General features: G+C 43.4%; 1 protein-coding gene and 1 pseudogene across 1 annotated transcript; both read right to left on the reverse strand.

The window, feature by feature from the left end:
• Positions 1-42,967: 42,967 nt before the first annotated feature.
• On the reverse strand, positions 42,968-103,173 carry CCB1 (cofactor assembly of complex C). The gene is made up of 4 exons (XM_086486149.1): positions 102,808-103,173; positions 78,064-78,197; positions 77,815-77,967; positions 42,968-43,277 (listed from the first exon to the last, which is right to left on the reverse strand). The coding sequence occupies exons 1-4, from the start codon at positions 103,126-103,128 to the stop codon at positions 43,091-43,093; spliced, it is 795 nt and encodes a 264-aa protein (XP_086342275.1). The 5' UTR covers positions 103,129-103,173; the 3' UTR covers positions 42,968-43,090.
• A 36,615-nt stretch (positions 103,174-139,788) lies between these two features.
• Positions 139,789-140,735, reverse strand: LOC147436698 (syntaxin-22 pseudogene; annotated as a pseudogene).
• Between the last annotated feature and the right edge of the window lie 3,444 nt (positions 140,736-144,179).

The raw sequence follows: 144,179 nt of genomic DNA on the forward strand, positions 1-144,179 counted from the left end.
TAGAAAACACTAGATCTGGTCTAACTGACAAAGTAAAAGTCCAAACCACTTGAAAATTGGCAGGAGGACTAAGGAGAGGTATTGGAACACAATGTTATAGTCAAAGTTCAAGTTTGACCTATAAAAGGGGTACTTGTTGAGTCTATCGCGATAGACTCAAAGCAGGGCCAAAGAAATTGAAATTTTCAAAACCCTCTGGAGCATAGCTTGTTTAGCCTCTCACGAGGTTACACACAAAATTTGGTGGATTTTGGACATTGGGAAGTCATCTTAAGTCTATTTTCTAGTGATCAGATAGACTTAGAATTCTAGAGTTGGAGTTAGAGACGTAAGAAAAACTCCAAAACAAGTGGAAATTGGTGAGCAAGGTGTATAGAGCATAGGGAACACAGTGGTGAACAGAAATCTGGAAAATTTTCAAAATTGGAGAATCTGCTAATTCTATCGCGATAGACTAGGGTTTCCTCACAAAAATTGAAATTTTTGAAAATTGACCTTAGGGCCTTGTTCTACATGTTGTTGTGAGCCTATGGTTAAAATTTGAGTAAATTTGGAGCATTGGAAGTGCATCTAAGTGGATTACTTCAAAAGATCAGAAAAGAAACTGTTGTTTGATGCAAGTTACAAAGGAAAAGTATTCCAAATTGGTTGAAACTTGGTGAGTAGTGTCTCAAGAGAAGGGGGAACTCAAATCTGTAAAAACAGTTGAAAAATTGTATCCCAGTAACACTCTGGTGTGTCTATCATGATAGACTCAGAAATTCACTGTAGAAAAATCAAAATTCAAATGTGACTTCATATTTGGGTTCAGAAGGCCCATTATACCCTGTACACAAAGTTTGAGTGCATTTGGACATCTGCAAGGGGTACTTGGTGAGTCTATCGCGATAGACAACTGAGGAAAAAATTTTGAAACCAAGTATACCACTGGGTTTATCATTGCCTAAGGAGTGCACACACCAATTTTGGGCTCAAACTGACCACTTGCAAAAACATCAGATAGAGCAACTTTTCGAATTACATCTCACTGTTTTGGTCATAAGTTTCAAATACAGACTCCGATTCCAAAACTTTTTTTATCAAAACGTAGCTTGAGAGCAGCACTACAGATCTTAGAGTAAATTGACCAAAATTCTGTTTAAGGCCTCAAAATGCATCCGGAAGTCAGGGGTATCTAAAATCGACAATTTAAGAGAATTGTGAGAAAACGCTCACGGTTTTGGACATAGTTTTGGATTTTCCCTGACCAAAACACTTGAACACATTGAGAGAGGTATTACTACAGCAAGCTAGAGCCGTTAATCCTAGAAGTCATGTCTATATCAGACTGAGACTCAGCTTATACAAGCACATGGATTGCAAGGATAGATGAGCACCCGCCCACAATAGATATTCCAAACCTACAGTACATAAAGACCAATTTTGTGGAGAGAGTTTGGATGTATAACCATGAAAGTGAAGGACTATATAGGTATATTAATGGAAATCAATTCAACCTTTACAGTTTCTTATAGCCTTACCCAGATGAGCAGACAGAATACAAGCTCTTATATGTCTATACATACGAGGTCGACCGACAATGGACATCTTTATTTGTTGACAAGTATGGACGAGAATATAGAGCTGTAGAAAGCACAAATCTGCGAACCAAATTAGATATGAGTGGATATTTGGTCAATGAAGGACCTCAGATACATCCACCAAATACAAGAACCTCTAAGAGAATTCCAAAGAGGGGACCACCGCCTGGATTTCCTCCTAGAGCGATAACGAGAGATGAAACGATACCAGAGAGGAGTATGGTTCCATACTTTTCACCCCAAATTATAAGACCATCTCAACTACGAAAATGGGTAAATAGAACGTACAATGGCATAGGAGACCCATACGCCCATGTCTCGGCTTTCAAGCAAGTCTTACGAGTAGAACGAGTAGAGTACTTCCACACGCAGTATGAGGGTTTTGGACTTACATTGGAGGACAATGCACAAGCATTGTTTGAACTATTGAACCGAAGAGAGTTCACAACCATTGAGAAAATGTTGGATGAATTTGTTCAAGAATGGGCATAAAACATAACACCCTTCCTAAGATTCAAGAATTTAAACAAGGCGAAACAGAAACATTGCGACATGCAATACTGCGTTTCAAGCAATATGTTGCTAGATGTCCTACCCAAGAGTTACCCATGCCAGAACGTCAGATCCTATGCTTCATCATAGGACTTAGGAATGAGAATCTCCAAAAGGACCTATACATGAAAAGATACCAAACCTTGGAAGAGGTGACCAAAGCGGCAGTTGACCTAGTTGACAATTGCAAATTCTATGAAGATGGTCAGAAGAAGATGAATGATGCGATTGAGAAAAAGAAAACCGTTGATCTTGAGGATCAAAGAGGGAATCTAGGACAAAACCAAGTAAATGTTGAGGAGCAAATCATAGAGAATTTGATGCAACGCATCAACCACTCTGACAGAGTACCAGCCTATAGAATTCCTCAACGACGCAGGTACATGACATGTGGAGGGGACCAACCAACGCAACATTGTCCTGACTATAGACCTAAGACTCCACCAGGGTTTGAGCATGTTATGTCTCAACCGCCTAGATATCATCCTGTAGCAGAACAAGTGTTCTTAAGTGAAAGACCCATAGCTGCTAGAAATGCATATGTGAGTCATGAGCTTCAAATAGAAAGAAATGTAGTAGATCAGAGGCCACTTCAAGGTCAATATCAAGTATGGCCACAACAACCAATACGTCCATGTGACAGATGTGGTAGTAGTGATCACTTGATTAAGGATTGTCCACACCATGATATCATGATAAATGTATATTGTAATGAGTGTGCAGTCACACATATGATTTTGGATTGTCCTAAGAATCCAAGAAAGAAAGGTAAAATGCAACCACATGTTACCTTTCCTTCTACCAGCAAATCAGAGAAAGAACGAACCGCAACAAAAGGAGAGACGACAACAACAACAGAGCAAGAAACAATTGCAAAAGAATAGGTGCTTAAACAACAAGAAGATGAAAGTAAGCAAGTTGCTCCAGTAAACGTTGTCACAAGAGCACAAGCAAAAGTGCAAGAGAAGAAGCCTACAGATGGAGAGACTAGTAAGAGTTCCAAAAGCCGTAGAAACTCTAGACGAGCAAGAAGGACTAGAATGAAAGCGAAACTAGAAAGGGAAAAAGGGGAAGAAAAGGCTATTACAGCTGAGTTGGAAACAACTCAAGAGCAACAGACACAGCAAAGGGAAGTTGAATACCTTAAACCAGCTCAAGCACCCAAGAGTGCTAGTTCAGGAGGATCTGTCCTAGTGGACAAAGTGAATGAGCCTTTAGACGCGATTTTAGAGGCTTATGAGGCTAGATTGGCAAATAGACAGACCTTAGAACAAAGATGGATAACTTATCCTTATCCTGAACTAGAGAAGCAGAGGCTAGAAATGTGTAAGCAGCTCATTGAAACTGCTCAAGCATTGCTAGAACCACCTCCACCAGAAGTGAAGGATAGGATAGTCACCCCAGTGCACAAAGACCAGATCATTAAAGTAGACGAATTGCCTAGAGAAGAAGTGGATCATAGGGAAGAATCACTGCCAAGGTCGCAAGACTCGAGGGTAGTCCAAAATAAAAAAGATGAATCAATGAGGGATTTCCCACCCTATGTTCCTATAGTTGAGGAGCAGTGGCTAGAGGAGTTATGGAAGGCTGTCCGAGATGCCCAAAAAAGAGAAGAGGATGCTGGACCAACACCATTTCTTGAAATCACATTAGATAGACCACAAATGAGTGTTGATGCGAGGTCATATTATGGTGACGTAGGATCGGTAGCCTCTGAAGAAAGTAGACCTGCATCGTTAAGAACTTTGCCACAATACATGGGAGATTTTGAGGCAAAGTCTGAGATTGTGAGAGTTCCATCACAGAGGCTAGGGGGGACAAATGAATTGGACACAAAAATTTTGACTGACTTGCTATCCACGCCAGTGAAGTGCACAATTACGTTGGCAGAACTTTTAAAAATCAGGCCAAGTATGTGGACGGATATAGAAAAATGCTTGGGAAAAATTGGGATCAAAAGCCCGTTAAGGTTCCTGGAAAAAGAGCTAGATGAGATCGAGAAGCCTAGATCAAATGTAAGACTGGTACCTCTGAACAAAGTAGGAAAGTACTGTGAAGGAGAAGATGGTAATGCCACTTTGCCTGTCGAGTACAATGGGATTGAAATGAAAGCTATACTTGACAGCGGAGCAGGAATTGCCATAGCAACAAAACGAATATGGGAGAAATGGGGTAGGCCCGCCTTTAGAACAACCAGAATAAAATTAAAGTTAGCAGATGGGCATGTGGAAAGACCCATGGGATTGCTAGAAGCTATAGTGGTGTCTTCTTGTGGTATAGAGTATGCACATACTTTTGCCATAGTTGACTTTGGCAAGAAAAATAACTATGAAATCATCCTTGGAAGACCATTCATGAGACAACTCAAGATGGTACAAGATTGGGGTTATGATTATCTATACTTGAGACATGCTGAAACCACAACACGTGTAAATATGAGAAATCATAGTTACCAAGATGTAACTAGAACGCTCGTGGAAGATTTTGATTCTGCAACACAAAGTGGATCAACAAACCATCCATGGATGGGCAAAAAGAAATAAATCTGGATGTGCGGAGCATCGGAGTGTACTGACTTTGGGAGAAATGAGAATGCCTTAGAGAGGGTCTTAGAAGATGATGCTTACATAAGAGAACCTGTTTTGGAAGAGGCGTTAGAACCGCTAGAGTGGACTCAGATATTGGCTACTTTGGATTTCTGTGTTAATGAGACCACACCAACAAAATTTTGCGATGAGAATGAGTATGACATAGTCCCCTACTACATGCTAAGGGTTATGTGTGAGACAGATGAAGAATCTGAGTATGAGTTCAAAACGGGGTTATCAGCTATGGGGATAGCACAAAAACAGATACCTAGCCCGAATACTGGTCATATAGAAATAGGTGCTCTTTGCGATCAGTGTGTGATAACACACTTGATTACAAACTGTCCAACTCGAATGCATAGCACAAAGGAGGAGCCGCAAGTCAACGAGGCAAAGTTGCAGGAAGAAGGGCTAAGATCCAAAGAAGATGCTTCAGGTCCAGCGCCTACAAACGAGCAATATGAAGACTTGGAATCAATCAAAGAAGAGGTGCAGCAAGTGACAGGAAGTTCAAACACTATTGGTGACATTTCAACAGCTGAAGTCGAGGAAGAAGAGCCTATGGCTCTACAGGAACCAAATGCTGATTTTGTCTCTCCAAAAGACATATCAGAGGAAATGGTGGTCAAGCAGGAGCTAGAACAAACATATGAACTCACAAGTGTGAACAATGAAGAAGAAGACAACAAGGAGTCCAGGTCAAAGATTGCTCAAGTCACTCAAGAGAACATAGGCAATCTAGTACCAAAGAAGATCAACTTTTTGCTAAGTGCACAAGACGGAGTCAAGATGAATTTTATGGCAGAAATTGATACAAATTCCACGACTAATGGCATGTCATATGGCATGTGGTTACTTCTAGGTAAGCCAAAGCTTTATGATATTCAGATAAAGGTAAATCTCTCACCTGAAGTGGATGTTATAAGTATGGGGATTGCATAAGCTACTCTCTAACTACACTCACAGAATGTCAAAGAAAAATTCTTGGTGGTAGATTCTCGACAAATGGGAACACACTTGATTTTGTCCAAGCCATGGGCACAAGTCTTTGAAGACGAGCCTGAATCTTCAACAATGGTCATCACGACAAGCTATCAAGTGGCAATAGAGGTCAAGCCTACAACAGTTCAAAGATTCTTGGCTATTGCAAAAGGCAAAGCTAAAGTAAGCCCACAGTCTCTAGCCCAGCGAATACAAGTGCAAGACAAAGCCGCTACATCAAAAGCCAAACCATCAACAAAACAAAGGAAACCCAAGCAAAAGGTCTATCAACCGAAGTTTCCATCGCCCAAAAGTCTCCAAAGGAAGTCAAAACAGGTCAACCAAGTGCTACTATCCAAAGCACAGATTAAAGTTAATGATCCAATTTGGATACAATCACAGGAACAACCTCAACAAGCAAAGGTAACAGGATGGATCACATCAAGCGAGTCAATTATTGCACAAGGCTACAAGAAAGGAAATTCAGATGTTTGGGTTAACAAGCCCAAGATGACAGCCTGGCGATATCCATCCCATGACAACCACTCAGTCAGAAATCAACAAAACCGTCAACGTCAATCACATAACTCAAGAGAAAGGATAGATACAAAAAGCAAAAGAGAAGGTATTCCACTGGACAAACCATACGACAAGTCTGCGTAATGAAATTAGAATTCTACCAGACTACCCAACAAAGTAAAGTGAAGATCACCTCCAAGCAAGTCCAAAGATTCATTCCAATCGAGTTACTCGAAGCACAAGGATTCTATGAGGGTAACTTTCAAATCTGTTTACCTAAGGTAGTAGCTTATCAAGGAATCGTCCAGGAAAAGCAAGAAACATCAAGAAATCAAGAGCAGCCACACGCTACACCCAAGAGTACTACAACCTATAGATGGATCCCTCGTCAATTACTACAAGAGAAAGGCTTTTACAAAAGCAACAGCCATATTTGGAAGTTAAAGACAAGGTACCATCAACTCAAAGAAGAAACAAAGCAAGTGGAAAAGGAGATCACACCAGGCCCAAGAACAATGTGGGTTCCAAAATCCACGAGTGAGGCTCAACAACAAGAAAGATACACAACTCCTTTACAGCCTCTTAACAACAAAAAGAAAGCAACGGTAAATGTTGAGGTCACAGTTTTGAAGAACACTATCTAGAAGAAGAAGACTTCATCAACCATTGCTTCAACATCAATACCTGTCTCATCAAGCGACCACAATTTGCTACCAAGGAATGAAGAGCAGATATATGCCAATGCATTGGACAACATGGCATCTCAAACAGAAACTAACGAGAAAGGCCTAAACATCAAAAGCATATGGAATTGGATTTCGGACCGCGATCAGGTAAGTCCAAGTCGCCATTAAACTTACATGGCATAAGAGTCTAGATTCGGGCAGCTAAGCCACTAAATGAGCGAAGTGTCAGACCCAAGCTTCAAGTTAATATTTTTATGTGGTCTATGAGTCTAGCTAATAGGTATAAGCTCAAGCTGGAGAGTTGAGCATACATAAAGTCATGTCGCTCATGCTAGAAGAGGTGAGCATAATAGTCAAAGTCCATATAATATATAAGGTGGACAAGGCGGAGTAGTTCAAAAAAAAAAACACTCACGCACTTAACACAGTGAGAAGGAGTGGAGAAACCTCGACAGCAAAAACCCTTCTTGTGAGTAGTGAAAGCTTTTGAAGCACTCATGCTATATGTTTTGCTTGCTACACTAACTCCATGAAGAACCCATCAATACTCTTCTCTCGCACCGCATCTTGTTTAACATGCATAACTCTGTGCAAGCATATAGATGTCCCATCATTGGACATATGCAGTAGGTACTCTTTTTTATTCCACCCATGCACTTACACAAACAAATGACGATGACCAAGCGGAAACAGGTTTTATAAGCCTTTGCTCAACAACAATGACTCTGACTTCAAGCTACTAACACTTATCCATGTATATCAAGTCCATACTAGTAGCCATATGGCCATATGTACTTTAACTCAATATAACTCTATAACATCAGAACCTAAGTACATATAGCCTCGCATTTAATTATGACTAAAGACATTTTTTCCCACTGGGTTTTTCTCTTTAGTCTTATCCAGGTATCTAAGACCTTCATTTTGTATATACGCTACATTTTACTTTTACTCTTTTATTTTTTATAACAACAAAAACAAGAAGAACCACGATATCCCCACACTACTAATTGCAAATCTACTGACAAGTCAAAAGGGAGAGGCCAAAAAACAGCTTCAAGTCAACTTACAAGTACAACTGCTAGATAACAACCACAGGAAAAGCAAATACTAGAGCTACAATGACAACGACTTGCTGCACCAACAAGTCAATACAACCTCATGCAATTCAAGATACAACAACCAATCGGAGGGGGAGAGTTCCAGGCTTCAAATACACTACATGTATAACTTCAAGGCAGCTTTAACATCACGCAAAGCGACCAACTACAAAAGAGGCTGCCACAACAACTTCAACCAACACCAAGACATCAATAACTCGTCAAGGCCAGCAAAGACATAGGGTCTTGTCGGGGACGACAAGAATTCGGAGGGGGAGAGTGTTGAAAGAACGCCCTTTCAACAACGTTTCCACAAATATTCCATTAAGATTCCTCAAAGATTCTAAAGATTCCACATGAAGATGGTGATGAAGTAATGAAGATGAAGATGGATGCTGCAACATGAAGATACGAATTCATGGACGTCATCGAATATCCCGTTATTATTATTTTGAGCCATTACGGCCACTTTTGTAATGTTTACGGGAACCTCATATTTCAAATCGGCACTTGTATTTTGGCCACAGATGCTTGTATAATGAGTAAAGCCAACTCAGTTTCTTGTAATTAAGCTCTGTAGAAGCCTAGAGATAATTCAGGTCATTTGGCCGGACATTAGGTTTGAAGGCTTTGTATATAAGCTGAAACCTAAGGCTTTGTAAAGAACACATTACGTTATCTCAATTAATATACAGTCGTGGGTTCTGCAGCACACAGTAGTGAGCTTCATGCACACACGCCGTTGCGCACACTAATCACATTGCAGATATGAGAGTAGGAGCGTGTTAGCATCGAGGAGCTCTCCGCGTCGACGCAAGCAATGCAAGCCGAGGACCACATCGCGAGCCCGCCTTCTACGAGCTATATTTGGTCATAAGTACCTCAAACGACATCCGTTCTGAATGATCGAGTAGTCGTTAGAATCAGGGCGAGAAGCTCTTCGTGTTGATGTCTTTGTAGATCAGTTTCGGACACTTTGGAAATTGCTGTTTTGAGTCTATCGATAGCGATTAGAGGTCTTATAGTTATGGTTTTCAGGGTTTAGGTGTTTGGCCATATAGGATATGTCCTTGTGAGTCTTACCCTCTGATTTCGAGTCATTCCGATATGATTTGAGACTGTTTCGAGCTTGTAGTGTTTCGTAGGATGCGTTGTCTGTTTCTTTGCTTTATGGTAGTGTTGTGATAGGATTAGTGACTGTAGAGTGTTGTTCGTGTCTAGCTCAGGGTTGACAACCCAGAGATTGCCTCCATGCCCTACTCGGGTCAGCTACATCCTCGGATTGACAGTTTGTTGGTCTGTGTTCTCGCTGTGCTCCATCATCCGTCGCGGCGTACCCGCTAACACGTAGTAAAAAATGCTACATCTACCAAATCTACCCGCTTCTTCTTCATCCAAATCTATCAAAAACCCTCAAAACTCAAGCTCTACACAAGCTTAAATTACATCGTCAACCTCAAAATTTATGCACCCAACTTTGAGCACCTATCGTGCTTTTAAAAGTGCATCATGCTCGCGAACTAAATATCAGAAAAATGGTGAGGAATTTGCAAAAAATTTATTATGTAAAGTTGTTGGTCACATTGAAATGGAGGGATATCATGGATAGAATTTTTTAATCTGCATCGGTTAGGGTGGGTGATGGCAAAGAGCCATGGTGGTCTGTTGAGCGAGTGTGCAGAGAACGAGAGAGAGGGAGAGATGGTGAGAGGAAAAAAAATGCTATATTGATTAATTCAAAAAACCTTACATATATATCTAGGCAAAACTTTCCATGCACACTCCACTAAAAGAGTGTCTCTCATTGGGTGTATATGCATGCTTATAAGAGAATGTTCCCACAGGCTTACACTTGACTGGACCAAGGCTTGGAAATCCAACAACAACCCCCCCCCCCCCCCCCCCCCCCCCCCCCCCCTGAAAACAACATAGGTGTGTGTGTATGTGCACTTTCCTGAGACAACAATCATAGTGAGACAACAAGAACTCAAAACGAAACATAAATGGGAGTTACCATTTTTCTTCATGGCCGTGTCTGTAACCCGTACAACTTATTGACAATGACTAACATAAAGACAAACTAAAACTATAGGACATCACTTTCTACAAAAAGAATCGGTGCTTTTGCATCACCATCAAACAAATTGAGTTGTTGTTTGTTCTTCTTAGAACACCTATTTGAAGGATGAGTGGTCTTTCCACACTGAATATAAGGATTTTTGTTGAAGCAGTCCTTGGTTTGATTATTGTTGCGGCCACAAATGGCACAAGGTCTAGTGTTGGTGGTTCGTCTAGTAGCTGCGGTCAAAGTGCAACCACTAACTGCATATGCACTCGAAAGAATGGAAGAACTGGCACGAGATACTCTTTTTTCTTCTTCCTACAAGGAATTAATGATACCATCCAAGTAGCGCAACGGATCTTTTTCTTTTAAAATAATGACAATTTGATGAAATTTTGTAGGTAAGCTATTTAGCAAAACAACTATGAGATCTTCATTCGACAATGTGGCTTCAACATACAACAATTGAGTTTTTAGACTCTTTAGTCTATTGGCTAATGCAACTATGTTCTGATTCGTACGCATAGAAAGAGAATATATTTCTATTTTGGGACTCATCATGGAATATTTTTCTTTAGCACCAAAAAAAGTCTCGAGATCTATCCAGGTAGCACTAGAAGAGCTGATGTCATCAAAATAATGAATAAAGTTGTCTTCTAGAGAAATTAGAATCATACCTAATGCTTGCCCGTCCTTTTGTTGTTGCTTGATAGATAATGCTCTGGTAACTCTAGCCGTTGTGCATGCTTCATCGGTTGATAGAGACTTTACAACACTCCATAGATTTTTGCACATCAGATAACCCTTTACCTTTATTTTCTAAGTGTGAAAGCTAGATTCGTTGACTTTTTTGACTTTTGACACCATATTGAAGTCTTCAAGAAGATCTTGGTGACAAAGACTATTGTCGAGCACTTGTGAGAATTCACGATCAATTGCAGAAAAAGCTCTGGTTGATTTTAATTGCTTAAGATATTGTTGAAAAATTTACAGCCTTTAGAGATGCTAACCAATGACTATGTCAAGTTGCAGCATAAATTGCCGACTTACATTAGTTTTGAAATGCCAAACAATTTGTTGCCAAGAGATGCCTTGGTTTATAGACCCTTTTGCTTGATTACTATGGTGTTTTGATATGTTTCTCAATGGCTAGGCTTTCCCTCTACAATCGATGACAGTGTTGCAATAGGCACTGTTTTGAGAGGTGTTTTGATAAGCACGCAAAAATTGGTCACAAAACTCACCCTATGATGAGTGCTTGCCGATTATGACCGCTACAAACAACGTTGTAGAATGCAAGGAAAACACCACCTTTGTGAGACACCACCTTTATCAAGGCATTTTGAAATGCAGCGATGTCGTCAAGAATAGCATTTTGATATGTAGTGCCTAGCAGAGCCAGCTTTGCCACCACTTGGCTAGGGTAATGATTTGATAATCTGCACAAAACAATCTCATCCACCTGTACATGGGCACATCTCAATTGTAATGACCTATTCTTGAATATACAATGAGTGTCGTATTACTAATTTTTATGCTTACAACAATGAGATGACATCTGCCTTGCCTGTGACAACCTCCACCATGCCTAGGCTCTGATACCACATGTTGGGTGTGACAATTAGGGTGGGTGATGAGACAAGGAGCCATGGTATCCTACTGACCAAGCGTTCAGAGAATGAGAGAGAGAACAAGAGAGGGAGAGAGAGAAAGAGAGAGAGAGAGAGAGAGAGAGAGAGAGAGAGAGAGAGAGGGAGATATTGCGAGAGGAAACAAACACTAGATTAGTTAATTCAAAAAATCATACATATATATCTAGGTAAAACTTTCCATGCACACTTTACTAAAAGAGTGGCACTGGGTGTATCTCCACTCTTATAAGAGAATGTTCCCAAGGGCTTACACTTGATTGGACCAGGGCTTGGAAACCCAACATCTGCAAGGAGAAAAATGATCTGCAAAACAATGCTGCTATATGCACACAATTTTTAGCGCACCTCCATCTTCATCACTCTCAACTGAGCTCACAAGTTCCCATTGCATTCTCACAAAGCTTCAAGATTTCTCAATCTCTCAACCGCCAAGAGCAAGAAATCTATGGCCCCGGAGCTCTCAATGCAGACATGCTCTTCGCCATCATTGTGTGCTATAATACCAGTCGAAGAGTGTGCAAATAAGGTGCTTATGTGGAGAGGTAGAAGGACAAATAATAAGCAGAGTGTGAAAATAAGGTGCTTATGTGGAGAGGTAGAAGGACAAATAATAAGCAGAGTGGGTGGAGAAGCCTCTCAATAAAAGTGTATATGAGAGTGCTTATGTGGAGAGGTACAAGGATTGATAATAAGCAGAGTGGGTGGAGAAGCCTCTTAGATAATAAGCAGAGTGGGTGGAGAAGCCTCTTAATAAAAGTGTATATGAGAGTGCTCCTTATTTCTTATATATATATATATATATCATGAATAACAAGAAGAGTGGGTGGTTGGATACAATGTCCGATTTGAGATAAAGGTACATGCATCTTTAAATCTAGACACGGTGTGGTGTCACATGGAAAATTTCACCCTCAGCTAGCAAAAAATGGAAAGAAGTATCACCTCTCAAGGACATGTAAGCATGAGGAATGCTAGAGGTAAATGTGACATCAATGTTGTGAAGGATTGGGGGGCTAGCCTCTACAACACCTCAAACGAACACCAAGAAAAGAGGATGAAGAGAATGGCTCTCTTGAAATAATATGGGCTGATCCTCACTCACAAATTTTAACAACCTCACTCACACTCAACCTCGACTAGCTTCCCTCTACACCGCTACAACTCCCACTATAGTTGGATGCATCAAAGGAAGCAAAGGATTAAAAAAAACCTAAGAAAAAAAGTGATGAAAAACAATGGAAATCTCTGCACTTTTTCTTATGGAACAAAGGGCTTCACTTCTTTTCAAACTCCCTCCCATGTGCTAGTAGAGACTCCATAGGCACTCCCACATATACACCTAGCTTGTTGGCCAAAACCCATCCAAGTCAAGCCCAATTTGAAAAACCACAAAGTTTCCCACAAAAAAAATTTAAAAAAGTGATGGAAAATATTTGGGAAAACCTTACCCTTTTTCATATGTACAAGCAAGGATTTACAGCGCATAGTCTACCCTCGACTAGTGCACCACAAGGAACTGTACACAACATGGCTGCCATATCTCAAACCCAAATGAAGAAAGGTCAATATGCAGAGCTAAGCACCCACTTTCATCAGCCTATTGAGGAGAGACAGTCTCTCAATTCACCACACTAGGCTCTCACAAGGCAAGAGGGACACCCCTACATTAAAACCCCCACCTTCACTACAGGCTGCAGCAAATCACGACCCCAAGCTGATAGAATTTCAGTTTTTCTTCATATTTTTAGAGCACTTACTCACTCTTTGAAGTCTTGACACTTCTATGTACAAAAACAGCAAAACTATGTACCCCGCACAATTGGACTGCATGTGTAGAGACAACTTGCACACACCGCCTTTGTACACTTTTTATAAACATGCTTTATTTACATCTAAGGGGTTCAAAAGCATTAAAAAAATTCTCTCAAATACTTTGGGGTGGGCCGCACCATTCCACCAACACACGTCACAACGTCACTAGCATGCAGAGCTACCACTCTAGCATGTGTCAAAACCATTTGTGCATCTTGTGCTCATCACTTTTGCTGCCTCATACATCAAAATCAATGGAAACTAATGTATCGTGTGTGACCACAATGCCAAAAAAGCAAGCATTGACACAAACAACACCTCCGTCTCTCTTGGGTCATGTCTGTAGACTCTAACACGTTGGTGCAGCCAAAGTGTGTCTGCCCTAGTAGAGGGTACAAGCAATGGTGTATATTTTCATAGGTACATGGCAAAGGGCTAGAGCAGATGGGAAAATCCTGGGCAGGCAAGTGGTAGTGGAGATGTATGCTAGATGTGGTTTTTTAGACCAAAAGGGCTCCAAGATGGGCCCAGTGGGATGGCAGGTGAAGGTTGTCCAAAATGCTAGTTTTTGGCTTGGTTATGTAGAGTTGGAAGTGTTGTATGAGTTGGTCCAAATGGCTCATCAAACGGATGTATAGGGTGGAAGTTGTGGTTGTTCAAAGCTAGAGTGCATGGCATATCTGAGACGGATAGGCCAAGTCCTGGATGCAAGGCACATGCCTCCTTTACCTCAACATTTTTTATCCAAAAATCCACCAAACATATTTCAAGAATGGCTTGCCCCTTGCAATTGTGCACGTCTCTTTACATATAGCTTTCCCTTGTGTTTAATGATGGTTTGGGCAAACCATATGCCAAGACAATTGCACAATTGGCAAGTAGGCAAGCCATTTCCAAAGTCAGAGTAAAAACCACTATTGAACTTTATAAACACATTGCCCACTTGTCAATTGTGCATGCCACTTTGCATGTAGCTTGCCCCTATTCCTATTGATGGTATGAGCAAGCCATCTACAAAGCGAAATGCACAAATGGCGAGTGGACAATATATATGCAAAAGGACAAGCTATATGCAAAGAGGCATGCACAATTGGAAAGTCAACAAGCTGTTTCTGAAGTTTTCTTGCATTATTTACTTTTCACATATTTTTCTATCGTATTAATGCTTGCTTTTTTTAATTATTTCGGGGTCTACTGCGCTCTCGATGAAGGTAGTTAATTACTTATGTCCCGGTATAGTTGTCATGGCTCGTTTCGAGCATGGCAGAAAATTGTAAGTTTCTTGGTTGTGTTAATGTAATCCACTCACAATTGTGAGTTTTGCCCAAAAAAAAAGGGAGTTAAATACTTGCAGATGAATGGAGAAAATTAGTGTTTGAATATAACAAGAATTATCTTAATGTGTTTCTTACGAGTATTTTTAGAGATTGGCAACATGTGCTAATTAAACAAAAGCAAGTGGTTGTTGAATATTTCCATAAAAATTAAGTTCCTTTCTTCTTTGTTTTGGTTTAGATTTGTATATGACTTTTTGTGTTTTGTCCAACTTACCCTTTTTTTTTTTCTTGTACTTTGTGAATTTTAAGGTATCCAAACACTCTTGATCAAAGGTTCATTGACATAGTTGCGTATTAGGCCAAATGATGTGCACCAAAAAAAAGCATATATGGATGTCCATAAAGAGAAACAAAAAAAAACTTATATGGGCTAGCATAGCAAACCGGAAACAAGGAAAGGCAGAGCACAAGAAAGACCCAAAGGCCTTCAAGCAACCAGTGGAAATGTGACAAACGCAATTGGATGTTGTTTTTACATCCAAACTAGGTAGCGAGGACATTGAGAACCTCAGGGCATTGTTTGTAATTGATGAATTTATTTCATATCTCTCAAAGCTCTTGTTTTTTTATCTGCAAAAAGAAGCCATTGGACGAATGCATATTAAACATGAATGAGAGCAAGGTAGCGGCTTGGGATTTAGCGCATACATAGAGTTAAAAGACAAGAAACTTGAATAAAATCATAAATCCCAAACATGTGGTGAGCAATCATACTTTAAAACAAACATGTTAGTGTAGACTTCTATATATGTTAATATGTTAAGAGAAAATGCTACACTTTGAAATTACATGTTGTAGGATTATGCTAAGCTCTTCATACATATGATTTATAAAATGTGAGCTATATGCCACCAAAAGTATTTGTTTGTATAACACTAGTTTTGTAATTGGACACTCAATTGTCTTTAGATACTTTTCTCGACAACTTAAAATTATTTGGTGAAGCTAGAAACAACATTTATAGGTCATATTCATGCCTTAGGTCAATTATGAGGTGAAGAACATAGCCAGATTTTTAAGTTTGCCAAGAATAATACCATATAAGATTATGGTGATAAGTTTTAAGATAAAAATAAAGAAAATAGTATAATTTCAACAAAAATTCCATAAATTGAATTTTAAATCTGATAAAATAAGATTTTGCACATATTTCAATTTATGGATAGGAAAAAACTTATTAAACAAGAACTTGAGCTTCATAACTTAGTTATTAGACCATCTTTTTGTCACAATATAAAAAAATGCAAACCTTGAAAATGCTAACAAAAAAAATAAAATTGGTCTTTTAAAGCCTCTTTCATTTACATGATGTGGTTATGGGGCAAAAATTAAAATCTATAATTAAAATTGGTCTTTCATAACCTCATCATTTACATGATGAGGTTATGGGGCAAAAATTAAAATCTATACTATGGCTATAGGTCAACACCCATCAACTAAGCATATTTAAAGGTTGCAAACTCACAAGTATCTTCAAAATTTAAGTCAGTCTATAGTCAATAATGTTTTGCAAAACAAACATTGCTATCAAACACCAATAAAAGTGTGCATATTGAGACATTTGTATACAAATAAATGAGATGAATGAGAAAATCTAAAAGTGGACTTTATTTTAGGTCTAATCAATGATAAATAAAAAATAAAATTATTAATGTTGGTACATGCAAAGTTGGTCGAAGCTAGAAGTGGTATCAGACAGTGCTATGGTTGCATACAAGTGTCGACCAAAGGGTTTCAGCAGGTATGGAGGACCTCGACAAGCAAAGGATAGCGGAAATGTATAGTATAGGCGGATTTTTAGGTCAGAGAGGCTCCAAAACAGGCCACTTGGGATACTAGGTCCAAGTCTCCAAAGTGCAAGGATAATGCCCGTGAATATATTGCTCAAGACGCTATAGAAGCTCGTTCAAGTGGCTCGTCAAAAGGAGCCACGGTGTGAAAGATGGAGCTCTCCAAATTTGGAAGATCTTGCAGATACCCAATGGGCATGGCAGGTATGGGCAGGTATTCAGAGCTGATACAAATGTATGGCACTATAGAGCTTGAGTTGTGGAGCATGTTGGTCTTCTCAGATTTTCAATCAGAGCTCCAGAATGAAAGTTATGGCTAGTGGAAGGATTGTCGGGGCCGGGTATGTGCCCCGATTGCTTTGGAAGGCATGCCATCTGGTGTTTTTTGGGCTTTTCCACGATTCAAGAAAGTAGTAGACACCATGTGAAGTCAGTAAATGTCAACAGCTCATCAGTTGGAGTTTCGGTGATCGAGTTATGCCAGTTGAAATTTTGATGGCACTTCTCGGCAAAGCGGTCTCAGATGATTTTTCCTCACTTTCGCGGCCTCGATTGGCGGGCTTGGAAATCTCCAAAAGTGACAAGGATCAACAAGTTAAATAACAAGGAGGAGGGCTTCCAATGTTTTTTGGTTTGGTCATCAAGTTGGTGGGCATCAAGTTACAGGTGGTAGAAATTGGGGGAGGAAAAAAATGATGTGTTTGGTGATTTTTTCAAGGAGGTTTGAAACTCAAAGGAGGGGGTGTCACCACGGCCTGCCACGTGGAAGTAGGAGTGAACCCACATGCGAGCGCAAGGGCCTGCGGTCACGGTACAAGGGTGGAAGCGTGCACACTCTAGGGGTATCATAAAGTGTGGGACCACCTCGTGGCCATGGCGTTTGGCACTGAGGCACTGTGTGGTGGCGTGTTGTGTGGGAGACGGCAGCACAGAGGGGCATGCGGCGGTGGTTGTGGCCAATAGCAATGGTGGTGGGCGCACTATGGGAGGTAATTGATGATGTGGAAATAGTGCCCAGAAGGGTTATTTCACATGGGCCATTGGCCGTCAGGTTTTTTGAAGACAAATGTGCAGGGAGCACTAGCGCTAGTGCTAGTGCCCGCCCCTCCTTGAGCTCGAGAAGTGGAATGTGAGAGAGAATGAAGGAGCTAATCCAAGAAGTTCAAGCCTTGTGGAAAGTAATTAAACGGAGCCTTCCAAAAGGTCCAATCAACTAGAAGTTGCTTAAAAAGGGCGGGGATCCCATATAAACCCCCTTTTCAAATTATTGTGAAGAGATTTTTTCCTATATTTTGAAACACTAGAGTGCAAAAGAGCTAAGTGTGAGCCTTGGAGATGGTTTTTTTTGTAAGCTCGCCGTTTGTGGCGTATCGAAGCTACTGTATACTCTTTCTAAGCAATTTGAAGCCATTTCCCTCCATTTTTGGCGTCATTTCTCACGTCCCCTCTCTTTTCTCTTGCTCTTTGTGTGTGTCGGTGCCAACGGAAGGGTTTGCCCGCAGCCCGTTTTGTGGTGCAAAGGGAGTGAAAATTTGAGCATTGGTGTGCATTGGGTGTGTTAAAACGAGGTGTGTGTGAGTTAAATGGCAGTCTTGCTAGCGTGCATGTGTTGAGAAGTGTGCAGGCGGTGGCGTGTGAGTGTGAATTCTATCTTTTGAAGGTGTTTCTGAGAGGATAGGGGTGCTCTGAATTCCCTCAGCTATAGTGAGGTAACTGTGTGTGTTTTGAGTGTGTTGCCTACCGCCATTTGGGTTGGTGAATGCCTATGCCACCTTCCAGGATAGGATGAATAGGGTGTTTCGTCCCTAGTTGGGCAAGTTCATTAGGGTTTTCCTACTTGGGCAAGTTCATTAGGGTTTTCATGGTTGACATTGGTGTTATAGATCAAGAGAGTATCATTTTTCGAAGCTACGACTATGCTTTTAAAGGCTTGATGAAGAAGGAGGTCAATTGAACCCTAATAAGTGCAGGTTAGCACATCCCAAAGCGCAGTTGTTGGGCCATGTGGTGTCGCAAAACAAAATTTAAGCAGATCCGAAGAAGGTCAAGGATCTAGTCTTGATGGAGCCTCCTTGTAATGCTCAAGGTTTGGCCTCGTTTGTGTATAAGCTAAAGCATTTGTCGTGCATTTTTTGGATGTTGTCGCAATATATATCCTCTTCAAAAGAGAGCTTAGCAGGTACATGATGGCTTTGAGTGGGATGAAGAAGCTCAAGAAGCATTCGACAGGTGAAAGAGATCTTGTGTCAATTGCCCATAGTGTTTCCTTCCAATCAAGAGGACGATTTCTATGTAGTGATGACAATAGGTACCGTAGCCATTGGAGCGGTGTTACTACAAAAGGTAGGAAGGAGCTATAATCCTATCTACTTGGAAAGCAAGGTGGTAAGTCCTAGAGAGGCAACCTACACTGAAGCAGAGAAGTGGGTCATGGCATTGGTTTTTTCTTGCAAGAAATTCAAGTGCACCTTATTGTGTAAAAATTTTATGTATTGACGGCTAACAATATGTTGCCTGAAGTGGTGTTACACTTGAATCTGGGGAACCGGATCATGAAGTGGGTGATAGAGTCATTCAAGTTCAAATTCAAGATCGAGTTCAAGATCGACCATGCTAGTCAAATCTCATTTGGTGGACATCTTGGTCAGCAAGGTCGTCATTTTTCTTGTTTATCCAAGGGTGGTACAAGATGAAGCTAAAGAGGATCCAAATTTGGTGGGAGCTTTTACCATCTGATTTGATGGCGTGTATAGGAGGGTGATGCAAAAAGCAGGTGGAGGTGTGGCAATACAAGATCCACATGGCAAGATAATTTTCTTGAAGGCCTATGATTTGGAGGATGTTCACACCTACAATGAAGCAAAATATATTGCCCTCCATCTAGGTTTGAAGCAATGCGTTGAGTTTGGCATTTCCAGGTTGGTGGTCAAGGGTGATGCGTTATTAGTCAAGAAGAAATTGTTGGGCCAATTGCAAGTAAAGCGTGATTCCTTGAAGCATTGGTTCTTTGCTATAAAGAAGTTGTTGAGGTTCTTTGAGGATATTCAATTCAAGCATGTCAAGAGAAAGCAAAACCAAGAGGTGGACCAACTAGCAAGCAGCAAAGTACATGTACATGTTGCATTTATGTGGCCCCAGCCACTTACACAGGTAGGGAGTCATTAAAGGAGGTAGAATATTTTTTGGGTACAGAGCAATGTCTCGAAGGTTTGTCCAAGCTACAAAGGAAGAGGATAGTGTTGCAGAAAGCTCGCAAGTTTACACTGATTAGTGAGGACCGACGGGTGCTAAGGAGAGTGCTCTATAAAGAAGAAATTAGCTTGGTGTTGGAGCAATGTCATGAGGAGAGTGGACACCAAGGAAAAGAACAGGTGCTATTTCAAGCATTGAGAGTGGGTTTTTGGTGGCCTTCAATAGTGAAGGATATACACTATTGGTGCAAAACCTACCACGAATGCCAGACTCTGGGAGAGAGGCGTTTGGTAGCCGAGTCACAAGGATCCATTGTCGCTCAAAATGCTTTTGAGAAGTGGGGTTAGGATTCCATCGATCCACTCCCTAAGTCTATGAGTGGTAAGAAGTTTGTTGTGGTAGCTATCAACTACCTCACCAAGTGGGTTAAGGCCAGAGATGTGAAAAGAGGTAAATGCACAAGTTGTAGCCCAGTTTGTCTTTGACAATATTTTTGGCCGTTTTCGAGTGCCATGGGTGCTCATTCCTGATAGAGACCAAGGATTTAGAAGCAAGATTATGTGCGCATTAGTGGAGAAGCTAAAGATTCAACAACATTTTCGTCCCCTGATCATCCCCAATGCAATGTTCTTGTGGAGAGTTTCAATATGCAGATCATTAAGATGATGATAAAGTATGTGTATAAGCAGAAAAAAAAGTAGGAGGCCAATCTAGAGAAGTGTCTATGGGAACACAAGACGTCCTACAAAGTGGCAACCAACTTTACTCCATTCGAGTTGGTATATGGTAAAGAGGCAGTGCATGCGCAGCTAGGAGTGTTGAAGGGTATGTTGTGACACATCAATGCCACTCCACAAGAGGTCTTATAGGATCCGATTGTCAGTCTTGAAGCTTTGCAAATGGATAGGGAATGAACAGTGGACTACTATGTGAAGCAGGGGGAGAAGCGAGTGGCCAAAGTCAATAAGAGTCTGCCTGATAAGAAGATAGAAGGAGGAGACCTGGTGATGAATTAAAAGAGCTACCTAGACTTCACCTTTCAGAAGAAGTTCAAGAATAAGTGGACAAGTCCACATAAAGTACAGAAGGCCTTCCCAAATGGGACCTATTAGCTGGTGAGGGCTAATGGTAAGCTTCTTAGGCACAGGGTAAATGTTGTGTGGCTCAATATGTACTTTGATAGAGGAATGGTGTCTAATGTGCATCAGATTGTGGCCAAGCGGGGTGGGCAACCAACCTAAAAGTTTACAATGTGTGAAGGAATTGAAACTTTGTACATAGCTTGTACATATGGTTGTGGTTATGTGAGATTTTTTCGTTTTTTGTTAGGTGTCACAGCTTTCAAAGTTCTATAAATATGCTTTTGGTTGAACATGAATGTTCAACGAGGGTGTGGGAAATCATGGTACATGCAAAGTTGGTCGAAGCTGGAAGTGGTGCTAGGCAATTCTATGGGTGCATACGTGTGCTGGGCAAAGGTTTAAGCAGGTATGGAGGACTTCGGCAAGCAAAGGAGAGCGGAATGTATGGTATATGCAGCCTTTTAGGTCAGAGAGTCTCCAAAATGGACCACTTGATATGGTAGGTCCAAGTCTGGAAAGTGCACCTGTAGTGCTCGAGAATATAGTGCTTGAGATGCTCTAGAAGCCCGTCCAGATGGCTCGTCAAACGGAGCCATGGTGTGAAAGATAGAGCTCTCCAAAGTTGGAAGGTCTTGCAGATTCCCGACAAAAAAGGTAGGTATGGGTAGGTAGTCAGAGCTAGTTCGAGTGTATGGGATTGCAAAGCTCGAGTTGTAGAGCATGCGGGTCTTGTCGGATCTTTAGAAGGAAAGTTATGGCTAGAGAAAGTTTGTCGGGGGTCGGGTATGTGCCCACCGGATTGCTTTGGAAGGCATGCCATCTGGAGTTTTCTGAGCTTTGTTAGAATTTGAGAAAGTAGTAGACACCACATGAAGTCAACAGGTATCGACGGCTCATCAATCGAAGTCCCATTAGGAAAGAAATGGACTCATTTTTGGGCCTTTCAACTCTAGTGAGAGAATGCTCCTTAGCCAATAGGAAGAAGGCTAACGTTATGTTGAAAAAACCTTTTTTCTCATTTTGAAAATGTCCATGAAAACCATTTTGGTGAAATTGTCACTATCATCATGAAAGTAAGGCGCTTGATAATGACAAGTGGCACAAGCGTCGAACGCCTTTTTATGACCCGTTGTTGCTATCCTATAAAGTGAAGAACTTGTACTTGTGCATCTCGCACAAGTATCAATCACCTTTTTATGAAGTACTCGTAATTTAAATTCGAACAGATTGTACTTGATAGTGATTGATAGGTACTATTTAAAACTATGAAGGAGTCAGAACCAAGCAAATAGAGGCGCTTGAGGGATCTCAGGGACCTCTATTCGCTTGGTTCTGACTCCTTCATAGTTTTAAATAGTACCTATCAATCACTATCAAGTACAACACTTTTTAAGCCCATGGATGCATCCGAAACGTCCAAAAACCATAGGATAGCTCTTTAAAACGCTGAAATCTGACATCTCTAGCTCAAGATAGAGCATTTTTAAGCCTAGGGCCACATGAGGTCAGTACCAAGCGAATAGAGGCCCTTGAGGGGTACTGACCTATTGAGGCCTCTATTCGCTTGATACTGACCTCATGAGGCCCTAGGCTTAAAAATGCTCTATCTTGAGCTAGAGATGTCAGATTTCAACGTTTTAAAGAGCTATCCTATGGTTTTTGGACGTTCCGAATGCATCCATGGCATTATTTTTGTATTTTGAAAACAACTCTTGCGTGTTTTCTCTCATCGTACATCACATCACTCGTTAAGATTCACAGACATGGAATTTTGTGTACACTTAAGTTTGGCTCTCGAAAAGCATTTTGTACGAGCATGCATTTAAGTGATTGAGCAAACTTTTACGTATGTACTATGAAAAATAGAATTCCAAAAAAAAACTTTTTCATTTTTCATAATTATCTCTCTCTATGATGAGTTGGCGTTTCTTACAGGGTCCAAAATTGAGTCCAAGTTTCTCCTAATGCGGTGATCGAGTTATGCCATTTGAAATTTTGATGGAAAGGCTTGTCGACAGAGCGATCTCAGATGATTTTTGCTCAGTTTTGTGGCCTCGATTGGCGGACTTGGAAATCTCAAAATTCTGGTCATCTGGTCTCGGTGGGCATCAAGTTGCAGGTGGTAGAAATTGTTAGGAAATAAGACATAGCTAAATAGATAATTGAGTAGATTACTTAATGGAGAGAGACAAATTTATATACACGAGATTATAGAGTAGAGAGAGAGAGAGAGAGAGAGTACACACGATATACGTGGTTCACCCAATGTGGGCTACGTCCCCGGGAAAGCAGCCACTCAATGGCTTTAGTACTTCAAAACAAGAAGTAGTCTACAAAGGGATTATACCCTTAATGGAGCTCCCGCCTTGCTTCACTCTCACCACCTCACACTCACCTTGTTGCATCAACTTCACACTATGAAATGTGTGTAGAAATGGTCTCCTTTTATAGGCCAAAAGGGCTGCCCTCTCTTATCAAAGACAGCCATGTGTAGCCGCCCTTGTGCGAATAAGTCCAAATCGGACCCTCCAATCCGCCCATGTGTGGCCGCCCTTGAGAAGACAAGTCCGCTTTTGAATTCGGCCACCGGCCATTGAATTCGGCCACCCGCCACCGGCCATTGACTTCCGACCACCGGCCATCGGCCATTGACTACCGGCCACTGGCCAACCGACCGGTTGTTTTCCGACCACTTTCTGGCCGCCGTCCGGCCATAATATTCCGGCGAAAAAGAATATTCGGGCGAAAAAAAAAAAGTCCCAGGGCCTCCGTCCCCGAGGCCTTTAAAGTTGCCCCTGATTCTTGTCCGTGAAAATTTTGGTTTCCGGTGAGTGATTTTCCTTCACGCACGATGGCTTCTCCTCATAATGGGGGCCTTACAAATGTGCGCTTTTACCACAGAAAATTACAAGGGTAAATCAGGCTCCATACTTAACAATCTCCCACTTGGAGACTGATCTCCAAACCAAATCTGTGACTGCTTTTCATTTTGGCTTCTTATCCTTGAATGCCGATTGAAGATGAGCAAAAGCTCAACTTCTCCTTGTTGACCACCTTTGTAAACATGTCTGCAGGATTTTCACTTGTATGCACCTTTCCTAGCTTTAGTTGTCCCTCTTCCAAAAGAGTACGTATGAAGTGATATCTCACCTCAATGTGCTTTGTCCTTGAATGAAAGGCTGAGTTCTTCGCAAGATGGATAGCGCTTTGGCTATCACTGTACAAGACACAATTGTCTTGTTTGAATCCAAGCTCTTCTAAGAATCTGTGAAGCCACAGAATTTCTTTGCTTGCCTCTGTCATTGCTACATACTCTGCTTCCGTGGTAGAAAGTGAAACCACTTTCTGCAGCTTTGAAGCCCAGCTTACTGCTGTGCCTCCAACCGTGAACACATAGCCAGTAGTGCTTCTTCGAGTATCTTTGTCACCTGCCATATCTGCATCAGCATACCCTTCTAGAAAAATATCAGTTCCTCCAAAATACAAAGCATTTGTTGTTGTCCCTTTTAGATACCTAAGTATCCACTTCACAGCTTGCCAATTCTCTTTACCTGGGTTGTCCATGAACCTACTCACAACTCCCACTACATGTGCAATGTCTAGCCTTGTCCAGACCATAGCATACATTAGAGAACCTACCGCTGCAGCATATGGAACTTTAGACATATAGGCTATCTCCTCTTGTGTCTTTGGACACATATCCTTCGTTAGATTAAAATGACCAACCAAAGGTGTAGAAACTGGTTTTGCATTTTGCATTGCAAACCTTTCTAGTACCTTCTTAATGTAATCTTCTTGAGATAGCTTTATTGTCTTCTTCGTCCTGTCCCTTGATATTTTCATACCAAGTATCCTCTTTGCAGCACCTAAATCTTTCATTGAAAAAGATTTGGACAGCTCCTCTTTTAGGTCTTTGATGTCCTGCATGTTAGCACTTGCAATCAACATGTCATCAACATACAACATTAGGATGATGAATTTCCCATCTCCCAAATTCTCCGTGTAGACGCAGTGATCCGAGTTGCATCTTGTGAATCCATGATCCAACATCCATCGATCAAACTTCAAGTACCATTGTCTTGATGCTTGCTTTAAACCATACAAGCTCTTCTTTAATCTGCAAACCATTTTCTCCTTACCTTTTACTTCATACCCCATTGGTTGAAGCATGTAGATTTCCTCCTCTAAGTCACCGTGAGGGAATGCCGTATTTACATCTATTTGCTTGAGATTTAGATCATGAGCAGCCACAAGGCTTAAGACAAGCTTAATTGAGTTCATTTTTACAACAGGAGAAAATATTTCATTGAAGTCAATACCTTTATTTCGAGAAAAACCTTTTACCACAAGTCTAGACTTGTACCTTTTCTTCCCACCTTCTTCTTCCTTTAGCTTGTACACCCATTTTTTTTGAAGTGCACGCTTACCTTTAGGCAACTCAACCAACTCCCATGTTTGGTTGCGATGTAGTGAGTCCATCTCCACTTGCATGCTCTTCGTCCATTCTTCTTTGGATTCATGTTGCATAGCTTCTTCATATGATTCCGTCTCTCCAGAATCTGAGATCAAGAGATGGTTGAAGGAAGGAACAAACCTTTCTGGAGGTCTACTTGCTCTTGTAGATCTTCGGGGAATAGGTTGAGGCTCCTCATTTGGTTGACGTTGTTGCACATTGTCACCGTTTGCAGTCCTTGAGTCTTCACCGTCCTCAAGCTCCATGTACTCATCACCTGTTTCTTTTGTTTGTTTTCTTTCCAAGTAATCTTTGTACATATTTTGTTCGTTAAAAATTACATCCCTACTCCTTAAGATTTTACCATCTTCAGGATTCCATAGGCGATACCCAAAGTCTCCTTCTCCATAGCCAATGAAGAAACACTTTTTGGACTTTGCATCTAACTTTGATCTTAGGCTTCTATCTATGTGCATGAAAGCCTCACACCCAAACACTTTGAGAAATGCATAATTCACCGGTTTACCTGTCCATGCCTCTTCTGGAACTCCCCCATCCAATGCCGTTGAGGGTGACCGATTGATTAAGTACACAGACGTACTTACAGCTTCCGTCCAAAGCTCAAGCGGTAGGCCTGCATGTAGCCGCATGCTTCGTGCTCGCTCCATGATTGTCCTGTTCATCCTTTCCGAAATCCCATTTTGTTGAGGTGTCCTTGGGGTTGTCCTTTGCCTCCGAATGCCATTGCTAGCACAAAAGCTTTCAAAAGCTTGGCTGCAATATTCGCCTCCATTGTCGGATCTGAGGCATTTAACCTTGGTACCTGTTTCATTCTCCACAAAGGCTTTCCACCTTTGAAATATGGAAAATACATCAGATTTATTCTTCATGACATAAACCCATGTTTTTCTAGTCGCATCGTCTATGAATGTTACATAGTACAATGAGCCACCAAGTGATGGTGTACTTGCAGGACCCCAAACATCAGAATGAACCAACTCAAGTTTTTTTTTTTTCTTTCATTTCCTGATTTTTGAAATTTTACCCTCTTTTGTTTACCATAAACACAATCTTCACAGAACTCTAAGTCCACTTCTTTCAAACCTGGTAGAAGCTTCTTTGTTTGAAGGATTTGCATTCCTTTGGCACTCATATGCCCAAGTCGGTAGTGCCACACCGCACTGTCAACTTCTGTAGTTGATGCACAAGCTGAAGGTTGCGTGCTAACAGTACACAAGTAAAGTGTACCGACTTTTTCACCCTTGGCAACCACCAAAGATCCCTTTGAGATCTTCCACCGTTTGTTTCCGAATGCAATGTTGTGACCTTCATCGTCCAATTGTCCTGTAGAGATCAAATTTTTGCGAAGACAAGGAACATGCCTAACATCTTTAACACTAGGTTGGTAATGGGACACGTTTATGTCCTGGGACACTTTTATGTCTTGTTAAGTGACCATATTCCTTGAATTATGTCAAGAGTTTCAAAATGGATTTTGAGGTGCTATCTATCTAGAAAGTTGTCTCATGAGCTGAAAAAAACTCGACATTTTTTTGGAATATCAATTCCATCTTTAACATTGTCCTTGCACAACATTTCACAACCTAAACTATGTGAAAAAACGGGTCCTGTTTTTGGCTTTTTTCAACTTTTTGCAACTATACCACTCTAGAATTCATGTTTGTGAGGTCTATAATGATAGAGAACTATCTTTAGTAGTCCTCAACATGTCTTGATGCTTCTAGGGAGAAATAAATGTTAAAGTTGTAAGTTATGACCAAATTACAAAAATTGTCAAATCCTGTTTTTTAGCCAATTTTAGCTCTTCTATGATTTTTTTGGTGGCTTTCATGATATCCAAATGCAGTTTTGATTTTCTATGTCGCATATTGTGACATAAAGATAATATTCCTTGAGTTTTGGGGCACCTAGTACCCTATTTTGCATAGTAGACAACGATGGTTGATTTTTTCAATTATAGAAGAAAATGAAACATTCTAGTATATCAAGTATAGCTTTTTCAATATTGTTAGTTTCTTGTGCCAACTACATGCATTTTGTAGGTAGTAACCATATCTAGTCATAGGATCAAATTTGGCTAGATATTGAATAGTTTCTATGGGATTCTACAACTCATAATGTTGAACCCAGTTTTTTCATGTTTGTTGTATTTAGCACTTCATCTTTGTCCCCAAGATTCCACTTGGTAAGAGATGTATTATTCTTTTGACATGCTCCATGGCTCCTTATGAACCTAAAGGACAATAGGGAACTAAGAAAACATGCATATATTATTTGTATTGAGCGTGGCTATAGAAACTTTGATGATAGGTTTGTAGAATGGTAAAAATTCAACTTTTTTGTACCTATTTCTTTTGGAAAAACAAAAAATAGTGAGTGAGAAGCAATCATATGTTATGATCACCAACCCATTGAAGTTAACTAGGGAATTTATCTCAAGTCCTACAAAAATCCCTAATCTTATTTTTATGCAACAAAACGTAAGAAATGACTGTTTTGATGAAAATGTACCGGTCCATCAACTTTGGAGGCTTGGTGTGACCAAAAGATGAAAAATTTTACAAGTTTCTTATTTTTTCCATGTGTAGTAGGCCTTGAACTATAACCTCATGAAAGGATTTTACAAAATGAGTGGATCTACTATGGTTTTGGAGGTTTTTTTCAAAACCCTGAAAGGACACTTTTATGTCCTGTTAGGTTACCAACCTAGTGTTAAGCTTCCATTCATTTCCGTTAGCAGTTTTAACAGAAACTGTACCTTTGCCGACAATCTCACAAGCTTCATCATCTCCCAAGTATACATACCCAAAATTACCTTTGGTGTAGTCTTGGAAATGTTGCTTGTGTGGTGTCGCATGGAATGAAGCCCCGGAGACTACTATCCAGGAATTAGACACATTGTCTAATGAGAGAATTAGAGCATCTTGCTCTACTTTACATGCCACATTGGCCTCCGATGTTGGCTTGTTGTCTTTAGACTCTGTCTCCTTCTTCTTCTTGAACTAGCAATCCTTCTTGACGTGGCCCTTCTTGCCGCAGTTCCAACATTCAAGAACTGACTTTGTGCGTGACTTGCTCCGCCTTGAGCGATCACGACCCTTTTGGTTTTTGAACCTCTCCTTAAGCCTTCCTCTTGTTTCCACTGATAGTGCAGCACTTGATGATTCTCTTGTGCTTCTCCTTCGCATTTCCTCGCTTAGGAGAACACCCACAACATCATCAAACTTAAGAGTATTTGTGCCAGAGATAGAATTACTTACAGCCATCACAAGGCTGTCCCAACTATCCGGTAGAGATGATAGTATAAGGAGAGCTCGCACTTCGTCATCGAAATTGATTTTCACTGATCGAAGTTGACTTATGTTTGTGTTAAAGTCATTTAGGTGTTCTGCAACTGAACCATTCTCTGCCATCTTTAGATTGAACAAGCGCTTCATAAGAAATACCTTATTGGATGCCGATGGTTTCTCGTAGAAGTCGTCAAGTGACTTCATCAAGTCCTCCGTGGTCTTCATCTCCGAAACATTGAAGGCCACCGTTGACGCCAAGCTTAACCGGATTGTTCCCGGTGCCTTTCGATCAAGGACAATCCATGCTTCATCTGCCATTGTTGCGGGCTTCTTCGCAAGACCGCCTAGTGGCAAATAGAGGTCCTTCTAGTAGAGATAGTCTTCAATCTGCATCTTCCAATGTTGGTAGTTTTTGCCGTTGAACTTCTCAATCTTGAGCTTCCCTTCCTCCGCCATAACTCCCACTCAATTCAAGGAATCCTTTCCTTGAGATAATTTAGCTACGAGCAAACCTTGCTCTGATACCAGTTGTTAGGAAATAAGACGTAGCTAAATAGATAATTGAGTAGATTACTTAATGGAGAGAGACAAATTTATATACACGAGATTATAGAGTAGAGAGAGAGAGAGAGAGAGTACACACGATATACATGGTTCACCCAATGTGGGCTACGTCCACGGGAAAGCAGCCACTCAATGGCTTTAGTACTTCAAAACAAGAAGTAGTTTACAAAGGGATTATACCCTTAATGGAGCTCCCGCCTTGCTTTACTCTCACCACCTCACACTCACCTTGTTGCATCAACTTCACACTATGAAATGTGTGTAGAAATGGCCTCCTTTTATAGGCCAAAAGGGCTGCCCTCTCTTATGAGAGACAGCCATGTGTAGCCACCCTTGTGCGAATAAGTCCAAATCGGACCCTCCAATCCGCCCATGTGTGTCCGCCCTTGAGAAGACAAGTCCGCTTTTGAATTCGGCCACCGGCCATTGAATTCGGCCACTGGCCACCGGCCATTGACTTCCGACCACCGGCCACCAGCCATTGACTTCCGACCACCAACCATCGGCCATTGACTACCGGCCACCGGCCAACCGACCGGTTGTTTTCCGACCACTTTCCGGCCGCCGTTCGGCCATAATATTCCGGTGAAAAAGAATATTCCGGCGAAAAAAAAGTATCGGGGTCCTCCGCCCCCAAGGCCTTTAAAGTTGTCCCTGATTCTTGTCCGTGAAAATTTTGGTTTCCGGTGAGTGATTTTCCTTCACGCACGATGGCTTCTCCTCATAATGTGGGGGCCTTACAGATGTGCGCTTTTACCACAGAAAATTACAAGGGTAAATCAGGCTCCATACTTAACAGAAATTGGGGGAGGAAAAAAATGATGTTCATGGTGATTTTTCAAGGAGGTTTGGAACTCAAAGGAGGGGGTGTCACCACGGCCTACCACGTGGCAGTCGGAGTGAACCCACATGCGAGTGCAAGGGCCTGGGGCTCAGGGTATAAGGGCGGAAGCGTGCACACTCTAGGGGCATCACAAAGCGTGGGACCTTGGAGCTTTGAGCTCGTGGCCATGGCGTTTGGCACTGAGGCGCTGTGTGGTGGCACGTTGTGTGGGAGATGGCGGCGCAAGAGCACACAACAAAGATTTTTACTAATAACGACTGTGGTGGGCACCCTAAGGGTGGCTCCTGCATGTTGATGATGTGGCAGAAGCACTCAAAAGGGGTCGTTTCACACATGCCATTGGCCACCATGTTTTTTGAAGACACATATATAGGGAGCACTAGTGCTAGCGCTAGTGCCCCCCATCCTTGAGCTCAAGAAGAAAAATGTGTGGTGGCACGTTGTGTGGGAGACGGCGGTGCAATAGTACACAACAACAATTTTTGCCAATAGCGACTGTGGTGGGCACCCTAAGGGTGGATCCTACATGTTGATGATGTGGCAGTAACTCTCAAAAGGGGTCGTTTCACACATGCCATTGGCCACCATGTTTTTTGAAGACACATATACAGTGAGCACTAGCGCTAGCGCTAGTGCCCCCCGTCCTTGAGCTTAAGAAGTAAAATATGAGAGAGAGTGAAGGAGCTGATCCGAAAAGTCCAAGCCTTGTAGAAAATGGTCAAATAGAGCCTTCCAAAAGGTCCAATCAAATAGAAGTTACTAAAAAAGTGCGGGGCTCTCCTATAAACCCCTTTTGTTAATTATTGTAAAGGGCTTTTTTCCCTTGTTTTGGAACAACAGAGTGCAAAAGAGCCAAGTGTCAACCTTGGAGACGGTTCTTTTTGTAGCTTGTCGTTTGTGGGTATGGAAGCTGCTGTATACCCTTGATAAGCAATCTGAAGCCATTTTCCCCCGCTTTTGGCGTTGTTCCCCCATCCCCTCTCTTTTCTCTTGCTCTTTGCATGTGTCGGTGCCGGCGGAAGGGTTTACCCACGGCCCATTTTGTGGTGCAAAAGGAGTGAAAATTTGAGTGATAGGTGGTGTGTGTGTGTGTGAGTTAAATGGCAGTCTTGCTAGCGTGCATGTGTTGAGAAGTATGCAGGCAGTGGCCTGTGAGTGTGAATTCTATCTTTTTAAGGTGTTCTTTTGAAAGGATAGGGGTGTTGTGGATGCCATGAGCTATAGTGAAGCAACTGTGTGTATTTCGGGTGTGTTCCCCATTCCCTCTCTCCAACATGCGTAATTTTTGGGATATGACATAGATCACCAAATGTGGCTTGCATAACCATCGAATTGTATCACCTTAAGTAATGGATGGCAGATCTTCTATATACGTAGTATAAGACAATGAAAATTTTGATGAACTAAATGTTTTATATGGTTGTTAATTAAATTTAAAAAATTATGGATATTTGACCCACACGACTATCTATATTTAATTCTAATCACAAAGAAAGAAAAATTCATAAGAGAGTTGTAAGAATGTCAAGCACATATATAAGTTGTTACCATGAACTATTGCATACAGCCTACTCTTTGTTTTCTTAGACTGTGGTACGAGTTTTAATGAAATATCAACTATTGTTTTGCAAAGGTGCTTTTTATGAGTGTAGTTATTATTAAAATTATGTATAAAAGTAAGGGATTATGACTTTTATGAGCAATTTGGCTAACATTTTATAAGGTTGCAAAAGCATTTCTTGGGATGTTTTCTAGATTTCACGTACCATTTTATTTAAATTCGTGAAAAGAGGACACTAAAATGTCTTTTTTGTTACTACCAAACTAGTGTTAAGCAAGATTGGATGAGCGATGTAATGCATGATGACTATTTTTACATATATACACATTGTATAGCGTTTCAAACTCTTCATTTAGTTGTTTGTATGTGTTACAAGGCTCACTGTTAGCTTCGCAAATAGGGATTGAACCAACTTAGTAATCCTCATCACATGAAGGCCAAGGGGGAGATGAGGATGAAGATGATGGTGATGAGGAAGATGACGGTGGTAACAACCACCAAACAAGTTGAGCCAAATGAGACTTATTTTGTAATTATGTTAATCATTCCATGGTGGTATGATAAAGTACAAACATTTCATATAGAGTTATCTCATCTTTTTGGGTTTACAGAGCGTACTGATGTTCATTTATTGTTGAACAATATACTTTTATTGTGCAAACGGTTTTTATGGTTCAATGTCGTCAACATAAGTTCATATGTAAAACAATGCTTAAAAATTAAATAAGTGTGCATACTTGTGTGTGAAGAGGTGATACAAAATTTTGAGAGGGTGTGATACAGGGTTTCGGAAACATTTTTTGTGGAGTCGGCTTTGGAACCTTTTCACATGTATATAAGCAAGCTAACTCTAAATTTGAGGAGTGTAGGGTCACTACAAATCTTATATTATAACTAAAAATTCCATAATTTAAACCGGCTTGAGAACCTTCTTGCCCAAATTTGAGCCGGCCATTTTTCATTTTGATAGGGCTTTGGATAAAGCAAACCTATCTTTTCCCAAGCCCTGGTGTGATAGCGTTTTTTTTTTCTTTTTTGGCCATAACCAAAGCCGATAGCATCGGCATTCATAGGGTACCATAACCAAAGCTGATACTATCAATGCTTTATGGCTACACTAAGTAGACATGATAGCATCGGCATAATTATACTGCAGTAATTAGAGGTAATACTAGTGGCATCCATAGGAATAAAATACACCGATGAGAGCAACATACTCAAAGGTATGTTTTATGTCGATGCAATTGGCATCCTATAATTTAGTGTCGATACTTGTGGCGTGTTTGATAGCGACGGATATCCCTACGCTTTTATCGGCATTACAATGTGTTTGTCCAAAAAAGTCTCACTCATAAAAACGTTGATATGGATGCCAAAAACCACCCCATATGTTGTATTAACACAACCTGCAACATTGCATTCCCCTTAAAGTTTACGAATCCTTAAATTACCTTTTCCTTAGTTAAAATGCTCTCTATACTCTCTATACTAAGAAATTACTTCTACAATTTTGGTGTAGCGTGCTAATGAAACTTTGGAGCTCATAAAAATCTGTGTTGAGGCCATCTTTGTGTTATTAAAACCTTTTTGAACCAATATGGATGCCATCTTTAAAGATAAGTTGACCCAAATATTACTTCTTCTACAAAAAGTTGTTTCTAGTTGCCACTTTTTATAAGGGTTTCTTTTTTTATTTTTTATTTTTTTTGCAAAACTCACAATTTGTGAGTAGATTGAATTAAGCATATCATAAATTTACAAACCAACCTCAAGCTCAGACCGAGCCTTGAGGTGATGAGGATTACAAGTTGGATGTCGACCGCCTATCATCATCGGCTTAACAAAGTAGGTGCACTATAGTTCTAGATTTTACTTGTCACAGGTTTTACTTGTCACAGGTTGCACGGCATGGATAGCCCTAGACCAATCATCCAAATCTTGCTTGCATCCAAGCATATAAATCACCACTCTGCTTTCTTGTGTAATCTCAGAGAAGCTTGCCACGTCAAGATCTCCTTCAAAACACACGGCGGTTCCTTGCCTGCCATATATGGTGGAAGAAGAAGTATCTGACAGTTTGAATCCCAACTTCTTGTCACCAAGGAAAAGATCAATCTTGAAGAATCTGACCTACCATGTCCTTTTGACCCACTTGCAAATTTTCCATGCTAGGCCTTTGATTGCATGGCATTCCTTGAATAGGTAGACCGGATCCTCACTAGCTATCCTACACCCCAAGCAATGATTTGACCCAATTCCTCTCTCCTGGATCTTAACGCCCGTCAATAGAGCACCCCACATTACCTTCCATAGAAATATCTTCATAAATTGCAGCCACTTTGGCTTCCATATGTTCACCATGACTTGCTCCCACCGTCTTTCTAGCCATTGTCTCTTCCATATTTTGTTAAAAGGGCTAGACCAATTATTCTCGTGTATAATTGCATGGTATGTGCCTTTGTAATGGGGTTTCCATAAAAGACTACTTTTGAGCCATCTCTAGACATTCCACTCAAACCCAAATTCACAAATTAGCATCACAAAATTGTCCAGCTCTTTTATTGCTTTGTTGACTAACAATATCCCATAGCCATTTAGTTGACACTGGGTTTCCAAAAGGCTGATTGTTTTCCAACTCTTTTTGTTACCGCCCCAGAAGTGAGCTAGCCAATTCAAACCCTTATTATTCACTTTTCCTGGTAGTTTTTATCCAATAGGGGCTTTGTGGTTGTCCTACAACTTTTGAGAGCCAGGGGGACTAGTGCAAGATGGAGTTCTTTGAAGTACTTGGTTTCTTCCCCCCACTCTAAGACTCCAGCTTCTCTTTTGCACTTCCTTATCGGTTCCCCCGAGATGCCCCCCAGACTTAGGGTGGACCATGTCGGGGCTAAGAGTTTGTCATGAAACTCTACTCCTTTCCCTTTTACCAGCTTTCGAACCAAGTTTAGCTTCATTTAACAGATCTTTGGTCATGATAGCCTAAGCTTGGTCCTATCTAGCCAATGAAACCACAAATTTGGTGCAGTAGGCCTCATTATGGGCAATTGGGTTAAGAATCCCAAGACTCCCTTGGTCCGTTGGTCGAGCGACTTACTCCTATCTGGCCCACTGCCATGGTCTAGAGGATTTTGTGTTGTTTTTCCATAGAAACATTTTACTAGTTTTAAGGACTCCTTCAGTGACACTGAACCATCTTGAGAAGTGGGCTGGTGAAGGAATTACAGGGGAGCATGATTGAATTAGTTGCTTTAATCCGGCTCGAGAAAGGGAACAGAGCGTACTCCCACCTTCTCATTTTTGTTATGACTTTTCAAGGACCCAATTAAATCTTTGTTTGTGAGTTATGTCGATCCCCAAGGGGGGGGCAGTTTCCTGAATATAATCCCCTTTGAGACAATGTCACCTGACCAGTCAGATGGATTGAAGGAATTGTTTTTTGATAGGGAGATCAACCTTGACTTCTCAATATTACACTTGAAACCCGAGGCCATGAAAAACATTTGAAAAATCTCCAGAGCTTTCCTAAGAACCTAGGGGCACATCTTCAAGAAGAGGAGAAAATCATATGCGATTAGTTTTGTCAGGGGTTGGTCATTGCCTAGTAGAGTCAAGCCTTGTACCTCCCCTCGTGTAGCACTCGCTTCAAGCATTGTGATGAGAGGATGAGATCATATGGCTTCATAGACCTTTTGATCTTGAAGGATCCCACAATTCTATCATCAAACAGTAGCTCTAACTAGCTGCCAACCCCCAGTGTGCTAATGAGGTGACACAGGCGAGACCTAAAGCTGAGAGCTTCCATGATAGATTCTATATATGACCATGTTGTTCTATTATAAGCCTTCTCAAGGTCTAGTTGTAGCAAAATACACTCTTTCTTGGTGGAGACTATGTATTCAATGCCCACCATTGCTGCCAAGATGTTGTCATAAATGAATCTTCCTTTAATGAATACATGCTGATGGGGAGAGATGATCTTGTTAAGCAGGGGGTTTAGTATGAGGGCTACTGCCTTGGCGATAATTTTGTAAGAAATGGACATCATCGTAATAGGGTGCCAATGCTTTAGCTGAGAACATTAGACGTGTTTGGGGATGGGTTTGATAAGCCCTCCCTTCACACTTGTATCCAACAACCCTTCGGTAATGGATGTGCTAGCCAACAGTGTGACTGGCACCTTGAGATCATCCCAAAATTCTCTAAAGAAATCAGTCGTCAACCCATCCCAACCGGGAGACTTTTCCTTGCCAAGAGCTTGCAACACTTGAGAACATTCGTCTTCGGAGAATGCCCCTTTCATGTGGATGGCGTCCGATTGCGGAACCTTCTTTTTAACACTTTCAAGAAAAATCGCTTTGGCTTCATCCACTTCCTTGGATTGGATCTATGGCTGGCCAATAATCTAGCTTAGATAGTTCAGCATTAAACCAGCCATCATATTTGGTTCTGAACTACGATCCATTTCTCATCATATAGCGAGTGGATGCGACCTCAGCTCTTCTTGACTTTCAAAGCCCTGAAAAAATGTGCCTTATTAGAGGCTTTTGTTTGTAGGAAGGTCTCCTTGGAGAGCAACCTCGCCTTTTTTATTTCCTCAAGTTGTTCATTAGCCAGGTTAGATTTATCTTCGATCCACCACTTACTGGGTTTTTAATCCGAGGGCCTAATATTTTGGTCACTTTTTTAATGCTTCAACAAAAAGATCCCAAGCCTAGGTTTATTGATATCCACATCTTTCTTGAGCTTACTCAATACTTTCTTGGTGAGACTTTTGAAAAGACAGTCTTTGAACATGTGTGACCCTGTTATAAGAAGCTTTTTCATCCTTTCGGATTTTGCCCCTCCCCTTTTTCTTTCTTGAGTGGTATGTGTAGGGGCATGTGATCCGATGGATTTTTTTGTAATCACCTTCATCTCTAGCATTGTTGGGATCCAGTCAGCTTGGTGAGAAGAATAACATCTGTCGAGCTTGGAGGCGGTGCGGACATACTGAGACTTGCATAGGTCAACCCCACCATGCTGTTCCAGGCTCCCACCTCCCACAAATCAGCCATAGCCCACTTCTCACACAAGCTCAACCATTGTAATTTTTCAATACCAGCCAGCATATTGGTGGAGCCTGTTATGTCCTTAGCTCTATCCTTTGCATTGCAAGGGCCATACACATGAACAACGAAGAGGGTCTAATCATCCCACCTGATTCTAACTCCAAGGGCTATGTCGAAGGGGTGGTTAATAACCATCTCTGGTTCTAGTTCTCTGTCCACAATAAGAAGAACACCACTGAATCCTTTACTTCCTTCCACATAGAAAACAAGATTTTTCCTTAAAGCCTGCTTTCTCCTGCGATGAGAATCCACGTGGTGTTCCTGGATGTCACAGCAATTGACGTCTTTCTCCTTCTTAACTGCATCCCAGAAAAGGGCACTCTTCTTCCCGGTCTTTCATCCCTTCACGCTCCAAGAATGGATAGCGAGAGTGTTCATCATTGGGGGAGAGAGAGACGAATTCAACATCTGACGCATGTCCAATTACCACATCCCTGGTCCTAGGAGAATCCGGGGGTTCCAAGTCAAGGGATTTCCTTTCTTGAAGCACTGCAAAGGGGTCGTGCAAAGGAATGACCCACACCCCCCCCCCTTTCTGTTGGGCGGGGGGAGGGACAGCGCCTTTCCCTTTCAAAAGTGACATGGAATCCCTTGCCACTGCCTTTACCCTTTTGGCCCTCTTAGACCTAGGAATTTGCACCACCGACATAGTTGTCAGTGTCATAAACTTAGGTGTCGAATCAGGAAAAGCACCCACATTTTGATTGTGAGGGCATTCGAGGATTTGTAGTGTGAGGTTTTCCTTCTCCACAATCTTCTCATGTAGCTTGTTGTCCACCTTGTCACAAACCATAGCCTCCTTTACCTCCCCTGACCTTTCCCCTTTGTTACTCTTTAACTAATGCCCATTCCCTTCCGAGTGGTTGCCGTTCCCTTCACAAGAGACTTCACAAGAAGTTTTGGACAAATTCTCACAATAATTCCCACATTGTGACTTACATCAACATCATGAGCTTCTGTGAGGGAGGCACCGCATACCTAGCTAGGTACGATTCGGGGCAGGGGATTGCCAGCCCAAGGGGGGGGGGGGGGGGGGGGGGGGGGGGGGGGGGGGCAGTGGTCCCCTGCCCCCAATCATACCTAGTTAGATATGCGGTGCATCTCGAGCAGAAGCTCATGATGTTATTCATTGTATGAAAAACACTGGAAAAGACTCCATTTTCCTACATTAGAAAATTTCTAAAACTTCTTGTGCTTGTGTTGCACGATTGGTGTTCAGTTTAGCCTTCATGGGCAATCCTTGGCAAAATGTCTGAATTTGTTACACTCAAAACAAGCCCCAAAGTAAGTCCCAAAATTGAGCAAAATAGTTATCAACCGAGCTCCGACATTGATCACCATGCTCTTAGGTCGTTTCTTAGAGACATTCCACCCTATACATACCCTATTTTATAAGGGCTTCTTATCTTGCACTTCTTGAAAATTTGACAAAATAAAACTGTTACTTTCTTGTGGTACATTATCAAAGTGGATTGGGGCATTTTGTAAAAAAGAGCAAATTGTCATGATGAAGTCTTTACTAGATTCTTCTCTATACCCACAAGTAGGAGGTACCACCTGGGAGTAAAAAAAAAGAATCCAACAAGATCCGTTGTCGTAGGTGTGGAGCGACACAACATGCAGAATGGCAGGAGAGTATGAGCAAGTGTCGGCGAGGCGATGGGCAGAGGAGCTAGATACGTGTAGAGATAGAGCGACGGGTCGACGAGTAGGCAAGCTCAGAGGTTGAGGGAGGATGCAAATTCGATTTCAACGATTCCTTTTGTAAGGGTAATAGGGAAGAAAGGAAATCTTGTAGAATCCGGCAATAAATTGAATAAAACAAGAGAGTTATCAATAGTTTCCACATAAAATTTTATGAAGAATGCAGCTCCTAAAACCTAAAATTGTTAATTGTGAATGGAAAATTAGAACATTTTTGTACTTTTGATGACCTAATATTGATGTTTCCATAGTTATTCTCTTAGTAGACCTTAAAGATATGTTTTGGCAAGAGAATTTGGTACTTTGCTATTATACATCATCATAGAAAGCATTAAAAAAAGCCATACTGACCCACTTGTGGGACGTCATCAACCTGAACTAGAAAGAGGCAGGCATTGTAGCCCACATTCACCTCAATGGCACGGAGAGGTTGCTAATTAACATAGCTTTGGAAAGGCTAGGCAATCTCTTAATGCCCCTAACCCTGGAGACGACCACAGAGTAGCCACTTCCTCAAATCATAGACTAAGGACATTTACCTAGCCCTTATACACAAGGCGGATTGGTTCACCCCCTTGAACAAGTGTGGGATAAGCAACGGCCAGAGGCTTGGTGGTTGGCATCTACAAAGAACATATAGAACCCTCAGTCACCCTTGTCAATGAAGATCTTTCTATGGAAGGTGTTATGGGGGGGCTTGCCAACAGGGGTGACAAGATCTTAGCTCGTGGTATCGACTCCGATAGGTGTTTAGGTTGTAGAATTGCTAGAGAAGACTTGACCCAATTATTCTTGGAGTGTTTGGGGATTAGAGGTCCGGCAAGTAAGGTGTGCAAATGGATCCAAAGGACTTGGATTTGGTTTTTCAAGAATGATCTACTCCTTGGAGGGAAAGGGATGAAACGCCAACCGATTATGCTACGTAATCAAGTCATTAAATTCTGCTTCTTTCACCATATTTGGAAGGCCAGGAATGGTCATCCACGATCTCTTGGTAGTTAGCTATGCAGAGATTATCCAAGATAGCATGAAAACTATTATTGGGATTGGAAAAAGCAAGATCTCTCATGAGTGGAATTGGGTAACTCTTACCATCAGGTCTATGTCAATTTGATGTTTACGAGGTTGGGGCTCCTTTTGATCATCATTTTCTTTTGGAATGTATGTGGCCATGGCTCAAATTGAACATGGTGTTGATGTAATGATTTTGTCTTATTAATATAACCTCTCATATATTGTGAGATTTTGCCAAAAAAAAGGGGGGGGGGGGGGGGGGGGGGGGGATACTAAGAGAACTATGGAAACTTTTATAAAATACTGAGGCTACACACGTGCAATAAATAGCTTCAAAAATTTCTTTACAATTCTTCAAAACTGATCCACATATAGCCAAATTGGAAATGAAATTTGCACCTATTCAAAAGAGTATACCCTATTCTTGGAATTAGTCAAATTTTGTATAGTTAGAGAATTATGTATATGTTGTACTAAAATGTGTACACATGATATGTCCAAAGGAGCTAGCTTGGTTGGTTGAATGCTCAATCTCCGTGACTCGGGTCGTGGGTTTGAGTGCGACCCCGTGCGATGATTGATGAGGACGTTTGCTTCCACTCGCACAAGATTTGTGCGATTGGAATAACAACAAAAAGATGTGTACACATGATATTAGGTGCCATAAAAATTAAAGAAGAATCACGTTGTGATACTAACAACATAAGCGCAAATATATTTTGATATATGGTATTCACCCAAAGTGTTGGATTTGCCATTGCCATTAAAACAACATAAACATTTTTCGTATTTAGACCATAACTTCTAATATGAACATTCTCTATCGCTTAAATCACCTTAAATGTGTCTAAAATTGGTAGACCTACATATCTAGCACAATGAAACATGATATACAACTTATGCGATGATGTAAATAGCAGATTTGAGAAAATTGGCAAAAGACAGCACTCATTTTTTCAAACAGTTTCACTTCAAAAATCTTTGCAAAGCAAATAGTTACCGGTGGAATCCATACCCAAAAAGAATGTCAAGTTTTTTTCAGCTCATAAGCTAAATATATGGACATCAAGTTTTTCAGAATTTCTTATTTAACGATTCTTGGAAGTTGCTAGGTCAACAGGGCATAGAAGTGATGGGTTACCAACCTAGTATTAACCAAAACCGTGCATTTAAAAAATATTAATATTATCCAATTTCCCAAGGATTACCTTACAAGGAGTCATGGCGTGCCAACCAAATCTAGTCGGTTCGAAAGCAAAACAATCCGCATAGCCTTACCCCACAAAGTCAAGGGTTCCCAACAAAAAAATTAAGAGCATAAAGATAAACATTTTAATCAACATTGCCTCCAAGTGCATTAATCTTGTGTGTATGGATATGAAGTTCTGTTGCTAGCTCATTCATATGAAGTTATAAGTTGAGGTTGGATCAAACAAGACAAAACTATCTCAATGAGGCGCATAAATTTGTGTGATGTTGAGGGATGTCCTCCTAGTCATCCTTAGCACAAAACGGATATGATAGGTGTGACCTTATCTAAAGCATTGGCTCTCCTTATGACAATGATCCAAGTTCTTAAAGTAGACAGTAATAAGCCTCATAAACTCCCTTCTCATTCTTTTTTATACCTTTGGCCCCATAATCGATGGTGTATTTTTTTCTAGTCTAAGATTTATTACCTATTTTATTAAGCTTATACGCCGACTTTTGTAGCATACAGAAAAATCTTGATGCTACTAGGTGTGATGTACATCTTGATGCTACTAGGTGTGATGTAATCCTATGCTACTAGGTGTGCATAGGATGTGGAGGATCGACAAGAGGATCGACAAGAGGATCGGCAATAAATTATTGTCGCTTTCTCATAAAAAATATACCCATTAGACACTGTGACTTTGAGATGTGAATGTCAACCATGATGTTCATATCTTGGATTGCTTCTCCTCGTTCAAACTTGATGCTTCTCCATGTTATGAGAGCTTCATGTTTTGATCAATCATCAATGAGAAATTCTTTCATCATGAGTCTCATGGAGCTCTGAAGCTTACCCATCACTACCTAAGAGGTTTTTACAAATACAATGCAACATGTCTAAGCTTGGATTGCTCAATGAAATCTTATAGTCCAAATCCACATCCAATAATTGGATGTCACCTTAGGTACTATTGAACATGATACATTTTTCTCCTTAAGCTTGTAGAGAAGATTCCTTTCTTATACATAATTAATCATCCATATGCCCTCTTCTACTAAAATTGTCATGAGTACAATGAACTAACCAAGGAGTCAAAAAAAAAAATTGAAAGAGCTAGTATGTGAAGAGGGAGAAAAAGTTCCTTTCCTCTTTGTATGACATGGATGTTCCCTATTTTCACTTTTGTCTCTGGGAGAATAAGAGATGCAACTTGAGTTGGGTAGCCTTCTTTGCAACACGTTGAGTAAGAGAGTGCATTGGACCACATCTTCCTAGTGGCAAGACTCATATGCATATGCATAATGCTTAAGATAGTCCAAGTGTTTTTTCTCTTTTCATATGATTTTGCTCGCAATCGTGATTCTCTTGGGTTTTTGGAAAAGGAATTTGATGTCGTCCTAGGTGTTAATACATAATATCTGTGGAATGTCTCTCCCCTTTTGGGTGTAGACTTTCACCAATCATGAGAGGAATCTATTTTCCTCTTTTGTGGTAATTATGGATATAATGCCACTGCATATCCACTTATAGCTACATTGGCATTTTTTCAGAGAGAGAGAGAGAGAGAGAGAGAGAGAGAGAAGCTTTGAGCTTTCTCCCCTTCGTCGATCAATCATAATGTATACGGCTTATTTGGCACTTCCCTCGAGCTCAGTACATAATTTGAGGAGCAATTCATTTAGTGTTAATGTGAACTCAGTTACAATTCATCAATGGGAAGACCGATAGCCTCTAGAGAATTCAGTATGCGTGCAATGTCTACTCACAATTGGACTTGTTGGAACCTTTTGGCATCTTTATGAGCAAGCATTGCAAGTCTTAAAAGTTGTTATTGTGGAGTCTTCTCACAATTGGACTTGTTGGAACCTTTTGGCATCTTTATGAGCAAGCATTGCAAGTCTTAAAAGTTGTTATTGTGGAGTCTTCGTGAAAGCCAATTAAACCATTAAAACCTTGGGGACTTTCAAAAAACCACAAGAGCCAACAGCATCGTAAGCTAGTCGTTAAGGTGGATGTGTGGATGCCCAGGTTCGACACCCTACGCTTCTTTCAACTTGTAATTATACTCTGAAAAAACCATGGTGAAGGATCACACTGAAATTCTAAAACAATTAAAATTAAAATGACATATACGAGGCTCTTAAATTAAAGGACCCGTTTACAAATTTAAATACCAAAGAAGAATTCAATCTTTAGTGCTCTGCCTGCAAAAAAATGTATGCCTCACTCAAGTCCTTCATTAAGAAAGGAAAATCAATATATAGTAAGAGACAACAAACACACCTCAATGCTCGTTTACTAGACAAAAATTGAATTACAAGACTCAATACAATGGGAGAGATGCCTCATGTTCACTAGACAGAAGTTAAATTACAAGACTCAATACAAAAGAAGATCTTGTAATCATCTCTCCAGAATTCCTTTAACATACACCATACCTTTCTCCATCAGTCCTAAATCTCTACGCAGCATGTCAATTTCCTCATCATCTCCTTGTAGAATGACATCAGTAGAGGACTCATCATCCGCCACAACCATCTTCACCTTGATTTGCTCCTTTCGTGACGCACGTGTCCAATAGTACACTCCCCTGAAATTAGATTACTTCAAACAAAGTCCTCTCCTCTTCAGTCCTCTCTCTTCCATGCATAGCCACCCATGCACGTGTACATACCCACATCAAAACACCAATCCCCACAGATGCCATCAGTACCAAAAAAGAGCATATCAAATACTCCAGACAAATATAAACGACACAAAATGCCACTATGCTTCAGTTTGCAAAGGATCCCCAGTATGCTAAATTTTTGAGCCGCCACCCGATGGATGAGGTGCATGTTCATTGGTAGAAAGCCATCAATTCCCCGATAAAATCAGCCCTCAAGAAACCTCTTTTTCTACGAATGTTTACTTGAGGATGTGGTCGAAAGACAAGTCAACCAATTGTTGAGGGCAAAGAAGAAGCAATTGAACAAACGCAACAAGGGAACTGACTTCCCTCGTTACTTGGGCCGAAAATCCTTTTTTGTGAATGCAAGAAAACAGAAGAAGCATGTACGTTTCGAAGGATTGCCCAGTTCGTCCTCATCTTCTTCAAACAGCTCGAACAAGTCATCCTCTTCTGACTCGAGTGATGAAGACAGAAAGGACAAGAAACGACGAAAGGACCATACGTTTTACTCAAAAAGGAAGCACTTTAACAGAGCCAATCAATATGATTTTCTTGAAGACGAGGGCAAAAAGACCAAGGAATTCAAAGAGGGTGAACAAGCAGTAAGGTTTGAAACCTTTTCAAGGTTTCGAGATGCTCCCAAGGCTTTACCTTTATCAACAATTTGATATAGTATTTTCTCAAGACCGCTATATAGAGCACTGCAAGATTAGACGGGTAGCATCCTTTTTGAAAGGCAATGAACGAACATGGTGGTCCACTCTTTCGTTAAGAAGAGAAGCACCAACAAAGCGGCTGAAGTTTAAGAGACTCTTTATTTCTTCATGGCTCACTTAAGAATACGAGCGGGACGTGATGATTGACTGGAATCATCTTCGGATGGTCAAGGCACAACCCTTGGATACTTACTCTGAGGGATATTTTCTTACCTGCTTCATCCTTTATAAAGATCAGTTTCAAGCAGCAAATCGAGCAGTTTTGCTATGGATTTCCCAAAGAGATCCGAGACTACTGTCTTGAGCAAAAGTCCGAGTCCATACAACAATTAATGGGACATGCTAAGCGGGGATTTTCTATGCATTCAGGTAACTTGACTTATGCACCAGATGAACAATTAATGGGACATGCTAAGCGGGGATTTTCTATGCATTCGGGTAACTTGACTTATCCACTAGATGAACCTTCAACGAGTCATAACAGAAGCGGACGACGGAGATAGACACGATCTCAATTGATAGAAGAACAGAAACACGAATATTTCAAAGCAGGAAAGTGTTTTGAATGTGGAGAACAAGAACATATCTCTGCACGGTGCCCCAAAAAGGCACAAGAATGAGAATGGCTAGCGTATTGAAAATAGACCTGGACCAAGGGATACTCGTTCTAGAACACATATTAGATAGAAATTATGGATGAACTGGCATTATTTTTGCTTTGTAAATTTATGAATGAATAATTTTGAGGTAGGACTTTTTTTAAGATGATTTTGGTCGTATAATCCTCAACCAACCCTCCCTTCTCTTCCCTCCCCCCCCCCCCCCCGTTTATTCCAAACTCCCTTCTCCCTATCCCGTAATGCCAAGCCATATGGCTTCCTTAGAAGCCTCTGTGGTTGAAATATATTCAGCCTCTGTAGTGCTCAGTGCGACAATCTTTTGCAACCTTGAACACCAAGAAATAGCACCTCCAGCAAGTGTGAAGACATACCCACTGGTAGATTTTCTAGTGTCAAGATCACCCGCCATGTCCGAATCACAATAACCCCGCAGCGCAAGTGTACTCCCACAATAGCATATACATATGTCTTGTGTACCTTTCAAATATCTAAAGATGCATTTCACTACCTCCCAATGTGGTTTGCTAGGGTTGGACATAAACCGGCTAACAACTCCCACTGCATGAGCAATGTCTGGACGGGTAGCAACCATGGCATACATCAAAGAACCACAGGCGGATGCATAAGGAATCCCTTTCATGACTTGTTTGGCAGCATCATCTTTTGGGCAATCAAGCTTGCTAAGCTTTGTGTGTGGCGGTCAAGGCACACCAAGAGGCTTAGCATCAGCCATACGAAAACGTTCAAGTACCTTCTTGATGTACTTGTCCTGTGAGAGAAACAATAATCGTTTCTTTCTATCTCGCTTAATACGCATGCCCAAAATATTTTCAACTGCACCCAAATCCTTCATAGAAAAGGCTGAATTCAACTCTTTCTTCAATGCATCTAATGTCGCTCTATGCTTTCCTGCAAGTAGCATATCATCCACATAAAGAACCAACACAATAAGGCTTCCATCCTCATCCTTTTTAGTGTAAAGACAGTGATCTACATGACTGCGTTTGAACCCATGGTTGAGCATAAAAGTATCAAACTTCTTGTACCACTGTCTAGGGGATTGTTTCAACCCATACAAGCTACGTTTCAATTTGCATACCAAATGCTCTTTCCCTGGAATGACAAAACCCTCAAGCTACTGCATATACAGCTCCTCATCCAAGTCACCATGTAAGAAAGCAGTGATCACATCCATTTGATCCAGCTCCAAATCCAAGATAGCACATAAAGCAAACAGCACACGGAGAGTGGACATCTTCACCACAGGTGAAAAAATCTCCTGGAAATCAATGCCTTCCTTCTGTGCATAACCCTTAGCAACTAGACGTGCTTTGTACTTGGGTTTGTCATCAACACATTTGACCTTATAAACCCATTTGTTAGGAATAGTTTTCCTTCCTTTGGGCAAAGGCACAAGCTCCCATGTATTATTTGCATACAATGATTGCATCTCAGATTTCATAGCAAGCTCCCACTTACTCTTATCTTCACATGACTGGGCCTCTTTGTATGTAAGAGGCTCTCCCTCATCCGTCAACAAGACACAATCCAAAGAGGGCTGAAACCTCTCTGGTTGTCTTCTTACACGTGTAGACCGCCTCACCCAATGATCTACATTAACCGGCAAGGGTTCTACATCATGCAGAACATTAACCCCATCAATTAGAGGCTGATTTTCAGCATTTATACCCTGTTGTAATTGATTTTCAGCATGCTGATTTTGACCCTCAGGCTGAATTTCAGCATCCCCTTGCTGTCCATTATCATCTGGCTCAATGATAACACGCTGACCCTCATGACCAGCATCAAAAGGAGCTGAATTTTCAGTAGAAAATGGCTGTGAAAGTGACTAATCTTGCTGAAATTTCACCTTTTTCTTATCAAAGTCACTGGATTTGGCATTTTTCAGCAGCTTAGGTTCATTAAATACCACATCCCGGCTACGAATTACCTTATGTGACCCCGGAATCCAAACTCTATATCCCATTTCACCTTCATCTCCATAGCCCAAGAAGATGACTTTCAAGGATTTCATATCGAGTTTGGTCCTCAAGTCAACAGGCACATGTACATAGCATTCACAACCAAAGACTTTCAAGTGGTCATATGAAGCCGGTTTGCCAGACCAAACCTCTTCAGGGATGCCACCATCAAGTGCATGATGTGGAGATCGGTTGCATATATGCACCGCGGTTTTAAGTGCCTCTCCCCAAAACAATTGCGAGAGATTAGCTGTAGACAGCATGCACCGAATCTTCTCACATAACGTGCGATTCATACGCTCAGCCACACCATTTGAAGATGGATTATAAGGGGCAGTGAGCTCCCTTTTAATCCCATTCTCATCACAAAAAACATTAAAATCTTTAGAAACATACTCTCCCCCATTATCTGTACGTATGCATTTAAGTTTCAAACCCTTTTGAGTACAAACAAAGGCATAAAACTTTTTAAAGGCATTTAAAACCTCACTCTTGTCCTTGAGCAAATAAACCCATAGCTTACGTGAACAATCATCAATGAAAGACACAAAGTAACGAGAACCACCATGAGTTTTTATTGGCATTGTGCATACATCAGAATGTACAAGATCCAAAATACTAGCCCTTTTAGAGGCTCCATAAGAGTAAGAAGCTTTTACATGCTTCCCACGTACACAATCATCACAAAAATCAAGTTTAGAGCTTTTTACATCAATCCTACCAAGGGAGGAAAGAGTCTGCAGTCCCTTATGACTCATATGTCCAAGACGTGTATGCCAAAGCTCCATGTGTGATTGCACTTCTGCAATTGCAACAAAACGACCAGGTAATGCCTTGCAATGCAGATAGTATAAAGTATCCTTCTTACTGCCTCTAGTCACAAGCATAGATCCCTTTTGGATCTTCCACATGCCACCACCAAATGTAGTGAAGAAGCCTCTGCTATCCAACTGCCCAACTGAAAGCAAACTCTTCTTGATACCAAGCACATATCTAACATCATGAAGAGTGAGTTCCTGGCCATTATCAAGTGCCAGGTGTATGGTGCCAACTCCCTCAATGTCACAAGCATAGTTATTGCTCAAATACACTTTTCCAAGGTTTCCTGCAGTGTATGAGGCAAAACACTCCAAAGAGGGAGTTACATGAAAAGAGGCACCACTGTCAACAATCCAAGATTGTGACAGGCCATCATGAGTAGAAAGCAAAGCATCTATCACATCATGCTTAGTGATATGCATATCCTCAACAGTCATGACATGTGGATCTAAAGATGCAACATAAAGATCACTAGTGTCTTCATTTTCATCAATCTCTTTAATGACAACACTAGAGATCACATTTGCCTTTTCAGGCTCACTTTCCTTAGGGGTAGAGCTGCCCTCTTTGTCATTTTTCTTGCCTTTTGCATTCATTTGCTTCTTGCGCTCCTGCTCTTTCTTAAAATACCTGCAATCGGGCTTTTTATGCCCCTTTCTTCCCCGCATTGATAGCAAGTGATGTCTTGCTGTTTTTCCTTGCTTTTGCTGCGATTTCTTTGCTTATTTGCAACATTTTGCCTTTTTTCATTGCGTCCACGCACGTTATAGGCTGATCCACTGCCACTCCCACTTGACTTGCGTCTAATCTCCTCATTGAGGATAGAACCACGCACACCATCATATGTCAAGTTGGAGTTATTACTCAAAGAAACAACCAATGCTTCCCAAGACTCTGACAGTGTCATAAGTAGAAAGATAGCCTTGAGCTTATCATCCTCAAAAGCCTGCAAACCTGAATCACTCAACTGACTCAAAATCCCACCAAAGGCATTCAAGTGATCAGAGACAGATTTGGACTCATCAAGCTCTAAGCTTACAAGCTTCCTCATGAGATGGACCTGATTTACAGGAGTCGTATTCTCATAAGTAGCTTTAAGCTTATCCCACACAGCCATAGCTGTGTCAAGTCCCTTGATGTCAACAAGGATGTCATCAGTCACGGCCATCTTGATGTAAGTAATGGCTTTCCTATTAAGCTTAGTCCAATCTGCATCTGACATGCCCTCTGGCTTATTTGCAGACAATGCATCATCGCACTCTTTCAAGAAAAGAATGCCCTGTATGCGATCCTTCCACAAATCAAAACCTGTACCATCAAACCTACGGATCTCAAAGAGGCTCTTAGAGTCCGAGGATGACGAAGTGTCAGCCATAATGAGGCAAAACAAAAACTGATAATTTTCAGCCAAGAAGTACAATCACTGTACCGCAAAAGCAAATGCAAATATACACTGTAAAAGTGTCTGCAAGAGCAAATATAATGCTGTAATTTACTTCAAAAGTAAAATTTTCAGCAAGATGACATATTGAGCATGTCAAACTCAACGCATAGAACAACCTCATATCAAGTATACATCACCAAATGCATTTGCAATGACCCCAATGTTGTACATGCCACAGTTTCATTGCATAAAGTACATTTGGCAATACACATAAGAGGTGAAAGTTGCTCAAATAATTGAATAAACACCTGTAGGCTCCACAAGCTTCAATCTCTCTGCTCAAATTGACCACAAATGTAAGTACATAAGTGAAGTTTTGCCGAATTTTTCAAAATTCAACAAAAACCCCAATTCTCACTGCTCAATTCTCCACTGTAGCTTTGCCACCTGCACCTGTAATGAGTAAACTTGATAGTTTTTGTTGAAATTAGCAAAAGCCCCAAGTTTTGTCGCGAATAATTGCTGAAATTTGACAAATTTCAGCAAAGTGGTAGAAAATCCCAATTCCAAACGTGAAATTGGGTTCCCAAAGTGCCCTGTGACAACCTGTAAACCTGTTTTTGTTGTTTTTACACTTGAATATGCAGAAAATGGCATGTTTCTAGCCAAAAACAGCCCAAAAACACCTGTTTTGGACCTGTAATTCCCTGTTTTCAACGTGTAAGCAACAGTAGTCGACGTCCCGTACTTGGAGAAGAGAGGGAAAGCTGCTGCGCTGCTGTTTCTAGAGAGAGAAAATCTGCGCAGGAGAGATAAACTCCTTCCTACGCGCGAGAGATACGCCCAAGGCGCGTAGCCTTGCTCTGATACCAATTTGTTGAGAGCAAGGAGTGTGTGAGAGCAGGAGGAGATGGGCACACACTGCAGGAAGTAGGGTGCGCAGCAGATCGAAAGAGAGAGAGAGAGAGAGAGAGAGAGACTTCAACGTAAGAAACCAACGATTCTACATTTTTTTGGGTTCTTTGTTTTATTTAAGTACACTTATAATTTGTCCGGCCAAAGTGACCGGACACTTAATAAAAAATGTGTGTACTCACTTATAAGTGAGTTTTAGTATAAGTATGTGTACACTATACAAGAAAGGGGGCCACAGGGGGCCTTTACCCCCAACATCACTTCCAGATTGTCCATGTGCAAGGGCAGAAGAATATGGTGGCAGATGCTTTTTCTCGGAAGCGGTTGGTTCTGGCTATTTCTGCGATACATCATAGGAGCTTCGAGGATATGGTCGACCAGTATGCCATAGATACAGGTTTTGCCGATATTTTCACACGGATACGGGATGGGGAGACAGTAGCAGGATACTCCATTCGGGAAGGCTACTTGATGAGAAAAACCATGTTGTGCGTTACACAGCCGTTGAGGGAAAAGTTATGACTGAATGCCATTGTCCACCTTTTACGGGTCACCGCGGCATTGCTACCACCATGAAAGAGGTAGAGAGAGACTTCTTTTGGCCGAGACTCAAAAAGGATGTGGAAGAGTTTGTGCGCAGTTACTTGGTATGCCAGCAGGTCAAGTTTGGCAGGCATAAGGCACAGGGATTGTTACAGCCTTTACCCATACCCACCCGCCCCTGGAAAAGTATTGAAATGGATTTCATTTTTGATCTCCCGAGAACACAGAATGATCACGATGATTTTCTAATTACATGGCACGTCTGAGACGATTGTCTCCGACAGAGACTCCAAATTTATGAGTTTGTTTTGGAAGGCAATTTGGGAGAACATTGGCAAGCCGTTGCAGTTCTCATCATCGTTCCACTTGCAGACTGACGGGCAATCTGAGATTGCCAATTGAGTGGTTTTAGATTTATTGAAGTCTTGTATCATCCCGAGAACACAGAATGATCACGATGATTTTCTGATTACATGGCACGTCTGAGACGATTGTCTCCGACAGAGACCCCAAATTTATGAGTTTGTTTTGGAAGGCAATTTGGGAGAACATTGGCACGCCGTTGCAGTTCTCGTCATCGTTCCACTTGCAGACTGACGGGCAATCTGAGATTGCCAATTGAGTGGTTTTAGATTTATTGAAGTCTTGTATCTCAGATCAGAAGAAACAATGGGAAAAGAACTTACCCTTGGTGGAATTTGCCTACAATACCACGATACACTCATCGACGGGGAAGACGCCATTTGTTGAAAGTGTTGCGAAGGTTCCATCCTTCCTGAGCACGAAAGATTAGATATTTGAAGCAGATGAATATTCGCGAGATTTGGATACGGCTTTTGCCAAGGTTCGCGAGACTTTGCAGGAGTCTCAAGAACAACTAAAAAAGGCAGCGGATCGCCATCGTCGCGACTTGAAATTGAAGGAGGATGATTGGCTGCTCTTACGTTTTGAGAAGGCACACCTAAGAAAGAAAAAGGGAAAGGAGAGGCTTTTTCCAAAGCTTAGTATGCGATACTACGGCCCTTTCCAAATCACTGAAAAGATAAATGATGTCTCCTTCCGATTGAAACTGCCAGATACTTGGAGGATTCACAATGCATTTCATGTGAGCCTCTTGAAACCTTTGAAAGGTGATGTGTCTGATGATGGGGAGCCTGATGAGCAACCCGAAGTGGAAGAAAACGAGGAGATCCTTATTCTTGAAAAGATTTTGGCACATAAGGATACGAAGAAAGGTAAAGTCCGAAGGCGGTTCTTGGTTAAGTTCAAGAACTTTCTTGCATTTGATGCGAAGTGGATGGAGGAGGAGGACCTAGCAGATACTCCTCGAATTGTGAAACTTTACCTCGATGTTTTGGTTTAGCATAGTCTACTCCAAACGGAACCCAGAAATTCAGCTTGGCCAGAGATCTGGTGCAGTGGGAGGCACAAGACGGGAGTTACTCCGCTCCTTTGTCAACAAATGCCTTGATTTTGATACTAAAGTCACTGGTGTCTCTTTGAGCTTCAGGGATACTAAGAGCTGACAGTATTCTGCTGAATGACTTTATGAAATGGAATTCTTGATTATGATACTGATTTATTCTTCACTTCTTTTTAGTGCAGGAACTGATAGACGAAATGACCGCAGCATTCCGGTCTGATTGATCTCGAATAGACATGGTTGCAATAGGGGTTAGTCAATCGGACATCGATGAGGTCCCGATTGGACATAGATGCGATTGCTAGCTACATTGCCGATAAATCATGGTCTACGATCCGAATAAATGTTGAATGTCATGTGATGTCCTGTGATGTGACTGTCGATTTGGTACATGTGCTAGATGTTTGTTCCTAGTATGTAGGTACTAACAATCAGTGTCTGCTAACACAGTTTATGGCTTTTGTCGGTTTTGCAGGCGTAATCGCGGTCGATTACAATGCTTTCACAAAGTGATGACGTGGCTACCGACAGCAGAAACCCTAATTTCTACCAAAAACCCTAATTTCCTGCAAACCCTACTTTCTGCCAGAAAACCCTAATTTCTTGCAAACCCTAACTGCTGGCTGGAAACCCTAATCTGGCGCCAGTGCCACGTGGCAACAGCTCCGGATTTTGCAGCGTGAATCACGGAGGTGGAAAAAAGCATCAGCAACGCATGTTTTGATTGCTTTTTGGCTATGCAAGGAAATTGAGAGAGAAAGAGTGAGAAAAAAGAGAACTTGCTTTATTCTTTGGCTCTCATTGAGCGAGAGAGAGAAACTGCTTTTTCTTTCAAGCTTTTGGGGCTCTGCTTTTGGGCATCCCTTGTAACCTTTTTGTGCGGTGAGGGCCTCACTTCTCGGAGCATCTGGACGCAGAGTCTGAGAGTGAAACCCTAACCGCTCTCTTGTACTTTGATGATTGATTAATACATAAAGAAATACCGAAAGGAGCGCCAGTCTTTGGGGCCAATATCTCTAGGCACGGAACTCCGTTGGGCCAATGCAAATCTATTGTGATATGTGAATTGTTTTGAAGTGGTTATTTGGTGCTGTCGCGATTGATTCTTGACTTGGAGTGTCCAAGTCTGTTACACTTTCTAAGGAAGCGGAATTGCTTTTCGAGAAAGCAAATGCTTTCCCACGAGGAAGTCTATGTCTGCATTGCAACTGTGCATGTGATTGCATCCAGGGACGCATGGGAAGTGTTGTGAAAGCATTGTTTTTAACTTATAAGGTTTTATTGAGTTTTTGGGCAGATTCATACTATTTTTAAAATATGTTGGCCGTCCACTTAATAATTGGGCAGCCATCTGATAAATAAGGCAACAGATCAACCAACGTTTTCTCTCTCTCTCTTTCTCGCAGAACAGCGGGGAAAGAAAAAAAAAAAAAACGGCCGCGATCTCTACACAAGCAACTATTCGTGCCCGTGGCTAGGAGCTATAAAAGCATCACATGCCGTTTTTGCAAGAAGGAGATGGTGCTACAGAGTTCACCAGCACAGAAGACGTTTGCCAGCGGTGCTCATGACTGTCCCAAGTGTACCCGATGTCGCCAAGACCCAGTGCACGAGTTCCCTCGCAAAGAAGTGCCTACGGAACGTGTTTCCATCACGACAAGTTTTTGTTTTTCTCTGTTTTCAGCCCATAAACGTCGTAGATGAGGCTGATTTACAAGAAGGAACCGGAGAACACACCTCTTTTGTGTGTAGGATTGGAAGAGAGGATTTTCTATGTAGAGATCTCTTCCGGGGAATTGCTTTTCAAGAACCGAGTTGCGTTTCGAGCGTCGAGACTTTGAAGGTAACGATTTTCATGTTATGATCACTGAGTATTTGATTGCAGGTGTACTTCCTCTTCGTGAGGGAGTAGGAGCAGAGGAAGGCATGAGCTTCTGCAGGAGAAAAGCGCTCTGAGGAACTAGAGCCACATCAGCCCAAGAGTTTCGTACCCGAGTTTGGGAAGAAGTAGATCCACGGATTGGAGAGAGGTAGTCTCTCAAGTTTGTGATCGGGAAGTTGGGATTCCAAGTAAGGACTTTGTGTCCGGGAAAGCAGAGTTGTTCTACGAGAAGAGGACTCTGGAAACAGAGTTGGAAAAGAGAGTTGCAGGGATGTCATGCCCTGAGTCTGGAAGGTGAAATCCAGAGGCGAGAACCTTGGTTCTCAATGATTTGGAATAAGGAACGGAAGTTCCTTGGAATAGGGTTTTGCCCTAGGAATCGAAAGCTGAGGCTTCCGAGAACCATCAAGTCTTATTCTAGAACGAACGTGGTAATACGTTCGGTTCAAGTGCTTGTATAGACTTCTCCTCAGTAATAAAAATGCTATTACGAGAGGGGGGACCAGCCCATCTTCTGGTATCCAGTATTGTGTCGATCTTCTCACTCTATCTCTCTCTCTATCTATCTATTTCTCTCTATATCCTCTGGCTTCAATATTAAGTGATAAATTTTATTACCCGAGTATATTTTATATTGCTATTCGCTCCCGTTTGTGACATCGTGCATGTCCAGACACTTAGAATAGAAGCGTATCCTCTGGTTCCACACAGCATGATCATCAAATTACCATCAAAACCCATTAGGAGCATTTTTACAGTGCACAAACCTATTTTTCCTATTTTAGCCATTTTTCACTTATTATTAATAAGTGACTTTGTTGGGAAACTGGGTAGGGCAATTTGACAAGCAAGTATATAAGAAACCCTAGCGCTAGCATTATCTGGCAGAAGATGCAGCAAGGACCAGACATCCAACAGTGCACCTTCTCTCAACAAGACCCCCCGGGCGGACAACTTAATGTTTTCAGCCAAAGACCAAAGATTAAGCCTAGCGTTTTTCATCAAGATTCAGCCCTAGCGTTTTGCAATTGCAGATCAGCCGGCGGTAGCACTTTTCCTCAGCACATCACAAGCGTTTTTGCATCAAACACAGCTTCAGCCCTAGTGTTTTTGGATCAGCAGAACAAGATAGCGTTTTGCAGATTCTCCGCGACAAAACCAACATAGACATCAGTGTTTTCAGTTTTCAGCAGTCAGACTCCGCAGTAGAACCCCCAAACCTCGCAGATCTCACCTTCCCACAGTAGATCCTCGCCGCACGGTCGAATCAGCAAGCGTTTGCAGATTCAGCCTGGAAAACGCAGATTTCAGCATCTGCGATTTCAGCGCGTCGTCGTCGTATCGTCGTCCTCGCCCAAAGATTAAGCCTAGCGTTTTTCATCAAGATTCAGCCCTAGCCTTTTGCAGTTGCAGATCAGCCGGCGGTAGCACTTTTCCTCAGCAGATTACTAGCGTTTTTGCATCAAACACAGCTTCAGCCCTAGCGTTTTGGATCAGCAGAACAACATAGCGTTTTGCAGATTCTCCGCGACAAAACCAACATAGGCATCAGTGTTTTCAGTTTTCAGCAGTCAGACTTCGCAGTAGATCCCCCAAACCTCGCAGATCTCACCTTCCCGCAGTAGATCCTCGCCGCACGGTCAGATCAGCAAGCGTTTGCAGATTCAGCCTGGAAAACGCAGATTTCAGCATCTGCGATTTCAGCGCGTTGTCGTCGTATCGTCGTCCTCACCGTCGTCACCGACATAGAGTCTGAATTCAGCAGATAAAGATTTGCAGATTTCAGCCATTAGCATTTTCAGATTTCAGCTCGTCTCGTCGTCGTCAACATCGTCGGCAAGTCCATTGCATTGTAGAGATTTGTGCAATCAATAGTAGATCGCTCTCGCCATAGAGAGTGGGGCCCTCGGAGGCGGGTTTGACAACATTTTGGTGTCGTATTCTTCTCTCTCTATCTCTCAGTCTCAACACCTTCATTCACACTGTTTATCCACTTTCTTTACGATCATTTGCACTCTCTCACTAAAGGAACGGAAGGCTCTCCCTTCCGTAAGTAAAAGGAACCTTTGAGCACAGTTCGGAGCACTCATCTTGAGCAAAGTTCAACATTCACTTCCGCTGCACCTTACACTTTAAAACATAGGCTTTTATCTTAAGTTTGTTGTTTCTCTTTTGTCTGAATGTGATGTGATATTCGGCATGAAGTGCTTTCGTGAGTTCAATCTACGCAGACGCGGACCAACTGTCTCTGCGCAGTCTAAACCTGTCCTAAAAAGGTCTTTTCGCCTGTGCCCAACAGCAGCAGGTCTCTCCGATGTGCACAATAGCAACAGGCATTGCTTCTCTCTCTCTCTCTCTCTCTCTCTCTCTCTCTCTCTCTCTCTCTCTCTCTCTCTCTCTCTCTCTCTCTCTCTCTCTCCTGCGCGCTGCCCCCCTCTGTGCGCTGCTCCCTGCACGCCAAGAAGGCCAGCGTGCTACCTCCAGCCCAGCTTATTGCCGTACCCGCAGCCATCTCTCTCTCTCTCTCTCTCTCTCTCTCTCTCTCTCTCTCTCTCTCTCTCTCTCTCTCTCTCTCTCTCTCTCACACACACACACACACACACGGATACATACCCACACACACACTACACACATACACGCATACATACACGTACTCCCCTTCTCCCCTCTTCTTCACAATATGAAGAGAGGGTAGCTCCGAATACAGCTATGTCTTCCCCCATCATCAAGTCGCCGAAATCGACAATGAAGACAACCTTCATGCTCACGAACAAGAGGCTTGCACAATTGGAGAAGGACATGAAAGAATGGTGGATGGAGAGAGAGATATGGAGGGAGGAGAAAGCCACCTTCATCAAGCTATGGAACGAAGAAAAAGAGGACATGAGAGCGGAAATCCAAAACCTCAAAGAGGAGAAGGAGAGAAGGGCACGGGAGAACGAGAAGGAGAGGGAGAGATGGAGGCAAGAGCAAGAAGAGATGAAGGCACAAATCGACCTCCTTCATGCTTCCATCACATCCCTCACCCCCGAGGAAGGAGAGATTAAAGAGGAGGCTAAGGAAGCCCTCAAGGAGGAGATCACCAAAGCCCTCACCGCAAGCATTGAGGACAAATTAGAAGCCACCAAAGAAGGATGGGTCGAAGTGGTCAAAAAGAATATCAAGAAGGTAGCAAGAGAGGAAGCCCAAAAAGATGAGGTACTCATCGTACACACAACCATCGAGGAGGAGAAAATGCGACAAGCTCGCCGTCTCAATGTACGAGTGACCGGCATCAAAGAAGAAGAAGGGTCCACACCCGAGAGCGATGGGAAAGCCTTATGCAAGAAAGTGGGATACAAGGAAGAAGAGATCCCTTTCTCCAAAGTTTGGAGAGCCGGCAAAGATCCAAAGAAGAGAGCTCTCATCCTCCAATTCGCCTCCGAGGAGTCTCGAACTTCTTTCCTCCGAAAGAGGGTCATCTTGAGAGGGCTAGAAGGCCCCCCGATTTATCTTGATGATGACCTCACAAAGATGCAACAAGACCACCGCCGCACGTGCATGCCTAGAGTCCACCAGGCCCGCAAAGAAGGGAAGAAGGCAGTATATCGAGATGGTAGGGTTATCATTGATGGCAAGACCATCGCATAGGGACTCGCGGCCTGTGGGACACACGAGGAGATTCATGTCACGGTTTGGAATTGCAATGGAGACCTATGGACACACCCAGAGAGACTTGAGGAGGTGATGAGAGGTCGAGACATCATTCTACTTACAGAGACACACGAGAGCCCAGAGAGAGGGTTACCACGGATACATGGTTTCCAATGGGAGTCTCTACATCGGGGATGTATGCGCCAGCACACCACTCGCGGTTCAGGAGGAGTGGCTATACTTTTTAGACAGGGGCTTCACAGCAGACTACAGATTGTTGCCCGGGACACACAGGCCCGATACATGTGGATTCGCCTCGAGCTCTCACGAGACAGGATCGTCTACATTGCCCTTTGCTACTTTGCTCCCACAGGCTCCAGATTCGCCCCTATTGAGCAGGAGTCACCGTACGCATGCCTCACGGAGGAGATTATGGAGTACTCCACACTGGGTGAAGTCTTCCTTATGGGAGACTTCAATGCTCGTACACGCAGTGAGCAGTGTGAGACATATGACCACGAGGACCCAGAGGCACTACACACTCTAGATGAGGAGGCCACTATGAGAGATACAGCAGACAGAGCTCCAGTCACAGCCTACGGACGACACCTACTTCGACTTGGCTCCCAGCACCGTCTCGTTATTTATAACGGGATGGCCCAGTGGCCCACCTCAGGGGGCCTGACTTGTATGCCACATGGAGTTACAGAGGGAGGGGGGAGTACAGTCGACTATATTCTGGGACCCAGGGAGGCTACACACCTTATCACATCCTTCACCATTCCACCCATACCCATCGGAGCCGACCACACATACCTCTCTTTCTCCATCACCGGAGATACCATCCCACATAGCTCCACAGCACACACTACACACACCACCATCCATTTCACACATGAGCTAGCCCCTCTTTACTCAGCCGAGGTCGAGCATGGCCTATGCCTCCTCCACCCATCCACACCACTCTCAGTTCTCACATCACATATCTCTTCCGTTCTCCACACTTCAGCTATTAGCTCTTTTCCACACACCACCCACACAGGACGCACTCCCCCCCCCGGGACTATGCCTCAGAACCGCTGGTATGATGATGAGTGCAGAGAGTTATACCGACGCCTCCGTGCACGGCGAGCCTTAGGAGAGATCACAGAGAGAGAGGCCAGACGAGATATGAAGACGCTGACACGCCAAAAGCGGCGAGCATTCGAAGAGGCACAGGAGCTTGAGCTATACCGCCTATTCATGAGCATAGATAGCGCGACGGCATGGCGCACCCTGCGCGAGCCACGTCCGACCACAGCTATTGCGGATCCACAGATATGGCATGATTATGCAGAGCGCCTCTATGAGGTGCCAGGGCAGCCTCCTATCCCACAGCCACATGAGCCACGCCCCACGTGCTCCTCCTTCTTTACAGCAGAGATGGTAGAGAGGGCCATACGTCGCATGCAGCACAGACGATCAGCTGACCACACTGGATTACAGAGTGAGCACATCATTTATGCGGCCTCCACTATAGCCCCGTTGATTGCACATGTCTTCAACCGGGCTATAGGGGAGGGCTTCCCAGAGGAGTGGACACAGCACACCATAGTGCCTATCCACAAATCTGGCGACACCCTGGACCCAGGGAACTACAGGACTATCATGATTGGCCACACGATGGCCAAGCTATATGGAGCAGTACTTGAGGCACAGCTTAGCTGCTACGCAGAGACCGAGGGCTTACGAGCTCCAGGCCAGGCAGGTTTCAGACGAGCTTTCTCCACCACTGACCACATCTTCGTTCTGCGCTACCTCATTGATGGGGCAAAGGCGCGGAAGAAGAGGCTTTACTGCTGCTTTGTGGATTTCCGCAAGGCCTTTGACACAGTCCCACGCGAGAGACTCTTCCAGCGCCTTCACAGCATTGGGGTACCGACAGAGATGATTTGGGCCATATATACTCTCTACGAGAGGGTGACGGGTCGAGTTCGTTGCCCAGGCGGCTTTTCAGAGACCATTGCTAGCACCATTGGTGTTAAGCAAGGATGCCCACTCTCCCCGACACTCTTTGGGCTCTACATCGACGAGATCTCCGATTACATACTACGAGCAGGGGGAGAGGGGAGCGACTTGGCAGGTACTCCGGTCCACATCATGTTATATGCTGATGATATTGTGTTGATTTCAGAGTCACCCGAGGGCTTGCAACGCCATCTTGAGGCCTTGGACGAATTCAGCACACACAAGGGGTTGACTGTGAACCTTGGCAAAACCAAGGTCATGATCTTTCACACATCCAGTGCAGTGAGGAGCGCTGCCACCTTCACAGCAGCAGGAGGACAGGTTGATGTAGTCACCTCCTATGTCTATCTTGGCATCACATTCACCAGCCTACCAGGACCCTTCACTATGAGGCAGGCTGCTGCTGACAGGCTCACCCGAGGATATGCAGCTCTGACCATGCTAGAGCGGAGATGCCACCAGGCACACTTTCAGGAGCCCCGCACGAAGGGCTGGCTTTTTGACACCTTAGTCACCCCGGCCCTGATGTACTCGGCGGCAGTATGGGCACCAGGATTGACAGATGACCAGTGGACACAGCTTGAGAGGCCACAGGTATGTATGATCTCACGCTTGCTCCACAGCAAGAAGACAGTGCCACATGACATTATTAGAGCCGAGCTCGCCACACCACCTATGGTTGTAGAGGCATTATTCCAGACAGTCTGCTTCATCCAGAGGATGAGAGAGCTACCTCCTGACAGACTTACTCGTAGAGCATTCGAGGCAGCTATACAGCTATCAGAGAGTGGGCATGCGAGAGCTTGGTACTCACAGGTCAGAGCATGGTTTGAGGGACACGGTCTTGACATGGAGAGCCTACCACCATTCCAGTACGACCCCCACTCACCATCTGTTCACCTCTCTCGCAGTGAGAGAAACTTGGTATTGAGACAGGATCTGTGGCAGCTATACACTAGGAGAGTCTGGGAGTCACCTGGCTTGGGGACGAGGATGTCAGATTACAGAGACCAGTTTCTCACCATATTGTCTGGGGGGTTCATACAGAGACCACGCTATATGGACACATATATGCCACATAGCTCACGGGTGGCGATTGGTCAGCTGAGAGTGGCTTCACACAGGTTAGAGATTGAGATCGGGAGACACACTGGTGTTCCCAGGGAGGAGCGAGTCTGCAGAGCCTGCACAGAGGAGGTGGAGAGTGAGGAGCACTTTGTATGTAGATGCAGAGCATACACTGAGATCAGAGGCAGGTATGAGGCCTTATTCAGAGGACAGCCCACTCTCCGAGAGATCATGGACTCTCGAGATCAGAGACAGCTCGGACGTTTCTTACTAGAGATACAGAGCCATCGGGACACACTACTACAGCCACGCAGAGCTACACAGACAGAGGTGCGACAGTCGCAGCTCACAGACTTCTTTCAGAGGATTGCCACCCCTACCTCATCAGATACTCAGAGAGGAGTGACACTCCCACAGGCGGAGGTGAACCGAGCCAGACGACGACCACGAGTCCCAGGCTACAGGGGAGTGAGCTCCCACCACCGACAGATCGAGGAGATCCGAGCCCGGGAGCGCCGTGCCACTGAGGAGCGAGTTGCTCAGATGAGGGCTGACCCGACAGCTTTCATCCGGGTAGCCTTGGCACCAGCCCCGCCCATGTACCACATCCTACATCCCCCCATTTGTACAGGATGGAGCTAGAGAGCTTGATGCATTCTCATGATTGTACTACCTTGAGCATATAGACATGCATATACCCCTAGAGATAGAGCTCCATCCCTCCTCAGATACTCCATTACCTACATTCAGTTCAGTTTTGTATCAGTTTTGTTTCATTTGTCTTTCCGATAGACGGATGACATACACGCCATGTACATTTGATTTGTCTCATAGGCCGATTTCGGCCTGACATAGACGTTAAAAATCTTTCTTTCTTTCTTTCTTTCTTTCTTTTCTCTCTCTCTCTCTCTCTCTCTCTCTCTCTCTCTCTCTCTCTCTCTCTCTCTCTCTCTCTCTCTCTCTCTCTCTCTCTGCGCGCTGCTCCCTGCGCGTGGCCCCCTCCTGCGCGCTGCCTCCCCTGCGCACTGCCCCACCCCTGCACGCTGCCCCACCCCTGTGTGCTGCTCCCTCCTGCGCGCTGCGCTGCTCCCTGCACGTCAAGACGACCAGCCCATCCACTGAAAACACACACCCCATCCCCATCCCCTGCCCGCTGCCCCCTGCATACACACAAGCTGAGTGTTCTCTTCCCCTCTTCTTCACAATATGAAGAGAGGGTAGCTACGAAGCCAACCATGTCTTCCCCCATCATCAAGACGCCGACACCGACAAAGAAGACAACGTCCTTCATGCTCACAAATAAGAGGCTTGCACAATTGGAGAAGGACATGAAGGAATGGCGGATGGAGAGAGAAATATGGAAGGAGGAGAAAGCCAACTTCATCAAGCTATGGAACGAAGAGAAGGAGGACATGAGAGCGGAAATCCAAAATCTCAAAGAGGAGAAGGAGAGAAGGGAACGGGAGAACGAGAAGGAGAGGGAGAGATGGAGGAAAGAGCAAGAAGAGATGAAGGCACAAATCGATCTCCTTCATGCTTCCCTCACATCCCTCACCCCCGAGGAAGGAGAGATTAAAGGGGAGGCTAAGGAAGCCCTCAAGGAGGAGATCACCAAAGCCCTCACCGCAAGCATTGAGGACAAATTAGAGGCCACCAAAGAAGGATGGGTCGAAGTAGTCAAAAAGAACATCAAGAAGGTAGCAAGAGAGGAAGCCCAAAAAGATGAGGTACTCATCGTACACACAACCATCGAAGAGGAGAAGATGCGACAAGCTCGCCGTCTCAATGTGCGAGTGACCGGCATCAAAGAAGAAGAAGGGTCTACACCCGAAAGCGATGGGAAAGCTTTATGCAAGAAAGTGGGATACAAGGAAGAAGAGATCCCTTTCTCCAAAGTTTGGAGAGCCGGCAAAGATCCAAAGAAAAGAGCTCTCATCCTCCAATTCGCCTCCGAGGAGTCTCGAACTTCCTTCCTCCGAAAGAGGGTCATCTTGAGAGGGATAGACGGCCCCCCGATTTATCTTGATGATGACCTCACAAAGATGCAACAAGATCACCGTCGCGCGTGCATGCCTCGAGTCCACCAAGCCCGCAAAGAAGGGAAGAAGGCAGTATATCGGGATGGTAGGGTTATCATTGATGGCAAGACCATCGCATAGGGACTCGCGGCCTGTGGGACACACGAGGAGATTCATGTCACGGTTTGGAATTGCAATGGAGACCTATGGACACACCCAGAGAGACTTGAGGAGGTGATGAGAGGTCGAGACATCATTCTACTTACAGAGACACACGAGAGCCCGGAGAGAGGGTTACCACGGATACATGGATTTCAGTGGGAGTCTCTACATAGAGGATGTATGCGCCAGCACACCACTCGCGGCTCACGAGGAGTGGCCATACTCTTTAGACAGGGGCTTCACAGCAGACTACAGATTGTTGCCCGGGACCCACAGGCCCGCTACATGTGGATTCGCCTCGAGCTCTCACGAGACAGGATCGTCTACATTGCCCTTTGCTATTTTGCTCCCACAGGCTCCAGATTCGCCCCTATTGAGCAGGAGTCACCGTACGCATGCCTCACGGAGGAGATTATGGAGTACTCCACACTGGGTGAAGTCTTCCTTATGGGAGACTTCAATGCTCGTACACGCAGTGAGCAGTGTGAGACATATGACCATGAGGACCCAGAGACACTACACACTCTAGATGAGGAGGCTACTATGAGAGACACAGCAGACAGAGCTCCAGTCACAGCTTACGGACGACATCTACTTCGACTTGGCTCCCAGCACCGTCTCGTTATTTATAACGGGATGGTCCAGTGGCCCACCTCAGGGGGCCTGACTTGTATGCCACATGGAGTTGCAGAAGGAGGGGGGAGTACAGTCGACTATATTCTGGGACCCAGGGAGGCTACACACCTTATCACATCCTTCACCATTCCACCCATACCCATCGGAGCCGACCACACATACCTCTCTTTCTCCATCACCGGAGATACCATCACACACAGCTCCACAACACGCACTCCACACACCACCATCCATTTCACACATGAGTTAGCCTCTATTTACTCGGCCAAGGTCGAACATGGCCTATGTCTCCTCCACCCATCCACACCACTCTCAGTTCTCACATCACATATCTCTTCCGTTCTCCACACTTCAGCTATTAGCTCTTTTCCACACACCACTCACACAGGACGCACTCCCCCCCCCGGGGCTATGCCTCAGAACCGCTGGTATGATGATGAGTGCAGAGAGCTATACCGACGCCTCCATGCACGGCGAGCCTTAGGAGAGATCACAGAGAGAGAGGCCAGACGGCATATGAAGACGCTGACACGCCAAAAGCGGCGAGCATTCGAAGAGGCACAGGAGCTTGAGCTATACCGCCTATTCATGAGCATGGATAGCGCGACGGCATGGCGCACCCTGCGCGAGCCACGTCCGACTACAGCTATTGAGGATCCACAGATATGGCATGATTATGCAGAGCGACTTTATGAAGTGCCAGGGCAGCCTCCTATTCCACAACCACACGAGCCTCGCCCCACGTGCTCCTCCTTCTTTACAGCAGAGATGGTAGAGAGGGCCATACGCCGCATGCAGCACAGACGATCAGCTGACCATACTGGATTACAGAGTGAGCACATCATTTATGCGGCCTCCACTATAGCCCCGTTGATTGCACATGTCTTCAACCGGGCTATAGGGGAGGGCTTCCCAGAGGAGTGGACACAGCACACCATAGTGCCTATCCACAAATCTGGCGACACCCTGGACCCAGGGAACTACAGGACTATCATGATTGGCCACACGATGGCCAAGCTATATGGAGCAGTACTTGAGGCACAGCTCAGCTGCTACGCAGAGATCGAGGGTTTACGAGCTCCAGGCCAAGCAGGTTTCAGACGAGCTTTCTCCACCATTGACCACATCTTCGTTCTGCGCTGCCTCATTGATGGGGCAAAGGCGCGGAAGAAGAGGCTTTACTGCTGCTTTGTGGACTTCCGCAAGGCCTTTGACACAGTCCCACGCGAGAGACTCTTCCAGCGCCTTCACAGCATTGGGGTACCAACAGAGATGATTTGGGCCATATATGCTCTATATGAGAGGGTGACGGGTCGGGTTCGTTGCCCAGGCGGTTTTTCAGAGACCATTGCTAGCACCATTGGTGTTAAGCAAGGATGCCCACTCTCCCCGACACTCTTTGGGCTATACATCGACGAGATCTCCGACTACATACTGCGAGCAGGGGGAGAGGGGAGCGACTTGGCAGGTACTCCGGTCCACATCATGTTATATGCTGATGATATTGTGTTGATTTCAGAGTCACCCGAGGGCTTGCAACGCCATCTTGAGGCCTTGGACGAATTCAGCACACACACGGGGTTGACTGTGAACCTTGGCAAAACCAAGGTTATGATCTTTCACACATCCAGTGCAGTGAGGAGCGCCGCCACCTTCACAGCAGCAGGAGGACAGGTTGATGTAGTCACCTCCTATGTCTACCTTGGCATCACATTCACCAGCCTACCAGGACCCTTCACTATGAGGCAGGCTGCTGTTGACAGGCTCACCCGAGGATATGCAGCTCTGGCCATGCTAGAGCGGAGGTGCCACCAGGCACACTTTCAGGAGCCCCGCACGAAGGGGTGGCTTTTCGACACCTTAGTCACCCCGGCCTTGATGTACTCGGCGGCAGTATGGGCACCAGGATTGACAGCTGACCAGTGGACACAACTTGAGAGACCACAGGTATATATGATCTCACGCTTGCTCCGCAGCAAGAAGACAGTGCCACACGACATTATTAGAGCCGAGCTCGCCACACCACCTATGGTTGTAGAGGCACTATTCCAGACAGTTTGCTTCATCCAGAGGATGAGAGAGCTACCTCCTGACAGACTTACCCGTAGAGCATTTGAGGCAGCTATACAGCTATCAGAGAGTGGGCATGAGAGAGCATGGTACTCACAGGTCAGAGCATGGTTTGAGGGACACGGTCTTGACATGGAGAGCCTACCACCATTCCAGTACGACCCCCACTCACCATATGTTCACCTCTCTCGCAGTGAGAGGAACTTGGTATTGAGACAGGATCTGTGGCAGCTATACACTAGGAGAGTCTGGGAGGCACCTAGCTTGGGGACGAGGATGTCAGATTACAGAGACCAGTTTCTCACCATATTGTCTGGGGGGTTCATACAGAGACCACGCTACATGGACACATATATGCCACATAGCTCACGGGTGGCGATTGGTCAGCTGAGAGTGGCTTCACACAGGTTAGAGATTGAGATCGAGAGACATACTGGTGTTCCCAGGGGGGAGCGAATCTGCAGAGCCTGCACAGAGGAGGTGGAGAGTGAGGAGCACTTTGTATGTAGATGCAGAGCATACACTGAGATCAGAGGCAGGTATGAGGCCCTATTTAGAGGACAGCCCACTCTCCGAGAGATCATGGAATCTCGAGATCAGAGACAGCTCGGACGTTTCTTACTAGAGATACAGAGCCATCGGGACACACTACTACAGCCACACACAGCTACACAGACAGAGGGGAGACAGTCGCAGCTCACAGACTTCTTTCAGAGGATTTCCGCCCCCCCCTCACCAGACACTCAGAGGGGAGTGACACTCCCACAGGCGGAGGTGAACCGAGCTAGACGACGACCACGAGTCACAGGCTACAGGGGCGCGAGCTCCCACCACCGACAGATCGAGGAGATCCGAGCCCGGGAGCGCCGTGCCACTGAGGAGCGAGTGGCTCAGATGAGGGCTGACCCGACAGCTTTCATCCGGGTAGCCTTGGCACCAGACCCACCCATGTACCACATCTTACACCCCCCCATTAGTACAGGATGGAGCTAGATAGCTTGATGCATTCTCATGATTGTACTACCTTGAGCATACAGACATGCATATACCCCTAGAGATAGGACTCCATCCCTCCTCAGATACTCCACTACCTACATTCAGCTCAGTTTTGTATCAATTTTGTTTCATTTGTCTTTCCGATAGACGGATGACATACACACAATGTACATTTGATTTGTCTCATAGGCCGATTTCGGCCTGACATAGACGTTAAAAATCTTTCTTTCTTTCTTTCTTTCTCTCTCTCTAGGCATCTATCTTGCCAAAGTGCTAGAACATCACACCACAATCACAAACAAAATCACCACAGAATCATGACACGTCCCCTCCTTCACATGGGAAGGGGGGAGTCTCATATATGAGATTTTGGGTCCCATGGGTCATTTTGACCCCCCGAGGACGTAAATACATCATCATCATCATCTCTCTCTCTCTCTCTCTCTCTCTCTCTCTCTCTCTCTCTCTCTCTCTCTCTCTCTCTCTCTCTCTGTGTGTGTGTGTGTGTGTGTGTGTGTGTGTGTGTGTGTGTGTGCGCGCGCGCAGTATACAGCAGGGCTGCTCCTCCAGCAATACAGGATTCGGGTGCATGGACAGCAGGCCTCTCCCACAATGGGGGCCGCTTTCGTGTTTGCAATCAGCGCCCTGAGAGGGCCTATCGGTATCGCAGGCCAATCCAGTTGGAGGTTGCGTATGTTGTTCCCTTACAGCTAACCCAACTCAAGGGGGGTAGCCCGTTGTATGCTGGACAGTTCTGGGCAGGTTCAGTTGCATGACAGCGGGCGCAAGGCCCTTCATCTTATTCTAGCGCTGATACCCACAGTGGGCTGGAAATGTGAATGTACCCGCAACGGGTTGTGGATGACTGATTCTCCACCTGGTCTCAGCTGAGCCAGAGTGTCGAGGTACTTTTGAGTATTTGGCTGGTCTCTTGAGTGGGACTGGAGCCCCTACTTTTGTATGTCAGTTGAAGAGTGAGCCGTGGTGCTCCGAACCCCTATTTACCCCTATTTACTCCTCCTTGGTAGAGCCGATACCCGCATCGCCAATGGAGGCCATGAGCGCTTCGCCAATGGAGGCCATGATCGCTTCGCCAGTATGTAAGCCCCATACGAAGGCAACCTTTGTGCTTACAAACAAGCGGATAACACAAATGGAAAGGGAGATGAAAGAATGGAAAGCAGAGACGGAGGGATGGTGGAAAGAGAAGGCGACCCTTCTTCAAATGTTTCTCAATGAAGGCTCGCAATGGAAGAAGGAGAAAGAGGACTTGCACGCAAAGCTACAAGCACTTAAGGCGGACTCACAAGCACTTAGAGAAGAGGTCACAACCCTCAAGCGAGAGCTTGCGGATAGAGTAAGCAGTGGACTGGAAGAAGGAGAATTCCAACCCTCGGTGATAGAGGAGATCAAGGTCATCAAGGAGCAGGTACGGATGATCACAGAGGAGGAGAAACAGCAGGTGGTAAAGACGTCTTCGTGGATCGATGTGATTACGAAGATGCAGAAGAAGGCGGATGAGGCCGAGAAATGGATAGAAGTCGCTAAAAAAGGGAAAGGGAAAGAAACCACATCCGTCCCCACTCCTACAATCATCAAGATGACTCTAGAAGAAGAGCAGCGAAGGAAAACTAGAGCCTTGCATATAAGAGTAACCAGTCTAAAAGACCGAGATGATGTGGAAGGAGAAGTCGAAGAACTTCTCCGCATGATGGGTAGTGAGGCTACTCATACAAAGGCATGGAGGGTAGGGAAGAAGACACAAGGCAATGGGGAGACTTCAAAAGGGAGAGCTTTAATCATCCGTTTCCCATCCATGGAGGCAAAGGCATAGTTACAGGGGACAGGGGGGACGGGCCCTAGGGCCGGGGAACGGCCGTAACCGGGCCGGGAACGGCTGGGAACGCCGAGGGACGGACGGAAAACGGGCCGGACGGGCGGGTCGCAGGGGGGACGGCCGGGGCCGGACGGACCGGACGAGGACGGCAGAGGTCGGCCGGGGTCGGATTCAAAAAAATGGCCGTTTTTGACCGTTTGCAACGGCTCTGTGCAGCCCCAACTGCCATATTTTTTAAGCCTTGGCCCTTGGGAGGCTAGAGGAGGATTTCGAGCCTCAATGCGAGCCGGAGCCCTCATACGTTGCTGACGACCTCGACTACGACGACGATGTGGAGATTCAGCAGGCGAGCACTTCTTGAGTTTGATGATCATTGATCACTCGACTCTCGAGTCTACGACTCTACCTACTACATAGCCCTTTGTACTTTTTGTTATCCTTGAGGCCTCAGGCTTGTCCTAAGTCCTTTAGGCTTTTTGACTCTTGAGCCCTTGTGGAATGCACTTCTCATTTTGTATCCATCGATCATCGATGTTTTATTAGCACATTTCAGCCTATATGACTCGTGTTCTTTGGTCTATTTAGTGTAAATTTATGGTCAAAGTGATGCTCTATGTGTGTGGCATGTGTGTAGGTCAAAAAATGCCAAAAAAACTCTCTTTTTTTTTTTGCCGTTCCGACCCCGTCCCCGTTTCCTGACTCTTGCCGTCCCGACCCGTTCCCGACCCCGACCCGCCGTCCCATGTAACTATGGGCAAAGGACTTCTTGAAGAAGCGCCCTACACTAAAGAAAACGGGTATATTCCTTGGAGATGACCTCACTCTCACATGGCTTGCGCATATGAGAGAGGTAATGCCAGAGATTCAAGTGGCAAGGGAGAAGGGAAAGACGGCCTTCTACAGAGATGGCCGGGTGGTGATTGTAGAGCGGCGCTCCACATGACAGTGCGAGACCCATGAGACCACACTCAAAGTTGCCACCTGGATTGTAATGGATCTATGCACCTTGATGTGGGTGCTTTTGAGGATAGTTTTACGGGAAGAGACATCATCTTCTACTCTGAGACACATCAGACCCCGGGGCAATCTATGCCTCACATTAGTGGATATAGATGGGAGACAGCCTGTGGACAAGAGACACGATCAGAGCACAGAGGGCGAGGCTCAGGAGGAGTGGCACTGTTATTCAGGGAGGAGTTGCAGCCATTGATACATATAGTCCGCAGGGATGAGCAAGCTAGGTACATGTGGGTGAGATTGAGAGCAGAGACAGGCAGATATCTTTACATTGCTATTTGCTACTTTCCCCTGAGTACGTCAGTTTATGCACCACCCAGAGGACAGTCCCCCTTCTCTATTTTGGATGATGACATATGGGAGTTCAATGCTAGGACTACCCATCATCAAACAATATTTTATGATACTTCAGAGGAGATGCTGAGAGAGTTGGATGTTGCAGAGACAGGCATCTAGACTATCACAGGATGGAGAACACACTGAGTATGGACGACACTTGATAGACATGGGGACTGCACATGGATTGGCCATCTTGAATGGCCTACAGAGATTTCCCGTTGTGGGGGGTTTTACATGCTTTCCACACAGACATGGAGCCAGCACAGTGGATTATATCATAGCACAATCGAGCCTCATCTCTAGTATCCAGGATCTCACGGTTGGACCCAGACCTGTTGGTGTGGCAGTGGACCATGCTCTTGTGTCGTTGACCATCTCTTTTCAGTTTAGTGTAGCACACACGCTACGGCCAGCAGCCCCTACTCGCTACACCTTCACGAGGGAGACGGACTCTGTATACATAGATGGGATCTACAGACGTCTGTGCACAGAGGAGCCAGGGCGACCTCTGGAGGAGCTTACTACTATACTGACACAAACACTACATGATGCAGCAGTAGAGGCATACCCACATACCCAGCCTGAGCAGAGACGCCGTTCGGGGAGCATGCCCCAAAACAATTGGTATGATGAGGAATGCCAGGATGCTAGAGCGAGACTTCAAAGGGAGGTGCTTTTGGGGGACATCACTCACAGACAGTCACACATTGACTTCCGACACCTAGTGCGGCGGAAGAAGAGGGCATTTTTGGCTCGCCTAGAGCAGGATCTATACCAGCTATTCTTGAGTCAAGACTCACGTGAGGCATGGCGGCTCTTTTATGAGCACTCCCCCCCCCCCCCCGCCATCACTTCTACAGAGGCCTGGGGCCAGTATGCATCATCTCTTTACACAGTTCCTGAGCAGCCCCCCTTCCTGACCCCCCCGATCCATGCCCACACACGTGCTTTTTTCACCGCTGAGATGGTGAGGAAGGCCATTGACAGGATGAGGACTGGGAGAGCATATGATCATGATGGCTTAGTGGCTGAGCATTTCACGCATGCCAAAGATTTACTAGCACAACTTCTTGCATTTATGTTTAACCATGCCATGTGTGAGGGCTTGCCTGATACTTGGAGCCTATCTACTACTATTGTACCTATCTTCAAGTCGGGAGACCCTATGGAGCCTGGGAATTATCGCACTATCATGATTGGATACACATTGGCACGGTTGTACGCATCTATTCTTGAGCAGCAGCTGAGTAGATGGGCAGAGAGGGAGGGGATACGCGCAACCGAGCAAGCAGGTTTCAGGAGGGGTTTTTCTACTCTTGACCATATCTTGACACTCAGAGCCATCATTGAGGAGGGCAGATCGCGTGGGAGACAGATCTATTATAGCTTTGTGGATTTCCGCCGCAAAGCATTTGACACAATGCTCAGAGCTAGATTGATGCGCAAATTACAGCAGACGGGAGTACCCACAGAGCTCATTTGGGGGGTCATGGCATTATACAGGTCAGTAGTGGGGCATGTACATACTACACACCCCAGAGGGTCTATCCACACCGATTTACTCCACTATTGGGGTGAAGCAGGGCTGCCCGCTCTCTCCTACTCTATTTGGTATGTATGTGGATGAGGTTTCTGACTACATTGAGAGAGATGGTGATAGAGGTGCACAGCTGGCAGGGACATGGATTCCACTGTTGTTATATGCTGATGATATTGTGTTGATCTCCGACTCTCCGGAGGGAATGCAATGTCACTTGGATGCTTTGCATAGGTTTGCCCAGGAAAGTGGTTTGTCCGTCAACCTTGGTAAAACCAAGGTCATGGTATTTAATACCACCCCACAGTGAATCGGGAGGTCAGCGCCCGCAATCACATACGGCCAAGAGAAGGTGGAGTATACAGATGCTTACACTTACCTTGGAGTGGTTTTTAGTGGGCCAGCATTTTCATTGAGGAGGGCAGCAGAGACTAGATTGACCAGAGCCCATGCAGCATTGGGCAGATTGGAAAGGATGTGTTCACGGGTTCAGTTTCAGGAGCCTCGAGCGAAGCTCTGGCTCTTTGACACTTTCGTGGCTTCTGCATTTCTTTATGGAGCTGAGATTTGGGGGCCCTCATTGGATCATCACGGGAGGACAGGCCGCAGTGATGGATGGGGGGACATGGAGAAGCCTCTGGTCTCTATGATCTCGCGGCTCATTAGAGCCAAGGCTTCAGTACCACGTGCTATTGTACGAGCAGAGTTGGCTGCCCCCCCACTAGTGGTTGAGGCGCTCACCACATCTGTCTCCTTCATACACCGCATGTGGGAACTTCCCAGAGACAGATATGCACGCCTTGCACTTGAGTCCTCTCGACAGTTAATCATGCAAGGAGATACAGCATGCATGGGGAGATGACATCATGGTTTCAGGCGCATGGGTTCAGCATAGACAGATTGCCTCCCTTCCAATACTCACTGGATGCGCCCTCTCTGACTCTTACACAGTCCGAGATCACCACGCTTATTCGCCAGGACTTGACTCAGCTAGACACCAAGAGGACATGGATACAGCCAATACAAGAGCTGGGCACGAAGATGGCTTTCTACAGAGAGCATCTCCTCCAGCTTACGGAGGATGGTTTTGTGACGAGGCCCAGATACATGGACACCCACTTGTCTCATGGGATACGATGTGCTATTGGCCAGATACGCACATCTTCACACCAACTGCGGATCGAGACTGGGAGATACAGTGGAGTACCAGCAGAGGCCAGGACATGCTCTGAGACATAGCACTTCAGCAGATCTAGGACAGTAGAATTTGCCTCTTCCCACTGCCCATCTGTTTGAGGATGAAATGACGAAGAGAATTTGAGCGTTATGCCCATATTCTCAAATAAGCCTCTCCAAAACAAACTTGTCATGCGTGGATCACGGTCGCTAACAATCGACTGTGGCATGCCATGGTACTTGAAAATATTGCTTATAAACAAGCGTGCCATCTGATCTGGCTTTATCTTCTTCTTGACAGGAATAAAATGAGCCTGCTTGCTGAATCTGCAAATGATGGTCCAAATACCATCGTTTCCTCTTAGCGTTCTCGGAAGATCATAGATAAAATCCATAGCAATACTTTCCCATGGTTTATCTGGAATAGGTAGTGGTTGCAATAACCCTGGTGCCTTTTGCCTGTCAAACTTGACCTTCTGGCAAATTAGGCATTCTCGCACAAAGGCATCCACATCTCTTCTCAATGTAGGCCAATAGAAGAATGTCTCAACCGCTTTAACTGTAGCATCGATACCACGATGCCCTGCATACGGTGGAACATGACTCTCTTCCATAACTTTGCGTCGCAATGGCTTTGTGACACAATCTGCCATGCATCATCATGAACCCATCTTTGAGAAGATAGTGTTCATGACGTTGTCCATCCATTAGCTGCTCGAAGACCCTTGCAAAATCTTCATCATTTGCATATTGTTCCCTCATATCATCAAGTTCATGATGATAAGGAATTGACACAACTGAAATTTGTGGCTTCCTTGACAAGGCATCAGCCACAACGTTCTTCTTGCCTTCCACATGCACAATCTGAAAGTGGAACATGGACAAAAATTCGTAAAGGCCAAACGTTGTTCTAAAAGCAGTCTTGTGCACATCCTCTGATCTAATGCGGATCTGATGGTACCCACTCTTTGCTTCTATCCTGCTAAACATAGCTGCTCCTTCTAATTTGTCCAGAATATCATCAATTCTAGGAGTGTTTCAAGGATTTAGCTCGGACCTAGTACTCCACACAAACACAAGGGACACTTTACTTCACTTGAAAGAACTAAACTGAAAGAAAGAGAGAGACGAGAGAGAGAAAAGAGACAAGGGATGTCGGGTCCCAACCCTCAAGGGCCCCCTTGCTCTGTTGCCAAAGCAAGTACTTTCTTTATTCTTGCACAAATGCTCATACAATGACTTGATGTTGAGATGTTGATGCTAATGGGTAGTGATGCATCGAAGAGGGAGTTGTCGATACTACTTCGTCTTCTGACTCTTTTGCCTTCTCTAGCGCCCAAAGGGCTTCTTTTATAGGTCTTTTGGCCATTTTTCCTCTCTACTTTTGATAAATGTCATGTCAAAGTCACTTATTAACAAATGACTTAAGTGATTGTTCATATGCCTATATGCTTAGACTTAACTCTGCAAGTGAGGGTGTGCTAGTATGACCTGCCTGATCATGCACGTCCTTCTAGAGGCTCACAAAATGCCACGCTAGATCTTGATCTAACTAAGACTGACGCTAGACTGTAGTAGAAGCTTGTCCACGTGGCGCAAGTGCAATGCGCGCGTGATAGCATTTCTTGCATGATAGAGATTTAATTGTTCATAAGGATCATCAAGCATTCACATGGATACAAACTGTACCAAGTAAACCTTGGAGTGACCGTCAAGCTAGATGGTTCAATCTTGTGAGCGATCTGGTGGTTTGATTGATTATGTTCCTAGTAAAGCTAACCTAATTGCAGAAACGTTCAGTCATGAAGGACCGATCTTGGCTCTCGAGTCGAGGTCCAAAGAACCCATTCGGGAAGTATCTTTTGTTCGCAAGAATAGTCAGTATGCATTTTTCGAGTCTCTCATTCGTGACGGTCTCCTGTATTTTCGTCACCGTCTTTGTGTCTTATCTTCTCATAGGAAAGCCATATTGCACGATGCACATGATTCACTCACGGATGAGCCCAGAAGCATAAGCCACACTCTAGAAAAGATAGAAAGTGTGCATTCAAGGAATACACAATGTTATGTGCAGCGGAAGTGATTAATGGTGAATGCTCAGGATGAGTGTTCAGTGCGTACTCAAGGTTTCTTTTAATAAATGAGCTAGTTCCTAATGTGCAAAGACTAGAGAGAAAAGAGAGAATGATATTGTGAATAAAGGTTCTGTGATCTATATATATATATATATATAGAGAGAGAGAGAGAGAGAGAGAGACTAACACCAAATGGGGTCCCAAACAAGGGCCCCCCTCTCTATCGCTAGAGAGGTATTTGCTTTAGATTGCACAAATGTTGTTACAAGGGTGCTAGATGTTGAGATGCTAATGGGATCTTGCGGTAGATGCTTGGGTCTGCAAGGCTAAGGCTTAGATCTGAAATTGTTGAATGTTGGTTTTGGAAACACTGGTGACTGACGCTGAAAACACTGATGACTGAGGGCTGAAATCGTTGATGACTGAGGGCTGAAAACGCTGATGACTTAGGCTGAAAAACACCGACTGATGAGGGCTGCAAACGTTGACTGATGAGGATACTTACTTGCTTAGAAGTAACCCCCCTAGGGTCACTTATATACCAACTTTAAGATGGGTCGAGCAGTATCATTTGACCCCCCATGACCCTACACTAATGCTAAAATTTCACATATCAATAAGTTGGAGAACTAGTAATAAGCGGTGCTTCATATGCAACTATTACCTAGGCTTGGTATTAATGGTGCTATATCGGAACACTCCCCAATGCAGTGCCTACACCTAGCAGACACTGGTTGTGCTCATGTGCAATCAAAGGGTATACAGCTATTCTAAAGTGCCTAGACATGCACGTCCTACGTACAGGCTCACAAGGGTGCCAGAATACTTCCTAGGCTGTCCTAAACCCTAGAAATAGGAGTTATAGCTTGTTCACATGCACATAAGATTAGATGTGCATGCGACACTCCGCCACCACCACCACCTCCTGGATACAATGGTTGGAGCCCATATGAATATCCCTACTATCCCCCACCTCCATCACCTCCTAGACACAATGGTTGGAGCCTAATGGATATCCCTACTATCCACACCCGGGGTTTGCACCTAACCCACCAAAGGATTTCTAGGATGATGGGACGATACTAAAAATTTTCACTTTTTTTGGGAGTAAAAGATCGGAAGAAAGCCTTGCAGCTCCTACAACAATTCGACAACATCTACGCTTTCGGAAATTATACAGAAGAATCAAAGATTTCTCGAGCTACATAATGCTATGCAATGGTGATACCCTACAATCCACATCCGGGGTTTCCCCCGAGCCAACCAAAAGATTTCAAGGATAGTGGGACGACAATAAAATTTTCTAGAGTGAAGGATCGCGAAAAAGCCTTGCACTTCCTACAACAATTCGACGACATCTATGCTTTGGGGAATTATACGAAAGAATCAAAGATTTCTTGAGCTACGAGATTTCTTAAAGATAATGCTATGCAATGGTGGAGTTCAATCGAAACCCAACCGCATGCTCCAAGGACTGGGCAAGCTTTCAAGACTATTTTTGCGCAAAGTTACATGTTCAAAGTCCAAATTTTGTCAAAATGGGAAATGCATGCCCGAAAACCATGGAAGACTACAACCAAAGGTTCCTCGACATCTACCTTCCTCTGTCTTCCTTCAAGTTGATTCCCTTGGACGACCAATGCGAGCGACATACAATTGGACTACCATCACCTTTACAGGAATACTGTCTTTCTAAACAAGTATCGACAATGCAAGAGCTTATGAATCACGCTACAGTCGGATACAAGCTTATGAAAGGGAAGTTGGGAGTTTACTACGGAAGAAACTCTGGCAAACACTCAGAATCCTTGGCCGCAACAAACAAACCCCCAAGAATCTCGTGAAAGTCAACCTCAAAGACCTCGTCTGACATAGCGCCAATGAGAACCCTATTACAAGAAGGTCAATACTTTGAATGCTTTCAGACAAGGCATAATTATATTTCATGTCCTCAAAGAATGAACACATCCTCAGAGAAACCTCCTGCTCCAAGAGCAGATAGAACCGCAAGACCATCTCCAGCTAAGAGAGCTAGACTTGTAATTGGACTTGTACCTAATATTTACGGCATTGCAGAGCTTATGGCAAATCAATGGCTTGAAGGCCTTATCTTCTTTAACTTGGGAGCTTTTGAGAATTTCATCCATTCCGACTGCCTCGAGTAGATGGACTTTGACTACGATTCACAAGGTGGAGACCTTGAAGCGGAGCTAGCCACAGGGAAAACTTAGAAGGTGGTACCTCTCATTGGTGCTCTTCCAGTAACCATCCAAGGATACTATGGAAAGGCAGATTTTCACATCATGAAGTTGGGTTGGGCAATTGCGACGCTCTCTTGGGCATGCCTTGGCACGACAAAATGGCGTGATGCTTAGTTGTAAGCTCGAGAAATTTGAAGGACGTAGACCGGGTATCTGGGGAGCTGTGTACTTGGAACCTCCAAGCGACACAGGCTATTTGATTTGTTTTCATCACTACAATAAGCTTTGGTTGTATCGGTCCTCTAAGCTCATGGCGCAAACCTTTTTAGAGTATATGTGGGGGAGTAAGAAGGTCCTCGTTGAGTAGCTTCACGCCTATCTGGAAGGAGAGCTCAGCCGCGCTATTTGTTGTGTTTTGTAACATGCATATGTAAGCATTTGTGTTGCATTGTCATGTGCCATCCTACTTGAGTGAGATTACCTCGATATGTGATTTTAGTGCATCGAGACACCCATTACAAGTCAACACGGTTTGGGTATGATGGCTAATTTTTACTACGCCGGAATATCAAGAACTTCAATATGAGTTGAGTTGTTTTGCACATGTAAACGCGGACAATTACTAATCCTTCAAGAAGGGGAGATGTCACAAACTGTTGATGTGTCAAAGTCAAAAATTGTTGATGTGTCAAGCCACTAAAGACCCAACGAGTTAGGGCTCCCCAAGCCTAACCCATTGGACCCCTTTCAATACCCTTTTTTGTGGTTTTTAGGCCACAATTTAATGATGTGGCATCATTTCCTAGCGTCCACTCCCCCCTTTTATTGGGTAGTGAGTTGTAGTTAGGGTGATTGGCCTTTGTTTCTCTCTTCCCTTTGTGTGTTATATGCATTGCAGGCTAGCACCGATTGTAGTGGAGGCAGCATGCATAAAGGGCTGTTCATCAGATTGGAGCCGATCCAAAGAGAGGTCTCCAGCGAGTTGTTCAAGTCCAAGCAGCTAGCCATACTCGGAGAGAGTGGTCATCACCCGTAGCCTTAAAAAATTGCAAGGTTGACAAATATTATATTATATTTTATAAGTTCCAACTAAGGGTAAAGAAACATAGAAAAGCACAAAAATTGTGTGAAGCTGAAAAATGTGAGTTATCTAAGAGTGTTATTAAACATAATAGATTCATCTTACACACAAAAATTATGTGAAGCTAAAAAATGTAAGTTATCTAAGATTGTTTATAAACATAATGGATTCGTCTTATACACAACAACTCAAATTACAAAGTTGATCGAGCAGATATGAACGTAAACAAAGTCATCCACAGCAGAAAAATCATAGATAGTTCACAAACCATGGCTCTTCACAACTAAAAACATACACATATCTCTCAATGTACACTTACGCAAGAGGACTCAATGTTGATAGCCAATACCATTTGTCACCTACATCAGGCACAGTAATCGTGAGAACCAAAGCAATACTTGCCAAGCTTATGCAAGTACAGAAGATCAAAAACGCAGCTTGAGCTCTGCTGGGAGCTATGGTCCCTTCAAACCTGAATCCACAAACACTTTTAAGCTTTAGCTACAAGACCCTCGAGGCCTATGCTGATGCCAAGAATAAGAGGAATTGACTTTCGCAAAAGACATACGTTACGGTTTCTCCTCTATCTGTAACTGTAAAATTTTTTCGAGTTAAAAAGGAAGTGATCTCTCCCGCTAACTGGTTGGGTGCTTTTCCTTGCCCTCCTGATGGCCCAGGAACAGTAAATGTCTTCTTCACTATCTACAAAAAAACACAGCATAAATAAGTGATTCTTGAAATTTGTGAAGAGCTCCAATACATGAACCTGCATGTAACTCACAACAGAGCAGACAAAACTTGTGTGCGATGGATATAATATTGACAGATAATATTGTGTCCTTTCTATTTTGCTCAAAACATACAAAAAACAGCCAACTCTCATAGCTGCAAGCGGATGCACATGAAAGAAAGACAAACTTGACGCACCATTCTTGCCAAAAAACTTGGAACTGGACCCACTAATGAGAGTTTAACTGGAACCACAGCACTTATGCAGCGAATGAGTGCAACTAAACAATGCAATAACCAAAACAATAAGCTGGTTTTTGTCAAAGTCGACGATGCGGAGACATAGAGCCCAGAAGATGCGTGCACGCACGCACGAGAGAGAGAATTGAAATGTAATATTAACGTCTTCAAAAGGCCAAAATGACCTATGAGACCAAACGGTTACATGTGGTGAGTCTACGAAGTCTGGGTACGAAAAGTACAAAGAACTGAAAAGAAAATAGTGGTGAGGTGAAAGCTGATACAAAGGGAATACAAAGGGTGAGTTGATACAATGGAGCTCTCTAACAGTCTCGGCATCATATACATATACATCAGTATCCAGAAGGCTATAGAGATTCAATGTCCTCCAAGGTAGGCACTCTGTCGGGGGGGGAGAGAGAGAGAGAGAGAGAGAGAGAGAGAGAGATGGCTGAACCAAACAACCGGGCAATGAATTAGATGATATTACAATGGGGGTTGGGTGCTTCTTATATACTACTTTGGACATAGTACTTGTAAGGTGCAGCGGAAGTTAATGTTGAACTTTGCTCAAGATGAGTGCTCTGAACTGTGCTCAAGGTTCCTTTTACTTACGGAAGAGAGAGCCTTCCGTTCCTTTAGTGAGAGAGTACAACGGACACAAACAAAGTGGTGAACATTGTGAATGAAGGTGCTGAGACTAAGAGATAGAGAGAGAAGAGAATACGACACTAGGAAGTTGTCAAACCCTCCTCCGAAGACCCCACTCCTTGTGGCGAGAGGGCTCTACTTATGATTGCACAAGTCTCTACAATGCTTGGACTTGCCGACAATGTCGACCACAATGATGACGACGACGAGACAGGCTGAAATCTGGAGATGCTAAGGGCTGAAATCTGCAAATCTTTATCTGTTGAATTCTGACTCTATGCCGATGTCGATGGCGACGATGCGACGACAACGCGCTGAAAACGCAGATGCTGAAATCTGCGTTTTCCGGCCTGAAACTGTAAACCTTGATGGATCTCACCGTGCGGTGAGGATCTGCGAGGTTCGGGACTTCTTCTGCGGTAACTAACTGCTGAAAATTGAAAACGCTGAGTCTAGGGCTGATTCCGTCACAAAGATCTGCAAAAACGCTGACGTGTCTTGCAAATGCAAAACGCTAGGGTGAAAATCTTCTGTTGCGGTGGAAATCTGCTAACTGCTGTAGAATATGCTAACGCTAGGGAATTTGTTGTCTGCTGTGTGGTCACCGAGGTTGATCTGCTGTGCAAAAACGCGAGGGGTTGGTCTATGGTGCAAAAACGCCAGTGTTGATGCTGTGTTGCAAAAACACCAGGCCTTGCTTGGGGGGTCTTGCTGAGAACGTGCCTGTTGAGCAAGTGTTCCTGCTGCCTCTTCTACCAGAAAGTGCTAGCACTAGGTTTCTATATATACAAACTTAGTAAAATTGCCCTACCTAGTTTCCAACAAAAGTCACTTAAAAATAATAAGTGAAAAACGTCAAAAATAGGAAAAATAGGTCTATGCACTGTAAAAATACTCCTGATGGGTTCTGATGGAAATCTGATGATCATGTTGTGTGCAACCAAAGGATATGCATCTAATTTAAGTGTCTGGACGTGCACGGTCTGCGAACAGACTCACAAAAGTGCCAGATCACTTCCTATTCTAGACTGACTTGACTGAACTGAACCCTCGTTATGTTGTAGCTTGTCCACGTACACACAGGGTTAGATGTGTCACATGACATCTGTCATCCCCTCCTTTTCAAAGTGAGGTACTAGTACCGAATAGTATGGCGTCGAGGGAGACCGCCAACAGCGTCTGGAATCCTAAAAAGTACTCTTCGCCGGCCCACTCTGATGCGTGGGTCATGCGATACTTGAACTTTATAAAGGTCTGCAACGCTTGCTTCTTTAGGCCGCGCCGAAAGCGACAGTCATCTGCACATTCAATGCTTCAACTTCGTCTATAGTCATGCGTCTACCTTCTTCAAGCATCTCCGAGGATGAAAATTCTTGAAACCACTTCCAACACAAAAACATGAAGATACCCATTCCATGTAAAGTGACTGAAAAAATACTATTGCTTCGAAAAAACTATGCATGCAATGCAAATGAACATGAATGAAACACTCGAACAATGCATGCTGACTAATCATACGAACACATAGTACTTCCTGTGAGGGTTCTTTGGACCTAGGCTCGAGAGCCAAAGTTGGTTCTTCCTGAGGGGATTCTTTAGACCTAGGCTCGAGAGCCAAGATCGGTTCTTCATGATTGATCAAATCTGCAATGAGGTTAGCTTCACTAGAAACAGTATCTACTAACCCATCATTCTTGTGAACAATCACATCGTGGTCATACAATTCATCATGCTCGTGAGAAATCATATCTTAATCATGCAAATCATCATGCTTGTGAGAAATCACATCCTAATCATCATGCTTGTCATTATCATCCAAATCAGTATGCAAATCATGTAATTCCTATGTGTCTTGCTTTGGAGAAGAAGAGACTGAGAGAGTCTCCTTTTCCCAAATCTCTTGCATTTGTGCTTGCACTTGAGAAAAGAATCGGAACAAGGCGTCTTTCCTTTAGTTGTGCTCATGCTCTATGGCTGCCATTCTTGCTTCGGCCGCCAAGCGCGCTTGCTCACGCTCACACTCAATAGCTGCCTTTCTTTCTTCGCGTTCTAACTTCCTTTCCATAAACAACTGCTTCCACTCCTCCATAGGAGTTAGTGCAATCTTCGCAGTCGAGAAGGGCAGGTCGCCACGAGATGTTCGGGCCAGTCGGCACTGGAATCCGAGCAATAAAAGAGTGTCTAGGCTCAATTCAAAGTCATTTAGGCCCCTCGCTACACGTTAGAAGTCGGTGGGTACTAGGAAATTAACTCAAAAGAGGCAAGCTGGACACATGGCACTAGGAGAGCAACCTGCAGGCCGCACACACTCTCCAAAAGCCTCATCCATGAGGAGGCCCCCATTTTGAGAGGGGGCTGATTTTTGGCTTCACAAGTGACTCCAGTGTGTTGATGTGTCACAAAGTGATGACGTGGCTACGGGTAGCTGAAACCCTAATTTGAGGCTGAAACCCTAAAATCCCTGCAAACCATAAAAACTGCCAGAAACCCTAATTTATATGAAACCCTAATTTCTGACAGCAAACCCTAATTTCTGCCGGGGTGCCACGTGGCAGCAGGAGCTTTCCCGAAATTGTGCCGCAAAACGCGCTGACAGCTTTTGGGCGTTGCTTTTTGGTCCACACGCCATGAAAGAGAGAGAGAGCTTGCTTTTTTTTATATAAAAAAAGAAAAGACTCTCTAAAGAGAGAGAGAGAGGACTACTGCTTTTGATTTTATAACCTTTTGGGGCTCTGCTTTTGGGCATCCCTTGTACCTTTAAATATGTGGAGAGGGCTTCACTTCTCAGAGCATCTGGACGCAGAGTCTGAGAGTGAAACCCTAGCCACACTCTTGTACTTTGATCTGATTAATATAAAAAGAAATACCGAAAGGGGCGCCAGTCTTTGGGGCCAATATCTCTGGGCACGGAACTCCGCCGGGCCAGTGCAATTATATTGTGATCTGTGAATTGTTTTGAAGTGGTTATTTGGTGCTGTCGCGGTTGATTCTTGACTTGGAGTGTCCAAGTCTCTTACAGTGGTATCAGAGCACGGCCGATTTCTCTTCTACGGGAAATCCGATCCCCGAATTTTTTTTCCACGGCACCTGTTGCTAATTGGACTATTTTCTTATTTTTAATGATTAATCTCTTTTTTAGGATATTTTATTGTGTGCACTAAGAACTGTTAAAAGATTGTAGCTACAGGAACTGCCATCAAGAACAGACAACTTTGATGTGTCATTTGATGGGTGACGGTAAACATTGCGAAGGAGTTTCCGTAAGTTCGGTGGAAAGGGCCGGGTTACGAGTGCCCCCGATGCATCACATGATGGGTGACGCGTGCATCAGTAAGGGGGCATCCCGTAGGCTAAGGAGGAAATCCGAACTGAGTCAGAAAATACGCGTAAGAACGCAAGCACAAGAATAAAGATCGGTTCAATGAAGCTTTTTACGAAAAGCAGGAACATTCGCGGGAGGGCAGATGTTTTCCCGCGAGGAGTCTGTGTCTGCATTGCATATGTGCCGTGTTCTACACCCGGGGACGCCTGGAATGTGTTCGGGTAGCATTGTTTTCACTAACTGAGTAAGTTTTTAAAGTTTGAACAGGTTCACACTTTATTTTATAAAGTGGCCGGTCACTCTTATTAATAAAATAAAGCAAGGCTCTTATTAAAAAAAAGCCAGCGCTAAAAGCTACGCAAGGGGCTAAAATCTGCGATCTCTCTCTCTCCTCTCTCTAGAAAGCGCCAGAATCAGCGATTCTTCTCTCTCCTCTCTCTAGGGCGCCAAGGCTCTGCTTTTTCGGCTGCTATTCCCGCCGGGTGCCGGGGCCTATAAAAGGGTAGCAAGCGTTCAGTTTTTGGGGAGGCCAGGAGTAGCAGAAAGTGCTAGCGCTGGGATTCTGGAGCAGAGGTTGGCGACGGAAACGGCAAGTGTTCGTGTGACGATCGAGTACGGAGGTCGCTTTTCCGAGTAAGGAGCGACAGGTATAAGGTGTTGATACGCATTGAGAATTATTGCTTTGTGTGGTTTGTTTTACAGGAATCTCCCGTCTTACGGGAAAGCCCTTTATGGGAAGTACGGCTTAACGTCTAAGTCTCTTACGGGAAAGCCCTTTACGAGAAGTACGGCTTTACGCCTAAGTCCCTTACGGGAAAGTACGGCTTCACGCCTAAGTCCCTTACGAGAAAGTACGGCTTCGCGCCTAAGTCCCTTACGGGAAGGAACAGCCTTGCACCCAAGCCCTTTACGGGAAAGCACAACCTTCGGGTCTAAGATTACAGAACGGAGGGGTTTCCTCGGGTTCTCGTGCTTGTATAAGAATTCTCCCTGAATAAAGAATACTCTTAACGGAGGGAGACCAGCCCATCTTCTGGTCCCCAATACTGTGTCGATCTTCTCCCTTCTCTCCCTTTTGCAAAGTATTTTATTTTTCAGATTTCTAAGTGCTCGTGTACGCTCCCGTTTTGTGACAGTGGTATCAGAGCTCGGACTCCTCTCTTTCTCTGCAAAGAAGGACGATTCCGGGAAGAACGGGAAGAACCATGTCAGCCAAGGGAGAAGCGTTGAAGAGGAGCTTCAACAAGTACAAGCTCAGCTTGCGGATTTGCAACAAATCTTACTATTGCCAGATGTCCAAAAGCTTTTGGGCGGAATGAAGAAAACGAATGGAACTGATGCAGCCAAGCATCCAGACAACACTGTTGGCGTGAGACCACAGAAGGAAAGAGAAGAAGAACGTGCCGAGGTGCACAAAGGATCTTCGGATCGGAATGAACGGCCTACTCCAAGGAAAGGCCAAGAAAAGCGCTCTCTTTGCTAGACGAGAGCAAGGACATCTCTATCTCATCTCCATCTTACTCTCCTGATTACACTTCTACTTCTCGATCATCTCGTCAAAAGAAGGAAGCCGCTACTACTACTACCCTACATCAACCTAAAGATAAGACTCGATTCAAGGATGGTCACAAGTCTCAACATCGCATGCGAGTCTTCAAATCGGGCGACAGGGACATCAAGTTCGAAACCTACAACGGACGGAGAGACATCTCCAAAGCACTGTCCTTCATCAGACAGTTTGAAGTCGCCTTTACCAATGGGCACTTCACAGAAAGATCCAAATTACGCCATGTGGGGGATGCACCTCAAGGAAACGGCAAGTAATTGGTGTTAGCCAAGAATCTGGAAGTTCTCAGGCCAGAACTTGGGAGAGCTTCAAATCTGAATTTTATGAACAATTTCTTCCACCTGACTTCGAGCAGGACATAGGGAAGGAATGGGACTGGCTTGCCCAGAAGGAACATGAAAGAGTAACGACCTATGTGGACAAGTATTGGTCGGTTCTTCTGAAGGTCACTCCCTTCATGAAGATTACCGACCAGGAAAAGAAACGAAAGTTCGAAGCGGGTCTCCAACCGCAGCTTCGAAAGAGTATGAAGGTGTATCCGCATGATACTCTTCAGAGAATGATGGAGTCAGCAATCATTGCTGAGGATTTGCACTCAACTGGGACGCCCAGAAAAAATGGAGCATAGCACTTATCGTGCAAGACAAAGAGGGGTCTATGATGACCATAGGGACTATGATCATTCTAAGAAATCAGAGGGCAATGGCAAGCGAACTAAGTATCTTTCTCCTACTCAACTTCAAACTTTCAGAGAGGAAGGAAGATGCTTCTACTGTGGCGAGAAAGGACATATGAAACCGGATTGCCCGCTAAAGCAGCAACGGCAAGAACAAGCCTCTACGAGACAAGAGAAAGCAAGGAAGGAACCCGCTCCACCAAGCTCGAACTCAATTCCAGATGTTCAAGGAAACACAGAAACGGAGAAAGGAAAGCGTCAACTTCTGAAGGGCTGGGGTCTTTGAACAACCAGCGAGTGATACTGATTCTTTATGATCCAGGATCCATGGATAACTTCATCTCCCTGGAGACTGCGGACGTTTTGTGCCTCACACCGGCTCAGCTTGGCACACCGGTTACATCCATCGGCATTCGAGGGGTTGACAACCCATGCAACTCTCATGATGCAAGGATAGCTCAATCTTCGAATTGGCGAGTACAAGGACCGGCGAATCATTTTTGATGGCACCCATCGAGGGATGTGATATCATCTTGGGTATGCCGTGGCACTTCCACATGACACCTATTCCCGATTATGTGGAAAAGACCCCACTTTTGATCATGGGGGTAAGAAGATAAAGATTCATGCTGATGCAGGAGATTGGCAATTCCCAATTGTAAGCCATATCTCGGTTAAGAAAGAAATGAAGAAGTGTGTTTCTGCTTACTTGATTTTTACACGAGAAGGATAAAACTAGTAGGACTCTCCCTCTAGTCTGGAAATTAGGCGTCTTCAATTTATTGAAAAGTACAAAGATTGTTTCACGGAAACACTTCCTGAAACTCCCTCCAGTACGCCCAGAAGATCACCGCTATAGATCTCATACCGGGTGCTCGCCTCCCAATCAACCCCTTATCGGTGTGGAAGTCTTGCTCATCAAAGGAAGGAATTTTGTAAGAGCATTAGTCAACGTCTTCTAGAAGAAGGAAATTTAGTACGGCCAAGAGCTTCACCCTACTGTCTCTCAGAGTTCTACTAGTGCAGAGAAAGATGGCACGTTCGAATGTGCATAGACTATAGGTCTTTAAACAAGATCACGATCAAGAATCGCTTTCCGATCCCCCGGATTGATGATATACTTGATAAGTTGCAAGGTGCAAGTGTCTTTAGTCGCATAGACTTAAAGAGTGGGTATCATCAGATACGGATCGCCCCTGAGGATGTCCACAAGACTGCTTTCCGCACAACCTTTGGACTAGATGAATTTTTGGTAATGCCTTTCGGCTTGACCAATGCTCCTGCGACGTTCAATCGCATGATGGACCGCATTTTCAGCCCGTATCGACCTTTTACGGGAGTATTCTTTGACGACATACTCATCTTCTCTAAGTCAGAAGGGGAACATCGGAAGCACTTGGACTTAGTGTTTCAAGAATTGCGAAAGCATGAGTTGCATGTGAATGCAAAGAAGAGCGAGTTCTTCCTCTCAGAGATACACTATCTCGCCCATATAGTCTCTCACAATCAAGTGAGTATGGATCCTGCCAAGATCCGAGTGGTAGAAGATTGGCCTATTCCCACTACGGTACATGATGTACGTACTTTCCTGGGATTATGTTCGTATTATCGAAGGTTTGTCCGAGGATTTGCTCATGTAGCCTGGACCCCTTCATGATTTGACAAAGAAGAAGATTCCTTTCAGATGGGGATCGAGACAACAAGGAGCTTTTGATCGGCTCAAGTACTTGCTAAGCCATGGACCTATTTTGATAGTGCCTGACTTAAGGAAACCATTTGAGGTTCACTGCGATGCTTCAGGCGATTGCATCGGAGCAGTGTTAAACCAAGAAGGCCATGCAGTGGCCTAGGAAAGCAGACGGCTTAAGGATGTAGAGTTGCATGCATCAATCTACGAAAAGGAACTCACGGCTGTGATTCACGCCTTATCCAACTGGAAGCAATATCTTCTAGGAGCGGATTTTGTGATCAAAACTGATCACCAGAGTTTGCGGTATTTTCTTACGCAAAGGAAACTATCTGAGAAGCAGATGAGATGGGCAAACTTTTTGTCTATGTTTCACTTCCAGATCCTTCACACGGCTGGGAGTAAGAATGTGGTCACGGATGCATTGTCTAGGCGGCCAAGGGTGAACGCTATCACTTCGGTGTATCACCAAGAATTAGAAGCACTACCAGATTTGTATCCGAATGATCCAGATTTCTCCACCATTTGGGGAAAGCTACATCGTGGAGAGAATGAGTTTCCCTATTCCATTCGGGACGGTTATCTCTACCACCATCAGGCCATATGTGTGGCGGAACCATTAAGAAAGAAGATCATGGATGAAGCACACGCTTCGCCTTATGCGGGTCATCGGGGTATTCTCCTACGACCTTAGCAATGGAAAGATATTTCTTTTGGCCTAGCCTTAAAGCAGACATTGATAAGTATGTCAGGAATGCTTGGTTTGCCAAAAAGTGAAGTATGATCGGCATAAGACGCCTGGGTTGCTACAACCTTTGCCTGTGCCTAATGAACCTTGGGAAAGTATTGCCATGGACTTCATCATGGACCTCCCAGAACTCAGACTGGAAATGACGCAATCTGGACCATTGTGGACAGGTTTAGCAAGCAAGCACACTTATACCAGTCAAGAAAACGATCAAAGCAGATCATATGGCTAGGGTCTTTCTGGCACAGATCTTTAAGCATCATGGAATGCCTAAGTCTATTGTGAGTGATCGAGATCCTCGCATGACAGGAAATTTTTGGCGTGCCTTGATGGATATTTTTTGTACGAAGCTAGAATTTTTCATCTGCCTACCATCCTCAAACGGACGGGCAAAGTGAGATAGCCAATTCCACAGTATTGGATATGTTAAAAGCTTATGTGTTAACCGGCAATCTGACTGGGGAGGATAATTTTGCCTCTTGCCGAGTATGCGTATAACAATACCATACACTTATCAACGGGAAGCACCTTTTGAGATTCTCTATGGTAAGCCTTTGCTTCCACCGATCCTTTTAACTAAGGATAAGATCTTTGCAGCAGATGAATTTGTCCGGGATTTGGACACAGCCTACGGGCAAGTTAGGAAAGCTATTCTACGCTCTCAGGAAAAGCATAAGAAAGATGCAGACAAGCACAGGACGAATCTAGACTTAACAGTCGGACAGTTAGTCTTACTCAAGTTTGAGAAGGCAAGACTTAAGAAACAAGCGTCTCATAAGGGTAAGGTGGTAAAACTTTCTACCCGTTATTATGGGCCGTTTAAGATCACTGAGCGAGTGAATGATGTCACCTTCCGATTAGAGCTACCGCCTAATTGGAAGATCCATAATGCTTTCCATGTCAGTTTACTCCGGCCGTATGTGGGACCGCCTCCGAGCCAGCTTGTGCTGAGGAACCTCCTGAGGTTGAGGAAACAGAAGAAATACCATAGTTACCCGGAACGCGGAACGGGAACGGCAATGGGATCCCCGCGGAACGACGGAACGGCTAGGGGTCCGGAACGGGAACGTCGCGGAACGGGAGGTATAAAAAACACCCAAATAGTGCAATTTTTAGCTCCTTGTGTTTAAATACAAGGAGTATTAGAGTGCTTTGACTCTAATACTCACAAAAAACTCGTTTTGAAGACCATTCAACCTTGCTATGACTAGATGATGAGAGAGAGAGAGAGAGAGAGAGAGAGTGAGATGGAGAGGGAGAGATTTGAGAGAGTGGGAGGGAGAGGAAGAGAGCTTGAAGGCTTGAAGCCTTGAGCCTTGAGAGAGTGAGTCTTGAGAGGGAGAGATCTTGAGAGTGAGAGGGAGAGAGCTTGAGCCTTGAGGATTAGCTTGTGAAGAGAAAGGGGGAGGGGGGTGCATTTTATGAGTCCTTGAGGCCTTGCACACTTTCAAAAGAAGCCCAAACATTTACTTCAATTTTTTCAATTTTTGCCAAATTTGTTTGTAGCCGTTGGCCGTTCCAGGGGCATTCCGGAACGGTCCGGGGGCGTTTCGGAACGTTCCGGAACGGCCGTTCCGGTTTGCATTGGCCACCCGAAACGTCAAACATTCCGGGACGTTCCGAAACGTTCGGGAAGGGAACTGCCCCCCGGAACGCCGGAACGGGGGCTAGGGGGCGTTCCCCGGTAACTATGAGAAATACTCCAACCGGAGCAGATAGTAAGTCATCACGAGCAGCCTCTCAAATCCGGAAAGATAACACGGAAGTATTTGGTTAAGTTTAAGAACTACTCGAATCTAAATGCTCAGTGGATGACGCAGGAGGAATTAGCAGCTTATCCCGAGATCCTGGGGGTATATGTCCAAGCACTACAGTTGAGGTCAACTATTTAGAAGCCAGAGGGATGTTGCTAATTGGACTATTTTCTTATTTTTAATGATTAATCTCTTTTTTAGGATATTTTATTGTGTGCACTAAGAACTGTTAAAAGATTGTAGCTACAGGAACTGCCATCAAGAACGGACATCTCTGATGTGTCATTTGATGGGTGACGGTAAACATCGCGAAGGAGTTTCCGTAAGTTCGGTGGAAAGGACCGGGTTACGAGTGCCCCTGATGCGTCACATGATGGGTGACGCGTGCATCAGTAAGGGGGCATCCCGTAGGCTAAGGAGGAAATCCGAACTGAGTCAGAAAATATGCGTAAGAACGCAAGCACAAGAATAAAGATCGGTTCAATGAAGCTATTTACGAAAAGCAGGAACATTCGCGGGAGGGCAGATGTTTTCCCGCGAGGAGTCTGTGTCTGCATTGTATCTGTGCCATGTTCTGCACCCGGGGACGCCTGGAATGTGTTCGTGTAGCATTGTTTTCACTAACTGAGTGAGTTTTTAAAGTTTGAACAGGTTCACACTTTATTTTATAGAGTGGCCGGTCACTTTTAAGTGACCAACCCTTCTATTAATAAAATAAAGCAAGGCTCTTATTAAAAAAAAGCCAGCGCTAAAAGCTACGCAGGGGGCTGAAATCTGCGATCTCTCTCTCTCTTCTCTCTAGAAAGCGCCAGAATCAGCGATTCTTCTCTCTCCTCTCTCTAGGGCGCCAGGGCTCTGCTTTTTCGGCTGCTATTCCCGCCGGGTGCCAGGGCCTATAAAAGGGCAGCAAGCATTCAGTTTTTGGGGAGGCCAGGAGCAGCAGAAAGTGCTAGCGCTGGGATTCTGGAGCAGAGGTTGGCGACGGAAATGGCAAGTGTTCGTGTGACGACTGAGTACGGAGGTCGCTTTTCCAAGTAAGGAGCGACAGGTATAAGGTGTTGATACGCATTGAGAATTATTACTTTGTGTGGTTTGTTTTGCAGGAATCTCCTGTCTTACGGGAAAGCCCTTTACGAGAAGTACGGCTTTACGCCTAAGTCTCTTACGGGAAAGCCCTTTACGAGAAGTACGGCTTTACGCCTAAGTCCCTTACGGGAAAGTACGGCTTCGAGCCTAAGTCCCTTACGAGAAAGTACGGCTTCGCGCCTAAGTCCCTTACGAGAAGGAACGGCCTTGCGTCCAAGCCCTTTACGGGAAAGCACGACCTTCGGGTCTAAGATTACAGAACGAAGGGGTTTCCTCGGGTTCTCCTGCTTGTATAAGAATTCTCCCTGAATAAAGAATACTCTTAACGGGGGGGGACCAGCCCATCTTCTGGTCCCCAATACTGTGTCGATCTTCTCCCTTCTCTCCCTTTTGCAAAGTATTTTATTTTCAAGATTTCTAAGTGCTCGTGTACGCTCCCGTTTTGTGACAGCACCTATGGCTTCAGGCAATGATCAGTCGACTCCCTCTGCATCTGGAGATGCGGGCAGGGATCACAACGAAGATTCCGGCACGGAGTATGGCCCGCCTAGGCCTACTCCAGCGGAGCAGCAAGAGATGGAGCGTCGAAAATTGATTGATGATGCAACAAAGATGATGCTCAATTTTGCCAAGGACCCGAAGATGGCAAAATATATGAACCAGACCTCTTTGGAAGAGGTACAGACAGAGTGGCAGAGAACCACAACACCACTCCCGAAACCCGCTCTCAAGAAATCTTCTGTCTCCAAGAAATAGACGGAGAAGGAACTGGAGAACATGGTTGATGCACGAATTGCTCAGCTTTTCGACGTGCAAAAGAAGGACAAAAAGCACGGCAAAAAGCAGAAGAAAGGCACTGACTTCCCGGGATATTTGGGTCGTCGGTCGACATTCGACAAGGCAAAGAAACTAAAGAAGCGCGTCAAGTTTGAAGGCCTACCCAGTTCTTCTTCTTCTTCTTCTGACAGTTCTTCTAGCTCTTCAGACTCGAGCGAAGAAGACAGGAAAAGCAAAAAGCGAAGCAAGACACAACGCTTCAAAAAGGGCAAGAAAAAGGCAAGGAAGTCTAAGTCTCGCCCAGTGAGTGACACTTCTGCAGAGGACTCGTCTATGGACAGTTCAGACTATGACAATGGGAACTTTTATGCGAACAAGAAGAATCTTTACAAAGCCAACCAGTATGACTTTCTCGAAGATAAAAGCAAGAAAGTCCGAGAGTTTAAGGAAGGTGGCCAAGCACTTAAGTTTGATACTTTTTCGGGATACTCCGATGCTTCGAAGGCTTTGTCTTTTATACAGCAGTTTGACATCACTTTCGCGGGAGGACGCTATTCAGAGCACTCCAAGATTCGGAGAGCTACCTCTTACTTTAAGGGGAATGCTCGCACTTGGTGGTCCACGCTTCTATTAAGCAAGACTGTGCCAGTTACATGGCTGAAATTCAAGAGGCTTTCTATTTCTTCTTGGTTAACTCAAGAGTTTGAGCGAGATATACGAGCTGCTTGGAACCATCTCCGGATGACCAAGAGTGATACAATGAATTCTTACTGTGAAAGATTCTGGAACTCTTTTCTACCTGCCTCTTCATTCAAGAAGATCTCGTTCAGAGAACAGATTGAGCGGTTTACATTGGGTCTACCTATAGAGATCCGAGACCACTGCTTGGAACAGAAGTCACCTTCTATTTAGGAGTTGATGAGTCATGCGAAGCGGGGCTTTGCAATTCACTCTGGCAGTCTGACCTACCCCACAGATGAGGTCACGACACAACGAACCGAACAAACTTCTGGGAATGAAAGTAGAAAAAGAAAGAGCAAACCAGAGAAAAAGGATGCACGACCCAGACTTACTCCTCAGGAGCGGACTCGCTACATCAAGGAGGGGAAGTGCTTTGGATGCGGGGAAACTGGACATATCTCCGTGAAGTGCCCTAAAAAGGCACAGAAAGAACAGAATGACAAGGACGACAAAAGGCTTGAGAATTCGAGAGCAGCTGAGGACCGTGTACGAAAAGGCAAGATGAAAACAAGACTGGTTCCAGATTGTGTGGGTACTGATCCCGACACCATGGATGAGAGTACAGAACTTTGCCGAGCTTGGGGCAAAGTGAAACATCAAGAGGCCCTGATTTTCTTTGATGGAGGAGTCAAGGCCAACTTCATTTCACCGGAATTGGCGGCGCGGCTCGAGATTACTCCAGATCGGATGGGACCACTTGCAGAGGCAGTTCTAGCAGCACCCGGCAGGGACGTAGCCATTACACCTGTCATTGGCAAACTTCGGTTGCATTGTCAGGGGTATTTGGGGCATGAGGACTTCTTCATAATGCCTTTGGAGGGTTGTGATGTTCTCTTAGGGATTCCCTGGTACCACAAGAACAACGCCGTGGTCGATTATCGGGCGAGAAAAGCGACTTTGACTACAGAAAAGGGCAGAACAATTGTACTTGATATTAAATTGAAGGGCGAGTCTGTCCTTATTGTATCGGCTTCGGCCATTTCAAAATTAATGAAATCCAGTCTGTTTGTTTACTCGATCAGACTGATGATGATGGGACAAATATCATAGTTACAGGGGATGGGGGGGACGAGCCCTAGGGCCGGGGGACGGCCGTAACCGGGCCGGGAACGGCTGGGAAAGCCGAGGGACGGACGAAAAACGGGCAGGACGGGCGGGTCGCAGGGGGGACGGACCGGACGGGGTCAGACGGAGTCGGACCGGAACAGATTCAAAGATTCAAAAATATGCCCGTTTTTTACCGTTTGCAACGGCTCTGTGCAGCCCCAACTGCCATATTTTTGGAGCCTTGGCCCTTGGGAGGCTATAAAAGGCTCCCTTGGGCCTCTTAATACTCATAGTCTCAATGCTCAATGCTCATTCCATTTCCCTCGAGCTCAAGGCTCAAGCTCATTCCATTTCCCTCAAGCTGAAGGCTCAAGTTTGAACTTTGAAGCTCTCCTCTCCCTCTTCTACCCACTTTGAAGCTCTCCTCTACTCTCTCTCCACACAAGCTCTCCTCTAACTCTTCTAACTTCTAAGCTCTACTCTCTCGAGTCTCTAACCATCATGTCATCTCAAGCCAACTCCACTTCTCAAGCCGCTTCTTCTCAAAGGAGGCCCGCCGTGCAAACGTGGTCGTGGTGGGATGAAGTCGACTTTAGCTCGCGTGGCAAAGGTGGCGGTGCAAGACCATGGACGTGCAAGCTATGTCCATACAAGAGATCGGGTGGTTCAAACAAAGTGCGAGCCCATCTTCTTCATGAACCTGGTCACGAGGTGAAGTTTTGCCCTCATGTAGCTCCCGAGAAGAGGTTGGATCTTCTTGAGAAGCTCACGGAGTATGAGGTTGCGGAAGCGGCCAAGAGGGGCCGTTTTGTTGCCGTTGATCCCTCCGCCACGGCGACACCACGAGAGCAAAGGGAAGCCAACCTTGATGACATCGCTCGAACCTTCGAGAGCCATGGATCTACACCGTCCTCTTCCGTTCCGCATCGCCAAACCACTCTCAACGAAAATTGGAATCCTAAATTGAAGGAAGAGGTGGATAGGTTGGTTGCCCGATTCTTCTTCCACGACCACATTGCCTTCCATGCTTCGCGGTGAGTTTCCCTTGGCATATGCACATTGCAATCTTCCATTTTGTATTCATAATGGGTTATAACTTCTCAACTCTCGACTCTCCATACTAACACAACATGCTCTATTTTGTGTGGATAGGTCTCCATACTTTCGAACCATGGTTACGAAAATAGGGGAATATGGCTCCTCCTATGTGCCACCTTCATCGGAGAGGCTTCGCACCACCCTCCTTGACAAAGAGAAGCTTGCCGTGGAGCAAGCGGCCCAAGCAACAAAGGATTTGTGGGAGACCAATGGCGTCTCTCTTCTTGTAGATGGTTGGAGCGACACCCGCAAGCGGTCCATCCACGGGGTGGTGGCCTACTCTCGGGGGGAGATGTACTTTGTGGAGTCACATGATGCATCCGATAGTGGCAAGGCCGCCGAGATGCTTGCTGCGGAGTGGACAAGCACCATAGAGATCACCGGCCCGGAGAATGTCCTTTGTATGGTTGCAGATGGAGAGGCGTCAAATAGGGCAGCCGGAGCTATCATTGAGGGCATGTATCCCAGCATCCATGTCACATTTTGCATGGCGCATTGCCTCAATAACCTCCTCAAGGACATAGGGAACTTGTCATGGATTTCACCCATCATTGGTGACGCCTCTCGAATTGTCTCCTTTGTGCTCAACCATCAAAAAGTGCGCCATGAATTCCCAAAGAGGAGCCACTTGTCCTTGCTCAAATATTCAGAGACAAGATTTGCATTTAATTGGCTTATGCTAGGCCGCTTGTCTACATGTGGCAGAGCCTTAAGGGGCCTCTTTCTCAGTGATGAGTTCCAGGCCATGTCGGAGTCTACATCAGCAGTAGGATTGAAATGCCAAGAATGGGCTGACGACGCCGCTTGGTGGGAGGAGGTGAAGACTCTTGATGACATGGTCAAGCCTATTCTACACCTACTTCGAGTGGTGGATGGCTTGCAGCCATGCATTGGCAAAGTCTATGAAGCCATGGATCGGATGATAGAGGCACTTGAGAAGCTTGTGCCTGACCCTGTTCAATATGCGGAGATTCATGGCTTGTGTGAGTCGAGGTGGAATGGATACTACTCTCCACTTCATGCGGCAGCTTATGTGCTTGACCCTGAGTTTCAAGGAAGGCGTCAAGAGACCGACAAGGAGGTGAGCAAAGGATGGCGGCTTGCATTGGAGCACCTTGAGCCTAGCAGTGACATTAGGCGCAAGATTAGAGACGAGCTACTCAACTACAGGCAAAAGAAGGGCTCCTATGGATGTGTAGATGCACAGCTTGATCGCAACAAGATTGGCTCGGTTTTGTGGTGGGAGGACTATGGAGGAGATGGCCCACATTTGCAGCGCTTGGCTATTTGTGTCCTTAGCCAAGCATGTACCACTAGTTGCTTGGAGCAACTATGGAGTGTGTACAACCACATTGCCTCTAAGAAGAGGAATCGCCTTGGGGTTCAGAGGGCCAATGATTTGGTGTTTGTGAGCGCTAACTTGCCCATGCTTGCCAAGAGCGTCACACACAAGGCAGATCCTTTCACTGAGTGGGAGATGGCACAAGAGAATCCATCTATGGCCGATACTCTTTTGGAGGAGCTAGAGGAGGATTTCGAGCCTCAATGCGAGCCTCCCGAGCCCTCATACGTCGCAAACGATCTCGACTACGACGACGATGTGGAGATTCAGCAGGCAAGCACTTCTTGAGTTTGATGATCATTGATCACTCGACTCTCGAGTCTAGACTCTTGAGTCTACGACTCTACCTACTACATAGCCCTTTGTACTTTTTGTTATCCTTGAGGCCTCAGGCTTGTCCTAAGTCCTTTAGGCTTTTTGACTCTTGAGCCCTTGTGGCATGCACTTCTCATTTTGTATCCATCGATCATCGATGTTTTATTAGCACATTTCAGCCTATATGACTCGTGTTCTTTGGTCTATTTAGTGTAAATTTATGGTCAAAGTGATGCTCTATGTGTGTGGCATGTGTAGGTCAAAAAATGCCAAAAAAACTCTCTTTTTTTTTTGCCGTTCCGACCCCCGTCCCCGTTTCCAGACTTTTGCCGTCCCGACCCCGACCCCGCCGTCCCATGTAACTATGACAAATATGTCTAAACTTGATAAAGAACGCCAAGATTTCTACACTCACGCCGATTGCTTCTCAGAAGGTCTGCCAGGAGAGTTACCACCTGCTCGTCCTGAAGATCATACCATTGATCTGATACCTGGTAGTACACCACCGAACTGGCCACCCTACCGTGTGAGCCGAGCACAGAATGAAGAGATTATAAACCAAGTGAAAGACCTCTTGGAAAAGGGTCTTGTCCAGCCTAGTACTTCACCGTATTGCTCTCCAGTGTTGTTGGTTTTGAAGAAAGACGGATCTTGGAGAATGTGCATCGATTATAGAGCTCTCAACAAAATCGCCATCAAGAACAGATTTCCGATTCCTAGGATCGATGATATACTCGACAGGTTACAGGGATCCTCGTGCTTTAGCAGGATTGACTTGAAGAGTAGATATCATCAGATCAGGATAGCGCTAGCGCCGGGAGACGTCTCCAAGACAGTTTTTCGGACGACTTTTGGGTTATTTGAGTTTTTGGTGATGCCTTTTGGCTTAACCAATGCTCCTGCGACATTTAACTGGATGATGGATAGGATTTTTCGAGAGTACAGGCTATTTGTTGACACTTTCTTTGACGACATCATTGTTTTCTCCAAGAATGAGGCAGAACACAGAGATCATCTACTTCAGGTCTTTCAGGCATTACGAGATCACAAGTTAGTGATTAATGCAAAGAAACGTGAATTTTTCCTACCAGAGATACACTTTTTGGGACACATTGTGTCAGCAACAGGAGTGCAAATGGATCCGGCCAAGATAGAGACTATCCGTGATTGGCCCGACTTGAAGAATGTCCATGAAGTTGGAAGCTTCTTGGGACTATGTTCGTACTACAGGGGGTTCATACGAAAGTTTGCAGAGGTTGCTTCCCCTTTGCATATCTTGACACAGAAAGGAGTACCTTTTTCGTGGGGACCCACAAAGGTGACTGCCTTTCAGACATTGAAAGAGAAATTGACTACGGGACCTATTTTGACTTTGCCGGACTTGCAGAAGTCATTCGAAGTATATTGTGATGCTTGTGGTCGTAGTCTGGGTGCGGTCTTGATGCAAGAAGGCCATGTCATAGCTTACGAGAGCCGTTTGTTCTCTAGGCCGGAGATGACAGCACAGATTTATGAGAAAGAGCTTTTGGCGGTTATCCATGCTCTTACTTAGTGGCGGCATTACCTACTCGGAGCGGATTTCACTGTCTTTACAGACCATCAGAGTTTGCGCTACTTCTTGTCACAGAAGCAGCTTTCGAAAAAGCAGATGCGGTGGGCGAACATCTTGTCACAGTTCCACTTCCAGATTGTCCATGTGCAGGGACAGAAGAATGTGGTGGTAGATGCTTTGTCTCGGAAACCGTTGGTTCTGGCTATTTCCGCGATACATCATAGGAGCTTCGAGGATATGGTCGATCAGTATGCCACAAATACAGATTTTGCAGATATTTTCACACGGCTACGGGATGGGGATAGTTGGATACTCCCTTTGGAAAGGCTACTTGATGAAAAAGACTATGTTGTGCGTTACACAGCCGTTGAGGGAGAAGGTTATGACTGAATGCCACTGTCCACCTTTTACGGGTCACCGCGGCATTGCTACCACCATGAAAGGGGTAGAGAGATATTTCTTTTGGCCGAGACTCAAGAAAGAAGTGGAAGAGTTTGTGCGCAGTTGCTTGGTATGCCTGAAGGTCAAGTTTGACAGGCATAAAGCATAGGGATTGTTACAGCCTTTACCCATACCCATCCGCCCCTAGGAAAGTAAAGCGATGGATTTCATTTTTGATCTCCCGAGAACACAGAGTGGTCATGATGGTATCTGGACTGTTATTGACAGATTTAGCAAACAGGCTCATTTCATTCCAGTGAAGAAAACAGTCAAGCCGGATCACTTAGCGAGACTGTTTGTGGCCCAGATTTTCAGATTACATGGCATGCTTGAGACAATTGTCTTCGACAGAGACCCCAGATTTACGAGTTTGTTTTGGAAGGCAATTTGGGAGAACATTGGCACGCGGTTGCAGTTCTCGTCATCGTTCCACCCGCAGACCGACGCGCAATCCGAGATTGCCAATTCAGTGGTTCTAGATTTATTGAAGTCTTATATCTCAGATCAGAAGACTCAATGGGAAAGATATTTACCTTTGGTGGAATTTGCCTACAATAACACGATACACTCGTCGACGGGGAAGGCGCCATTTGAGATTGTCGAAGGTGCTGCGAATGCCTGATTATGGGGAGCCTGATGAGCAACCCAAAGTGGAAGAAAACGAGGAGATCCTTGTTCCTGAACAGATTTTGACGAATAAGGATACGAAGAATAAGGGTAAAGTTCGAAGGCGGTTCTTGGTTAAGTTCAAGAATTATCCTGCACTTGATGCGAAGTGGATGGAGGAGGAGGACCTAGCAGATACTCCTCAGATCGTGAAACTTTACCTCGATGCTTTAAGTTTAGCATAGTCTACTCCAAATGGAACCCACAATTCAGCTTGGCCGGAGATCTGGTGCAGTGGGATTCACTCCACTCCTTTGTCAACAGATGCCTTGATTTAGATACTAGAGTCATTGATGTCTCTTTGAGCTTCAGGGATACTAAGAGCTGACAGTATTCTGCTGTATGACTTTATGAAATGGAATTCCTGATAATGATACTGATTTGTTATTACTTCTTGTGAGTGCAGGAACTGATAGCCGAAATGACTGCAACATTTTGGTCTGATTGATCTCGAATAGACATGGTTGCAATAGGGGTTAGTCAATCGGACATCTATGAGGTCCCGATTGGACCTAGATGTGATTGCTAGCTACATTGCCGATAAATCATGGTCTAAGATCCGAGTGAATGTTGAATGTCATGTGATGTCCTGTGATGTCTGGTGATGTCGTGTGATGTGACTGTCGATTTTGTACATGTGCTAGATGTGTGTTCCTAGTACGTAGGTACTAGCAGTTAGTGTCTGCTAAGACGGTTTATGGCATTTGTCTGTTTTGCAGGCGTAATCGCGGTCGATTACAATGCTTTCAAGAGGGGGGTATGTCACAAAGTGATGACGTGGCTACGGGTAGCTGAAACCCTAATTTGAGGCTGAAACCCTAAAATCCCTACAAACCCTAAAAACTGCCAAAAACCCTAATTTCTGTGAAACCCTAATTTCTGACAGCAAACCCTAATTTCTGCCGGGGTGCCACGTGGCAGCAGAAGCTTTCCGGAAATTGCGCCGCAAAACGCACTGACAGCTTTTGGGCGTTGCTTTTTGGTCCACACGCCATGAAAGAGAGAGAGAGCTTGCTTTTTTTTATATAGAAAAAGAAAAGACTCTCTAAAGAGAGAGAGAGAGGACTACTGCTTTTGATTTTATAACCTTTTGGGGCTCTGCTTTTGGGCATCCCTTGTACCTTTAAATATGTGGAGAGGGATTCACTTCTCAAAGCATCTGGACGCAGAGTCTGAGAGTGAAACCCTAGCCACACTCTTGTACTTTGATCTGATTAATATAAAAAGAAATACCGAAAGGGGCGCTAGTCTTTGGGGCCAATATCTCTAGGCACGGAACTCCGCCGGGCCAGTGCAAATCTATTGTGATATGTGAATTGTTTTGAAGTGGTTATTTGGTGCTGTCGCGGTTGATTCTTGACTTGGAGTGTCCAAGTCTATTACAGGATGAGTAGTGGGTGCAAGTGATCACAGCTTTAATGGAAAGCTTGCCTTCTCTCTTGCTCTACGTAGCACGATGATTTGCTCTCATGCATCTCTCCCCCCTTTGCACATATGGTAATGCCCCACTAGTTGGGCTTCTCAGATGACCATGTACAATACAGTTCTCGGGTTTTATGCGCGTTTGCCAAGGCAAGAGCCTTCTGAACAGGTATCGGATTAGCTAATTGCTAATTCCATCGCGAAGGATTGCGAAAACGGACAGTTTTCTTGCGTGAAAACTCGTCCGTTTCAAAGAAAATTTGTTTCATTGCGTGCGGGAGCACCTGAGACACATGTAGACGTGTTTGCTCCGTCCAAAACGATCCAAAACAGAAAATTACAGTTTGCTTTGTTTTTCTGCAGGTTTACGGTTTCGTACCTAAATTGCAAGACATCGCCAAGGGAGCCTCGGGATGCTTAAACAGGGCTTTGGGCACCTGACAGTGTCAAAACAGGAAATTACAGCACGCTAAAATTAACGTGCAGCTCACTGAAAAGCTTCCAAACCGCCAGGGAACGTGTCCTTGACGTGTACTTTTGACCTACATGGGTTTTTGAAATTGAGTCAAAAACCTACAATTACAACCATGGACAGGTTTGGACAGCTTGGAGAGTTAGGTGAAAGTGTTCAGATCGTCTATTCGTAATAAGAATAAAGAAATACAGGGACGCCAGTCTTTGGGGCCTACAGGGTGCAGGGTGCCACTGTCTGCTTGGTAGCACTCTAGCTGCCAAGCCGTGGTTTGTGTAAAGTGTTAATTCCAATCACAGGTTTATTCGTGAAGTTTTCCTTAGTGTCGTAAAGTCAAGTAAAGATTCAGGTGATAGCTAAAGTCTACCGCCCTACCGGCCGGTTTCACTTTTGCTACAGTCTAGCATCAGTCTTAGCTTAGGACCTAGCCTGGCACCCTTGTGAGCCTCTAGCAAGACGTGCATGCCCATGCATGATACCGGTCATAGTTACATACCCTCGCTTGCACAGTTAAGTCACTTAAGCATATAGGCATATGAACAATCACTTAAGTCATTTATTAAGAAGTGACTTTGACATAAAATTTATTAAAAGTAGGTAGGGTAAATGGCTAACAGACCTATAAAAGAAGCCCTTTGGGGGCTAGAGAAGGCAGAAGAGGCAAAAGACGAAGTAGCAATAACGCACCCTCTTCTCAGCAGTACTCAGCAGCCATCAGCGTTTTCAGCCAGCTTTGCGTTTTCCCTCAACCTCTCCCACCAGCCTTTTTCAGCTTTAAACAACCTGAAATCAACGATCAGCCCTTGCCGATCAACAACATTTTCAGATCAGCCAACAGGACCAAAGTTTCAATTTTTCAGCCATTGCCATCCTCGACAATAGCAGATCATCCCACAACCTCGTCATCGTCGTCGTCGTCGTTGCAGTACCGAGCATCTCCAATAGTACCCATTAGCACCTCAGCAACACCATAGCACAAGTATCCCTCCTCCTCGTCGCAGTACCCCAGCATCTAGCACCCCTTGCGTTTTGGCTTGGCTCCTACCTAGCTTAGCGTAGGGATCACCAGGACTTCTGTGTCCTTAGCACCCAAGTACCTTCAATACCCAAAGTACTCCGTAGTACCCAATACCAAGTACCCGCAGTACCGAGCACCAAGTACCCACAGTACCCAGCCTTAGCCTCGCAGTATCAAGCATCTACACAGTATCCTTCACTACCTCGTCAATACCCAGTATTAGTAGCATCAAGTACCCATTAGCATCTTAGCATTCCAGCATTTAGCCATTGTATTAGCATTTTGTGCAAGTAACAAAGAAAGTACTTGCTCTAGCAACAAAGCAAGGGGACCCTTGAGGGTGGTTGGGACCCGACATGCGGTGTAGTCTCTCTTTCTCTCTCTCTTTGCGTCTCTCTTTCATTCAGTTCTTTCAAGTGAAGTAAAGTAACCCCTGTGTTTGTGCGGAGTACTAGATCTTAGCTATACCCTTAAACACTTCCGTTGCACCTGACAAGTCAAGTAACCTTGTGTTTGTGCCAATTATTACATCCAAGCTAAATCCTTAAACACTTCCGCTGCACCTGACAGCTTCTCGTTTTCGAAACGTCTCCTCAAAGAACACTGTTAATCCTAACTGCATCTCAAACTTCGGTAAGGCCTCGCAAAGCCCCTCTTGCCACCTACATTACAAAATGTGGTGCCAATGAATTCCCCCACCGAGCTACATTTTAAAAAGCCAATGACACAACACCAATGGAGTCCATAAGCGCTACCGGTCAAAATGCCACCGAAAACACCGGTACAATTAGCCTCTTTGTCGTCTCCTCTTCAACACGTGCTATTACTCCCACGAGCTCTCATACCATCTCAAAGTCAACGATGTGGAAATGTAGAGCCAAGAGAAAATAGATGTGGAAATGTAGAGCCAAGAGAAAATGCACGAGAGAGAGAAAGAGAGAGAGAGAATCTGTTGAACCAACCAACTAGGCAATAAATTAGATAATAATAAAATCGGAACGGGTGTTTCTTATATACTACTTTGGGGTCCATAAGTACTGCCGTAAGGAATTGCCCTACGCAGAATCATGTTAAATAAGTAAAGTAAATACCTAAAGAAAAAAAAATACTAGGAAGCTATGTTGCAGGAGACGCTGCCCCTAGCAGCTGGAAACGTGTTTCTGCTGAGACATGCGCTTCCAGCTTTTTGGAAACAAGTCGAAACGACAGCAAGAAGACTTCCACATTGCTTTAAAAAAAAAGCCACGCTAGCGTTTATTAATATAGCTTGGCCATCTAAATTAGCCCTTGCTTGCTTTAAGGGTGTTTGAATCAAGCACCCCTCCATTAAAGAAAACCCTATTGTCCAAAATTTGAACGTTGAAAACCAAAGAGAGGCTCGTCCTGCTGCAACACTTCATTGGCAAGAGAAGGGTCTTACAGCTGAGTTCTAGTCAAGCTTTTGGGAGAGGTTGTGGGACTCCAGACAGCCAAGGCGAGTCACTTTGTTCCACTGGCTAGTTGCACACAGAGCTACAGCAATGGGGAGCTGGCTAGTATATAGGGGCTTTTCGGTAGCCTATGCAGCTTGTGACCATCCTTTGGAGAATCAACATCATTGTCTGTGGGACTGCCCCATGGCAAAGCATGGGTTTGCTCTTTCCACAGCGCGATGCGACAGTACACTTGGTAGATGTACCCCGCCATTTCTTGGTCCGGCCTTTCCAATTTGGAAAGGTTTCGTGCAAAACAGCTAGGAAGACATTGGACTATTTACTGGAGATGCTATCACTTTGAGAGTTTTCTCATCTTCAAACCAAAAGGGTTTTAACAGTAAACTTGTTCTCCTTTCTAGGATCAAATCCCTTTCGAGCTTGTCATTGCAAGCTTCTAAGGGGGTCAAGTATGGAGGCTTCAGAGCCCTTAAGAGGCGCAAAGACTGAAATGACATGAACACAGAAAATGTAGGAAAAAACGGGTACCTTTGATTTTGTAGAACGCTTGATAAGAGACCAAATGCCAGGAACAGACATGACAAAGAGGCCGAGAGAAGCATAGTAGCTTGCTTGGGAGTATCCACCTTCACTGATTTCAGCTATGGTGGGAAAAAGGGTGAGGGGGAGGGTATCCGGAACAAGCACAGGTTCAATGGCAGCTCGGCATGAAAGACAGAGTTTTCCATTCTGAGTACCTCTGCCTCTCCCGCTTCTCCTGCCCCTCTCTCGCCGTGTTAGCACGCTCTGCAAAATTTGTTTCTGCGTTGGGAGATGAGTGGCAATCGTGGTGGTTGTAGAGGCTGTCATCTTGTAGCCTTTCAATAATTGGCGGTGGGCAACTTGTTTACAAAGCAAGGGACCTGTCAAGGGTTGATCTCATCATCATGGGGTTTGTCGAACCGCAAGGATTTTATATGGTTTCCACAAGTTGAATGTCTAAAATTTTGCAAGTTTCTTTCTACAGGTGGGAGAGAGAGAGAGAGAGTTTTCATGTTGTTGGGTATCTTGAGAGACCTCATAGACCTCTCTAGTGTTTAAGGCAAATGCATACAGTCATGCCCCTTTGAATTCAAAAATGCTGGTTGACAGCAAGGGGAAAGGAAAAACCATGCCCAGACTTCTGTAAAAATTGTTGAAACTAGCCCAATTTCTCAAATTTTCCTTATAGAAAAGCTTATTAAAAAAAACTATGTATGGTTTTAAAAATGAATTTTCCCAAACATTGAACCAATCTGATGATATTTGAACTTAGGAGGACGTGTTACCCTCATTGACATATATGAATGTACACTAGGGCTTCAACCACAATGCACCCAAGCAAAGCCATGTTCATGTGGTAGGGCATGAATTACTCTTTGGAGGTGAGGCTCCTTGAACACATGAGAAGGGCAGAAAGTTATTGTTCATTGTCTAGATCCTTAAAGCACATGTCATTGCTCCTTGAGATTATAAGTTAATGTGCTTGGAAAACACATCTAAATACACCTATGAAAAGTTAAGTCTTTGTGAGTGCTACTCAAATAAAGATCGTTCTCAGTAAAATTTCAAGTGCATTCACCTTACACACCAATGTAGCTTTAGAGAATATTACAAATAAAGCAACCAAAGGGTTGCAACAAAAAAAGATATTAATAAGGTGATTCAAAATGCGTATACAAACTCTTTATATTGTTGTAAACAACACCGATATCGAAGGCAGTGGGAGTCTCACACGTATTGTCTATGGCTATCTATGGGAGTAGTGGGAGCACAAAGCCCCACCCTCAACAAAAGGTTGTGTATGTGAATATTCTACTCCCATCTCAATTTCCCAAAGAATCTAAACAAAGCCAACAATGTGTTTACAATCCCTTATTTCACATGTAGCCATGAATGGTTTATGATCCTTTACCTCAAACACGACATGCATTTATTGCGTAACCAAACTGTGCTTGATTGGACTTTTCTTCACAGGGAAAAACCTATTCGCAATCATCCATGTATCTTATTCTACCAAACTAGAGAGGGTTGCTTCCAATCATTAGATGTTTTTTCAGCATGTACGCCTTCTTGTTTTGATGCCCTTTTCAAATCAATGATGCATGATCCATACCTTGAATTGCTATTTTAGTAAAATAAACAAAACAAGATGTAAGCTTCCATAAAAGTTGCAAACAAGAAGTCAAGAAATACAGGCGCATAGTTAGCCAACCCCTCCACAACCCATCAAATTTATCACTCATGCACACATACACACTCATGCACACACACACACACACACACACACACACACACACATGTATTTCAATTAATGAGACCCTTTCACACCTAGAATTTTCCGTCATCCATGTTGTTCATCTCATTTCTCTCTTTATTATTCTAGCTCTATAGTAATTGTCTTTTGTACATGACTGGGTTTGCAAACAAGACCACCACAAACTCCCTGCAAACTATTATCAAGTGTAAATTAGTTGCACAATGCAAGCATGTGCTCATTCTCTCTCCTTAAAATATCCCATGTTGACAAGCTATGATGTTGTTTTAGTGGTGGACATTGCAAACATGGTACGTTGTTATTTAACTCTCTATGCCAAGGTTGCACCCTCTACAAAAAGCCTCCTTTGGTAGCCTTATGACCTACAATAAGGGACCATCAACATTTCATCAAAGTGAACACTACGTGCCTCTACTTTATCCCCTTTCAAGGGTAAAATCACTTTGGATCTTGTCCTAGCAAGCTTATAAGGGTGTCAAGTATAGAAGTGGAGCACTTGATAAGAGACCAAATGCCACAAATAGACATGATAGATAGTATTCGGAATGAGCACAAGTTCATTAGTAGCTCGGCATAAGAGAGAGAGTTTTCCATTCCAAGTACCTTTTCCTCTCTCACTTCTCCTACCCCTCTCTCACCATGTTAGAATGTGTTTTAAGCTCTATGTATTTTGTTTCTATGTTAAGAGATGAATGGCCATGGTTAATTTCAAATCTAGTTATGAATGGCTTAAGATCCTTTGCCTAAAACAAGGAATGCATTCATCCCATTGCCAAAATATGTTTTTGCTTGTGAGGAAAAGGCCAAGCAAACGTGGATACATGGATGATTAGATTGTTTCCCACAATAAAAAACCTATTTTCGCAATGATTCTGAACTTGCAATTCTTGGTTTGATTCCCTCTTAAATAGATGGTTTATGATCCATACCTTGAACTACTATTTCAATAAGATAATCAGAAGCAAGCTTCCATAAAAATTGTAGACAAGGAAATGAAAAAATATAAATACACAGTCAAACCAACTTAGAAACATATTGTGTGTCACTCGATGCCTAACTTCTAGTTGCAAAGGAGGGCATGCCACACATACACACTCACACGCACAAGGTATTGCAAATAATGAGTCCCTTTTACACCTATTGTTGTCCATTTTGACATGCACATCCATGTTGGTTATCTCAAATTTCTCTTCATTTTTCTAAATTATATAGTATGAATTGTCTCTCTATGCATGATTGGATTGCAATCAGAACCTGTCGCGCAATTCAATCATGTGCTCATCGTCTCTCCTTAAGATATCCCGAGTTAACAAGTGCTATATATAGTTGCTTTGGTGGTGGAAAAAATGTATACATGGGGCATCATTTCAGAATGTATACCCAAGCACATCATTCAAGTTCTGCATTGCTTTTTCTAGTGGCAAAGGCACCCTCCTCTCTCTCAGGATATCCTCATCCTATCAGTTGCATTATGCTACTGGAGACATGGTACATTCTTATCCAACTCTCAAGACCAATGTTGCTCCCTCTACAAAAAGCCACCTTTGGTAGCCTCATGACCTATAGGTAGGGCCCTCTAAGTTCCTTGAGAGTAATGGCCCCGGTTCCCCTTTCAAGGAGAAAATCACTTTGGAGCTTGTCCTAGCAAGCATGTAACGAGGTCAAGTATGGAGGCTTTAGAGCCCTTAAAGAAGTGCAAACACCAAAATCACTTGAACACCAAAAATGTAGGGGAAAGGGGGGTGTAAGACACAAGGAAGTGGCCTCCTTGATTCACCACCAAACCACCTTCATATAGCCTTCTATGGCTATATAAGACCCCCTTCGGGCTCATAGCCCACTTGCTAGGCCCTTGACTTGTCTCTTTTCCTCACACTACTCCCCCTTGGCAGATAGTTTTTGTCCTTGAAAACAACAAAAGTGGGAAAAACATTAGAGTGTGAGGGCAAGGGGCAGGCACGGGCCTTGTAGACCAAAGGCATGGGAAATAAGCCTTATATAGCCACAAAAGGCTATAAATGGTTGGTTGGGTTGTGAATCCAAGAGGGCACTCCCTTGTGTCGCACAAAGGGTACCTTTGATTTTGTGGAACGCTTGATGAGAGACCAAATGTTATAAAGAGATCGAGAGAAGCATAGTAGCTTCTTAGCATTACTCACCTTCAATGATGTCAGCTATGGTGGGAATAAGAGAGATTGTCAAAGCACAATGGTTTAATGGCAGCTCAGCATGAGAGACAAATCTTTCCATTCTGGTTATCTTTTCCTCTCCCGTTTCTCTTGCCCCTCAACGATGTCAGCTATGGTGGGAATAAGAGAAAGGGACATAGTTCAATGGAGTGATAAAAGGTTCAGTGGCATCTCAGCATGAGAGACGAATCTTTCAATTTCGAGTATCTTTGCCTCTCTTACTCCTCCTTCCTGTCTTTCATGTGTTATCATGTGTTGAAATCTCTTCATATTTTGTTGGAGATCAAGGACAATGGTTCTAGAGAGCGCCATTTTCAAGTATAGTGATGAATGGCTTTAAACTCTTTGCCTAAACCAAGGAATAAGTTAATCAGATTACCAAACCGTATTTGATTGGACTTTTCTCCACAAGAAAAAAACTATTTGGCACTCATCCATGCATCCACGTAATGAATTCTACCAAACTAGAGAAAGTTGCTTTGAATTTTCTCAACATCCACATGTTGTCTTGATGCTCTTTTAAAATCAATGATGTATGATCCATACATTGAATTGCTCTTTTAGTAAGATAACAAAAACATATGCAAATTTCCATAAAAGTTGTAGATAAGGAATGAAAAAAAACAACCGCATAGTCAGCCAACTCAAAATCGATCAAATTTATCACTTATTGTGTGTCACCCTTCCTAATTTCTTGCTCGGAGGAGGGAATGTTTCAAAACACACACACACACACAAGGGAATTTCAAATTAGTTCCTTTCACACTTAGTATTGTCCATTTCCACATGCCCATCCATGTTTTTTATCTCCTTTCTCTCTTAATTTCCTAAACTATGTAGTATAAATTGTCTATCTGACATGACTAAGCTATAAACAGAACCACCACAAATAACTATCAGGTGTAAACCTATTGCACAATGCAAGCACGTGCTCATTTTCTCTCCCTAACATATCTCTTGTTGACAAGCTATATACAATGCTACTTTAGTGGTGCACCCAAAATTAGAATGTATCATTAGGCCATCATTATAATGCCAAAAAATATATATCAATTGATGACATTCGATGTTTGCATTGATTTTTCCTGTAGCAAGGTAGCCTCCTCTTCTATGGAAATCCTCATTCTATCAATTGCATTGTGCAATTGCATACATGGTACAACTCTCTGGGCCAATGTTTCTCTTGCTACAAAAGACACCTTTGGTAGCCTCATGACCTACAATAAAGGCCCTACAAGTTCCCATGAGCATACTGCTACCTACCTCCAGTCGTGGTTCCCCTTTCAAGGACCAAATCACTTTGGAGCTTGTCCTTCAAACTTCTAACGAATTCAAGTATAGAGGAACAAGCACTCAAATGACTTGAACGGTTCCTTCAATTTTGTGGAATGCTTGATAAGATACCAAATTCCATGAACACACATGACAAAGAGGTTGGCAAAACCATAGTAGTATGCTTGGGAGTATCCACCGTCATTGATGTTAGCTATGGTGCGAATAATGGTGAAGGTGATAATATTCAAAACAAGCATAGGTTCAATAAGAGACAAGGCACTCTGAGTACCTCTACCTCTCCCACTTCTCCTTCCCCTCTCTTGGCACACCAGCACATGTTGAAAGCTCTACATATTTTGTTTTCTTTGTTCGGAGATGAGTGGAAATGGTGGAGAGAAGGCTATCGTCTTGTAGCATTATAGTAAGTGGTGGTAGGCAAGTTTTTGAAAAGATATATTGTTAATGGATAGCTGATGGAACATTTTGGAGCACAAAGCATGGCCGATGTAATGAAAATTGAGAAAAACAAATTGCCAACATAAATTGAATATAATCAAAACAAGTGATTCATAACATAAATCACCTTTAAACGTAAGTAGTAACTTAAAAACACACACACACCCACACCCACACACACACACACACACACACACACACACAACTTTTTGTATTATGAAAGCTTACAACAAAGCTTTTTGTATTATGAAATCTTACAAAATGAAGCTAAATACAATCATCATACATCATCGTGCCAATAAGATGTCCTTTTCATTATGTGCCAACACAATGGAATTTTGTAATCAAGCCAGGAATTTCAGCCTTCTCTGATCAAAAACATATACACACAGAGATCTCTTTGAAGAAGTATCATCTTCTTTTTCCTTCAACATCTATTTTTCCTCCTATAGAAGCATCACAAAAATATAGAAAGCTCTTAACACTAGGTAGGTAATGGGACACTTTTATGTCGTGCTAAGTGACCATTTTCCTTCTATTATTTGAGGAGTTTCAAAAAGAAACTTTTAGTGTACAAAGTTGGCTTATGAGCTGAAAAAAATGATTTTTTTTCTAGTTACTAATTCCACCTAAAACTTGATTCTTGCAAAGGATTTCTCAACCTAAACTGTGCAAAAAAATGTGTGCATTTTTTGGCCTTTTTTCAAAGAATTGCACCTACAACACATGAAAACTCATCTTTGTGATATCTATAGTGCTGAGAATCAGTCTTAGTAGTTCTCAACTTGTTTTCATGCTTCTAATGAGAATTAAATGGTTATTGTGAAAGTTATGACATGAATATAAGAATTTTTTATATCCTGATTTTTTGCCATATTTATGCTTTCATGACTTTTTAATGACTTTAATAAAATCGAAAGACAATTTTGATTATGCACGTAAGTTTTATAACATGAAACTAATCTTCCTAGAGTTTTGGGGCACCCAATACCCCACATATTGAGCTATTCAAGCATGGTTGAGTTTTTTGATTTGACAAGAACTAGAGCCATTCTACATTAACAACTTTCTTCATAGTATTGTTAATTTTAGCGGCCAACTATGCAAGCTTTGTAGCTTATATCCATATCTAATCATGCCATGACCAAACAGCGAGGAATTTGCAAAATTGCTCATTTCCCCCATAAGTAATGGTGTCTTAACTTCAAGCACAAGAAATGATTTTTTCAAAAAGAAAGGATCTTGCATGAGTTTGGAGGTTTGGGATCGTGAAAATGACACTTTTACGTCCAGGTAGGTTACCAACCTAGTGTTAAAAACAAGTGCATGATGCTCTTTGTAAGAACTTTACTTACAATGATCCATGCATAGCAATTAACTTCTCGATCATCTTCTCTAAAACTGGCCAACAAAGATGCTCATGTAATAATAGTAAACATTATTAAGACATGAAAGTACATAATCTCATAAAAGGCATTCATAATTAATAAAAGAACATATTGTAAAAAGCATAATTGGTGACATTACCTCTCTTTTGAAATCATGGTCATCCTCAACTACGAGTTACTTACCTCTCAGGGGTCTTTGAGTCCCTTTTTGAATGCTCCAACGTTTAATAATCACAGACTTTGACATGACCATTCTCATTGATTTCATAGACTAAAATCAAACTTTCACGGACATTGTGTCTCTAAATTATAGAGATAGAATCAGCTATTATTATTTTTTGAATCACATAAATATATCCTTAATGGCTTTTGAATGTTCCAAAAACATATAGCTCATTTATAGTTTATCATGACAATTCCCATTATATTTGTATCTTTGAATGAAGCATTACCGAGTATTTTTTTCCTCTAGCGTAGAAAGAGAAAATAATGTTTTAAGACTCAAACTTTATTTTAATTTTCTTAGTATATTGTAGAGTTAAAAATTAAACTCCAATGATGAAACATTGATGGGGATCTTGGTGACATTACCTTGCCTGTACATCATAGTCATCTTCAACTATATAAGTCATTTTAAGAAAAATAGAGACATGGTTCTCGTGGATCTTTGTTTGAGCAACCACACCATTGCATAGTAGATGGCTACTCTACTTGGTGCTTGAGAGACATAGTCTACCGCAAGTATGTTTCCATACATTTAGCCGACACATCTTTGTACAGTAGATGGCTAGTCTACGTGGTGCTTGGGGGACATTGTCCACCACAAGCATGCCATCTTGCATGCAAATATTAAATAATGAAGACACAAGAGAAATAAAGAAAAAAAAATTGCTTTAATAAAAACACTATTACATCAATATCTTATTTGGCATCCAAATATGAATATTTTAATTCATTTGATTTGCTCAATGGATCATATAGCAACATTCATTACTTAGCATATGTCCTCAAAATTCTTTCTATTCAACTGATGTATATGCATATAAAGTTTCTTACCTTTGGAAAATAATTTTTCCACATATCTGAGGAACCTTGCTAGTTGAAAAAATTTTCAAGCTACTCAAATTCATTATGAATAATAAGTGTTTTGATAAGAGGAACTCATAGGCTTACTTGAGAGGCACAACTTTTAGCCAGCTAGGTGGAAACTTGAGACTATAACCCAATCAATTATCCTTTTCATAAAGTGAAAAACTTTTTTGCTAACCATTGCATGATTTTGGTGATGTATATATTTATCACCCTTGCAGTCCTTGCTCGTGTTTAGTCATTTACAAGCCTTATTGAACATGGTACAACAACCATTTGTTGAATGCATCCTAAAAGAACTTTGATGCCCTAGCCAAAGATGTTATCCTTTGTATCATGTTGTCATCAAATATCTAATATCTCCAACCCAAATGATTTTCTCATATTAAATTGATCATTTAATATGGGATAATAAACGGGAACAAGAATTAGAATACAGACATGTGCTTACGGATCTATCTCAACACGGGGCCAATGGTAAAGGGGCCCAAATGAGAGATGGTCTGTCAAAGAGCAAGGTTAACCAATGAAGCTTAAAAGACCTTAGGGTTAGCTTCATTAAAGACCTCCAATGGTTAGTGTTAAAAGTCCTTTGACCTTAAGCAAGCTAGGGTTGAGCTTGAGGTGGGAATTCGACCTAAACTTGTCTTTGACCTTAAGCAAGCTAGGGTTGTGCTTGAGGTGGGAACCCAACCTAAACTTAAGCAAGCTAGGGCTGTGCTTGAGGTGGGAACTCCACCTAAGGTGCTTGTCATGCTTGATGACTAAGGTACTTGAGGTACTTGTCACATTTAATGAGGAAGTTGCTTATGAAGCTTCCTATGCATGGGGGGTAAGATACTTGAGTCAAAAAGAGAACCTACACACTTAATGAGGAAGTTGCTTGAGAAACTTCCTATGCATAAAAATTCTCAAAGTTAGGGGAATTCTAAAAGAGCACATGGGACACATGTCAGCCTCTCACCAAGCTTAACCACATGGTGTGCTTGAATGCTATTGGTTGGGCTAAAGAGGGGTCCAATGAGCTTCTACTTTCATCTAACAAATATCTAGATATTTTCAAGCTCTCTCTCTCTAAGGGGTAAGGAGGACACTTGTCAAAAGACTACCCATGTACTTGACTGCATGCAACATGTGATTGGCTAGCGAGGAGAGGGGTCCAATGAGCTTGCAACATGCAGAAAGGTCACCACTCGCCCAAAGCAAGGGGGGGGGGGGGGGGGGGGGGGGGGGTGCTAGGGATATATACTCCACACACACACACTCATTTTGGGACCATTCTCACTTGGTGAAAGTTGAGAAACACCACCTCCTTCTCCAAGCTTGTGACAAGTGAGAGCATCTCCATCTCCATTACTAAGCTATTATGTATGCTAGGAAGAAGAGTAATGATATGTGAGAAACTATTTCTTTCTCCTATGGAATGTTTCTTCTTCCTCTTCCCTACCCTCATTCCCCGCTAGCTCTCTCCACCTTCGAAAGTGTTTGAGGCCTTGGAACTGAGGCTTGGGATAGTTAATGGTTTCTACAAGTTTATGTTATGCTTGTGATGCATGAACCTTTCTATCTTCATTGCATCATGTAAGTCACAAGGAACACAAAGATTGTATTGTGTTGGGGTATAAAGCCCAATGTGGTCGCCCAAGTAAGTGGGCGGGCCGCCAGGTATGTACACATATTCTTTTGTAAAAACCTAATAAGAACTCACTATGCTCTACACACTACAGTAGAGCGAGTTCACCATATCGTCGTGCTCTTCTTCTCGCACTCTCTCTCGCGTCGCACTTCCGCTCGTACTCCTTCAACTGGTATCAGAGCTCAGATCGAGGCTTGGGGCAGCACTGCAGGAGGCTAGAGTCACCAGCTCAGATTGGAGTGAAATTCGACAGGTGAAGACACGGCCCCAAATCCTGTGGGTGAGCTTGAAGGGCTTGGTGTTCTCAGAATTTCATTCTGAGGTCATCTCGGTCACCATTCGGCTTCGACAAAGTTCTGCGCAGGCCATTTTCGACTACGTGGTCTCGGCGGGTGCAGATCCAACTCTGCAAATTTGGGGTTTTCGGCCTACGACTGCAGGTGTTGAGGATATCAACACTCCTAGAGTGTTGATTTGTGGCTGTCTACACATCGAAGGACGGCTCACAGTTCTTGGAGGCGTGTCACATACGACACGGGCGTATCTACACACAGACTGTAGGCGACATCCACTAGTTCATCAGGTTAATATTGGTTCAGAGGTCAGTTTACAGGGGAAACTCTGTCGAATTTTTCCCAAGAAAGTAAACTACTGTGAAGCGTAGCTATGGCTGGATCACATGACACTGCTCTTTACAATATCAAGAAGCAGGATGGAACCAATTTCCCATTGTGGAAGAAGCAGATTTGGCACGTGTTGGTACAAAAGAAGCAGATAAAACCTATAAAGCTCAAGGGGATAAAACCAGAAGATATGGACGAAGATGAATGGAGCGAAATGGATGAATTGGCACTTTCTACCATTATGCTGACTTTGGCAGAAAGCGTTTACTTCAATGTAGCAGACGAGATGTCGGTTTATGAGAAGCAGAGTGCAGCTTCACAGGTATACTGGCATAAGAAGCTTGTTGACTTGAAGATGAAAGAAGGGACACCTATGTCCAATCATCTGAATGAATTCAACACAATCTACAGTCAGTTGTCAGCTCAAGGTGTCAAGTTTGATGAACCTATTAGAGCTATGTTCCTGTTGCATGGTTAAAGCTGAGTGATCTTTATGAGAAGCAGAGTGCAGCTTCACAGGTATACTGGCTTAAGAAGCTTGTTGACTTGAAGATGAAAGAAGGGACACCTATGTCCAATCATCTGAATGAATTCAACACAATCTACAGTCAGTTGTCAGCTCAAGGTGTCAAGTTTGATGAACCTATTAGAGCTATGTTCCTGTTGATCACATTGCTGGAAAGTTGCGACACTTTTCGCACAGCTTTGAGTAATTCTGCACCTCCAGATGGTTTGAACATAGCAGGTGTAGAAGGAAGTCTGCTTACTGAAGAAACCAATAGAAAGACAATGGACAAAGGCAAAGGAACAGCCTTAGTTGTCAGGGGAAGGACCAAAGAAAAGTACAAAGGTGGAAAGAGGAATCAGTCTCGTAGCAAGTCCCGCAGTGCTAAAGGCAAGAGTGACATAGAATGCTACCATTGTGGCAAGAAGGGTCACATGAAAAGAGACTGTAGAGAATGGAAAGCAGAAAAAGGCAAAGAGAAAGCTGAAGACCATGGTGAGAAGAACAAGTCCTCAGTGAAGATTCAAGAAATAAATGTGACAAACACTGTTGCAGAGGATGACAGTCTAGTGTCAGGAGACATCTACTTCTTGAAGAATACAATGGACTCAGCTCTTCTTACAGCATCTGATGGAAATGCACTGAGTGACTGGATTATAGACACAGGGGCATCACTTCATGTGTCTCCAAACAAGGAGTGGTTTACCTCTTATGTGACCACTAAAGATCATGTTCGGCTAGGCAATGGGCAGACATGTGAGATCTTAGGTGTTGGAGATGTTCGATTGAAGTTTCAGAATGGCTCTTCTTTCATGCTGAAGAATGTGAGACATGTTCCCGCAATTACAAAGAGCTTGATCAACACAGGTTTACTTGATGATGCTGGCTACGTCACCACTTTTGGACAGAACATGTGGAAGATATCCAAGGGTTCTATGACAGTAGCACATGGAGTAAAGTCTGGAGGACTTTACATGATTTATGTATCAAATGTCTCTAAAAATGTAATCAATGTAACCGAGCAACCGAACGTTTCTTTGTGGCATAGCCGGTTAGGACATATGTCCAAGAAGGGAATGGAAATCTTGTCTCGTTCTGGTTATTTGCCTGGCTTTTCATTTAATGATTTTGAATTCTGTGAACATTGTCTGTATGGTAAGCAAACACAACAGCCACATAAGCATAGAAGCAATAGAAGAGATACACAGTTGGCACTTGTTCATAGTGATTTGTGTGGACCTATGCCTAACCTATCTCTAGGGGGAGCTTCTTACTTTATGACAGTTATAGATGATTACTCGAGGAAAGTATGGGTTTACTTTCTCAAGCACAAGGATGAAGCGTTTAGTGTTTTCAAAACGTTTGTGACACTTGTGGAGAATCAGAGTGGCAAGAAGCTTAAATGCTTACGCACTGACAATGGTGGAGAGTATGTTTCAAAGGCCTTTCAGGACTTTTGTGAGTCAAAAGGTATAAAACGTGAACTTACTGCTCCTTACAATCCTCCTCAAAATGGTGTTGCTGAGAGGATGAATAGGACCATACAAGAGAAGGTCAGAAGTATGTTGTCTAATGCACAACTGCCAAATGGGTTTTGGGCTGAAGCTGTATCAACAGCTGTTCATCTTGTAAATAGATCTCCTAGCAAGGTTTTGCAGAAGGATTCAGTGCCAGAGATGGTATGGTCAGGCAAAATGCCCTCATACAAGCATCTCAGAGTCTTTGGTTGTGAGGCATATACTCACGTTCCAAAGGAATTTAGGAACAAACTTGAGCCAAAGAGTAGAAAGTGCATCTTTCTAGGCTATGGTAATTCTGGTGAGATGGGGTACAGACTTTGGGATCCCGAATCCAGAAAGGTTGTCCGCAGCAATGATGTTCACTTTAATGAATCCAAATATCCTTCTAAACCAGAGAGGGTTGAGGAGATTAGAAGAGTTGTCTTCCAAGAAGATGGACCTGCACATGCAAGACAAAATGTCAGGGCTCAAGAGGAGCAAGGGCAGGATAGAGTGGAACCACAGGTTGTGGCTGAGCCTGAGCCACCTATTGTGCGTAGATCTGGACGTGTCACGTGACCTCCTGATAGGTTTGTTCCATCTATGAACTATGTCATGTTGACTGATTGCAATGAGCCTTCATGTTACAAGGAAGCAGTGCAAATGAAGGACTCCGGGAATTGGCAATTGGCCATGCAGTCAAAGATGACAGCTCTGCATAAAAACCAGACATGGAAGCTAGTTAAATTACCACGGGGCAAAAAGGCTCTACCCTGTAACTGGGTTTACAGGTATAAGATCACCGCTCATGATAGTCAGCCAAAGTACAAAGCAAGGCTTGTTGCCAAGGGCTTTAAGCAAGAACAAGGCATTGACTTTGATGAAGTCTTCTCTCCGGTGGTCAAGATGACTACATTGAGATGCTTTCTTGCATTGGTTGCCATAGTAGATTTGGTGTTGCACCAAATGGATGTCAAGACAGCGTTCTTGCATGGTGATTTAGATGTGGAAATTTACATGCAGCAGCCAGAAGGGTTTGTTGAGAAAGGCAAGGAAGATTGGGTATGCCAGTTGTTAAAGAGTCTTTATGACTTAAAACAATCACTGAGGGCATGGTACCATAAATTCCACAAGTTTATGCTTTCTCAAGGCTACAAACGTAGTGAGTTCGATCACTGTCTATATACAAAGAAGGCTAAGGATGGTAGTTGGCTGATCCTTATTTTGTATGTGGATGACATGTTGATTGCTGGCAAGCACTTGGAAGAAATTTCAGCTTTGAAGTCAAAGATGGCAAAATCGTTTGACATGAAAGACATGGGTGAGGCAAGTCATATACTTGGTATGCGCATTGAGAGAGACAGATCAAAGAAGTTGATTTGGTTATCTCAAACAGAGTATATTGACAAGGTTTTGCAACGTTTCAATATGGAGAAGGGAAAGGCATTGAGTGTTCCATTGCCACCATATGTGAAACTTAGCAAACAAGATTGTCCTGTGTCTAAGGAAGAACAGGCTGAAATGGATAAGATTCCATATGCGTCTGCAGTGGGTAGTTTGATGTATGCAATGATTGCTACTCCCCCAGACATTGCATTTGCAGTGGGAGTAGTAAGTCGATACATGTCAAACCCAGGCAAGAAACATTGGGAGGCAGTGAAAGGAATATTGAGATACCTGAAAGCTACAAAGAGTATGCGTATATGCTATGGGAGTCAGGAGCTAAGTGTAAAGGGTTTTACAGACTCAGATTATGCAGGTGACTTAGACGACCGAAGGTCTACGTTAGGGTATGTCTTTACATTGGCTGGTGGAGCAGTATCATGGCGTTTTAGATTACAAGATTGTGTTACTCAGTCTACTACAGAGGCTGAATATGTTGCAGCATCAGAGGCATGCAAAGAATCAATTTGGCTTAATCGACTAGTAACAGATTTGGGAATCAAAGAAGAGATGCCTGTGTTATATTGTGATAGTCAAAGTGCTATACAATTGGCTCGCAATCCAGTTTATCACTCAAAGACAAAGCATGTGGATGTGAAGTATCATTTCATCAGGGAAATGCTCGAGGATAAGCAACTTCAGCTTGTCAAAGTTCACACCACAGAAAATCCTGCTGATCTACTTACAAAAGGACTTCCCTCAGAGAGCTTTGCGCATTTTCGCAAGCAGTTAGGTGTAGGGTAGTACATCACTTCTCTACATCTCTTGTATATTAGCTTGTATAGTAGCTTCTCTCACACTTAAAGTACCACATTGGACTTTAAGTGGGAGGTTGTTGGGGTATAAAGCCCAATGTGGTCGCCCAGGTAAGTGGGCGGGCCGCCAGGTATGTACACATATTCTTTTGTAAAAACCTAATAAGAACTCACTATGCTTTACACACTACAGTAGAGCGAGTTCACCATATCGTCGTGCTCTTCTTCTCGCACTCTCTCTTGCGTCGCACTTCCGCTCGTACTCCTTCATATTGTACCAAGTCTCTCTTGATGGGAGAAACTATAATACAAATGCCTATTGGAGGGGGGACTGGCTCCATATGAATCAGGTCCTCAACTATTGTCATTTCTCTAAACTCTCTCTCTTGCAAAATTATTGTTCATGCCAAGTTAACTAAGTATCATGTTTATGTTTCTACCATCAATTAAGTTCACCCGCTATGCTCACAAAGTAGTCTCTCAAAAGTGCTTCACCTAATTTTCTAATTCCGCTACTCTCAAAGTTCATAGGCAATATCCATTACAATGTAGTATGACGTCCTTTTATCTTTAGAATAATATTTGAAAGACCACACAGATACTTTTTGTAGCAACATATGCACTTTTTGTAGCAACATATGCACTTTTTGTGACCTTTCAAATATTGAGAAACATATTCAAGCATATGTCTTATTCTCAAGTATTGTAAGTTGAAACATTGTCATCATAATATTAATTGTAGCTTAAATACTGTAGTGTCATTTAGCAAGAAAGACATGGGCTTTAAGCACAATCTTTTTTCTCATCATTCATGTGACACAAAACTTTGTGTGTCAACCATAGTAGTAGGATCTACATCTACCATGCTAGGTAGCCATTGTGATATGCTACTAAAATAGTGTGAATCCTTGTGCATCATGGGAAAGCATAATTTTCATAGGAACATGAAAAATCAAATACATAATAAAAAATGAGTGTACCTCTTCCTTCTTTAAAAGAAGAGCAAGTATGATTGTTTGAATTATGTACTTGATTTTAATCTTCATCCATAGAGGACAATCAACTCTTTATGAGAAATTCCTTAATGAGATGCTCAAGTTGGTGCTTGATGTTATCTTATTTGGACTCATCTTGCAAGTATGAATGTTTTGCCTTGCATTTGTTACTTTCATCTTTTGATTGCTTACAACATTCAAGAGAAAGTGCATTCTCGTTTTGGGAATAGATTCATGACATGCATGATGTGAATTGCTTTCCTTGCTTCATAATAGATCTTGAAAATCTCAAGAGGATATATTTCCTCTCTTTGAGAGAAATTGATATGCATTCTTTGAGTTACTCACGCAATTCAAGACTAATTTTAAAATCTAGAAATGAGAGTGCTTCTATTTTGAATAGAAAAACTAAGACATAAAATTTTCAACATAATTAACAACAATTCATTGATTGCAGACTTTATCTTAATATCCTTCTTGGAATTGATAGCTATTCTTTGAAATTAACACATCTCTTTGATCATCAAATTTTCCTTTCTTACGTTAAATAATATCTTTATTGAGAAAGAAAGAAACCTTTGACTTTTTTGAATCCCGCTTTGAGATGGTGGAGTCTCTTAAATCAAGCCTCTCCATACAAAAAGAAGGACCAGTCTGCAGAGAAGCAAGAATCCATCTTTTCAATGTGGAACCACATTGAAAAGATGGATTCTTAAATCAAGCCTCTCCATACAAAAAGAAGGACCAGTCTGCAGAGAAGCAAGAATCCATCTTTTCAATGTGGAACCACATTTCAAGAGCCATAACTCGGTAACTATGCCAAGGCCCAAAGTAGCAGCCATATACTTACCTTCAGAAGTAAAAATCCCAAGATTTCTTTATACAAGTCATTAGCATCCCTTAAAAACAAAGAAAGGTAGTGTCTGGCCATGTTTGAGTACGATGCCTAATCATTTTTCCCATATTGTACACCAACCAAAGGTACCAGATGAGGGCAATGAATAGCACCCTTTCATAACAGTAAAAAACAACATAACCGATTACGCCTATATTTGTAAGGTCCTGTAGCGGCTACAATAGAGCCCGAAAAAAACTATAGCGAAAAAACCCCGTGTATGCACGTGTTTAACTAATACAGTCGAAAGTTCATTACTCAACCAAGCTTATCAAGACAACAATGTAAGCTAGTATCAAGGGTCCAAACCTACTTATCCTATGTGGTGATTTCAGTCTTAAGGTGGACTCCCTTATGCTCAAAATAAGCCACTTGTAATCACAAGTGCTCATGCAGCAGTAGTCTCCTAGCCTTAGCCAACTACCAAAATGTGTGTTAAGTTAGGTAAAACATTAGCTGTATAAAAAGTACAATAACACTTCTAGTAGGTTGAGTTCAAATGTGAGTGTAGTTAGAATTAATTAATGTGGTCAGATGCAATAAGGTAGCAAAAAAAAGTGTGGGGTAAAATATAATTATTTATGGTGGATACTCCTCTTAGCCACTGTATACTGCATTAGGAGTAATCATTATGGGAGGTGTATAGTAAAGCAGAAGGTAAACCCCATAAGGCAACAACTCAAGTTTAGTGTTGAGTGCATATAGTTGGATGGCACAGTTTTTAGCCAGATACAGTGATTCAGAGCACAATCAGAACCTCTCCAAATGCTATTATGGTCAGATGTTGTGACCAAGTGTGTGTGTGTGTGTGTGTGTGTGTGTGTGTGTGTGTGTGTGTGTGTGAGAGAGAGAGAGAGAGAGAGAGAGAGAGAGAGAGAGAGAGAGAGAGAGAGAGAGAGAGAGAGAGAAAACCTAGACTCAATGGCTCCTACACCCACCCTATCCCCCTACGCTCAAGGCAGCCCTAGCAAGGAATGTTAAGCCCCCAAGCTCACCCTCAATCACTTGAAATCAAAGCCTACATTGCACGACGTGCAGCTCATCATTTCCCCTATGAGCTGGAAGAGAGTCGGCTTGAAGCTCTCTGTCCCTTCTTCTTCTTCTTTTGCTTCTCTCTCTCTATCTCTCTCTGTGTGTGTGTGTGTGTGTGTGTGTGTGCACATGCGTGAATTGAGATTTTGGCCTACCTTACGCTCTATTAGAGGACAGGTTCACACTGCCCTGCGCTATGCACCAAACACTCAGGTTCGGGGTTTCTTTCTCCCTCTCCTTTTGCCATTATGTCAAAGAGTAACTCCCCTTGGCCTACTCTCCCCTCGATAAGTTGCAGCCATCCCTCTCTTGCTTATGTGGTCAATATCCCAAGCAAGTACAAATGTATCGAGCGACTACAACTCACTCTCAACCAAATGCTCAAAGAAAATAGAGACCTCAAAGCACGCATCAGCACGTTTGAGGCCAAGATTCATATGATGGCAAAATTAACAGCCACAAAATTTGAAGAGGTAGAGTCAAAGATTGAAAAACAAACCAAGGATGTGACCACACGAATCTCTTCAACTATGGAGGTGCACGCTTCTTTGAAGCTTTGAGAACAAGACCTTTGCCAATAAACCTCACTCAAAGTTTGCATCAAAGGGCTTCCCTCAACACTCAAATCGAGCACCAATCTCTACAAGTTTATCATGATTATCCAACACACCCTTCCACAAATACGGCTCGATGTTAGGATTGTGTCAAGCATCAACACCAAGATCCCACGGGATTCACCATGGAAAACTTACTTCACCACGTAAGTGTAGGGGAGGGTTTTTTTTACAAGATACATAAGTGTATAAGTTAGGGGGAGGCCCCCAATAATTTATCTCTCAAGCTTAAAAATAAGGGAGGGGGGTATCATATTTATGGGGGCGGGGGGGGGGGGGAGGAAGGGAGGGGGCGGGGGATCCAGGTTGATTATTTGTAATGATTGATCGCCAATGTGCACTAGAACTCGGATGAATTTAGGAGAAGTTTTGTATCAGGTCACACATAAAATTTTGCATCAAACCGATAAGGGCTAATTTGGAGCAGGTCAAGGGTAGATTTACACCAGCTTTGGATGGGTCAGAATTGGACAAGTAGCCAAAGTGCAAGTTGATCAGACAGATAGTTTGAAAGTCAAACTAAGACACATTGAGGGTACATCTAGTTCCCGAGGGATTCACAATGTAGTTCTGTATGGTATCACATGAGTGTAAGGAAGAGGGGTTTAAATAGAGGTCCCATAAGCGTATACAATAGGGGTAAACCACCGTAGGAAGAGGGAGGGGGGGGGGACCTTCAAATCTCAAAAATTTACAAAATACCTCTCAAATTTGACAAAGTTAAAATACCCTGAAACCTTTTACAATTTTTCAAAACAAGGATGTTCTTTGTGGATGTATATCCACAGAAGTTGTTGATACTTTACTAGCCTTAAATGTCAAGGGGACTTCATTGTAACTACTAAGATGTGCAAAGAGTGTCAACCAAAAAAACTTGGAGTAGTTCTTACTTTAAGAAATTGAGGAGCTCACTATTGCGAAAACTTAATTACAAACTAGATATCCACGAAAAGTGCTATTGGGTAAGAAGTACAATTCATCTTATGGAATGCATCTTATGGGTTATATAGTTAATTTGGCTTCAAGCGAGTCAATGAGAGAACTCTTTTACTTGACTATCGCTACTCATGTTTATCCACAAGAAATGGAGACAACAGTAGAGAGGGTAAGGTGCTCACAAGGTCAAGACTATGTTATAGTGATTCTGATTTGTGGAGCGTGAGCTTGATTCCTACGTGGCATGCATTCTGTAGCGTTTAGAGATGACATTTTTCTCTTTTGAGGGGGAAAGGTTTGGGAAAAAATGGCGGGTGGTAGAGTTTTGGATGAGTGGCATATAGATGAGTGGAGTCTACTCAACTTTTGTTGATTTTTGCCGCTTTGAGTGCCACCACAAAGGAGCTCCAACCTTCATTCAACATGGCCGAAGGGGTGGCCAGTAGGCTTGCATGATTGAGGACATTGCAGAGCTAGCCAAGAAGTGTGAGGTAGCAAAGATCCCATTGCTAGAGAAAAAAGTAGCTAGCCCAAAAGTGGCCTTCAGATCATAATTTTTTTGGCCAGGTGTCCCTTGTGCTCATTATATTTGTCTAAACCCAACCTCACCTAGATAGCCTTTAATTTAAAAAATGAGCCCCATAAGTGTCAATAATCATTAAAAACGAACAAAAGAGCAAAATCAATGGGAGATGCCCTCTAACAAGCAAAAATTAAGGAAGCAAAAAGAGTGGTATATATTTGGGATTTGAGAGCAACCTCTCACAATGTTCACATTGCTGCAAGAACATATACATCATTATGTAGCCCAACACTTGATCAAATCAAAGAATTTGATTGTCCCTCCACGAACGCAAAGCAATATAAACTTCAAAAATCATCAAGCCCTCTTTGGAGACCATCACACTCACAATAGATGAATCACCAAATGCATGTGCACAAAATGGTAATGATATAATTAGAAAACCACTAAATGGATGAACTAGACCCATTCAAAAAGAAAAATAAGAGAAGGTAAAAATTATCATGATGACATATTCCCACCTCAAACAAGGCAAGAGAGAATGCCTCACAGCAATAGCAAGGTAGAGACACAAAGTAAAAAAGTCCTTTCTCTTTTCTAGCAGCAAGGCTCGGGCAAAGACACAAGATAAAACATTTAGATTAGGTGTTGCTTTTCCCTGGTCTACCAAGCATCAAAGACCTACAAAAAGGAGTTTGAGCAGTAGGCTAAGTTGAAAGAAGAGAAACTCAGAACCAGATGAGGCTTAACAAAAGCATGAGATTAAACATTGGAGAAACACAGTCTTCCCTCAACTTAATGAGATTAAGAATTTGCAAACTTCCATGAATTTGAAGAATCAAAGAGTTACAAAAAGGAGCTTGAGCATGATGCTAAGTTGAAACAAGTTGTAGGCACCAGCATGATAGAAAGCCCTTTGTCTTCCCTTCGCTTGACTAGAGTAATGATCCACAAACTTCCACTAATTTGAGGAGACAAAATCTGAAAAAAGGGCATCGAGCATGAGGCTAAAATAAAAGAAGAGGAACAAAACAGAGCCAACGATAGCACAACATGAAACATTGGAAAATGTATGTGTGCCTTTCAGGTTGCATAGAGTATGGCCCCTCAATGAAAACACACATGGCTAATCCCCAAAGCCTTTGCGCGCACCACAAATGATTTGCTATGTAGGAAAAGTTCAGATTCAGCATTGTCAAGAAGTGCGCAGTGCGACTAGGAAAGCGTCGGGCCTCTGACTGTGAGGATTCGTAGTAGAAAAATCAAGCAAGGCGTAGACGATTAGCCAAAAACACACTAAAAGAGAACAAAACTCCAGCCATGAAAGCTCCACTTTGAAAAAGAACCAGTACTAACTCAAAACTCTTGTGTGTGTGAAGATTAGGTGTAGCCTCGCTCCCAATTGCACAGATGCAGTGCTCATTTGACCTGTTAAAAACCCTAAATTTACGCTTCGATTCTTCGTCGTGACCATTTCATGGAAGCTTAAGTACTTCATTGGAGAAGCCCAAGTAGTTATTTGAGTTCAATCATGTAGTGGAAGCAGCACTGGACTGCACTAGCACCCTGTAAAGGAATGGCTGTATCTCCTTGCTCATATGCCCAAATGAGCTTATTTTTGGCTCTAAAAATTCCCACACAACTTGAGCAACGACGGCACCATCTTTGATGTGGCATTTGAGATATTTTGAGCATTTTTAAGGCTATTTTTGAGCATTTTTAGCCCAAAAATGTCACTTTTTGTCCGTAAAAAGCCCAAACGAGCTGGGAAAAATCCCTAAAATTGTGGAAAAATCCCATTGGGATCAAAATTCATGTTGAACCTCATTTTTACACTTGGTAAGCACTTTGGACACGTCTTTCATGCCAGCGCACGAAACCTGCTATTTTTGGCCGAGATTGCCCGCATTGAACTTTATAGGCAAAACGAGCGTGCCACTTCGAAACACTTGACATTTGCACATTCCCAAAGAAAATTAGGCATATATTTATGTGAAAAAAACATGCCATAGTGCCACGTTGAGGGCCTCACTGTCCCCGCAAGGTATATACAGAGCTGCAACCGTGGGGCATCTATTTTCGCATATATCACACTATGTACATAATAGCATTTGGTCCCACACATGATAAACATTAAGAGTGAGGTAGATATTTTAATTTCACATTATGGACGTGCCATGGCACGATATCCACCCCCTCTAAACCTGCACATCCTCCGGCATGTGCCATAGATATCTTTTGCAGGTTTAGTCTTCATTTAAGTCAACATACATATCGATCCCATCATCACCTCCTGCAAATTCTAACGCATCATCCTCTCGTTCATCATCCACATCCATAAAATTTTCATCAGAGCCTTCATTCTGACTTTCTTGTGAATCAAAGGGATCTGTATCACCTCTTCTTTTGAATAACTTGATTCTTTTCCCTGCGATGGGAATCTTCATTTTTGTCCCATCTAATTCATGCAAGGTATAAGTCGCATTCCCATGTACATGCTAAACCACATAAGGACCAAACCATCTCTTTGAAAGCTTTCTTATTGTTGAATGTTGGTTTTCGAGACTACTGTCATACACCAACACCCAATCACCTTCCTCAATAGCTTTAGGTCTGAGCCTATGCCTCTTATCAAATCTATCCTTATTCTTTAACCTTGCATCTTTCAATCGTGCTACTGCAATCTCAATATCTTGGGATCTTCTTTCTAATTGTTGTATGCGCAAAGCAAGAAGATCTTCCCTACTCATTCCATCTGCCCAAGGTAATACATTCCATGTGGGAATTACATTCTCAATTGGCATTATAGGTTTCTGACCATACATCAACTCAAAAGGCATATAACCAGTAACTGAGCTATGAGTTGTACAATTAGCCCATAAAGCATAAGGCAATAACCTAGGCCACTCTCCCATTTTACCTTTGCATGCCTTAGCCAAAGCTTTAATGATAGGAGGATGCCCACGCTCCGATTTACCATCTCCCTCAGGATTATATGCAGTAGTGAGAGCAAGTTTAATGCCCAACCTAGAGAAAAACTCCCTTGCTTTGTCAGCATCCACCAACTCACCCTTGTCCGCTGTTATTTTTCCAACACAACCGTAGCGGCTAATTACATCATCCAAGAGGAACTTACATACCCCTTCTGTGATTTTTGTTCTTAGAGCACGACCTTCAACTTGATTGGTTAAGTCTTCTCATGCAAGCACTATATATCTCATTTTCCATAAGCCCAATGGCATTGTAACCAGATCTACTACCCGCTTGTAATGCATGGCCAATGGGTAAGTAGGGTGCAACCCATCTCGATGACGTACATTTGAATACATTTACAAGTTTCACATGATTCCACAAAGTGAGATACATCTTTATACATACCTTTCCATCAATACCTCTCTTTCATTTTAGTAAAGGTGGCCCATACACCTCTGTGTCCAGCATAAAGACTCTCATGAGCTCATTTTGAGCGTCCTTATCATTCACAACTCTCATCGGAATTCCATTTCTTTGTTTTGGACGCTTCCATAAGTACCCATCTTTCAAAAAGTATCCATAGGCCTTTCTTCGTATTCTTTTGAACTCTTGATTAGTCCACCCTTCTTGCCTTGTCAATGTGCTCAGATAGCGTCCAATGTGCAACCAGTCACCTTGATATAGGTCCTCTATAAATGACTCGAGTGCATTTGACAAGCAAACATGATCACCCTTGGCATGAGAGATACTATAGAATTGTGTGCCTACATCATCGCCCTCGACAACCATGTCTTCTTCATTTTCATACCTTGCTCTTGAAAGCATATCGCGACTGGATTATCTTTCCCTGCAATATGCTTAAATTCTCGATTCAAGGACTTTATGTAGGCAATCCATCTCAACATAGCAATGTCGGGAGTTGAGCAACTTGTGATCATTCCAAGAAGGGGTAGACAATCAGTCTCCACTATTACATTTGCTCCTATCAAATACTCTTTGTCACATTTCAAAGCTGTGAATACTCCCCATAACTCTCTTTTTACCTGTGGATAGTTGCGTTGACGAGCACTTAGGACTTTGTCTCCAAACCTCACCACATATCGCTTGCCATCATCATCATCTTGCCCAATCACCCATCCAATTCCCGTGGGGCTAGTATCCACTGTCACAATTACATATCTTCCACATTCATAGTTTGCTTTTCTCAAAGTTGGAGACATAAGCAGCAACTTCTTTAATTTCCTCATGGCATGGGTATGCATTTCTTCCCATTGAAACTTTTTGTTCTTTCTCAAAAGCTGATACAAAGGCTCTGCTACATGCGCATAATGCGGAATCCAGATAACATAAAACACGCATGAACCCAAGAACCTTCGAACCTTAGTGACATTTATACATTTCTCTTTCATTATCTGGATTACATCAATCTTTGCAGGACAAGGCCTTCTACCATATGGCCCACACATATGTCCCACAATAAGAACTTCGCTCACACCAAACACCGACTTTTGGCCAGACAAGGTAAGGTTCACCTCTTCTAATCTTGACAAGATCTCATCACAATCATGGATATGGTTTGCCACATATTTGCGGCACCCCCTCGAGTCCAGAGCCACATCTTTATCACTTACATCACATCCTTTGATTGGCACATCATCAAGGAAAGGCATTGTAGTTTGCGGTATGAAGTCATGTAGGACTTTGTTCATACCATTCATCATGTGTGCAACTGAATTCGTTGCCCCCTGAGGTAAGGTGCACATCCTTACTAAACCCAAGGGTGTCATGGTAGTCAGGTCCCTGCTTTCCATTGCTAGTTGGAACTGATCATACCCTGAGTACAAATCTCCCATAGAATATATTGCCCTTCCTGCAAATGCCTCTGCAAACTCATCGACGATTGACCCTATACCCACATTTCTGATTGTCACCTTATTTACAGGTTGCATATCCTGAATAAAGCGTAAAGAACCGTTTTTCTTCGGAACTGTGAACCACCTGTTTGAATACGGAGCACAAGAAGGCTCCAAGATACCCATCTTGATCTTTTCATTAAGCAACTCAATGAGTTTTGGTAAATGGGCCCTTGGAACCGGAATAGGCCTCAAGTTCCAAGGTACATGAGGGATAGTGAAGATCATCATAGGAGCAACAATGGATGGATCAACACACCCTATCTCATGCGGCTCAAATGCAAAAGCCTTTCCATGTTTGGCAAGCATTCCTTCAAAGCATACTCTTTCAACATCTATCAAACTGTCCTTGCAACCAATCTTTAACTCCTGCAAAGTGTCATGTGTAAACTTATGCCCAATCTTGCTTGGCTCACGAAGACTAGGTTGCAAAGCAGCTTGTTCCATCTTATCCGTAAATTCCTTTGGTAGAGGTAATGCCACCGGTTTCACTTTCTTTGCCACAGACTTATACTTGGTCTCGACTCGTGCATCAACACTTTGAGCATTTTTGAAATCCTCAATGACTGTGTACATTTCTATCGAGCATACTTTCACGACTTCACTTCCCATATGAAAATTGCAATCCACTAAAGACTCCAAATCTTGCATAGTATCCACTCATCAAACACACCTGCAATGCATTCATCATCTTCTAGCAAACCATTCATCTTCAAAACTCTTTGTACAGTATTTACATGTTGTCGGTCACCCCGCTTTAAGTCCTCACACTCTGTAAAAGCAATAGATCCATAGTCTGATAATTCTACAAAACCTGTAGAAAATGTTTCCTTTGCATATACATCATGCGAGAACCTTTCTCTTCTTGTACCACTGCAATCCCGCTCTACAATGGTACATGGCCAAAACCCCTCATATCCCTGTAGTCCTTGAAGTCTTTGTTTGTCTTTGGCAAGGGTTTCTCTCTAAGACTTTCATGATTCCTTTCATGGTCCACACAAACAATAAGGAATTGTACTGCACGCTTCCCATCCCTACTCCTTATTCTTGCATAAGTTGATCCATCATCCATCACCTTGGTTTCCATGCGAGTAGTAGTGATGTATGGCTGCCCAAGGATAAGAGGGTATGTAGACATCTCCTGTACAAAGAAATTTTGGTCATCTTTCACATCCCCTATAGTCACCTTAACATTTGGACAAGCTCCGTACAGCTCCCCCGATGAGTTGCTTGGTGCACGAATCATCCATCCATGATTTATATCGATTGGCCATTTTCCTTTTTGATAAAGACTCTTTGACATGAGGTTAATTTCCGACCCATGATCTATCAATGCAATGTATGGCTCTTCTAAGTCTCCCACTTTTACCAGGGTCTCAGTGGTTGCTCTTGCCCACTGACTCTTCAAGTAGTAACTCTTGTGAGTGGTCTCCACTTCATCTTCATCATCCAAGAAGCGAACGTGTTTTACTCCTCCCCTAGACTTGTAGCATCCAACAATAGTTTCATCACCTTGTTCGCCATAGACCTGTACACCCTGTGCATTTAAAGTCTCTTCTTCACCCTGTACATGGATAGATTCAGTAAGGGATTGTCGCTTCCTCTTTATGATATCAATTATTTCTTCATGGAATTCTCGCTTTGCTATACCAAGGACCTCACCCAAGGTAAATTCCACCTTACTGTTTAGAATCCTCTCTTCCAAAACCTTTTTGAGATCCGTTGCTGCCTCTATATCGGATTGGAGTTTGTAGGCCGGACTTTGCTTTGGATTTTGTTGCTTCTTTCTTCTTTTCTTTAGAGGCTTCCTACATAGACACTTCGGGGACATGCATCTGTTGCGGGGAAGGAGATCTAGGAGGCACTGTGTCATTTCTACCTCCACTCCTCGTTGCCCGTTTTGAAGGCCCTTCATCCCCATTCTCGCGCCTACGTTTCTCTTCAACAATGGCCTCATTTGCTTGACATTTGACAATGTATGCATGCACTAACAAAGAGTCCACATGGTCATTCCAACCTGTTTCAAGCCGAATACAATCTCCAGCTTCATGTAAAACCTTTATAGTCATTTTGCCCTTCATAGAAGATTCTATAGCACATGTCCATAGCTCTCCAATACCATTAGATTCCTCTTCTCAAACCTTGATCGATCCCTTTTTCTTAATAGGATCCACCTTCAACCCATAGGCGGCTGCCTCAACCATTGAGATGGCATGGCTAGTAGCCATGTCCTCAACTAGCTTCTTCATCCCGCCTTTGCCAACGTTTGTTCCCAAGAGCTTACCTGTTTCACTTAAGTGAATTTTTCCATATTTAAAGAAAACAAGCTCCTTTGTCAAAGCTTCTTTAAAACTTTCACAGTCCCTCCTTCCATGGTCAGTATTATCGCACCATATGCATCTATTTACAAAGCCTTCTCTGTTTTGAGGTCTTTGCCCTGTAGATTGTCCTGATGGTTGCCCCTTTTCTTCTAGCCTTGTAAGCTTTAACTTGAGCTCTTGCATTGCCATGACAATATCATCTAGAATGGAATTGTCACTCTTTGGAACCACAATAACAGGCTTTATAGGACTCTCAGGAACACTTGGGACTTGAGTAGGGTCGACAATCATCTTGTCTCTTCGTCGTTGTCGCTTAGTTAGCAGCGAAATGGCATCTTCAACTTCATTCCAATTAGTCTTTAAGCCTTGTTCCGCATCCTTATCCTCAAGCAGTAATTCTAGCTTCTCTTGAATCTCTTTACCTGTTGCCTGCAAAAAGAGCTCTGTCTTCAAATTCCCTTAGCAGTTCGGTAGGTGAAAGCCACTCTTTTGGCCGAACTACCCACTCTAAAAAAGTCCTCTTTGTTACCCTTTCGGAGTCCTCCATGAAATACTCTTCCTTCAAGGCTAATTTCAATGCTTCCCAAGTTGCCCCATGCTCATTTCTAATTCCCCTTACATGCTCTCTGATCTCGGGAACCACAGCTAGTTCAAAACTTTGCACCATCTCTGCTTCGGGCACTCGATGAAGCTTCATCTCCTTTACATATCCACAAAGATACTTTGTTACATCTTTACCTTTGAATTGGTCCATTTTCTTTACCACAGATTGAAGCGCTTTGGTTGAGGAAAGCTCCCCCCTTTCTGCAGCTTGCTGCTGCTGCATAAACACTGCAAAAGCTTGAAACATTTGCATTGTGATTGGATCAAATTGAACCCCCTGTTGCTCTTGTTGCTCCATAGCTTTAAACCTTTGTTTTCATACCTACTATGAAGATTTTGAACCCTCACCCGAGCCTACTTCGCGTCGGGTTCACCAAAAATGTGTCAAGAAGTGCGTAGTGAGACTAGGAAAGCGTCGGGCCTCTGATTGTGAGGATTCGTAGCAAAATCAAGCAAGGCGTAGACGACTTGAAGCCAAAAACACACTAAAAAAGAACAAAAATCCATCCATGAAAGCTCCACTTTGAAAAAGAACCAATACTAACTCAAAACTCTTGTGTGTGTGAAGATTAGGTGTAGCCTCGCTCCCAATTGCACAGATGTAGTGCTCATTCGACCTGTTAAAAACCCTAAATTTACACTTCGATTCTTTGTCGTGACCATTTCATGGAAGCTTCAGTACTTCATTGGAGAAGCCCAAGTAGTTATTTGAGGAGGGGAAACCCTAATTGGAGGCCTCACAGCCTCAACCATGTAGTGGAAGTAGCACGGCATTGCACTAGCACCCTGTAAAGGAATGATCCGTATCTCCTTGCTCATATGCCCAAATGAGCTCATTTTTGGCTCTAAAATTTCCCACACAACTTGAGCACGATGTCACCGTCTTTGATGAGGCATTTTGAGTTATTTTGAGCATTTTTAGGCCATTTTTAGCCCAAAAATGTCACTTTTTGTCTGTAAAAAGCCCAAACGAGCTGGGAAAAATCCCTAAAACCATGGAAAAATCCCATTGGGCTCAAAATTCATGTTGAACCTCATTTTACCACTTGGTAAGCACTTTGGACATGTCTTTCATGCCAGCGCACGAAACCTGCTATTTTTGTCCGAGATTGTCCGCATTGAACTTTACGAGCGTGCCACTTCGTAACACTTGACATTTGCACATTCCCAAAGAAAATTAGGCATATATTTATGTGAAAAAAACATGCCATATTGCCACGTCGAGGGCTGCCGCCTCACTGTCCCCGCAAGGTATATACAGAGCTGCAATTGTGGCATCTATTTTCGCATATATCACACTATGTACATAATAGCATTTGGTCCCACACATCATAAACATTAAGAGTGAGGTAGATATTTTAATTTCACATTATGGACGTGCCATGGCACGACAACGTTTCTTGACCTTGGCTTTCAAAAGAAGCATGCACATGAAGGTAAGTTAAAAAGAGACAAATAGAACCAAGTTTGGTGCACCTCAACTAGTATTAAACAAAGCTATGGGTTCTGGATTCCCTGGAAGCAAAAGCAACCCTACAACTTGCAGTACATGCTCCATTACTGTTCTTTGAAAATGCTAGCAAAGAACTGCATAGATACTCGGCATGGACTCCTGAAAACACAATTTTGCAACTACGTGTGTGGAGGTGACAAGATCTTATTGTTGTGTAGAATATCTAGTTCAAAAATATGCATTCATGCTCTTTTCTCTCTGTGTGTGTGTGTGTGTGTGTGTGTGTGTGTGTGTTTAGGGTTGAGGGTTTAGGGTTTCGTGTTGTCCACATTGAAGGGGACAAAGAAAGAGGGTAAGATAACATATTTGGGAGCACCTGAGGTACTCACACGAATTGCCTACCATGTCATAGGCGTGGCATACAACCTGCCACCTGCCCTAGATCAGAACACATGGATCGTGTCTGCACAACGATCCCCTTGAGCCACAAGATCTACCAAGAGAACTTACAAATCCGATGAAGAATCTGTCGAGAGGTCTCCAGAAAGACATAGCAGCGAAAGCTCCGACAATGAGGAAAGAAGAGTTCGAAGGGAAGAGATGAAAAGAAAAGCAGTGGCAGCACATCAAGAGGAGCCTCAACAGAAACATGCAAGGTTTGAGAGAGAGAAGCACTCTTATGAACGAAGCCGCCAAGAACAAGGCAAGGACCCTGCAAAGTGGGTACCTATAGAAGTAAAAGGACCAAGAACAAAGCACCCTGCACGAAGAGAAGCAAAAGATCCAAAGGATCTATTAGAAAGAATGTATCAGAAGGAAGAGGCATTGAAGCTGAAGAAGCAAAAAAGAAAGCTAAAGATGTGGCGGAGTAGCAAAAACAAGCAGAAGAAGCAACCGCACAAGGAGAAGCCCAGCATGAGCAAGGTGGCATGTCTCCTCAACCTTCTTCACCTGCTGCGGAACAGCATGACCATCCCATGACAAGCCCTCCACCATCACCAGCAAGCAGATCGAACCACACAAGCTGAGCCCACTAAGGAAAAAGAGCCTGAACAGAAAGAAGCAGCAAAATCTGCACAACAGGCAGCCACTACTCAGGAGCAAGCCAAAGCAAAAGAACTAGAGCCGGAAAGAGAAGCAAGTCTGGCACAAGAGGAGTCAGCAAGGTTTGAGCAAACAAGGAAAAAGGAAAAAGAGGAAACCCCTTCTACCTCCACATAGCAAGAAGCGGCCGAGGCATCCACGAAGCCTCAAGATAACAAAGCAGAAGAGGGTCAACCATAGTGTCAAGGGCAAGAACAACCAGCTGCCACAACCCCACCAAGAGAATCACAAGAGACTGCCGAAACGGCTAAGCAGCTTGCAAGAAAGAAGACTGGCAGACAAATGATGAGGTAATCGTGCAAGTCAATGAATATGCAAAACAAATGTAGGATATGACAGAAAAACTCCGATTAACAGCACTTAGCCGCAACACAAAGGCTAAAGAATTGGAGATGGTGATTGACACTCTTCAAGGAGAGTTAGAGGACATACTAAATGTCATCACAGATCTGCAAGGACAAGTCCAGGAATTGAAAGCTAAAGCTGAACAACACCAACTAGCAAGAGATAAACAGCAAAACGGAATGGAGGAGTTAAGTGAACTTCTCATGAAGTTGACAGATGCTTGCAAAACAAAAGACAAACATCTGACAGAGGATACTAACAAACTTTTAACAACAACTCTGTCAGTGCAGAAGATCCAAGTATAGGTAGACGTAGCAAACACCTCATTGCAATATTTAGAGCAGAGGATCAATGATCAAGCAACCTTTTTGCGACAGATATGAGAAAATCCCGTAGTTGCCTCGATCAAAGGAACAGACGAAGTGTATAAAGCACTAGAGAAAAAGAACAAAGACCTCGAGGTAGAGCTAAAGCTGGAGCAGTCACAATGTAGAGACCTGGCATTAATGCGGGTGCAACGAGAAGAAGAGCTGCTCAAAGAAATAGCCAAACTAAAAAGAGTCAACCAGCTACTGAGAGATGGACGACAAGAGATGCAGGAAGAAGCAGGTACTTTAGAGCAGCCACACATTGATATTTCTCAGTCTCTTTCGTTGAGATGGAAACACAGCCAGCAGAAGGGCTAGGTGGCGAAGAGGATTTCCGAGTACCATTAACAGAAGCAGATGAAGTGCCAATGGCCAACTGTCAAAAGCTGAGGAAGATGCACTTAAAGAAAAGATTACACAAGAGACGGATGAGCAGTGGAAAGCAACGATGGATTGGGAGTTGAGAGTTCTTCACTTTGTCAATGTTAACTCACTTCCAATCAAATCAATGCATAATGGCATCAGCAATCCCTACCATATCCCTTGATAAAAGTGGAGTTGATCCAGGTCAAAGAAAGACTTTATAAAGACATGCAAGTAGAAGACGCAGATGAAGACCACCCTAAGTGGAAGAAGAGCTGGCTGAACAAGAATCCAAGATACTTGATTCTGTTCACAAGAGCACCTGTAGCACTTCAAAAGGATCCAACTTTTTGTCCTGTATCAAGAGTAAGGACATGGCAAGCACATGAGGCAATAACAAAGAAGTGGCCAACATGGATGAATTATCCAAGATTGCCACCTCCAGAAAAGGGATCACCGACAGAAGAATACATGGTGAAAAACCCTAACGTGCACCATGTCATTCTTCAAAAGTCTACCTGATCTATCATGTACTATGATTTATAAAATTTACCGAATGTTGCTCACCTTCATTGAAGTATTTCATGAGCCAGAGCAAGCAGGAGCCCCGTGGATGTCTTTCCTCGAGGGTTTATGCTACGATCTTAGTGGCCAACCTTTCGAAGAAGTCCTCTATAGATTCTACGCCCGCTGCACGTTCTTACCTTCTCATAATATGTTGAAATTTGAGGAAGCATTCTACATAGGGTTTTTCACTTGGCGAACGAAGATTTTTGGGCTATGATCAACAACTTAACTTCAAGATCTGTAGGCTACTCTATAGTCGAGCTTAAAAACAGAGTCACTATGCAGTTTTTGCAGGTGCTAGACAAAGAAAGAAAGATCAAATACAAAAAGGCTCTATATGCACTTAAAGACCGTCTCGCCATCCGTCAACCCGAAGACTATTTCAGTCCATAAGTTGTGTCAAGGGACGACAAAGGCAAGGAGGGGGGAATGTTAGCAGCAAGCTAACTTGGATATCATTTTTTGGAGCTCTCATTGTAAAAACACTTATTATTCTGATAATCGAGAATACTGTAACTCCTATTTTATGGATAAACCTTGTAATTGATGATTCGGGGCCAAAAGCTTTCAGTTGTATCAACCTGTCTTTATCCATCTTTAGTTAGAGCTCTCAGATTATTAGTTTTGACCACCAAAAACTTTGGCTAAAGTATAAAAGCCAATTTTTGTAAGTTATTTTCAAGTTTTGGATAATGAAATACACAACGTGAGCTAACGGTGTTCACTTCTTTCCTTCTCGCGCTTCCTACACCCTCTCCGGTTGTCACATTGCAGTCGCATGACGCGTCTGTTGCATTGCAACTGCAGGCAAGAGCTCTACGCATTGACATAAGCATTGCACGGTATATTGTAGCTTTTGGCGTCGCCGACCTGCGGTCTAATTTCATCATAAGTAGGAACTTACACTTCAAAATAAAAAACTAAGCATAGGCGTGGTATTGGGCATCATTGATGCATTTTGGGTTGAAAACGACTAGGTCAAAAATCCAACGCTGTTAATAATCGTAATTTTGACACTTGACCTAAAGTGGAATTTGAGACCATAAGCGTGTGTGCTTAGGTCTTATAAACTTGTCTTAGAAGTCTCGTTACGTTTGGATGTCATTTGATGCTGTAACGGACGTGATTTGTTTGCCAATGAGCGATTGGCTTTTGGTGATTTCAGTCACTTGAGTGTAGCTTGAGTTAAATGCGAGTTGTTTGTTGTTTCCCAAGAGATTGGCAACCTCTTGTAGCCTCTACGCACTAGTCAAGTCAGCTTCGTCCCATGGATTGACAATTTAGTCGTGGTTCTCGCTAAATCTGCAATAAGATAGGAGTGAGGTTAGACACCCGTCCCACAGGGAAAAGCTAAATCTCATATTGCTCTTTGTAATGTAGATGTCAGACAAGAAACCACTTGGTGAGGAGCAGCCATCTGGCTCTTCTTTTGGTTGGTTCACATCCAGGTAGGCTCCCACACGGGGTGGACATCGCCTCTAGTGGACCCGAGTCTTGAGGCCGTGAGAACAAGCAAAAAAATAAAGATTGTTTCTGGCTAATTAACCCTAAACAATGAGTGTCATAGGTTTATTTTTGTCATTTGCAGGCATGGCCGTGCTACACCTACTCTACTCAGATTCCTCCACGGTCGTAGATCCAGACTTACAACGGGCTCTTTCTTTATGATACCAGTACCTCCGTTCGATGGAGGGATTGTTTGGCCGCTACACTCCACAACAACTTACGTCCTACAATCTTTCTCCACAGTCCACATCATGGGGGAGTTAGGGAGGGACTCTTTACCTCTAGAGCCTGGCATCGATGGCACCTCAGTCCACGGCCCCTCGGCCCCTTGTTATTGTCCTACTCCCCTTCCATCACAGGGTCCTACACCCCTTCCATTGCAGGGTCCCACTCCCATGGCATCACAGGGTCCTACACCACTCCATTCTACTCTTGTCTTGCCAAAACAATGTCGACGAAATTTCTCTAGCGGTGTACGTCAACACTCGTCTCAAGGCAGCGAGCATCGTGAGAGATGAAGTGGCGGCAAATCTTGTGGCTTCGCTTGTTTTGGTAGTGGCAAGGGAACGAAGTCTCCTATTTCAGAGCGTGCTGTCCCTGGCGCAGAGGACGAGGATACTGATGCATCCATGCCAGACATGCATGGACGCTACTACAGGGTAAAATATGACGGAGAGGTGGACTTCAGTACAACACAGGTTAGGGCATTTCAATGCCATCTTCAAATTCATATACATTCAACGTATAAGAACTGTTTTGTAAAGTTTAGAAACGAACTGCCCGATCGTGCACGCTACATTGAGGACGCGCTGCATGCTAGATTTTCAAATTCCCCAGATCAACGTTTTTCACAACAATGGTTGGAGGGCTACATAAAAACAATTTTGAAAAACAAGTAGAGTAGTGTACGGTGCACAACAGCCAACCAGGTTAGAGATCCAAATAGGAGCTATCACGGTGGCAACATGACAGACGCGGAGTGGGAGTGAACAATGCAAGAAAGAGCGGTCAGGCTGGGACGGGCTCATCCTACAGACAACAACGTGAAGCTCGCACCAGGCAAACTCCCATGCAGGAGGCAAGGCAGCCTGGAAGGACAAATATATAAGATTGAATAAATGACCTAAATGAGTGATTATAAAGATTGTAGTTGATGATTTATTATTGTTATTGCTAACCTAGAAAAATATCCCTCTTACTCAACCAACCAGAGAGACGGTCAAGTATCGGGAGCGACATACAAAATTTGATACTTGGCGATGGTTGTTTGAGAACAACCACATCGCTCGCGTGCAATTTGACGTAGCGGTTGGATCACTACAAGCGATAAGTTTAAACAAGTAATTTTGTATCAATTGTTTTGAGCTATTGATAATTGTTTAATTTAGTTTGGCTTTATGTAGAGTCAAGGTGATCAAACGTACGTGTCTCTGGATGACGACGAGAACGAGAAGGATTAGATAGAAAAATATTTTTCCAAACTTTCGTAAAGTCCCAATGTGGCACAATATTGTATATACAACTATTTACATTCTATTTGTAACCTTTTTAAATAGTTGATCTTTTGCACATTAAATTTTCAAGGTAAAGTAATTTCAATTTCAATTCTTTGGTTTTTTTTGTATACTTTTCAAAAAACAATTGATGTTTCATTGTTTTATGCAGGTCAAAAATAAAGGTGCTCATTTGGGCCACCTAATTTTGGGTGGCCCAAATGAGCACCTTTATTTTTGAATGTCCGTTTAGCGATAATTAGCGTAGTAATAACAACGGCAATAGTCGTGGTAATATTTGTAGTAATATATCCGCTGCTATTAGTGCGCTTATTGCTTCCAAACCACTACCGTGCTGTGAGCCGCGGTTATTGCGCGCATAAAATTTTTTTCTCTCCATTTTTCTTTGTTTTTTCGTGGCAATGTTAGCAGTTATAGACTACTCCTCTTATAGTGTTAGTCGAGCTTTTGCAATCTCTTTGTATTCATGCCGTCTTCTTTCCAATTTCCTTATATGCAATGCAATGTCTAGTCATGCTCGTTTGTGTAAAGAAGGAGGTCAAGGATGTTCATCAAATGCTATCAAGAAGCATAGCTGGGTAGATCCAAACAACCTTAACAATAGACTCATGGCTTTCCTAGCATAGATCGTGCGACGCTTCACCCTCCTGCCTCTATGATCCTCAAGCTTTGAGAGTCATTGATTAGCTCAATGTAGTGCATGCTTGATTCAATCCTTTGAGGATGAGAACATATTTTCTCTCATGCGACGTCTAAGAATTGCATGGAAAACAAGTAAGAAAGTTCAAAAGATGCACAAAAGTCAAATCTTAAGTTTGGGATGGATTCATGATATGAAGAAGTAATTTGGGAGATGGATGGATTCATGATATGAAGAAGTAATTTGGGAGATGGATGCATTACACTAGCTTAATGATGCCTCAATAGACTCCAAAAGTGAATGAGACCTTCTTATAATACCAATGTATCTTGGACTTTGGCAGAAATCTAGAGGTTTATGCTACACCACATATGCTGCCTTCGACTACAAAACCACGCCCTTCTCCAACGAGCACACCATACCTATCCCCTTGAGTTCGATCTGCACTATTGCTTTCATCTTGCTTAACTCTGACTCTGTATGATGTGAGACATGGCATTGGGACAGCCGCACGGAGTTTGATTCTACATTTTATGTCCCCATAAAGTGTGTGAGTCTGAGCATCACATTCTACTTGAGTGATTATACATCAAAGCCTGCTTTCCCCACATTTTAAACTGTGAGCTCTCCGTACATGCATCCCCCTCCCAGCCACAATGTGGACTCTTTATTATGATGCACATTTCCATAATTCTTGAGCAATGAGAGTTGCTTATAATCTCCACACTGTTGACAATGGAAGACCAAGACGAGAGAGAGAGAGAGAGAGAGAGAGAGAGAGAGAGAGAGAGAGAGAAGACTCCACAATTGCAAACCCCAAAGTGTATCTACTGATCACACGAAATGCATTTTTATAGAGGGGACCAGGGTGCTATATATAGAGATACTATATATAGCTCAACACCCCCACTCAAATGAAGGTACCTAACTGTGGATGAAAAAACCCTTGGGGGCTCAAGGGAAAAACCCACAGCTCTATATATACCCACCGTTATATTAAAATATTATAAATATACATTTACAATGTTCAAAGGAGCTACATCTTCGTTGGACTGAGCGCTTTGCTAATTAAGAGATGGTTCTGATCTCTCTCGTGCTCCACTTGGGGTGCTAATTATATCAGTAAGAAAAGCATGAGCAACTTCTCTCTTTCACGTGCACAGATCCACTCTGGTCCAACTCTCCTTTACCAAAACACGTTTATATGATAGTGATCACGAGATACATGCAGTGCGGCTGGCTTTTAGCAATTTGACAGTTCTCGAGTGCAGCCAACGAGCAACACAACATCTTTCACTTTTACTAATACAAACGAAATTCAGGCAATTCAAACAGAATATTAAACGAAAATTTGAACAAGTATAGACTTATCTTCATGATTTCCTCTACAAGCAGCTCTAATACCATGTTGACAATGGAAGATTGAGATAAGAGAGAGAGAGAGAGAGAGAGAGAGAGAGAGAGAAAGACTCCACAATTGCAAACCCCAAAGTGTATCTACTGATCACACGAGATGCGTTTATATAAAGGAGACCAGAGTGCTATATATAAAAATACTATATATAGCTCAATACACACGCCCCACATGATTTGTTTATTTTGGTCCCATAGGTCATATTTGAACTTAAAGAGATTAATAAGATCTCTCTCTCTCTCTCTCTCTCCTCTGGACTACTTTTTGATAAAAAGAATTCATATTTGAATCGTTTATATTAATGCTACAAAAGTACATAGACGAATGTGTCAACAAAGCACAGTAAATAGCCTAAGATAGGTCTAGAAAAGGGGCCGCTCATGTTTAAAGCATCAGCGTAGAATAAAAAATTGATGTTTTGAATGTTGATGGATTTTGTGAAGACTTATCATAAGACAACCAGTGCGTGTTCCGATGATGAATTTGGCTTTTGCAGTGTAGCAGCATTCCCAAGCTGTCTGTTGACTTGAGTCGCTGCCGCATGCGATGTCTCTATGTTAGAGTCGATGACATTAATCATAGCCCCTTGTTCCTGCACTAAAATTGCCAAGTCTTTGAAGATCTCATTCAAGTCACTAATTTGTTGTTGTATCTCTCGTATGCCTTGATCACGTTCTGCTATAAGAGCTTCATTGAAGTCGATCTCGTTTTCAAAAGACAGCCCGTCCTGTCTCGACGTTTGCTCCACCAGCAAGGCTCGATGTTGATCATGGACCTCACCATCTAATACTTCTGCAGCTGCAGGTATGTTGTGAGGGGGCTGGGCTGTCTCTCTCTCAGCTCGCTCAACAGCTGCTCTTTTTCGAACTCCTGCACTAGCGCTTGGTAGTCTTTTGCAAGCCGTGATTCCCCAGCTTTATCTTTAGCATTCACAGCCTTCAGCTTTGCTAATGTAAAGTCTGTTGCTATTATAAGTTGCACTATGTGCAACCTAGTTTTATGCAGTCTTTCTCGAAGTTTTGGGGTGTCTTTTGGAGTGCCCACAGTGTTGGCGAGGCGTTTGAAGGTAGAAAGAGAAGTGTTTATCTGGAAAATCCTTGCTACAACTGCAGCTTTCAATATTGGCTCCTGTTTGTTATTATGTTCCACCTGCAAGGGAATAGCTGGCCCCTTCTCAAGATCAAGATCCCGGAAACTCATCTTTCTTCTCTTGACACGACAGATGATCCGCCTTCCTGACTGACATCTTGACATCAACAATGGCTAGTTAATAAGGGCGCACAGCCTCCCGTGCTTTTGTTTCTCAAAAGCAATCCACCGTAGGCAAAAAAGCTTCTCTCTCTCTTCCGTCGTTAGCTCTCTTGTCTGCTCGGAAGCCTTTTATTGATTGCTTTTGAAGTTGTCTTCTGTTCACATAGCCTTTTCCCTTTCTTGTTTAAACTCTGCGAATTTCAGCAAAGTAATGCCACTCTCTCTCATTATAAATTAAAAGGTATGCGGTAATTGGGTACCCCCTACTAGATCACCTTTAAACAAAATACAAATAGTTGGAATATTACACCCCCCCCCCCCCCCCCCCCCCCCCCCAAAAGAAAAAAGAAAACTTTCACCCCACCCTTCGTTATGATCTCCTCATCATGGCCTGATCCGCCAGTGTCCCTGCCCTCCGCCCTCCCTCATGCAGCAACCCTCCTTCATGCAGGCCTCAACCTTCTCCACCACCACGCCCCTACTGCTTGCATGAGAGAGAGAGAGAGAGAGAGAGAGAGAGAGAGAGAGAAGACTGCGTGCAAACAGCTCATCAAGCTTATTTTCTACAATCTGTGAAGGGTGTTGGCTATCTCCTCTAACTGCAAGTCTGAAGGTCACATGACCGTGTGGAGAGAGAGAGAGAGAGAGAGAGAGAGCGAGAGAGCGAGCCCAGACCCTGCCCTGCTCTTTGCTCCCTCCTCCTTCCCTCCCTCCATGCCATCTAGCCCCTCAAATCTTTGCCCAAGACGACTAGTCGAACCTGCAGATGTCGCGTGTAGAGAAGAAGAAGATATAAAGAATTTAAACGTCGTAGGAAACTATCCTGAGAGAGAGAGAGAGAGAGAGAGAGAGAGGGAGAGATAAATGGCATGCCAACCACTTCTTCGCTCTTCTTCCTCCGCGCGTGTGGACACATCCACTTCTACTATCACCCTTCCTTTTGCCTTCTAATATTAATGAGACTAGTTTATTTCAATTGGTACCCCCTATTGGCTTCAAAAAAGTTAAAAGGTATTCCTAATTCAAAGATTCTCTCAACAACAAAAATGATGTGCTAGTCTATAGTACGTAGCAACGGGCAATAACAAAGCTCATAAATTTACAACAGTATTAGCTGGGAAGGACGGATACAACATTGAGAGAGAGAGAGAGAGAGGTCACTTTGAAGAGAAGTAAATGCTAAAGAGAAAATAAAAGAGAAGAAACACCTCTTTATATGGATAGAAAAGGTCTTTTGACTTTTTACCTTCATATGTCTTTTGACTTTCCATTTTCTTGTGTCTTTTCATTTCCTAAACTCTTCCTTCACTTATGCACTCAATATGTTTTGAAAGAATTTTTATTTTCTGAGATTGGAGAGACATTATCTTTTTTTTTTTTTGGACCATAAGCGCGGGGAATTTATATTAGAAGAGCCAAAAGGTTACATCAACAGTAGCTTGACTTATACAAGGACTTGATCTCAACAAAACATCAGCCGTAGCTTGACATATACAAGGACTGGAAATTAGATAGTCTGAGATATATACATATCGTCCGACCCTGACTGCAAACCAAAAATTACATATCAGAGCATTTGTCAATCTCGGATTGGAGCTGTTCAAAATAGTAGTAGCCTTCGTTGATTCTTTCTTCGAGATGGTCAATCTCAATATCTAATTCATTCTCCCAATCATCCCGAGACAGGATTTTGTCTTCAAGGTCGTTTCCTCCTACACCCCATGAGAGCACTCGATCAAAGAAGTGCTTCGAATCTTTCAGAATATCCTTCTTAGTCTTGTATAATTTCACATGGTCCTTTGTTATCTTCAAATCTTGCACATGGAGAGAAGCAAGAAGCGTTTTCAGACTGTGAGTCTGGTAAGCACTCTCAAATATTTTACAATTTCTCTGTCGCCAGATAGGCCATAAAAATTCTGCTCTTGCTTTATTCCAAAAAATTGTAAGAACTCCTGTTTGATCCCCTAGCAAAAGTTGAAGCCATGAGGGAGAGAAACCCATGCTACGAATCCAAGGGGACAAGATTTGATTATAGTCGGGGCACGTAGTTAAGAACAAGTGGAAGATGTCTTCCATGACTGCAGTAGTTGCACCTGCAGGAGTTGCCCATTTCCAATTGGGCTTGAAAAGCTTTTTTACCCATCCACAAGGCTTTAAGAAGAATTAATGATAGAAGAACATACTTTTTGGCCGGTTCGATCGATGGAGACTAGATGTTAGTGAATTTAAACTCCCACTGTTTCCTAGAGTAATTGACCCTCTGCCTTTTGTTAAGAGTGGTGGGGATTTTGGAGGCCACAAAGCTCATTTTTAAAATAGGGTTGAGGAGTTTAACTTTGTCAGGCTAGGTGAAGGCTCTGAGGTCCAAGGTTGAAGGATTCTGGAGGGTCGAGGTGAGATTTGAGGGAAAGGACCTAATCCTGGCTCTTATGAGCTGGATGTCCCAATGTTGCGTCCAAAATCTGAGAGATAACTCAATGTCAGACAACCAATCCCTTACAACAGGGTCCCATAGCTGATGCCAACATTTGAGACCTTTTTTATGGAGAATAAGGGCCTTCCTATGAGAAGGGGGTTTGACTGGGGGGACATCTATGCACGGCCACCAGATGGAATTGTTGGGGGGAGCAGAGTACTTGAGTTTGGAGAAGGTGTTCAAGCGGAGATTTCCTCTGTGTTTGTTCCAAGCTTGGAAGATAGACCTCAGTAAGTCAGATACTACAGCTGAGATGATTTGTTTCCTGAAGAAGACCGTGTAAGTCACAAGATGAGACATGCCTGGCATCTTGGTAATGTAAAATTGATTGAGCTTTCTAAAGAGGAGCATAGCCCATTCCCTGATTCATGGCACTAACAACCAACTTGACTGCAATTTTGTTAGCAATGAGGTTAAGGTTTTGGATCCCATACCTGCTTAAGCTCAAGGGAGGGTACATATGTCCCACGAGACCTTGACAGACTTTCTTATGAAAGGGTCCCCTACCCACAAAAATTTCTAGATCTTGGATATTCTAAGAATGTGGCAGTTGGCTGGCCTCCAATAGCCAAAGAAGAACAAGACATACGCATTGAGAAAGTGGTTGATGATAACGACTCGCCCATCCAATGATTGTTGAAATCCAATCCATCTGTTGAGCTTGGATTGAAACATGTCACAGACCCAGTCCCACCGCACCTTTAGTGAGATCCCAAATCCCATTAAGATCCCAAGAAGCCTAAAGATCTCCCCTTCCTTCATAACTTTACATCCAGTTTGGGAGATCCAGTTGGGGATAGCTTGATTAGAAAAAACACCAGTCTTGTTGTGATTAATAGGAGAGCCAGATGCTAAGCAGAAGGTGTGCATAATAGCCCAAAAATTTCCTAAGGTAGACTCCTCATTGGTAAGTAGTGCATGCATTGGTGTCATCGGCAAA

The sequence above is a fragment of the Adiantum capillus-veneris genome, chromosome 17 (genome assembly GCF_014529385.1).
Source record: "Adiantum capillus-veneris isolate H3 chromosome 17, ASM1452938v2, whole genome shotgun sequence".
Classification (NCBI taxonomy): domain Eukaryota; kingdom Viridiplantae; phylum Streptophyta; class Polypodiopsida; order Polypodiales; family Pteridaceae; genus Adiantum; species Adiantum capillus-veneris.

Excerpts from the sequence above, each read along its gene's own strand:
- CCB1 (XM_086486149.1), bottom strand. The coding sequence starts at position 103,128 with ATGACAGCCTCTACAACCACCACGATTGCCACTCATCTCCCAACGCAG. Across the intron at positions 78,198-102,807 it reads AGCGTTCTACAAAATCAAAG|ATAGTGAAGAAGACATTTAC; the intron begins GTACCCGTTTTT and ends GTTTTTTTGTAG. Across the intron at positions 77,968-78,063 it reads GATAGAGGAGAAACCGTAAC|GTTTGAAGGGACCATAGCTC; the intron begins GTATGTCTTTTG and ends TTGTGGATTCAG.